General features: G+C 45.2%; 3 protein-coding genes and 4 non-coding genes across 7 annotated transcripts; 1 reads left to right on the top strand and 6 right to left on the bottom strand.

Moving 5' to 3' along the window:
* Positions 1-4433: 4433 nt before the first annotated feature.
* SPMAP1 (sperm microtubule associated protein 1) lies at positions 4434-15770 on the bottom strand. The gene is made up of 2 exons (XM_066585838.1): positions 15073-15770; positions 4434-4647 (listed from the first exon to the last, which is right to left on the bottom strand). The coding sequence occupies exons 1-2, from the start codon at positions 15260-15262 to the stop codon at positions 4490-4492; spliced, it is 348 nt and encodes a 115-aa protein (XP_066441935.1). The 5' UTR covers positions 15263-15770; the 3' UTR covers positions 4434-4489.
* Positions 15771-21938: 6168 nt separating this feature from the next.
* Positions 21939-28761, bottom strand: RPL23 (ribosomal protein L23). The gene is made up of 5 exons (XM_066588185.1): positions 28647-28761; positions 26547-26630; positions 25645-25773; positions 24601-24714; positions 21939-22059 (listed from the first exon to the last, which is right to left on the bottom strand). The coding sequence occupies exons 1-5, from the start codon at positions 28657-28659 to the stop codon at positions 21977-21979; spliced, it is 423 nt and encodes a 140-aa protein (XP_066444282.1). The 5' UTR covers positions 28660-28761; the 3' UTR covers positions 21939-21976.
* Positions 22337-22470, bottom strand: LOC136588892 (small nucleolar RNA SNORA21). Its single transcript, XR_010787691.1, has one exon. It is a non-coding gene; the product is annotated as a small nucleolar RNA SNORA21 (small nucleolar RNA).
* On the bottom strand, positions 27070-27203 carry LOC136588891 (small nucleolar RNA SNORA21). The gene has a single exon (XR_010787690.1). It is a non-coding gene; the product is annotated as a small nucleolar RNA SNORA21 (small nucleolar RNA).
* A 19271-nt stretch (positions 28762-48032) lies between the features above and the next one.
* On the bottom strand, positions 48033-48104 carry TRNAC-GCA (transfer RNA cysteine (anticodon GCA)). Its single transcript has one exon. It is a non-coding gene; the product is annotated as a tRNA-Cys (tRNA).
* A 167-nt stretch (positions 48105-48271) lies between these two features.
* TRNAC-GCA (transfer RNA cysteine (anticodon GCA)) lies at positions 48272-48343 on the bottom strand. The gene has a single exon. It is a non-coding gene; the product is annotated as a tRNA-Cys (tRNA).
* Positions 48344-48566: 223 nt separating this feature from the next.
* LASP1 (LIM and SH3 protein 1) lies at positions 48567-105565 on the top strand. Its single transcript, XM_066587633.1, has 7 exons — positions 48567-48817; positions 74658-74752; positions 88398-88482; positions 93797-93904; positions 96896-97049; positions 98462-98577; positions 103172-105565. The coding sequence occupies exons 1-7, from the start codon at positions 48749-48751 to the stop codon at positions 103343-103345; spliced, it is 801 nt and encodes a 266-aa protein (XP_066443730.1). The 5' UTR covers positions 48567-48748; the 3' UTR covers positions 103346-105565.
* The last annotated feature ends 7040 nt before the right edge of the window (positions 105566-112605 follow it).

The following is a 112605-nucleotide window of genomic DNA, read 5'->3' as shown; positions in this document are numbered from 1 at the left end:
CAGATCGAGAGATCCCTGGTTCAAATCTGGGTGCCCTCTTCAAGTGCCAGCTTTACTCATGCTATTCAACGAGATGGTTACCTTTCCAAGAAAGCTGTTCTGCAACTTCTTACCCTTGAGCATATTTTTCATGCAGAACTTGTAATCCACTCTCTCACTGGCAATCTTTATTGGTAGGGATTTCAACAAGCATCCTTAGTTTTGAGAAATTGGTTTCCTCAGAACATTACTTTTTAAGAAACAGTGAGCACAATCATAAGCCAATTGGGTATAGCTCAGTGGAAGAGCATTGGACTGCAGATTGAGAGATCCCTGGTTCACATCCGGGTGCCTCCTTCAAGTGCCAGCTTTAGTCATGCAATTCAACGAGATGGTTACCTTTCCAAGAACGCTCTTCAACTTGTTACCCTTGAGCATACTTTTCATGCAGAACTTGTGATCCACTCTCTCACTGGCAATCTTCATTGGTAGGGATTTCAACAAGCATCCTTACTTTTGAGAAATTGGTTTCCTCAGAACATTACTTTTTAAGAACCAGTGAGCACAGTCATAAGCCAATTGGGTATAGCTCAGTGGAAGAGCATTGGACTACAGATCGAGAGATCCTTGGTTTAAATCCGGGTGCCCCCTTCAAGTGCCAGCTTTACTCATGCTATTCAACAAGACGGTTACATTTCCAAGAAAGCTCTTCAACTTATTACCCTTGAGCATACTTCTCATGCAGAACTTGTGATCCACTCTCTCACTGGCAATCTTCATTGGTAGGGATTTCAACAAGCATCCATACTTTTGAGAAATTGGTTTGCTCAGAACATTACTTTTTAAGAACCAGTGAGCACAATCATAAGCCAAGGGGGCATAGCTTCAAATCCGGGTGCCCCCTTCAAGTGCCAGCTTTACTCATGCTATTCAACGAGACGGTTACCTTTCAAGAAAGCTTTTCTTCACCTTGTTACCCTTGAGCACATTTCTCATGCAGAACTAAACAGGAACTGGTCGTCCACTCTCTCACTGGCAATCTTCATTGGTAGGGATTTCAACAAGCATCCTTACTTTTGAGAAATTGGTTTCCTCAGAACATTACTTTTTAAGAACCAGTGAGCACAATCATGAGCCAAGGGGGTATTGCTCAGTGGAAGAGCATTCGACTGCACATCAAGAGCTCCCTGGTTCATCTCCGGATGCCCCCCTCAAGTGCCAGCTTTACTCATGCTATTCAACGAGACGGTTACCTTTCAAGAAAGCTCTTCTTCAACTTGTTACCCTTGAGCACATTTCTCATGCAGAACTGGTCGTCCACTCTCTCAATGGCAATCTACGTTGTTAGGGATTTCAACAAACATCCTTACTTTTGAGAAATTGGTTTGCTCAGAACATTACTTTTTAAGAACCAGTGAGCACTTTCATAAGCCAATGGTGTATAGCTCAGTGGAAGAGCATTCGACTGCAGATCAAGAGGTCCCGTGTGCCCCCTTCAAGTGCCAGCTTTACTCATGCTATTCAACAAGACGGTTACATTTCCAAGAAAGCTCTTTCAACTTGTTACCCTTGAGCATATTTCTTATGCAGAACTGCTCGTGCAATCTTCATTGGCCGGGATTTCAAGAAGTATCCTTACTTTTGAGAAATTGGTTTCCTCAGAACATTACTTTTTAAGAACCAGTGAGCACATTCATAAGCCAAGGGGGCATAGCTTCAAATCCAGGTGCCCCCTTCAAGTGCCAGCTTTACTCAGGCTATTCAACGAGACGATTACCTTTCAAGAAAGCTTTTCTTCAACTTGTTACCCTTGAGCATATTTCTCATGCAGAACTTGTCATCCACTCTCTCACTGGCAATCTTCATTGGTAGGGATTTCAACAAGCATCCTTACTTTTAAGAAATTGGTAGCCTCAGAACATTACTTTTTAAGAACAAGTGAGCACAATCATAAGTTCAGTGGAAGAGCATTCGACTGCAGATCGAGAGGTCCCTGGTTCAAATCCGGATGCCCCTTTCAAGTGCCAGCTTTACTCATGCTATTCAACGAGACGGTTACCTTTCCAAGAAAGCTGTTCTTCAACTTGTTACCTTTGAGCATACTTCTCATGCAGAACTTGTCATCCACTCTCTCACTGGCAATCTTCATTGGTAGGGATTTCAACAAGCATCCATACTTTTGAGAAATTGGTTTGCTCAGAACATTACTTTTTAAGAAGCAGTGAGCACAATTATAAGCCAAGGGGGCATAGCTTCAAATCCGGGTGCCCCCTTCAAGTGCCAGCTTTACTCATGCTATTCAACGAGACGGTTACCTTTCAAGAAAGCTTTTCTTCACCTTGTTACCCCTGAGCACATTTCTCATGCAGAACTAAACAGGTACTGGTCGTCCACTCTCTCACTGGCAATCTTCATTGGTAGGGATTTCAACAAGCATCCTTACTTTTGAGAAATTGGTTTCCTCAGAACATTACTTTTTAAGAACCAGTGATCACAATCATAAGCCAGAGCATTCGAGTGCACATCAAGAGGTCCCTGGTTCAAATCCGGGTGCCCCCTTCAAGTGCCTGCTTTACTCAACAAGACAGTTACCTTTCAAGAAAGCTTTTCTTTAACTTGTTACCCTTAAGCGCATTTGTCATGCAGAACTAAACAAGAACTGGTCGTCTCAAAAGTAAGGATGCTTGTTGAAATCCCTACCAATGTAGATTGCCAGTGAGAGATTGGACGACCAGTTCTGCATGAGAAATATGCTCAAGGGTAACAAGCTGAAGAAGAGCTTTCTTGGAAAGGTAACCATCTCGTTGAATAGCATGAGTAAAGCTGGCACTTGAAGGGGGCACCCAGATTTGAAGCTATGCCCCCTTGGCTTATGATTGGGCTCACTGGTTCTTAAAAAGTAATGTTCTGAGGAAACCAATTTCTCAAAAGTAAGGATGCTTGTTGAAATCCCTACCAATAAAGATTGCCAGTGAGAGAGTGGACGACCAGTTCTTGTTTAGTTCTGCATGAGAAATGTGCTCAAGGGTAACAAGTTGAAGAAGAGCTTTATTGAAAAGTAAACGTCTTGTTGAGTAGCATGAGTAAAGCTGGCACTTGAAGGGGGCACCCGGTTTTGAACCAGGAACCTCTTGTTCTGCAGTCTAAATGGGGGCTTAAGGATGCTTGGGCTGTCTGCTTAAATCCCAACTCATCACGTTGGGGCAGATATGAATTGCCAGTAGGGGAGTGAACTCTTTCTTCCTATTTAGAAAAACGTCTGCCCGATACATCCGCTGAAGAGCAGCAAATCAGAAGACAGCTTTTTTGGAACATAAATACCTCATTGAATAGTATAAGAAAAGCTGGCACTTGAAGAGGGCACCTGGATTTGAACCAGGAACCTCTGGATCTGCAGTCAAATGCTCTTATAATGAGCTATACCCCATTTGGTAGTAATTTTGCTAACTTGTTTAATAAAAAAAAAAAGCTTTGAGGAAACTCCTGGCAAACTATTTCTCAAAGCAAGGCTCCTTAGCCTGCTTGTTGAAATCCCATACCATCGCAATGTGGATTGCAGTGAGAGAGTGGACGACCTTTTCCTATTTATAAATAGTTCTGCATAATAAATCTGCTCAAGGGTAACAAATTGGAAGGTAAACGCCTCAATGAATAGTATCCGAGTGCCCCCTTTAAAGCTGGCACTTGAAGGGGCACCAGGATTTGAACCAGGAACCTCTCGATCTGCAGTCAAATGCTCTTCAATTGAGCTATGCCCCCTTTGCTTGCAACCTTGCTCACTCGTTTCATTCCTCAAACATTTTGAAGAAACCTCTGCAAACTATTTCTCAAAAGCAAGGCTCCTTGGGCTGTTGTTGAAATCCTAAGGCCTCATGTACATGGGAGCATATCCGCAGCGGATCACCCGCACGCGTGATCCTCGCATCATAGGGATGGATTGGACACTCGCAGGTATTTAAATACCTGCGGATCTCATTTTCCCCTGAGGCGCGGATTGCATGTGCAGGAAAACACACGCAGCATGCTCCATTTCAATGCGGGTCACCCGCAGGCTTCTATTGAAGCCTATGGAAGCTGTCCGGATCCACAGCACACTCACAGCTGAATTTCTGCTCTGCCGCGGGAGTTGAAAAAAAAAAAAAAAAAAAAGAGTGCACGGCGCATGCGCGCGCCACACTGCCGGCATGCCGAGCACATCCGCCGGGCCGAACAAAGAAGATCCGGCCATGAAGGAGGGCATATCCACAGCGTCCGAACAGGTAAGTAAAATGTTATTTTCAGACCTCATATCTGCATGGAGAATCCACGCGGGCCTAAACTTTTCCCGTGGACATGAGATTACATTGCGGCAAATGTAAAGAAAATTGCATTGCTGTATTCAGCATTATGCTGGGAAACAAGCCAGTCACTACTGCAAGTCAACGACACATCTCCAAGTAAATATCCAGCTTCAATACCTCTTTAATTAACCACTGACAATGTACTAACACTGTAAAGTTCACCAATTAGCTTAATGAAAAGGGAAAGGGCTGATTTCACCAAAACAGGATGACTTATTACGGAGTGAGGGAGTATTCCGCCGATATCCAAATCGTCCATTGTAACCAACTGGAGGGTGGACATTAGATAGAAAGCTGCTGTGACCGGTGTTCAGTGTCAAGGAGTAGCCTGAGAGAAAGCGCAAAATCAGATTAAAATGAGAAACTAATAAGGCAATCAGAATGTCTGGTCATAAATAAATGGAGAGTTGAATAAAAGGCAACTATCCATCAGCATTATATACTGTAACAGACCTGCTAGAAATTGACAAGACTATTATGATTAAGACATGCACATGCTCCTCATTTACGCAAAGTGCTTTTAAAATGAAGCTCCATCCACTTGCAGCTAATACTCACTGACATCACTGGAAGTCCTGACCCAACCACAGACAGGTTTTAATTGAGTGTCTCTTCCCAAGAGAGAGTAATGGCATGAATGGTTACCCAAAATTACTTCTTCACCCAGGGCTGGATTAACAATGAAGCAAATGGAGCACCGGCTCCAGTCCCCCGTTACCCATGTTTTGGGGGACCACCAGTTGCCTGCTCTTCAGATCTGGAGAGAAGCAGTTAGGATCAATGATGGTTTAAAAAAACACCGGTATATTTACCTTCCTGCAAAAACACCCCCACACCAATCATCTGGACTGCTCAGCTGATCTTCTTTTCCTCCGGTTGCAGCGTGGTCACGTGGCACATGGTGTGACATGTAACTGGCGCTAGTGCTGGGCACGTGTCACGGCACGTGTCACGGCATGTAACACATGACCACAATGCCCCAGAAGAAAGGAAGATCAGAAGAGCAGTGCGGAGCGGCATGGGGGTGCTTTGCAGGGAGGAGAGGATACCAGTGGTTTTTAAAACAAGCAAAAAATCCGGCATGAGGGAGACAAAAAGGTGGCATTATGATTAGTGGGACAGAAAAGGGAAGCTTTATTAATAACTGGGGCAAAAAAGGCAGGGTTGGAAAGAACTGAGATTGAGCAATGTGTGGAATCTCAAGCCCCTAAGTTTTTCAAAAAGTGGAGGGATTTCATGGAAAAATTTCTTGGCCACGGGGAAATTATGGAATGTATGTCCCAGTTCACCAACACTACTTGGTACCATAATAATGATAATATGAACAGACTAGGATTATTGAAAGTAACGTGACTGACCGGGGAAGGGAGGAGGAGCTAGGGGGATACAAAGCGGGATAGTTATATTCAGTTGGATGTTATGTGTTTATTAAATTGTTGATTAATAAAGGGATATGGAGGGAGGGGGGAAGAGGGAAATAAAATGTTTGAAGACATATAGATGACCGAGAGATAATCACCTTTACATAAACTATAGAAATTGTTCAGTATGGTATTATAATCAACCACTGCAATTTATCTGTAAAAGTAATATATGCTGTACGGTCTTCTTTTTGAGTTGTATTTATAATATACTCATGTTTGTATACCATAAAAATTTCAATAAAAACCAGTTATTTTTTTTAAAAAAGGCAGCCTTAATAATTACTGGGGCAGAAAAAAACGCATTAATAATAATGGGGACAGAAAAGATGGCAGTATTACATACAGGGCAGAAAAGGTGGCATTATGATTAGTGGGGCAGAAAAAAGGGTGATTATACCTACCCGATAATCGGGTTTCCAGGAGTCTCCACGACAGCACCACCTGAGACCGCCTCCTCCTGATAGGACAGGAACACACCGAGAGATTAAAATCTCCCCCCCCCCCCCCCCTTCCTCCCCTCCTCAGTGTATTATAACGAAACTGCCGGGGTAGGAGCTAACTAAAAATTCTTTTACCTATCTGGTATTTATTCCTTTTTTTTTTATACACCTATAACCTTTTTTTGGGGGGGGAGGGAATGTACGGGTGCTGTCGTGGAGACTCCTGGAAACCCGATTATCGGGAAGGTATAATCACCCTTTTCCCAGGTCGTCTCCACGACAGCACCACCTGAGACGTATCAACTAAAGTCATTTTAGGGTTCTTATTGGCTCGGACTTACTCAGAAACTAAGATAGTAAATGTACTAAAATAATTGTTGTTTGGGGAGAGAGAGGGAGAAGGAATAGCGTCACCATGGTCACGGAATTAATTATTGAACATGCCACGGATCAACACATGGAAAATCCTCACAAACAAGAAGAATGGATCAAGAGCACAGTGGACTTATCCTCGAGGCGCGTGAGAGACTATTTGGGATATGTTTTAGTGCTTTGTATTGTTACTTAAACGTCTTCGGACGAGGAAAATTCAATAAAAAATATTTGAATTAAAAAACAATTATTTTAGAGTGGGATTGCCGCCAAGAGGACCTTACGACCGAAGGTCATGTCCTCGTCTAGCTGCACTTTTACCCTGTAATGTTTGACAAAAGTGTGTGGCTTTTTCCACACTGCTGCCCTGCATATCTGTTCCACGGATGCCGAGCTATGCTCGGCCCATGAAGTCGCTACTGCCCTCGTGGAATGGGCTTTAAGAGCCGAGGGGGCCTCTTTCCCCAAAGTCCTATAGGATTCGCTAATGGCCAGTCGGATCCACCTGGCTATAGAGCTTTTAGCCGCTTTTTTCCCCTTGTTAGGGCCTGAGAATTGGACAAACAGCTTGTCGTCCTGCCTCCATGGCCCTGTGGCATCGATGTACCTCAGGACCGCTCTCCTGACATCTAAGCAGTTTAGGGCTCTCTCTCATCTTTTGGGTGATTATAGAACGAGGGGATTGCTATGTTCCTGGCCCTATGGAATGGAGACACTACTTTAGGCAAGAAGGTCGGGTCCGTTTTGAAGACTAATTTGGTGTCTGTTATCTTGAGGAGCGTGTGGAGGATGGATAGGGCTTGTAGCTCGCTGACCCGTCTGGCTGAGGAAATGGCCACTAGGAAGATTGTTTTAATTGTGAGCATTTTTATTGAGAGCCCCTCAATTGGTTCTAAGGGTTCCGCTGACATAGCCCCCAAGACCAGATTTAGATTCCAGTCTGGGCATATGTTGGTAGATCTAGGTCACAACCTATCTGCCGCTGTCAGGAATCTACTGATCCACCTGTCTCCTGCTAGCTTAGTGTCGAACAGAGCGCTAAGGGCTGTCGTCTGGACCCTTAGGGTGCTCGGGGAGAGGCCCATATCCAGGCCCTCCTGCAGGAAATCCAGGATTAATGGGATGTCAGCGCCGCTGCTCAAGGAGTCCTTCCCCTGTCTCCAAAAGGTAAACCTCTTCCAGATTTTTTGGTAGATGCGGTTGGTTGTCTCTTTTCTACTTGCCATTAGTGTCCTGACTACCTTGTCCGAGAACCCCCTGCCCCTCAGTATGGATTCTTCAGTATCTAGGCTGTTAAATGGAGTCTGCTTATATCGGGGTAGTTCAAAGGCCCCTGTGTTAGTAGATTTGCTTGAGCCGGAAGGGTGACTGGCTCCTGGATGCTCAGGTTTTTTAGAAGGCTGAACCAGCTCCTCCTTGGCCAAAAGGGAGCCACTAGGATCAGGGTGCATGCCTGTGACCTGAAGTGCTGCAACACCCTTGGGATTAACGGAATTGGAGGAAAGGCGTACACCAGTTCTCCTCCCCAATCCTGGCTCAGAGCGTCCACCGCTGTTGGCCAGTCCTCCGGTCTGAGGGAGAAAAAGTTCTCTGCCTTGGCATTTTGTCTGGATGCGAACAGGTCCAGCTGTGGAAGACCCCACCTGTCCGTCACGATCCTGGGATAGAGACCATTCCCCTGGATCAATACGCCTTCGGCTGAGGAAGTCTACCTCTGATTCAGGGATCCCTTCAAGTGTATTGCTGATAATGAGAGGATGCGGCCCTCCGCCCAGCGAAAGATTCTTTGCGAAATGCCTTGTAGAGCTGGCGACCTCGTGCCCCCTGGTGCCGAATGTGGGCTACTGCCGTGGTATTGTCCAATAGCACTCTTATGTGCTGGTTTTTTACTGCGTCCCCCAGGTGCTGGAGGGCCTTCCAGATTGCCTGTAGTTCTCTGTAGTTTGAGGACTGGTGTTTCATCCCCAGCGGCCATGGGCCCTGTAGGAGCTTGTCTCCGACGTGCGCTCCCCACCCCCAGGAGCTTGCATCTGTCGTGACCTGCACGGCCGGATTCAGTATCCAGTGGACCCCCCTTCGCAGATTTCCTGGGGACGTCCCCCAGTGCAAGGATATTTTCACTGAATTCCTTATCTGCATTCTCCTTTCTAGTGAGGATTGCTTGCCGTCCCATGCTGAGAGAACCGCTGCTTGCAGAGGTCTGGTATTCGCCTGAGCCCATGCTACCCCTGGGATGCATGATGTCAGGCTTCCCAGGAGGGACATAGCCTCCCGGATTGAGCATGACCGTCTCCGAAGGAAGGATTCTACTATCCTTTGGATCTTCTGCGCTTTTGACTCGGGGAGGAAGGAGCATTGAGCTTCTGAATGGAGTGTTATGCCTAAAAACACCTTCTTCCTGCTGGGGTCTAGGCTGGACTTCTCCCAATTTACTATCCATCTTAAAAACTGTTGCAAGTTGAGCACCGTTGCCAGGTTTTCTGCTAGGAGCTCTCTGGACTCGGCTATAATTAAGATGTCGTCCAGATAGGGGACTATCAGAATCGATCTCTGCCTCAGATAGGCTGCGACCTCCCCCATGATTTTCGTGAAGATGCAGGGTGCCGAGGAGATTCCAAAGGGCAGGCATCTGAATTGGAGATGTCTTGTCCTCTTGCCCATCTCTAGCATGAACCTTAGGTACTTTTGTGAGTCCCTGTGGATTGGTACATGAATGTAGGCGTCCTTCAGGTCGATTGATGCCATGTAGGCTCCCTTGGGGATCAACCTTACTGCTGAAGCGATCGATTCCACCCTGAACTTTCGATATTTGACGAAGGCATTCAGGGGTTTTAGATTTATTATCATGCGTGAGCCTCCGCCCGATTTCTTTATTAGGAAGAGTCTGGAGTAATGCCCCCAGGTCTCTTCTCTTTGTGGTACGAAGGACACTGCCTTTAGACGTTGTAGGTCCCGAACCGCCTGCTGGAGCGGGTGCAGTTGTTGCGCTGGACCTCTGGTAGTAATGTATTTTCTCCTGAGGAGGGACACCAGTTCGATTCGGTATCCCTGCTGCAGGATCTCCGGGATCCACGGGCTCCTGCAAACCGAGGCCCATCGATCCGCAAAACTCTGCAGCCTCGCCCCCACTGGGATGGCATCAGGGCTTCTGTTTGGTTGGATCCCCCTGATGAGGGTTGAAGAGGAAGTTCCTCCCTCTGCCCCCCTTGGGGTAACTCCAGCGGCCTGTCTTGCCCTTGCCCTTATACGGTTCCGGCTGTTGTACTGGGGCCCGGAAGAAGGTCTTCCCTTTACGCTGTTTCTCTTCCGGGAATCCTCTGCCTTCTCTAGGATCTTGTCCAGATCCGGACCAAAGAGGAACTGGCCATGAAAAGGGAGCGAACATAATTTATTTTTTGATGCCAGGTCACCTGACCATGACTTTAGCCACAGGACTCTTCTGGCAGAGTTGGTTAGGGCTGTTGCTTTGGCAGAGAGCTTCACCGACTCCGCCAATGCGTCTGCCAAAAAATTGGTGGCCATCTTTAGTATCGAGAGGGAATCTATAATTTGTTCCCTCTGTGTTTTATTTGAGATATGCAGCTCCAGCTGCTCTAGCCATACCCCCAGGGTTCTATCGACACACGTGGCTGTGACCCCTGGTCTGAGTGTACTGGTGGCTGCCTCCCAGGATCTCCTTGATAGGCCCTCCGCCTTCCGATCCATTGGATCTCTCAGCTGCGTGGCGTCTTCAAAGGGCAAGGTTGTCCTCTTCACCACCTTAGCCACTGGGACGTCCACTCTAGGTATTTCTTCCCAATTCGCTCATACCTCCTCCTCGAACGGATAGCGTCTCTTAACCCCCTTGGAGGAGGAGGATCCAGCATCGGGTTTTTTCCACTCTTTGTGTATCATCTTGCAGATATTGTTGTGGACCGGGAAGGTATGCTTCCGTCTCTCCCCTAATCCCCCAAAGACGTTGTCTTGTATGGTGCGGAGCTCTTTGGGTTCTTCCATCTTTAGCGTGGGTCTAACGGATTTGATGAGGTCCGCTAGGTCTTCTCTATGGAAGAGGTACTTTTTGTAGTCCTCTTCTTCTGAGGACTACTCGAACACCAGCTCTTCTGGTTCTGATTTCGAACTCTCTTCAGAATCTGAGTGCTCCTCTGGGTATACACCCTTTTCCGGCGTTTTGCCCCTGATGCCTCTGTTGGTGGCGTTTTTGGAGTCGTCAGGGCTGACCGTACTTCTTCTCGGACTAGCTTCCTGACGTCCTCGAGGAATCCCCCCGATTCCTCCTTGACTAGCTTGGCTATGCATGTTTTGCATAATGACTTCACATGCGAAGCCGGTAGTCTTGCGCCGCATTCTACGCATTTTTTCGCTTTGGTTCTGGGAGGGGCATCCCTTTTATCCCCCTGCAAGATAAACAAAATTTTTGCGTATAAGGATGCAACATTCACAATAACGTACACGAATATACATGACCTTGTTTGCCCCACTGGCTACTTACGGTTCCCACTGCGGCTGAACATTCCACAACCTCTGGTGCTGGAGCACTCATATTTTGCTACTGGACACTCCTGGGGCAGTAAGCTAAACAGTTACTGAATGGCCCTTACTTGATCTGCGCCATCTTCTCTCAGGTTCCTGTTTTTAATTTTGAATTTGGCACCTTTAAATTTAAGCCCCGCCCCCTCCGAGCGGCGGCCGAGCCTGCCGCGATGACATCATTGCACTAGTCACATGGCGCGGCACCCCGCCCCCTCCACACGCGTTAAGAGGATCCAGGAAGCGTCGCGCTCGGTCCTATGTCGGCGTCTGAGGAGAGCTGGAGCCCCGCTTTGAACCCCCCATGGGAGGCACCTGGCCTGAGGGAGCCACCCCATGTGGCGTCCCGGGAGTCGCTCTGCAGGAAGGGAGGACAGGCTGACCCACTGCCCTCCGATCCACCGGTAAGCTCTTCAGGCTGGCGTCTCCACCAGCCCCTCTCGGTGATCCTGCCTCCTGGCAAGTCAGGAAAACACTGAGGAGGGGAGGACAGGGGGGGAGATTTTAACCTCTCGGTGTGTTCCTGTCCTATCAGGAGGAGGTGGTCTCAGGTGGTGCTGTCGTGGAGACGACCTGGGAAAGGCAGCGTTATTAATTACTGGGGCAAAAAAACGGCAGCATTATTAATTACTGGGGCAAAAAAGGGGCAGCGTTATTAATTACTGGGGCAAAAAAAGGGCAGCGTTATTAATTACTGGGGGCAAAAAAAGGGCAGCGTTATTAATTACTGGGACAAAAAAAGGGCAGCGTTATTAATTACTGGGGCAAAAAAAGGGCAGCGTTATTAATTACTGGAGCAAAAAAAAGGGCAGCGTTATTAATTACTGGGGCAGAAAAGATTGCATTAATAATAATGGGGACAGAAAAGATGGCAGTATTACATACAGGGCAGAAAAGATGGCATTAGGATTAGTGGGGCAGGAAAAAAAGCTTTATGAACTACTGGGGCAAAAAAGGCAGCATTATTAATTACTGGGGCAAAAAAAGATCGCATTAATAATAATGGGGTGTGGCAAGGGGGGTACTCTTGCCTGCGGGATCGCTGACTTCTTGACCAGAATGGCCACCACACGTGCAGAAACACTTCATAAAGCGTGGTTTCTCTTTAAGACTGGCGCCTGCTAGCATTTATTCCCAGCATAAACAAATCGCGGACACAGAGTCCCAATATGCATTCCTTCATAGAATAAAGTCCATAAGTCCATATAAGCACATCCCACTCGGGTGTTGAGGTTAGGTGCGTCACCCTGTCAACCTCTCGCCTATTACAAGTCTATGTAAGCACCCCACCTGGGTGTTTGAGGTTAGGGGCGTCACCCTGTCAACATTTTGCCTTTTCAGGCCACCAGCCCGCAGCACCTCACCCTGCTGCGCTGGTTCTCACTCCTCCTCTCCTTGGTAGGAACTGGCCTTTTATCTTGTTCCTGCTCCACCCCTTGGTTAACCCTCGCAATAGAAGACCTGTCTCTGGCCCTCTACAGGCCCTCCTGTGTACTGCACTACTACAGGGGACAGAAAAGATGGCAGTATTACATACAGGGCAGTTTTTTAGTTGTATTATGTGTAAAAAACTAAAAAGAAATATATATTTTTCATTTATAGTTGTTTATTTTAGCCTAAATATACTAATTTTAAAAGTGAGGGGCAGAAAAGGGTTCCTCATTTTGCTTTGCACATTTTGATATATATTTGTATAATCTCTGATTACATAGCGCATATGGCAGCGCTTTTGGTTGGTGTGGAGGGTGGCTCATTTTCTTTTTTATGTATATATTTTAATTTTATTCCATAATTTTTCTTTACCTATTTTTCTAACTATTTTTTTTACCATCTATGTCCCTGATGACGTCATATAAGACCACTTAGTGTCTTTCTGCTAGGACCCTACAGCTCTGCTGTGACAGAGGGCACCCGGTGGGTTGCATAGTGGAACTCACTTCCATTTTCACTCTTCAGTACACAGAGCTCACTATATTTATCGCACTTTGCCCTTAAGGCATTAATAATAGGGGAAGAGAAAGGTGACATTATTAATAATGTGGGAAGAAAATAAATTATTAATTACGGGGCAGAAAAAGGTGGCATTATTACCTACAGGAGCAGAAAAGGCAGCGTTATTAATTGTGGGGGCAAAAAGGCAACAGTATAATTACAGGGGCAGAAAACGGCAACATTATTATTGGAGGGAGAAAAGGTTACATTATTAACTACAGGGGCAGAATTGGCGACATAACTTATGGGGGCAGAAGTGGCAGCCTTATGTATTATGGGATCAGAAAGAATGGCAATATTTATTTGCGAGACAGAAAAGGCAGCATTATTAATTATGGAGGCATAAAAAGGGGAATTTTTAATTATGGTTCAAAAAGTATTTTATTAGCTGGAACGGACATTACAATAAAGTATAAAGTATCATTGCAGGGTTTGTTGTTCATCAATCAAAACCTAACCACAGTTTCTACTCCCTACTAATTCCACCGGCACCCATTGTCCCAGCCATTTTTATTTATTAATGAAAGATAAAACTATGATATAACACAACGGAATGGGCAACAGTCCCCCGTTGTAAGTTGCTATAAGTCTCTAGTCTGTGGGACTGGAGGAGTATAGGGGTCTCCAGGGCCCCATAACAAGAGCGGGAGAACCCTGGAGGGGAGGGAGGGGAAGGAAGCAAAGTGGAGTCTAAAGGGTTAGGGGGTTGGGAAAGAGATGAGAGGGGGAGAGTAGAAGAAGAGACATAAAGAAAAGAGGAGAGAAAGGGAGAAGAGAGAATAGAATGAAGATGGAGATGAAGATGCCTGTTCGGTCAATAACCACCTATGTATAGATTCGTCAACAATGCAAGGTTCGTCGTTTACGCTTTAGGGTGTTCTGAAGCGTTAGAGAGCGGCAATGCCACCACACAACCACGTGTCCAGTCTAGGTGAGGCCCGAAACTGTAACCATACCGCCCAGGTGTTGTAAAATTTAGCGTACCTCAGTTCGTCTTTGGCACAGAGTTCCTCCATTTGCTTCAGATTATCCATAGCTTCCAGCCACATCAATTGTGATGGGGGGGGGTTGCTGATTTCCACCTTCTGGGAATGATCTGTCTCATTGCCAGTAGAAAAAAGCGCAGCAAGGAACTCTCCGCTTGTGACACTGACCCCGAGATCATGGATAAGAGAGCTACCTCAGGGGTGAGGTTAAGCGGCCCTCTGCAAACAACTGTGTATAGGGCTTCCACCTCACGCCACAGTGGTTGGATCTGTGCGCATGACCACCATAGATGGACAAAGGTCCCCCGTTCGCTGAGACACCTCCAACAGAGATCCGAATACTGGGGGTATATTCTGGCCAGTCCCGCCGGAGTCCTGTACCAACGGGTCAGGATCTTGTAATTAAGCTCCTGTAATCTGCTGGAGACGCTTAACTTATGGGTCATTACATAGGCCTTTTCCCAGGATTCCGCCTGAAAATCTATTCCTAGTTCTCTCTCCCATGTCAGTTCTAGGGTCCTATTTCCGCCTGATGTGTCCTTCTCTATAAGTGAGCTATATAGCGAGGAGATAGTTTGTGGGGTCACTGGTTTAGACATACATATCTTTTCGGAATTTTTAATTATGGGGACAGAAGAGTTAGCATTATTACTGATGCGGCAGAAAAGGGGACACTTGTACTGTGTGGAGGGCACTAAAAGCAACACTTATTGCGTGGGGTCTAATTACTATATGGGGCATTATGGATTGCGTAGAGGTGTGGAAAACATAGGGAGGGTGATGGAAAAGCAAGGAACCAAAGATTTCTGTGTCAAATGCTACATAAGCAAATTGTGGCTGGAAGGAGTCATTGCAACGGTCTGGGTGCGGATAGAGAAGAAAAGGGAAAGAGAACGACACAGATCAGAGATGACACCACCTGTGACTACAGGTGGTAACTCGCTATAATCAATGTCACTATGTAAAGCTGGCAATTGGTTATAATTTAGAGATACAATATTACTCTCACCTGCTCCACTCAAGTTCCTCTCGTACAAGTATCTCTGCTCTCTTCCAAAAATGTTGTTATAATCCACAATCCAACCATTTGCTGAGGTCCCACCATGACCCTGATAGATAATAGGATGAGAAAACATATATAAATTTCTGTTACCATTAGTGACCTCCAATCTTTTCACACTGTAGAAGCAACTGCTCATATTGGTGGCTTTTAATCTGTGGCTCTCCAGCAGATGGGAAGCTACAACTCTCAGCCTGCAACTTTCAGGGCATGCCCGAAGTATAGTTTCCCACTAGTAGATTCCCAGCACACAGAATATTCAATAAAGGGTCATTTTGAAGTTGTTAATAGTTGCAAAAATTGAAATGAATCACCAACTATGTACACCATGAATGGACTGTGTAGTAAAAGCTGTTCTTAGCACTTCTCCGTTCTGGCTAATAGACAGGGCTACTGAGCAGTTTTTTGACATCCTATAAGGCCCCGATTCAGGCTGCAATGTCCATGTAGTAGACTAAATACCTCCTGTCTGCACTGCATTGTACAAAGCTTCATACATTTAAAGAAAAAGGGTAACAACATTTTACAAGGAGAATCTTGCTCTAATTAATTCAGAGAGGGGTTAAAAATTAAAGGGGTTCTCCAGAACAAACATCAATAGCCTACTCCAGCAGTTGGTAACTGATCAATCACAACCGACAGGTCATTTGTTGATGGATCCCATGTAGATTACAGGTCAACAACCACCTTCAACTTCTTCTGCAGTGGAGCTTGAGAGCCATAGCTGTGCTCCAACGTTTATCATTGTAGACCACTTCAGGCCAATGGCCTACTAAAGTGTTGATCTCTGAAGCAGGCAGGAGCAATGCGGTCAACTTGCCTGCCTCTTTTTTGGGGGGGGGGGTTGAGTTGCACAGAGCTAGGCACTCTGCTTGAGGGCACTATGGGAATCCTCTGTTTTGGTACGATTATCTAGGAAGCTTTGAGATGTAATTGTGTATTTTACCCTCTAATTGTGTCTGATTAGTGCTGGATTCTTCTATATGATCTGTAGCATTAACCCTTTCCAATCCAATGTTTGGTTCAGGGTTTACTAAAAGGCTCTCTCTTTTTGCTGTTATACAACGGTGCCATCTGCTGACTAAAGCAAGTGTGTGTGTGCCAGAGAGGCTCCGACAGTGGAGTGGGTGACAATAGACGGCAAGAATACCCTGTGGGACGTCTTCTGACATTGGAGTTGTACAAGCTTCCAATCAGATTGTAGGAAGGCGTCAGACAGAGGATTTAAAGGGTTAAATGTCATTTAAAAAGTCATACTGACCTACAGTATGGACTACTGTTTGTACGTGTCAGAAAAAAAAAAAACTGTAATTTTGGTGCAAGCATGTTTGGTGCAAGCTTTTACGCCGCGGTAATACGCCCATGTAAGCTGATGCATTGTAAACAAATACATCAGATGGGGAGCGTAAATCGGTCAGACATGAAAGCACTGCCGATATACACTCGTGGGAATAAAGCCTTAAGCTGACAAATTATAAACAAATCTTCACCAGTTCATAGCTACCATAGATTTGCCTTTCTGGTACATGGACTAACAACTGATAAGACAAATTTATTTGGAGAGGTGCGTTACTCCAGCACACTGCTGCTAAAGACTAGCATAAGATCACCAGTCTTTAGAAAATGTCCCGCAATGTCTTTTAAGACCCCAGCAATGCTGCTGATGACTCACACCACACCCCTCATGCCCCGTCAAAACTTGACACCAAGTAGATGCCAAGACTCTCCAGAAGTACAATAGTAGGCCTCCGCCTTTGAAGACGGCCATACATACGGTAATAAACCAAAATTGCCAAAAACGAAGCGAGTTCTATCAGAAGAAACGGTTGTCTCATCATCATCTGAAAAGGAGTCAGCTGTATTTGAGTTATTATACCTATAGTCGTCAGTAGCTGAATGGATATACATCACTTGGCTGATACATGAACAATCATCCGTAGGAGAGGTCAGGCCGCCACCAATCAGACACTTGTGTGTTCAAAAGTTCAGCAACTTCTTAAATACTTCCCGTTTCAGCTTTAAAATCTAACATGGGGAAGACGCAGCTGCATGCTGGGAGGTTGGCTTGCCAAGGCAAGTGTCCAATGCCCAGCAAGATTTAACAATCAGTCGCTCAAATGTCACTTCCCGAAATGCATCAACCATTACTCACCATTGAACATATGCAGCTTCTTTGAACAACTGTGATGGCCAACATAATCTAAAATGTGTATGACATGACTTGCGATAGTGTGATCATTCCCAGTCGATCGGTCATTTAACGTTTCTTCAAACGTCTATCTAATATGCATGGCCACCATTAAAGGGGTCATTCAATTGTACAACAGAAAAAAGAAACCATTTACTACTTTCCTCCAGCGCTCAAATGCTACGGTCCCTCTGGTCTTTCTTTACATGTGGGCACCACTGGACCAAGGTAGTCAATCAGTGGCCGCAGGAGTCTTGTGCTGTATGGTTACCGACAATACTTCCTAGCTATGGCAGCCAAGATGCTAGGAGCACGTAACGCCTGCTGTGGCCGCTAATTAGTTGCAGCAGTCACCAGCAGCATGAAATGTCAGTTGCCTGCCTGTAATACTGCAGCATGTACCTGTCCGGTCTTCTTGAGCACGGCCTGGACCGAGGGCTTCCTGAAATATGATTGAGTGTGGGGGTCTTGCTGGGCGTTGTATGGAGGGATAGCCCCCCACATACAGGGTTGTTTATTACTATCCGCCAGGATGCCCACAGCAATGCCATCCAATATAAAGCCCTTCTCCCGGTCTTCCCTCCATTGCATCTTGCAGGTGGGAACTGGCTCCAATTTATCAACTGTGCTGGTTGGAAAACCAAGGTGGCAGAAGGAAGTGAAGAATAGAACATGACATCACAGTGACGTGATGAGCAAATAATGCGGTATAGAGGACTTTTGTAAAGACTAGTAACTGTAGTTGCCAATCAGATTGCAGCTCTCATTCTGACAAATGGGAAATGAAAGCTGCGATCTGATCTGCTTGATATCGGCAACTGCTTAATTCTGTGTGCAGCTTTATTCATTGCAACTCATATGTACTTCTCACATAGTATTGTGCTCTGTAACCCATAGTTACTCCCAGCATTACATAACTTCTACATGCTGGGGATTGTAGTATCACAGTTCAAAGCTACACCACAACGTGAACATACATAGATTTAGCAGCGTTGTGTAATGACAACAAACTCCTATAACTTATGGCATCTAACGTTAATGGGATAAAACCGATATTACAGTACCACAGGATGCACTGGACAGCTAACTGTAATGTTAGTTTATATATTAGGGTTGTTTACTATAGTAGCAAAATTTCTGCATTAATATGACAAACATCCATGCAAGTTGACTAATGCCCATGTAAAATCGTAAAGCCGAGTTTCATGAATCCTATATGTAGTATATACTATAGCTAGTGAGTCCCCTATACGTGCTGATGGATAGCACCTCTATGACACACTACGTTAACCAACATTAACCCTTTCCAATCCATTTATTTTTTCTCATCCATTCTTCCCAGCTCCAAGTAAATTGGAGCTGGGGAGAATGGATGAGAAAATTTTTTTTTTTCCCTGCACCCTCCTGAACTGACAGAGTTCAAGAGGGTGCAGGTGCTCACTGCACCGTGGAGGGACCTGCTTACCTGTCCAGCGTCTTCCCCATTCTCTCTTCTGCCTCCCGGCTCGGCGATCATGTGACTGCTGGGGTCAGGTGGCACCCAGCGGTCACTGATGGCTAGGAGGCAAAAGGGAGAATGCGGAAGACGCCAGACACGTAAGCAGGTCCCCCCACAGTGCAGGCTCCCGCCTCAGCGTTCATGTGACCGCTGGGGGTCAGGTAACACCGGCGGTCACATGAACACCGTCCGGAATCTCTCTGCATTACATAGCGGTAATTGAGCGCTATGTAATGTATAAAGGAAAAGGCAGAAAGGGTTAAAAACCCTTTCTGCCTTCTCCTTGGGGGTCCTCGATGGGGGCCAGTGCAGGAGTGCGTCTGCACCTGATGTGTCTGAGGATCGGGTGCAGATGCACTCCTGCACTGCAGTGTCGGGCCTGCCCCGACATCGGAGCTGTGGAGGGAAATGTCAGGGCAGGCCTGACATTGGATGGCAAAGGGTTAAGGCCGCTTTCACACGGGCGACAAAATTGTGCTATTTTCTCACAAATTGAGATTTTTTTTATATATTTATATATTCTATGCTTTTCAAGGGGTTTCTTCATACCAGTGTTGGCGATGTTTTGTAGGCTGCTACATTGCAAGAAAAAAATCATGGTGTGAATATTGCCACGATTTGCGATGTTTTGTAGCCCATTTCCCTATGGAGCCTTGCTTTCTGTTGCATCGCATAGCATGATGCAACTTTTACTATAGGAAGTCCTACTGTTTGTCCCTAAAATAAGCACAAGCTGCATTAAAAAAAAAATAAAAAACAAAAACAATGCATTACCTAAGAAGTGTGGGCCACTCTGCCGCACTTCTCCCGAAGCTCTGGGACACCTGTCTGCAGTCTTCAGCCACCGCTTCCTGGTCAGGGTGTTCATAAATCCCGCCTCCAGGAAGCACTGACTGAACCGTGGCATGGCATTTGAGAACCAATCAAACTTTTTTTTTTTTTCTTCCTAGTAGTAACTACACAACGGTTTTAATGTTATGGTTAGTTAACATAGTGCCTCTGAGGCGCTGTACACCAACCTGTAGCATTATCTGATTCATACCCCTCAACAATTCACTTGGACATGAAGATAGGTCAATAGAGAAGTTAGAGGGAGGGGGAAGGAAGATGGAGGAAGAGAAAAAAAAGGGGAAAGCACCCATACACCAGACAACCCCATTTAGTCTAACTTCACACAAGCGAGTACAATATCATGCTGTGAAACACAGCCCGGTATTGCCCTCACCAACATGCCATTTTCCCACAGATACGACACATCATTCCAGGGTAGAAGCGATCAGCCACGCGGAGTTTCTCTCAAGGTTTTCAATGGGGAACGCTCGCACCTAGCCCGCAGTGCGATGCTGCTGGCTGCCCCATTAAAAAGAATGGGAGAAGCAATATATGAGGGCAAGCCCAAAGATAGGCTCATCAGATAATGGTGCAGCACTCAGGAACTCACTGTAGATTTAGGTTATTAGAAAAAAGTCCAAAAAGATTTATTTCACTCCACAGTATACAAGAACATGCAATGTCTCTACCATGTAACAGTCTTTGCGTTACCTTTTTTTGCATATGGCACTATGAAAAAGCAGTGTTCCAGGACTTCATTATTGATGACCTATTCCAGGAATAGGTTATCAGTAATGATCAGCAGGGTCCGCTGCCTAGGCAGCAGATTGAAAAGGTGCTTGCGTGGCCTGTGACATAGCGTACATCGGCCACATAGGACTGAGCTGCTCTGAAGCTACTCAAGTAAATGGGCCTAGCTACAATTCCAGGCACTGCCACTATGCAGTGCACGTCGCTGTCAGGTAAGCACTGAAATGACAACAGCACTCTCCCAAGCATTGCTGTTTTTTTTCAACCAGCTGATCAGCAGGAATCCCAAGTGGCAGACCCCCATGGATCAACTCTAGATAACCTATTCTGGAGGTTAGATCAATAGTGTAGTGCTGGGAATCTACCTTAAGCTACCTACACACAGTTGAGCCAATATTGGTTGGAGGAATTCAGCCCGATATTGCGCTCGTAAATGTGCAACTTACCTGTGAATGTGAGGTGATTTTTAAGCAAAAATGCCTTGCGTCGCCATTAAAATTCCGATTCTCTTGCGATAGTTTCACATGCAATAGAGGATCAGAAGCAGTTTCTATTGATTTCAATAGGAAATCTCACATCGCACAGCTCCATTGAAGTCAATGGGCCATGCCTTCCAAGAAATGAGAAGCGATAGAACATGCCACTATTTTTTCACAAACAGTGGGAAAACATCGCTCATGTATATGACTGCATTCAAAAGAATGGGGTTCATAGTTGCACGAGATTTGCGCTTATCACAACGCACAAGTCTCACGCAAGTTTCTCGGACTTGTGAAAGCAGCCTTAGGCCAACTACACATGGGCGAGCGTGATATCGGCTGTGAATCACAGCCTGATTACATGCTCATCATCATAGGATTTTCCCGCAGAAGCAAGGTTCAAAACAGCCTCGCATCACTTTGGGGATATAGGGATCCTCCACCATGGCTCGCAGTTTCTCCTATTGTTTTTAATGGGAGACCTTGTATCATGTGCACCTTTCACGAAGCTGCCACCAGCCCCATTGAAGACAATAAGCACAGCAATGCAAGAGCAAGCAAAAAGAGAATGTGACCCGATTGGTTTCCCACATCCTGGTGCAATGCAGGAAAGCATCACTCATGTGTAGGACCCCATTCAAAATAATGGGGTTATCTGTATCTCAACGCACAAATCTCACAATTTTTCTCGCCTCTGAAGGCAGCCGTAAGGGGATATTTTTGCTCTTTTTCAACTGATCGTGATCTACCGCTGAGGGGCTGGACATAATCATCACTGGACAGAGGAAGAGGAAGCTCCAGCTCCAACTTCACCTCCACTGAAATCAAAGGGTAGGCCACACTTCTATTACACCTCCTGCTCCTTGTTACAGACAGGACATACGGTCATGTCGTTAACAGTTAAAAAAAAAAAAAAGACAGAATAGCCTTTTAATCTACATTTGGAAAAATAAAAAGCGCTTAACTAATCCTTTTTTCTTAGTAGCTTCCAATGTGGTTACAAGAGCTTTATTACACTTCACCATCATAGCTGCTCTACCAAATAAACACACTTTTTGGTACAACCACATTTTGGTAGTTTCATTTTATTGTACAAACGGGGGATGTTCATGCAATGCTTCCTGCATTGGAGGCGATCCTGGGCCACAAATCAGCACACTCCTTTGCCACAGGGCCTGTGATAGCTGAACCTGAAAAACAGAACCACAACATAAGGAACAATATAGTCAGATCTAGTCCAGTAATAATCACTAAAGTCTTAAACACAAGAAACAAGACACAGGTCAAGGGGTCAGAAGATCCTTAAGGGGGTTGTACCAGAATATCATGTTATTCCCCATCCACAGGATAAGGGATAATTATCTGATCCGGGGATCTGCCGATCTCAAGAACTGGAATTCTATATCCCCCATCCACCTCAATGTGGATGGGGGATATAGAATACAGTATTTGGGTCATTTCGATAAAGATTGTAACATCACGGATTGAAGTAGTACAGCACATGTGGCTGCCCCTTCACCCAAACGTAATGTAATTCATCTCCTCTTCCACGACAACTCATTATGCCACTGTGAAGACACAACAAGTGCTTTAAGAAGAGGCGTTTGTTCACACCATCCCCACGGCTCCTAAAGGTACAAAGCCAATGGTGCTTTCCAATGGTTTTCGAATGCCAAGTCTATTATAAAGAAAAAAAAGTTACCAATTGTAGTTTGCACTATAAAGAGTTGGCTCTTCAAAGGATTGCCTAGTTCTAAAATAAATTGATGGCTATACGCAGGACAGGCCAACAATAGTAGAACAAGGGTCTGCTGTCCAGAAGCCCTGCTTATCAGCTGTTCATCAGGATGGTGCGCTTATGCACAGAGCCGATTTCAACAGTAAGCAGGCAGCTCCGTTCCCACTGCAGTGGTGAGGCTTGGTATTACAGGAAAAGATCCTACTGACATCAATAGCAACTTAGCCTACAATACCAAGTCTGGTCACTACAGTGGGACCAAAGATTCCTACTTTTGGCAAAAGTCAGCTCAGTGCATAGACCTGGCGAACAGCTGATCAATGGGTATTCCAAGCAGACTACAGAGGATAGGCCATTAATATTCTGCAACTGGAAAAAAAAAAAAAAAAACCTTTTAAGGCATCAAATGTGAATTTGGTAATCAGCTTTAAGTTAAAATCTGAATAACGGGTGAAAAAACAGCATTTCCACTTGTTATGCTGCCCAAGCACTTATTTTGCAAGTGAGCAATTCTAATCCACATGGTGTGGAAAAACTCTGCACAAAATTCGTTCACATGCAGTGAAAGCTTGAAATCTACAGCATGTCAATTTATGCTGCGTATTTTCAGTGAAAATTCCACTTTTACAAACGTAGGGCTGAAGTTTGCAACAATTGGTGTGGATTTTCTGCTGCAGAGAATTTGTAGCATCTCTGCCCAGTGTGAACAGAGATTTTAGTCTGTTTCAGCAGTTGTCACCATAGGATCCACTAAAGAAAGAACAAGCTGGTAGTATCTTGAGTCAGTATAAATGTATAATAAGTTGGCTGATCTAGAGGTCTTCACGAGTTCTACTGTATTGCCAAGCAAGGTAAAACATAGCTTATTGTGACAAACACTGTATGGAATTAAAAGGATCCACAGCATGCTAAAATCCAACATGTCTGACGCTTCTGTTACCAACATCTGGTCTAAAGAGTCAGGACACCCCCATACACCGTGTACTGGTCCACCCAAGTCAGTGGATTGGGCAGACATTCATCTAACGTGTTTTGCCACCTTATGTACCTATAAAAAGTCCGTCCAAGGGTACATAATTTCAGATAAAATTAGTTTGACACATTTTCTTCTTTTACAAAGACTGCCATTTTCTAAAATAGAAGTATTTTAGAAAACAGCAGGGAAAGCATATTTACATGCACTGTTTCCCACAGTGCAAAGATACACTACTGTGCCAGTTTACCCAGTCTTTACAAGATTTTGAGTAAGGTTATTAGGTACTGTTGCGATACTTCTGCAATGACCGGGTATAACATACATCAACTCTTGGCAGCCCTGTAGCTCCCAAATGACCAACAATTTTAACACTGGTTTTCCTTAAAACATATTCCACTATAGTGTTTTCAGGGCATAAAGCAAATGCCCAATGGGTGCTGCCACACTAACTATATTAATGGGTATTCTCATCTTAGATATTTATGGAACATCCATAGCATAAAGGAATGTATGCGAGTCACAAACAGTATAGCACAGCGAGCTAGGCCATTTTCATAAACCTTGGCACCTTTCCATTCATGGCAGCCATTTCAACATATAGACATTTTTGGCATATCTGCAGGGTATGCCTTAAGTGTCTAAGAATACCACTTTAAGCATAGTCAGGCTCTGGAAGGAAAGTAAGCTGCATCTAGAGAAAAAAAAGAAGAAACCACACAGGAGACCCAAAGTCTGATTTACAGCCCAGGTGGGAATATTTCAGGTGAGCTGCAGCTTAGGTCAAACTAAAGCAGGTGTTCTTTAACAAGTAACCTATTGGATAAGGTTGTTGAAAACTTCTACCAAACTATCTGAGAGGCCTCAATCTTGCAAAGTTTTCCTGAGACTCATCACTAATCAAATGAAAGGTTCTTTGAAACAATGAACTTAATATTGTAATTGATCCAAAACTAAATGATCAAAATTACTATAATCTCATCAATATAGAAGACAGAACTTCCAATATTTACACCATACCTTTCATTTCTCCCTTATTGTTCACTATGACCCCCGCATTGTCTTCAAAATATAAGAACACCCCGTCTTTTCTCCGGTACGATTTTCGTTGTCGTATTACCACTGCTGGATGCACTGTAATGAGAAATATTACAATTCTTCATAACAGGTTTTAAACAGACACACACACCATAAGGCATGTTCAGACTTTACATATACCAAGTGTAGAAAAGCCAGTTGGGAAATACTATAGACATAAGCACACACCAAAATTGGTCCCAAGTAAAAATACCTTTTAACCCTTTGCATTTCAATTTTGGATTCAGGGTTTCCTAGGGGGCTTTCTCTTTCTGCCATTATGCAATAGCGCCGTCTGCTGGCTAGAGCCAGTACTGTGGTATGGGACATGTTGGAGAGGCCCCCGACAACAGAGCGGCCAGTAATATACAGTAAGAATACCCTGCTGGACGTCTTCCGACATCAGAGCTGTACAGCCTTCAAATAGAATGTCTTTAGACGTCAGACAGTGGACTGGAAAGGATTAAATTATATAATATCTTTCCAATAAAGGGTAGTACAAAGGGGATGCATACATTATGGCTGCACGTTAATGGGTCCATGTGTCCTATGAGGGAAGCCAGGACAAGCATATCTAATAGCCACAATGTAGAGCTTAAAACGTTGGAACACAATGTTCTGCCAGCAAAATTATCCACTTCCAGATCTGGTTCCAAAAACACCCCACAAATAATTGATCACTGCTGAAGTTTTCATATTAAAAGGGGTTACCCGATGAGAAAGCACCCTTAAAAAAAATAAAACTATCAATGTGGCAAAGTTTGCAAATTCATTTTTTATCTCTTTAGGACGAATGGCCAGAGAATGGCCAGAGAATGGCCAGAGAATGGCCAGAGAATGGCCAGAGAATGGCCAGAGAATGGCCAGAGAATGGCCAGAGAATGGCCAGAGAATGGCCAGAGATCAAATTCACCAAGTAGCCTGCAGTAACATACATGGCACCAACATCAAAAGCTTTGGCTTTTTAGACGGGCACATACAACTCACCCTTTTTCCTCAGTTCAGGCTTTCCTTTTTTAACTGTAGCCATCACCATGTCACCAACACCAGCAGCTGGCAGTCTGTTCAGGCGACCTTTGATCCCCTTGACGGAGATGATGTACAGGTTCTTTGCACCTAGCAAATATGGATAAATATATATTAAGAGGAAAAATTACAGACAATAGCAAATCCATAAAAAAATTAAAATTATATATAAATGTGGTAGACACAACAACCCCAACTACTACATTTTGCTTCACCCAAACAGGTAAGTCCACCTCCCCATAAATTTTAATAAGCCTGAGGAATGTCACATTACTGATTGAAGTAGTACAGCACATGTGGCTGCCCCTTCACCCAAAAATAATGCGTTCGTCTCCTCTTCGACGACAACTCACTATGCCACTGTGTAGACACAACAAGTGCTTTAAGAAGAGGGTAAGGTCAGCATGCATGACCTTTCTAAGAGGTAAAGAGTCCCTGCACCTTGAGAACAATACAGGGGGATTCAAAAAGAAAGGTGCAAATGTAAAGTTGGTTCCTTGGTACATGGTTGACATCCAACAAACAGAATGCAATGAACAGAAAAAACTCTTCAAGTTTAATGCATCTTACAGATGTTCGGGGTAATCACCTGTAGATACCAAGTTAGCAGCCCAATCCTGCCCATGTACGTCCTGGCATATTCTTTGCTACAGATTTCACTGCAGCGGCGATGCGTTGCTTTAGGTCGTCTAGTGTCACCAATGATGCCCACAGCAGACATCTGTAAAGTGCATTAAAACATGAAAAAAAATAGAACTCTTCACGTCGTTCTGACTGTTGGATGTCAATTCACTTATGACCAAAACAGCTTTACTTTTGCACAATACTTTTTTGATCACCCTGTATATTCTTTGCATAATTACCTGTGTTATCAGCACAGTTGATGACTGCACCCACGGGGAGACCGAGGGAGATGCGAAACTTCGCACCAGAAGAACCTCCACGTCCTAAGAGAAGAACAATAACATTTAGTATCGCTAACCAAATAACACGTTTTGATCATTACAGAGGGCTCAATCCAGAACCAATACTAATTAGAAGACAAACAGCTAAAGTTTAAACCTGGCTTAAGTACTACCTGATGGACATCAGTCAATCTTAAAGGGCTTATAGACTTTGTAGCCTACTAAGAAATTACTATAGATAGGCAAGACTTCCTATCCCTAAGCGTGCTTTTGAACGGGGCGACCTGTCGAGCGCAGATGCCTGACAAGATCGTCCCAGCGATGGTCGCCCCTGTGCTACACAGGAACGATCATTGCTCAGTAGGGGATACACATACAACCCCATTAAAATTCAGAAAATGCCAGGTTTTTACTAAATCACATTGTGACATTAATACCTATGCCACTAAGCATTTTATAGTATTTGGGTCATTTCGATAAAGATTGTAACATCACGGATTGAAGTAGTACAGCACATGTGGCTGCCCCTTCACCCAAACGTAATGTAATTCATCTCCTCTTCCACGACAACTCATTATGCCACTGTGAAGACACAACAAGTGCTTTAAGAAGAGGCGTCTGATCACACCATCCCCACGGCTCCGAAATGTACAAAAGCCAACGGTGCTTTCTACAGGCAAAGATCCCACGGACGTCAATAGCAACTTAGCCTGCAATACCAAGTCTGGTCACTGCAGGGGGAGCGAAGCTCACTACTTCCGGCAAAAGTCAGCTCAGTGCATAGACCTGGCGAACAGCTGATCAGTGGGTATTCCAAGCAGACTACGGAGTATGGGCCATTAATATGCTACAACTGGAAAATACCCTTTAAGGTACCAAATGAAGATTCCACTTTTACAAATGTAGGGGTGAAGTTTGCAACAATCTGTGGATTTTCTGCTGCAGAGAATCTCTGCCCAGTCTGAACATAGATTTTAGTCTGTTTCAGCAGTTGTCACCATAGGATCCACTAAAGAGCGAACAAGCTGGCAGTAGTATCTTGGAGCAGTACCCTGTAAACAAGTGTATAACTAGTTGGCTGATCTAGAGGTCCACTGTATTGTACGATATGATCAGGGGATAAATAAATAAGTCGCACTGCGCACGATCCGTCAGCATGCAGTGCGCTCACAGGCAGACCCGGTATTTACAAACACCGGTACAACACTGTGGGGAGACCCTAGCGTTCTACCAATAAGGCCAAGGATATGAGGCCTAACTCACATTGACTTCTACGGGAGGTACAAACAGCATAGTGCTCAGCTATTACCATCCTCCCGAACACCCCCAACAAGTGGTGGCCCTAGGACAAGATAGATGCAGGTCCCAAAAGTGGGGTCCCCACCAGACCTTTATGGCCTTATCTGCAATAAGAACCTGAGGCAGCAGACTTGTGGCAGCATTTCATGTTATCCCCCAACCATGGATAGGGAATTAACCTGCTGATCAGTGGGGGTCTCAAGAAGAGGACTCCCATAGCCATGCTTCTCCGAGATCACCAGCGACACCCCCCACCAATCGGGAAGTTATCCCCTAGACTCCGCAGAAGGGAACAACTTTAAATTCAGGGACAAGACAAAAAGTACATTTCTGTAAGCTGATACCTGCAATGGCGACAGCTGGATGCAGCCAGCAGGGATCCCCATAGATGAAACAGGTCAGATGCTAAAGTAAGGGCTGTGCAGGAGAATGGTGGCCACAGCCTGACAGGATGTAAGTCCACTACACGCACCATGAGGAGGCCATAGTAGGCCAAGCCCAGGATGAACCCTCCAGCACACACAACACACCCAGCATACAGCCTCCATGCACAGAGCTCTCCAACATGCCTCTGCAGGCCTCCGTACTCTACTACCTCATAACGTCCGCCAACCCGTTCCGTCCCCTCAACCCGTCGTCATATCCACGGCACGCAACAGAGGGTTGCGTGTAGATGCCGACAGCCTACATCCAGCGGCCTCACAGAACTGTTTAATAGAGGATGGAGGCGGATTATATGCGCCACTCGCGGCCATTTACCTCTCTTAGACATCTTGGTTCCCGGAAAGAGAAAGAAGGCCGCAAAGGATGCCGGGATATAACAGCAGCCGCACAGCGAGCAGAGCGGATGTCACGTGACACGTGGTTGGCGGCGCTCACCTTACGTGCTGCCAATCTTCCTGTGTAGCAGGGCGGATGTCACGTGACACGTGGTTGGCGGCGCTCGGCTTACGTCCTGCCAATCTTCCTGTGCAGGGGCCTGACGAGGCTCTTCTGGGTTTTCGACCTTGTAATGTAAAAAAAGAAAAAAATGACAGGACGTTATAACCACATTGTATCCAGTCTAGCAAGAAGCTGCTAGACTGCATGAAGTGATTTATGAGAGGGCCTTAAAGGGGACCTGTCACCTCCCCAGAGCAGCATAAACTAGGTTATGGCGGTGTTACAGGGGGTGACATGGAGTCTGGTGATGTATTTTTATACTCACACGCTTACACAGTCCAGCGCTGTCAGCCAACGAAGTTGATACTGCACATGAAAACTTGAGGACAGGTTCTCTTTAACAAGGATACTAAATATCTCACCGATTACTGTGGGGGGTCTCTGCTGCACCCCAACTATCCCTAAGGGTTCCTGTCCACAGACGGATATCCATTGAAGTCAATGGAAGCTGTCCGATCTGTAGCCCTTCCGCAATGACATTGCGGAAAGGCAGAAGTTTAAAAAAATAAATAAAATCTGAACTGCGCATGTTTGACCGCGAACCGTGCGGACCATCCACAGTACAGAAGAAAATGAAACTAACCAGGTACGCGCAGAGCTGGACTCCGCTGTGGGATTCCGCAGTATAGCTGCTGCATATTACTCGCATGGTTTTTGTGCACGTAAGATGCAGTAGCGATCTCCCATAGATTTTTAATTGTGCCACGCGATGCGCATAAAATACGGTCGTGAAAAAAATCACGGCATGTTCTATCTTGGTGCGTATTATCCGCACACACCAAGATAGTGTATGGGAATTGGCGTCGTGTAGCAAGTACGCACGTCGCTGCGTATTTACTGCAGGCGCCACGCCAGCAAACACAGTCGTGTCAGCCCAGCCTATGGGCGGCTTCAGACAAACGTGATTTTGTCATGTTTTACAGCCGTGAAAATCACGGCCGCAAAATGTGCCGAAGCGAAACCATTGATTTCAATGGCTTCATCTTGACTAGCAGGATTGTCGCACGTTAATGCTACGAGAAAAGATAGGACCTGCCCTACCTGCTTTTTTTTTTTAACTCGTTCGCAATAGCACAGAGTTTGAATAGTCAAAAAAAATTCACTGGTTCATCCGCAAATACGCTCCGTAGCGGCCAGCGTGTTTGGCCATGGGCCCATTGTTTAAGCCCTAACATGCATATTTTTTTATGGAAAGCATAAACCCCATTAATTTGCATCCGGTTATTCACATGAGTGATTTTTTACACAAATATTTTGCATGCGTAAAAAAGTGCTGCATATCCAATTCTTGTCTGCATCGTAGACCGAAATCACGCCACACAACCATATTTGTGCGCGTATTTGCACATACAAAATTTGTGTGCACAATATGCAGTGAATAAACCCCATTGATTTCAACGGGTGCGTTTACATGAGTTTACATTACTCTGCGCATTTCGGTCACACAAAACCTGCAGCATGCTCTATTTTCCTGCGTATTTGCGAACCGAATCCCCGTAGAAGTCAATGGGGATGCGCAAATGAGCACAAAATACGCTAGGAGTTGCGTGAAAAACTGTGAAAGAAAACATCTTGAACTCGTTATACTAATTATGAGCAGTGGTTTCGTTTTGTCCCGTTGTGCAGCCGTGATTATCACATAAACATACGAGTAGAAGAGCGCGTTCATCAGAATCCGCCCTAAATATGCATGCAAAAAATAAATGCATACACACCAAATACGGATATATATATATACAGTGCAAACACTGTATATCTCACAGACCCAATACTCATACATACGCCCGAGTGAATGGGGCCCAAATAGGGCTACACAGCAACACATATTGCACAGCCAGAGATTACCGTCACCCTGCCTGCCTTGTAAGCAATGTAACTGAAGGCAGATGCTTTGCAATTCACATGTTGTTTCAATTTGACGGTCACAGCCAAGGGGGATCAGCGCCTGGATGAGCACCGCAGCCACCTCATCTTGGCGATCAGTGGGACCGCCACTGATCAAAAGTTTTGATATGTCTCTATGATATGTCAGAAGTTAGTAGACAGTGCCAATACTCTTCAACTCTATTAACTATGAGAAACATTACCGGATATGCTGCTGACATCTTCAGTGAAAACTCACAGTAAACACGGATGCCAATGCGCGTTTGCTATGTTTAAATGGCGATTTTGGTCTGAATACGGGCCATAGTAGAACGTGCTGCAATTTTTATTTCAATGGGTCTGTGTCAGTAAAACATACAGACAGAAAATACGCCCGTGTGAATGGGCACTAAGCTTATCTCACACGGACGGGTCGGATTCCGCATGCGGAAGCCCGCTGTGGAATCTGGCCCTGTCCCCAGCCGGCGACCGCTCATACCTTTCAAAACCTGTGCTGCAGATGGCTGCGGCGAGCCACCGTCGGACATGTGTAGTACAGATTTTTTTTTTTAAATCTCAGTGTTTCCCGCGCCATCACTAGGCTATGATGAAGGTACCTGCGACCTATCCGCAATGTCAATTGTAGATGGCCCGCGGGTTCGACGGCTTCCATTGACTTTAATGGAAGCCGTCTGTGTAGAATCCACACTAAAAATAGAACATGCTGCAATTTAATTTTCACGAGCGGAAATCGCAATTGCTGTCCGCACCGAAAATATCTAATTTTGCCTATTTCACCTTACAAAAAACAGAATCGTAAGGGATCATAATGTCGCATGGATCACCAAATGGTGCTATTATAAAGTACAACTCATCCCGCAAAAAAAACCCCAAAAACCTCACATAACACCGCTGACAGAAAAAAGAAAAATGTTAGGGGCCTTTAAATGCAGCACTAAATTTTCCTACAAGAGACACACTGGAAACACGATTCAGGAGCTACCCTAAAAGCCCCCTGGCTAGACTCATGTTACTCAGCAAATTATAAGTCCAAAAATAGGGGGGTTGCTATCCTCTTTAGTAGAGGTCTGACATACTTAGTCGAAGAGGAACTGGCAGACAAGGAGGGCAGATTCTTGCTCCTCAGATCAAAGATACATAATGTAGACTATACCCTACTCAACCTCTATGCCCCCAACCAGACAAACAATATTTTTTTTGCAAAAATAAATGCCCTACTGTTACAAAAGCAGTACCCCAACCTGATAGTGGGAGGAGACCTTAACACCATCACCCACCCCACTCTAGACAGATCCTCCCAGAATACGAGTCTCACACAGGCCTCCAGGGACGTGCTTCATCTTATGGAGACGCACACTCTCTGTGATCCTTGGCGAGTTACAAATACGGACTCTAGAGAATATATGTATTACTCAGCCGCCCATCAGAGTTTTTCCAGAATAGACAGATTTCTTCTATCCTAATTATTATTTGAAAAACTCACAGACACGTCCATTCTCCCAATTGAGATATCAGACCATGCACCAATCACCTTGTCCTTCCAAGGTAAAGAAACACAGAGGAAAACTAGAATGTGGTCCTTCCCGGCATATCTCTACCATTCAGAGGATTTTGAGAACTATTTGAAAACACATTGGGCAAATTATCTTGATGATAACATTGAACATGTAGAGAACACAATCCTCTTCTGGGCAGCTTCAAAGGCAGTCATGAGGGGCCATATAATTAATTACCTCAAACAAACGAAAGCAAATCAGACAACAATTCTCCAAATTGCAACACAAGGTGTTTACAGCACAAAAATCCTACGCTCAACTCCCGTCCCGGCAGAATAAGGACATATATAACCACACAAGAAACATTCTAGAGTCTTGTGTCCAAAGTCAGGCCCTATGGCTCACAAAAATGGATCAAAATAAATATTACCGGCAGGCCAACAAACCGGGTCGCTTATTGGCCCACCTAGCAAAGGCAAAAACTAAAAACAAACCTATCTTGTCCCTCACTGATCCAATAACAAACACCACAACCTCAAACCAAGAGCAACTGGAAAATATCTTACTAGACTACTTTGGAGACCTATATAGAGCGCCCCCACGGACATGGCCAAAATACAGGAGTGGCTAGACTCCCTTACATTGCCTAAACTCACAGATATACAAACAGCTTTTTTAGAGGAACCATTTTCTGAAACAGAGGTGAGAGAAGTGATCATGGCATCCTCAAACAACAAAACCCCTGGCCCGGATGACTATGGTAACGAATATTATAAACTGCTGCAGCTGGATGTAGTCCCAGTCCTAACCAGGCTATATACCGTATATACCGGCGTATAAGACGACTTTTGAACCCCGAAAAATCTGCTCTGCAGTCGGGGGTCGTCTTATACGCCGGTAATTCAAAAAAAAAAAAAAGTGTAAAAAAAAAAAATTCATTACTCACCTGCCCCGGTGTTCTGTCGCGCTCCGGCAGGATGTCGCTCGCTCCGGCAGGATGTCGCTCGCTCCTCGTCCCCGGCGCAGCATAGCTTTCTGAATGCGGGGCTTGAAATCCCCGCTTCCAGAAAGCTAATACACACGCCGGCAGCCATGACATCATTGAATGGCTGTGATTGGCTAAAGCGCACGTGGCTTCAGCCAATCACACTATTCAATGACATCATTGAATAGTGTGATTGCTAACACGTGCGCCTTCAGCCAATCACAGCCATTCAATGCTGTCATGGCTGCCGGCGTGTGTATTAGCTTTCTGGAAGCGGGGATTTCAAGCCCCGCATTCAGAAAGCTATGCTGCGCCGGGGACGAGGAGCGAGCGACAGCCTGCCGGAGCGAGCGACATCCTGCCGGAGCGCGACAGAACACCGGGGCAGGTGAGTAATGAATTTTTTTTTTTTCTCCACTGAATACCGGCGTATAAGGTGACAGTTGGGGGGTCGTCTTATACGCCCCGTCGCCTTATACGCCGGTATATACGGTAATGAGATTTATGCTCAGAACATACAAGTTGACACACTACTACAGTGGTCCCCAACCTTTTTGGCACCAGGGACCGGCTTCAAGCAAGACCATTTTTACAAGGCCCGGCGGGGTTGGGTGGGACATGGGCGGGGCTTTGGTTATAGGGGGCAGGGTTATGAAGGGGGTTGGAGTTTAGTGCACTCTTATTTAATTATGACATTTAGAATGTCCTGGCAGTACACACATAGGGCAGTATATAATCTATCCCCCCCCCCAGCACACACATAGGGCAGCATATAATTTATCTCCCCCCCCCCAGTAATAGACAGCCCCCACCTCTCAGTAATTAGCAGCCCTTCCCCCTGTAATAAGTAGCCCCCCCCAGTAATAAGCAGCCCACCCCCCAGTAATAAGCAGCCTCCCCCCCCCCAGTTATAAGCAGGTTCCCCCCCCACGTAATAGGCAGGTCCCCCCCCCAGTAATAGGCAGCGCCCCACCCCCAGTAATAGGCAGCCCCCCCTCCAAGTAATAGGCAACCCCCACCCCCAGTAATAGGCAGCCCCCCCCAGTAATAGGCAGCCCACCCAGTAATAAGCAGCCCCTTCCCCTGTAATAAGTAGCCCCCACCCCCCAGTAATAAGCAGCCTCCCCCAGTAAGCAATCTCCCCAGTAATAGGCAGCCCCCCAGTAATAACCAGCCCCCCCAGTAATAAGCAGCCCCTTCCCCTGTAATAAGTAGCCCCACAAGTAATAACCAGCCCCCCCCCAGTAATAGGCAGCCCCTTCCCCTGTAATAAGTAGCCCCCACTCCACCCCAGTAATAAGCAGCCCCCCAGTAAGCAACCCCCCAGTAATAAGCAGGTTCCCCCCAGTAATAAGCAGCCCCCCCCCCCCAGTAATAAGCAGGTCCCCCCCCCCCGTAATAGGCAGGTCGCCCCCCAGTAATAGGCAGCGCCCCCCCCAGTAATAGGCAGCGCACCCCCAAGTAATAGGCAGCCCCCCCTCCAAGTAATAGGCAACCCCCACCCCCAGTAATAGGCAGCCCCCGAACAGTAATAGGCAGCCCATCCCCCTGTAATAAGTAGCCCCCACCCCCCAGTAATAAGCAGCCTCCCCCAGTAAGCAATCCCCCCAGTAATAAGCAGCCCCTCCCCCTGTAATAAGTAGCCCCCCCAGTAATAAGCAGCCCCCCCCCAGTAAGCAACACCCCCAGTAATAAGCAGGTCCCCCCAGCCAGTAATAGGCAGCCCCCCCCCAGTAATAGGCAGCCCCCCCAGTAATAGGCAGCTCCTCCCCCTGTAATAAGTAGTCCCCCTCCCCCCCAGTAATAAGCAGGTCCCCCCCAGTAGTAAGTAGCCCCCCCCAGTAATAACCAGCCCCCCCAGTAATAGGCAGCCCCTTCCCCTGTAGTAAGTAGCCCCCACTCCACCCCAGTAATAAGCAGCCCCCCCAGTAATAAGCAGGTCCCCCCCAGTAATAAGCAGGTCTCCCCCCAGTAATAATCAGCCCCCCCAGTAGTAAGTAGCCCCCACCCCCCAGTAATAGGCAGCCCCTTCCCCTGTAATAAGTTGCCCGCAATCCTCCAGTAATAACCAGCCCCCCCAGTAATAGACAGCCCCTTCCCCTGTAATAAGTAGCCCCCCCCAGTAATAAGCAGGTCCCGCCCCCCCCCCAAGTAGTAAGTAGCCCCCCCCCCGTAACAGGCAGCCCCCCCAGTAATAGGCAGCCCCTTCCCCTGTTATAAATAGCCCCCACTCCACCCCAGTAATAAGCAGCCCCCCCAGTAAGCAACCCCCAGTAATAAGCAGGTCCCTCCCAGTAATAAGCAGGTCTCCCCGCAATAATAAGCAGCCCCCCCAGTAGTAAGTAGCCCCCACCCCCCAGTAATAGGCAGCCCCGCGTAATAGGCAGCCCCTTCCCCTGTAATAAGTTGCCCGCAATCCCCCAGTAATAACCAGCCCCCCCAGTAATAAGCAGCCCCTTCCCGTGTAATAGGTAGCCTCCTTCCCCCCCCCCCAGTAATAGGCAGCCCCCCAACCCATATACTTACCTCCTCCCTGCTGTCGCTCTCTGTCTGCTTGCCCTGACGTCAGTGTGCAACCCGACACGCTTCCTCCCCGAGTCCTCTCCTGCGGAACTAATGAGCAGGGGACTCGGGGAGGAGAATCCTCCCTGCACAGACGTCAGTGTGCGCCGGGACCAGCGTGATTACCAGCGTGGAGCTGCGGCGCCCCCGCTGGTAATCGCTTCAGTGGTCAGCGGCGTCGGGCGCGGGCCTTGTGTTTAGAGCAAAAGTTCCCGGCGGCACCGTGGCCCGGCGCTAAACACCCAACGGCCCGACCCCGGTCCGCTGCCCGGTGGTTGGGGACCCCTGCACTACTAGATTCAAGAACGATCCTGATACTAAAGCCAAATAAAAATCCAACTGAAACACAATCATACCGTCCAATCTCCCTATTAAACAGTGACTATAAGTTCTTGACAAACTAATAGCTAACCGACTACAAATCCTATGTCCACAACTTCTCCACCCCTCCGAGAGAGGATTTATGAACAATAGACATTCTACGAGAAACGTCCGAGCGGCTATAGCCGCAACGGTCGAGGCCAAACGCCCACAAGCCCCGCAAACACTATTGCTGAGCCTGGATGCAGAAAAGGCATTTGACAAAGTGTCCTGGCCCTTCCTACAGCTATCCCTACAAAAAAGACACTTTGGCTCAAACTTCTGTAATATTTTTAATTATATCCATAATAACGCCTCAACCACCCTGATGATAAATGGACACAACGTACAACCGATAGATATGTTCAGGGGCACTAGACAGGGCTGCCATCTCTTGCCCCTTCTCTTTAACCTCTCTCTGGATCCCTTACTGTACCATTTTCAACCAGTCCCCCCTGATATATCGCCCCGCCCACACCATCCTAATATATCTATAACTGCTTTTGTGGATGATGTGCTCCTATGCATCAAGGACCCAGCCCATGTGCTTCCGGAAATTCTCAGAGACCTCCAAAATTTAGGCCCACTCTCAGGATATACTCTCAACTTAGGAAAAACTGAGGCTTTACTAACAAAACGGTCACGAAGGTCATGCTGGTAGAGGGATTTTTCGAGATATGGGAAAGTTTTATTGATATCCTACCGCACAGAGTAAAAAGAGCAATACATGAGTCTTTCAGAATGACTGCATGGTACATGACTAGGTCTATGACTGAAGACCCCCCAATCGGTGGAGTGTAACTGACATGGGGGGGTGCGCTGGGGGCCCGTATGCGCCAGAACGCTTATTCGTATAGAGGACGGAGAATATGTTTCTGTTCGGAATTATATACAGGAGGAGAGAATTAGTGGTGTCAACTTGGTCCATGGTTGGTTAGGTTGTTGAAATATGTTGAAGGTTTGTTTTTGTTTTCTTTCTTTGTTTTTCTTTGACCCATAATGTGACCCCATGTCCCCCCCCCCCCCTTTTTTTTTTTTCTTTTCTCTCCTTTCCCTCTCCTCTCTACCCCACATACGAAGTAAGAAGTCAGGAAAAGCATATACCAGTATTAATGTTTAAATTCTATTGACAAGGATAGAGGAAATGTTTTCCTAAGACGATAAGAATATACATGTTTCTACACAGATGTATGTTTTGATAAACATACTTGATATACAGATATATATGTTTTGTAAAAGTATGGAAACCCTGTTTAATGCAAAAATGTTTAATAAAAACAAGTTGAAATATAAATGCAGCACTAAAAATAACAATAATTTAAAAAAGTTGCAAAAAAAACCCCAAACTATATAAATTTGGTATTGGTGTAATTATACTGGACTGCCGAATTCATTTAACATATTATTTATACTGCATGGTGAATGCAGTTAAAAATAAAAATTGCATGCTTTTTTAGTCCTGCTTTTTGAAAAAAAAATGGAATAAAAAGCAATCAAAATGTTATATATTCCCAAAGATTGGATAATTGAAGACTAGAGTTCATCCTGCAAAACACAAGCCCCCATTGAGCTCCATCGATAGAAAAATATAAATGCTATGACTCTTGGAATATGGTGACACGAAAGCAAATCTAAAACAAATGGTTTTTGTGTTCAAAAGTAGCAAAATTTAAAAATAACTTTATAAACTTGGTGTTACCGGAATCATGTTGACCCAGGAAAGAATCTTATCACATTATTTATTTTGCACACTGAATGTTCTAAAGATGAAATCCAAAAAACAAATGACCAATTTTTTTTCCCAATTCCCCTTAAAAAATTAATAAAAGATTAATTAAGAAAAACAATACATTATATGTACCCAAAAATGATGCCATTAGAAATACAACTTGTCCCGCAAAAAACAAGCTCTCAAATGGCTATGCGGATGGAAAATGTAAAAAGTTATGGCTCCTGGACTCCAATGCTGAAAAAAACTAAAAAATTAGTTGGTCATTAAGGGGCACACAGGCTTCGTCACTAAGGGGTTAACCTTCATTACTGATTCTTCTCTAGCTTTGTGTTTTGCAAGTGTTCTTGTCACCACTAGTAGTAAGAGATAGTACCTTCAGCCCAATCAAGTTGCACAGGTAGCTCTTCTCCTCCAGGTAGTCACACAGGGGCGGATTGGCCATTCAACCCTCCGAGAAAATTTCTGGTTGGCCACTGGGATCCTGGGCTGGTGGAGGGGAGGATTTATTTTGTTAAATCTATTTGCTGAAATGTCATAAAGAAACAGTTATAGGCCACCTTCACACGAACAGATTTGAATTGTGAAATCTGCGATCGGCACCCGCAATGAAGATATATGGTAATACTTGTCCATTGAAAGCATGAACTTACGCAGCTTCACTTAGTTGTACGAATATGAGTACGGGCTCTGTTGATCTCTATGGATGTGTTTGCATAGCAGTGCAGACGCAATTACATTGCGGATGAGTGCGAATTTGTAGGCGGATTTGTTCGCAGCTTGCTAGGAGACCAGATAACAAAAGGAATGAAAGAAAGCAGGAATGTGGAGACAGACAGTGCAGGACAGAGTTTTTGAGAGCCACACACACCATTGCCCTTTGGGTTTTGATGTGGGCATGTTCATTGCTCTAGTGCAGGACTTTCCTGTAATCTGGAACACCAACAGGTCAGACTATCAGGAAAGAGATGCGAAGGACAGGGCCTGTGAAGAGCTGGCATCCCAATCCTATGGCGAGCAGTGGACCTCTGCCTCCATCGACACCAAAAAAAAACCTCTGTAAGTATTGTCTTCCCTAATTTCTGGATGTGTGCGCAAGTAGCAGTAAAGGCTGTTGAAGTCACCTTTACTGAGTCGCTGCGACACCCGAGGGTGAACCCAGGACTGCTTTTTTCTTTTGGGCTCTTTCTCCATCATCGGAAGCAACACTTCAAAAAAACAAGTATACACCAGTCAAGCCAAGAAAGCTGTATTCCGTTCTGAAGGCATGGTTCTAAGAGCAAATTCAACAGCTCTCACCTCTCATTGTTTTTTTTTTCGCCTTCCTCTGGATCAACGAGGGAAGTGTAAACAGGCTGAACTAGATGGACATTGTCTACTTTCGGTCTAACATACTATGTTACCATGACATAAGCACAAGAGAATGTCATCTGGGCATTCACCTGTTATTAAAGGGTTTTCCAGGGGGTTGGGCAACTTTCTGATGTAATTACCTGCTTGTGATCTTTCTTCTGCTTGAATGATACGCTGTGCATATGCGTACATTCGTGCAGAAAAACACTCGCATCCGCGATCATCTGCGACCATTCACTATTCGTTTCCACAATGTATTGCAAGTCTTCTGCTACGGAGAGCCGCATGCAGAATCCGACACGTTCGTATGAAGCCGGCCTAACTCAGCTGAGGGGAGCATTATTATTAAGTCAGGGCACTTTTAATGTGTGGGGGGCAGGAAAAGTGGCACTTACTTTGTAGGGCCTACAGGGAGTACAAAAATGGGGATACTAACACTGTGTGGGTCACCACAGGTGTCATTACTGCAATCTGGGGAGATTATGTAGACATTTGGAAAACAAAGGCAGGCCTCTGGAAAGTTGAGGCGTCAAAGTTATCTGTGTGTCAAATTCTGCAGAGACAAGTTGTGACCGGGAGAAGACATCATGATGGTCTGGGCCAGATGAAGAAAAAGGGAAATTGAACAACTCCAGTTATAGAGTAAATCACCTGTTATCACTAGATATAACGGTACTGTAATCATTTATACAATCTGCAGAGTGCCTGGGTAGATTTAGTATATACTGCTATGTGGTCACTGTATGAGGGGGTAATAATGACTTTTGTATCAGCAATTACGGTGGTATTATGTGGTCATGGTCTGGGGTATTATTTGGCCCTATACTATTGGTCATATACCATTATTATTGGTAATATTGATCTTTGTAGTGTTTTTTATTCAGTGACAGTATGTTGGTATCGCATTGTAGTGATAATATGGGATCATGATGTGGCGGGATTATTTGCCCCTTATATAGTAATTATATGGGCCATGATGATTACACTGATGCTGTGTGAGTGGGGGTTTTTTGTTCATTTCTACAAAATGACAATTTTTCCATTATTTATTTAGACTGTGGCAAGGGGGTATCTTGCCTGGGATCTCTCGCTTGCAGATCATTGGCCTCTCCCCCTTCTGGAAATGGGCACCGCACATGTAAACAGGCTCAGGGGATTTGGAATTTTTGTACAATCTGGCATCTGCCAGTTTTTATTGCATACAGTAACCCATGTGTATAGTATACACAGCATACAGAAGTCCAGAGTTCACAAACCCACAGGGTCCCTGTCACTAACCCCCCACCTGGGGTATCTAGAGAGCGTCCTCCTCTTTCAGAAGGGGTGACAGCTCCTACACTGGTCCACACAGAACCTCAGGCTTCAAGTTCCTGAAGTGGCTCCTTTAGGCCTCATGTCCACTAGCAAAATTGAATTGCGGATTCTGCATGCGGATTCCGCGGGTGAAATCCGCATTCAATTTTGCCCATAGGGAATCATTGGCCATCCGCAGTCAATTAAATTGAATTTTGCACCCACGAATGGCATTTTAATCGGATCAGCCACATTGCTATCTATAGGTTGGGATATCTGCATGCAAAAAAATTCAATTTAAGGGCGCCCACCCACTGGCGTTTTTTTTCACTGCGAAATTCGCAGGTTTTTTTTTTCTGCAGGGGGTCTATGGGACTTGTAATGTAAAAATCGCGATCGCGCAAAATCGCGATTTACCGCGATATCGCGATTTTGCGCGATCGCGATTTTAGTTTTGCATGTCCCATAGCCCAAAGACCCCTGCAGAAAAAAAAAACCGCTGCGAATTTCGCAGTAAAAAAACGCTAGTGGGTGGGCACCCTAAGGCAAATCTGCTCAGAATCTGCAGCAGATTCTGTGTGGATTGTATTTTTCAAGTGGACATGAGACCTTATACCGCCTCTCACTGGTCCGCACAGGACTTCAGGCTAACAGCCCTTCAGCTTTGCTAAACTGTCTCTTCTCCTCTGAGTTTGGCAGGGATTAGCTCTTCTGTATTGCTTCCTGCCACACCCACAGCAGCAAGAATACCTTATTAGCACCCTCTGCAGGCCGCTCTGATACTGCAGTCCCACAAAACCCACTAGGGATGTCACAATGTGTTCTTTGGTAAACTCAGTATAGCAAAGAACTATTCCTTGTGCGTCTTAAACTGGAAAGCAATCTATTAGATTGTGCTGCGTGTGGGCATACAGCTGTGGCATACCTTGGGACTTTTCTTAGGCCTCTAGGTACCATGGTTACCTGTCGGCATCCCATAATTGTAATCCTTCGGGGACAGGTGATGAGGACAGAGGAGGCTTCCTCCCTCTGTGTAACCACCTAGTAGCTAATGGCATCTTGGGAGTTAAATGACAGGGATCAGAGTTTTTCACATCTTGGCCATCACAGCGAGAGCTCAGCTGTCAGTCAACATGTGGGCGTAAGATACATCACATAAATGTCTGTCATAGAAGCTAAAAACAAGCCTGTCTATGAGATGCATTAATGTTATGGAGGCTCGACGGGATAGAAATAGGTGGTGCCTTCTCCCTCTAGTCTCCAGTTCTAACATGTTCTGTGCTTCATAGTAAATTTGCTGCACCCAGTTATGCACGCTGCATAAACTTTTCTCTTCCTACCTCCTTCATGACTACAGCTGGTGATTTGCTGACCCCTGCTTAATTGTGTTCACTCCACTTGCTGCCGGTTTGGACCCACCTTTCTAATTTTTTTCCATGGCAGATTTCTCAATCTGCCCCTGACAGCACATCCATATGTACCGTCACAAGAAAGCAAAGTCAATGGCATGGAGCAGATACCAGGACATGGGTCATTACACAAGGAGAGCTGGTCAGGGCTGTAGAAGGGCATCAATCCATCTGCACAGGTATCTGCTCGTTTGTGTGAGGAGGAATAAGAGGAGGACTGACAGAGCCCTACAAAAGAACCTCTAGCGGGCTGCTAGCCTGCATATTTCTGACCAAACTGTCAGAAACATAGTCCATGAGGGTCCAACGACCTATAATGGGACATGTGCTCAAAACCCAGCAGAGTGCAGTTCGACTGACATAAAACAGCGGACACCAGAATTGGCAGGTCCGCTACTGGTGCAGGTTCACACTGAGCACATATGACCGATATAAAGGAGTCTGTAGGAGCTATGGTTTGACGGTGGATCAGTTATGGTCTGTGGAGGCATACCCTTGAAGGGTTGCAGAAACCTCTACATGAGAGCCAACAATACCCTGACTGTTAATTATCAGGATGAAATTATCAGAAGCACTGACGTAACTATAGGGGATGCGGTTGCACCCAGGTCCAGGAGCCTTAGGAGGCCCATAAGGCCTCTCTTCTCCATACAGGGGCCCAGTACTATGAATAAAGCATTATAGTTGGGGGCCCTGTTACTGTTACACCTCTGCATTAAATGGTTAAGGGAAGTTGGGGGGGCCCCAAGATAAACTTTTGCACCCAAGTCTATGAGCCTTTAGCTACACCCCTGTTCAGGGCCATTGTCAGACCATATGCTGGTACAGTGGGCTCTGGGTTCCTCCTGGTGCAGGACAATGCAATAATGTGGCCAGAATGTGTAGGCAGTTCCTGAATGACAAAGGCATTGATGCTATTGAATGGCACTCTCTTTCCCCATACCTGAATCCAATTGGAGCAAGACCAGACATTGTCAGGAGTGTATACAGGCATGCAAAAAAGCAAAGAGGTCATATAACAGCCCGGAGCCTTGTGAAGATTCCTAGGGCTGTTATGTGCTTTAACCTATTAAACACTGCCTGTGGCAGTGCTTAATGGGATGCCAGAAAAAATAAAAAATACTGCAATAACTTCTCTTCTCAGTGCTCTCTACAGCCAGTTATATTTTCAATTTATGACCCCCATTAGGTAATAGTGGGTCCTCTGTGCCCTCACCCTCTTATAGTGGCCTCTCTGCGCCCCCACACACCTATAGTGACCCCTCTGTGACCCACATGCTTGTAGAGGCCCTCTTTGCCTCCACATACTCATAGTGGCCCCTCTGTCCTGTCCAACACTTATGATGCCCCCAAAGTGATTGTGACCCCCCCTTCCCCCGTTAGTAACTTTACTCACAATTGCACTCACGCTGCTGCCTGAGCGGTGTGCCTTCTTCCCCCTCCTATTCTAGGTACAGTATGAGCTGGGGTGGAGTTGGGCCACACAGGCAGCTGCACGAGTGAAGAAAATGACTCAAGTTGCAATGTGGGAGCGAGCCGTGGGGGAGTCCTGGTGATAAAAGCCTGGGCTACCACTTCTAGGCTCCCCTGGTTTAGGGATGACCACTACAACCACTATAACTATGCCACTTCTACTGCCCACGAATCCACGCATGCAGACATTGGGTGGCAGCAGCCACTGCATCCACTTAAGACAGCTATTTTGCTACTTGTATCTGTCAGTGCTAAATTTTTTTCAACGCATGCGCAGACAAAGATGGTGCCGGGGAAGAGATCACGTGGGTAAATCATATCACCAGCACCATCTTGGGTGCCATGAATGATTTGGCTGCCATTGTCCAGTGTGTACATGGGCAAGATGGTGCTTTAAAATGCAATGCTTTGTAAGTAATGGGGGGGAGGGGTGTTACAAATCCTTATATCAGAAATATCAGTTTAATACATTTAGGCCACTCTCATACACAACGTTGGTAAAATGCGTCGATTTTGCCCGTAGCATTTTACTGCATTTTTTCCCGGCTTTCTTGAACGCAGGTTACTGTGTTCTACAGCGTTTTTTAATGTAGCCCATCAGAATGATGGGTGATATGGTGCGTTAAAAGGGCAAAACTGTGCCCAAAAAGCGCACATGTGAGAGTGGCCTTAAGAAATTTGACTACAAAGTCGCCAACCGCTTTAACTGACTGAACCCCACTTGTGATATCACAATTACCTGTAAGAAACACAGTTGTGATGTCACAGTTGCTTACCTGATTGAAACACACTTGGAGTGACAACAGCTTAATGACTGAAACACACTTGTGATGTCACAGCAGCTTTTCTGATTGAAACACACTTGTGATGCCACAACAACGCACACTTTTGATGTCACAGCATCTACCTGCGGGAAATATGTTGTGATGTCACAAGAGCTTACCTGATTGAAATACACTTGTGGTGTCACAGCAGTTCCCTGTTGAGAAACATAGTTGTGATGTCACAGCAACTTACTCATTGAAACACAATGTGATGTCATAGCAATTATCTATGGAAAGTACAGTTGTGATGTAACAGCAGCTTACCTGATTCAAACACGCTTGTGCTATGACAACCAGTGGGAAATGCAGTTGTGATGTCACACTAGCTCACCTGATTGAAAAACAGTTGTGATGTCATAACAGAGTAGTGAATGAAATATACGTGTGATGCAAGTCGCAGCAATTACCTGTTGGAAACCCAACTGCGATCGGGGTTATCCCAACTTATCCACTATCCACTTGAAAAGAGATAACTGTCTGTTTGGTGCAAGTTGAGCTTCCGCGCACATTTTTTATTTGAGTAAGGGCGGTTTCACATCTGCATTCGAATCTCCAGCCGGAGGTTCTGTCGCAGATCCAGCACAAAATACCGGAAGAAAAAGTGCTGCATGCTGCACTTTTTCTTCTGGCTAAAAGCCAGGCAGCTGAGTGGAAATTGAACAGACCCCATTATCATCAGTGGGGTCCGTTTGGCTCTGTTTGGTTCCATCCTAAGATTTAGCTGTTTGGTTTCGGGGAATCAGGAAAGTGGAACCCCGAGTGCAGATGTGAAACCATCCTAATACACACTGCTGAAAGCCCATTGATTAAGGCCGCTTGCAGACGGGTGAAAATTCCGCGGCGGGATTTCCCACGGGATTTCCGCTGCTGGAAGCCTGCAAAGGATTGCGTTAACAAACGCAATCCTACGCAGACGGCGGCGGTTTGGCCGCGTAAAATCTCGCGTGGCAAACAGACCGTGGCATGCTCTATTTCTGTGCGGGGCTCGCACTCACCGGCACTTCACTCACCGGATGGCGGCTCCGCTCTGCGCATACGCTGGCTGCCCGGCAGCCGGTACATGAAAGAGCCGTGGTCGCAGGAGGGGTGAGTGCCCGCGCTGTTCTCTGCAGGCGGTCGGGTCCCGCTACGAGAATTCTCGCAGCCGGATCCGACCCGGCCGACTGCAGGCGGCCTTACATTGGACTATTCAGACCTGCTTTTTTCACGTGCATGTTTTACGCACATGAAAAAATGGCACCTTGTCCTAATTTGGTGCATAATGCACACATTATAAGGTATGGGTGCTTACATCATGCAGTAAATACATGATATTACACTCATATTGCTAGACGGTTCATTCCATTCATACAGGGGGACACAGGACCCCCCGATCTCCACAGGTATGTGTCCTAGGAGTCAGGCTACCAATTAAGGCTTCCTTCACACAACCATATGCGTTTTTACGTTTGCCTGTTTGCACCATGTAATCGCATGAATAAAGATTTACCGCGATCGAGTCCCGATCTTCATTCGTGTATTTCATGCCATTCACATGGGCTGCTGCTGCTTCGTGAATATTAAATAATATGCAGAAGCGATGGAAACCAACGATCGGCAGAAATCCTTGGAATGACCAATAATGCTTCAATAGAGCCAGCTGTCACGTACGCAGGGCGAGGGCGAGGAAGGAAAGGCTCTTAGGTTGTGGAGTGACTGGTACCCAACTTTCCAGACTCCTGAAAAGCGACCATGAGCCACAGCCACAACTCTACAGCAACCCTCCTGGCCCTGCACTTATTAACATTTTGTCCCTCACTGGACAAGAGGAGAAAGGGGAAGGGACCATACCTATCGATCCCGCCTCTGGTCCTCAAACACTCTGCAGTATTGCAAGCTGGCAGTCGTTAGAATCCAGGCTGGTTTGTATTTAGCGTTCTCCGACTTCTGCACGCATGCGAAGCGGAAACTCAAATCACCAACCTGGTCAGTTCTAACGCACTCCAGAGCTCTACAATATGCATACAAAACGCTGCCACCACCAATTTGGTTACGGTAAATTGGAACCCGATCTATGACTTATGAATACAATCTTCGGAGAATATGGTTTCGTGTTAACACAGACGAGGCTCACTAATTAATTTAAAGTTTAATTCTCAAAGAAAAGAGCAGTGCTTATATACAGAAAAATACAAAAATGATGCTACAAGATAAAGGGCAAGAGACTTACATATGATATCGCAGACAGTAAAATAACAGGGATTAAAATAAGAGAGTTACCATTCTGTGGCGTGGAGTCGCGCCAGAACTGCGGACCAGACCTCACGTATAGTGACCTCCAAGGGGCTGACGCCGAGCACACATTCGTGTGCGATTTTTAAACTCTCACTGGGGTAACTCCCACATAGTTCCTTCCAGCCCCCATGGGGGTTGGCTCATCTTGGAACACATAATTCCCTGAAATACATATTTCCTTCATAACTCCGTGTGGGTGTGACCCACCATGAAAATATGACAACAATGTATCCTGTTGTGATTTTACGTGTGTTTTGAGCCCACGCATGATTAGTTTTGGACGCATCTGATCCGAGATACGCAATCCTCGGTTTCTGAGCGTCGTGCAAATGTAGGAGTCCCTGCATCTTATTTGTGGGGATGCGACGTTCCATAAAATATCCTCGTCCACGGGCTGCGACGTACAGATCGTTCATAATTCCTAAATTACATTTTCCTTTGTCTTACGGGCACGTTCTTTTGTTAACTTTGCCTCCAAAAGTTATCAGGTCAGTTACGACCATTTGGACCAGTAAGGGAGGGAAAGAGCTACTAAGGTGTGAAGCCTATTTCCTCTCCTTATTTCCTAACAAACATTTGCTGGCTCTGGCTCCAGAGGGGCTGTAGGACATCAAAGACCCCCTGGGGGAGAAGTGTAACAGCCTTTCCTGAAGTCTACTTCAAAGGTAGCTCAGCACTCAGCTTTCCTATATGCGGAAAGACCATTAACTCTTCTCTCTACAAACTACACAAAATGACTGACAGACTACAGTTTTCACATCACAATGCATATCTATCAATCTCTTATCTTTATCTGTCACTCTGGTATCTATCTACCCTTCTATTCTCTATCTAGTAAGGGGGAAGGATGTCAGCTCCGCTTTTCTAGTGTCCTGAACGTCAGCTGATTGATACTGGACAGCTGGGGGGACACTTTATTCATCTCTTTTTACTACACCAGCTGTCTTCTTTTCCCATCCTTTTACGCCATATAACTCCCTCCCCTCCCTTTTTTTCTGCTTCCATAGAATTCTATGGGAGCTTGCTGCGTGTCACATCAAAAGATAGGGTAAGACCTATCTCTTCACGCGGCGTATAAAACTGGCGACCGAAACTGGTCGCTTAAGTACTAATTTTTCCGTCGCAATTAGTTTGCGCGGCAAAAAAATGTGCGTCAGAATGAACCCATTGAAATCCAATGCTTTGCACGGTCATGTTTTTTCAGTAGGCTTATTCACACTGTATTTACGTAGTGAAATACCTACGTAAATACAGTCATGTGAATAAGCCCTTGGACTGTGAGCCCACTGGATACTGTACGGTGCTGTGGACTATGTATGCGCTATATAAATATGTAAAATATATAACTATCCTGTCGATACGGGGATATATTAAAAGAAATAAATCTCAGTCTCAGTCCAGTCTGCAGGCTGTAAAAATGAATGTTGAAATCTGATTAGTTGCTATGGACAACATTATTGTTTTTTGTCTGTTAGACCCTTGATATAAATAGATGCTAATATGTAATTTAACATGAACATGGACATTATAATGTTATTATTAGAGGCAGCAAAAAATAGTGAGGGGGCACCCGGATTTGAACCAGGGACCTCTCGATCTGCAGTCGAATGCTCTACCACTGAGCTATACCCCCAACTTGCTTTTGCCTATGTGTCATTCTTGCCTCTGAAATTTTATTCTTATCAGTGCAGTTGTATTGCAATACAAAAGATTGACTTAATTTATTCATGTGTTAATTAAAAGTAAATTAAAAAAGTGAAATGAAATTAATTGCTAAGTAAAGTAACAAAAAAGAGTTGAAGGGGGCACCCGGATTTGAACCAGGGACCTCTCGATCTGCAGTCGAATGCTCTACCACTGAGCTATACCCCCTCCATGAACACGGCCTCAGACGCCAGGCTATAGAGCAGCGCACATGGACGTGTAATACGTGGACGTTTACGTTTGCCTTGACACTGCGCCCAGGTTTTGTAACCAGAGCACACAGTATTAGCGGACACGTATTCTATAAGCGCGGTGACCGCAGGCTGCACCCGCCGCCTTCCATTACTGACAGCGGAAACGTGCGCGTCCCCGCACAGAACCGCCCCCCGTGTGCACTGAGGTGCGCGGCCCCGACCCCCACCCTCCTCCTGTGTTTGTCACCGACAGCGCGGCAAAGAGACGGCAAGAGACTGCTGGGAAGAGAGAGCGAGAGGGAGGCTACAGGAGGAGAGGGCAGACATCCGGAGAGACTGCAATACACAAGCGGCTATTGTCACTCACATTACTGGCACAATGAACCCGAGCTGTGCCCGCTGCGGCAAGATTGTCTACCCGACTGAGAAAGTCAACTGCCTGGACAAGGTACCGTACCCCTCCTATAGACGGATGTGTGATCGTGCATGCAGTGTGGATACTGGTGTCATATATGTCACCTATGATATATACATGATCTGCAGACCATCTAGATATATATGCACACTCCGTATCTTGCATTGCCCCTTCCTGCTCATACACCACCTTGTCCTATAGTGCATATACATTGTCTTCCAGCACATATGCTAAGTCAATACAACACAGCCCTCCATAGTACATACTACAGTCTGGCCAGGTGTGATATCTGCTCAGGCCTGTTGGATAAGAACTACAATGCCAACAGCTTTGGCATATTTGTGTGCATGCTGGGCCTTTTTGGTTAAATGTGCCGTTAAAATGGGTGGTGAATTTTTTTTTTTTTTATATCTTGCCTAAAAGTTTTTGCACAGATTGGCGCATATGTGGTCATGCCATTCGGTGTCTTCAGTGATATTGATGACTGACTCTACAGTTGTCTATTATCCCCCATTATATAAGATTTTCTACCCTGTTTTTTAGATTGGCTAGCAGACTTGCCCCTGCCAGGAGTTGGTGGCACTACTGTATATACTGTAGTGTGATCCATGGCCTCTGGGTGATACTGGCATGATGTAGACACAAGGCTGCTCCTACCTCATATATACACACAGACAGCTCTTTTAATTAACCTCGTGCTTGATGTATAATGGAGCGGCCCAGGATCCTATTACCCTAATAGATGTCTTCATTTCATTTTGCCATGAATGTCTTCCTGTAAAGGTCCAATTACTAGATGAATTGACTGTGTAGCAGCTGTCATCCTCACCCACAATCATATGCCGCCCTGCTGCTGTCATCTGGGGAAGCTACAGGTCTCTCCAGGTGTCTGGTTACCTGCATGTCAGGAAGAGGGGATTAAAAAAATCTAGAGCTCTGGCGCGACCTATTGTATGTTCTTAACTTTGATAAATAATATCATCCATGGTATATGGAAACCTATGCTTTATTTTTAAAACCAGCAATTACTATGCGTTTTGAGGTAGGCAGGCCTCTTCATCAGACAGCGAAGTGAACATAAATCATTATGTTTCCCATCCTGGTCCCAAAAAATGGGAGGTAGTATAGACCTACTGGTCTACAAGACTCTCCTGGTGGCCAAGGGAATGAGATAGGGAGCTTCCTTGTGAAGAGGTCTGCACACCTCAAAAATAACTGTTTTTTTTAAATAAAGTATAATAGTTTTTTATATCCCATTGGTGATGTTATAGATCAAAGTTCAGAATCTCCTATAGATCATGCCAGAGCTCTAGATTTATCTCCTCTTCATTACATTAACACATGCCAACCTGACCACTGGTTGACCAGTGTACTAGGCCAGCAGCACTGGATACAATTCTTGTCCACACCTCTCTCAAATCCGGCACGCCAGTTCAACATCCACTTCGGAGTTTCTCTTCTGGGACGCTCTAGCTTGTGTTTTTTTTGTGTGTCAAATCTGGTTACCTGTAGATCTGATACAAGCTATTATATGTATGTTGCATATTATTCAGTGCCTATGAGTGACAGTCAAGACAAAGTGTCAAAGGTCTGCTGCTCACAAAGATATGGAAGCAATTCTGCTTATGTAGTATATTTACTATATCATCAGAGAATGGTATATGTATCTATTATTGTTGGGTGTCTGGGGATTACAATGTATCTTCTGGCACACAGCGGAATGTTCAGCTGATATGTTTATCAAATAGAACCCTGCAAATAGATACATTGTATAAACAATGAATGACTGCCCTTCTCGCCATCAGTTTATGCAGTGCAGAATGTGATAATCTGCTGATGGGTGTCACACTTCCTGAGTGCCTTATTGCTGGCAGTCACTCCTTTTTCTAAGGGCTGCGTCTACTTCATCTCTTTAAGTGTGGCCAGCTTTATTCGTAATGGCACAATGCCTTCTATGCCCCTCTCGTAGCCCCGTGTGAATGATGGCTTCCGCCCTCCCCTCACTAGCAGCCATGTATGCGGAAGTCAGACTATCCTGGCATCAACGGCACAACACTAATTTTCCCAGAATTAACAGTTTGATTGCCTCGCCTGCTATTTTACTGTGTCTCACTGCTGAGGAATTTCTCCCATCCCCCAAAATACACAGATATTAGACCCCAATATAGCAGTGTATGTATTATATTATGTAGTGCAGCAGGCACAGTGGTTACTATAAAATCTTAATCCGCCGTGTATTAAACATGTGGGAATGAGCAGAACTTTTTGGCAAGGTGGGTTGTGCACCGTATATATATTGTCCAGGAACGGCCAACCTTTGTATTCACATCTCACCTGAACTAAACGGGGTGGACGGAATCTTCAGATTTGGAAGATTGTTGAAATTCTGTGTTCCTAGAGGGGTTAAGTCAATTCATGGACCCCACCCTTTGCTGTGTTTGACCCTTGGAGTTCATTTTCCCAGGGCTAAAAAATCTTGCAGCAATCTCCCCACCCCCTCCTCCTGCTAAACGTCTCCTTTTGTGATTAGCTTCCGTTCATGTGAATAAAGACTTGTGTGTGTTTGTCTAAGTGCATGTCTGATGTTGCATTTTCTTCTTATGTTCACATCTTTCACGGTCAAACCTGTTGCACAATAAGTTTCTTCTTGTTAGAGTTGGAATTCTTCAGGGGTCTCATGGGGGATAGATGGGAAGACTGACTGCAGTAAGGAGATGCATTAACATCTGTGGTACTGCTTTAGTCCATGGCGTTGCTTAGTTGCTCTTGTGTTTTGGTGCTTTATTTCCTCGGAAGCTCATTGCTCACTTGTGCATTGTACTACCCGTCTGTTTCATATATAATGCAACCAGACACTAACATCTGCATTACGGCTGTAACCCCCAGACCCTTGTAGATCAAGTGAACGGAACTTGCATCGCCAAAAGTGGTTTATTGTGACCGGTGTTTGGTTCAGTAGAATATGGGGGCGAGTCCAGTTTTGGTCACCGTAAGACTATGTCCACACAGGACAGATATGCCATGGAAACTTTGCCCCATTGGAAGCAGAATTCACCCTTCACTTTGGAAGAGATGAAATCGTCACAAAAGATTTGGTGCTATAATTGACACGCTGCAGATTTAAAATCCGCCCCACAAGCCAATTTCCACATGGATATTGCGCAGATTTTTTTTTTCTTTTCTTTTATGCAGCATTAGTGTACCCGTCGCGCGTTGCTGCGAAGACAGACATACATACATTCGTTTTTATATATCTAGATGACGGCAGCAGCGACCACTGAGGTTTTGTAGGCCGCTGCTTCCCCCTTGCAGGCTGAATAAAATAGCCGTTGTGTGGAACATCCAATTTATCCGGCTGCTGTGGCTTCTTTGGAAGATAGCCTAGTACATGTTTGCCCACTTCCAACTCCAATGGAGACTGACTGTAAATGGCTGGCGTGCTCTAGTATTTATGGTTTCAAGCTGTACGTGTCATTGCATACAGTCTATCTATCTATCTATCTATCTATCTATCTATCTATCTATCTATCTAGGTTATTGCATACAGTCTATCTATCTATCTATGACATCAGGAAATGAGAGAATTAGATTCCGTACGTAAAATTTGAACGCTAATTCTTTGGCGCTTTGAATTGAATAATCAAGTTGGGACCCATTAGCTTTTCCCATTTATGACATAATCAATGCTCGTGCCAAATTTCAAGTTTCTATGACATTGGGAAGTGAGAGAATTAAATTCCGTACATAAAATTTGGACGCTAATTCTTTTGCGCTTAGAATTGAATAATCCAGTTGGGATGAGACATAAGGCCTTGCCCATAAGCATTCCCCAACCTCCAAGAACTGAACCTACCTACCTGAATGAGATTTTGTAGGCCGCTGCTTCCCCCTTGCGGGCTGAATAAAATAGCCGTTGGGTGGAGCATACAATTTATCCGGCTGCTGTGGCTTCTTAGGAAGATATCCTAGTACTTGTTTACCCACTTCCAACTCCAATGGTAATTGGCTGGCGTGCTCTAGTGGTTCCAAGCTGTACGTGTCATAATAGAGCCTTAATGACATCACAATGCAGCTTTATAGAACATGTTGGGGCATGTTCAAGGGTGTCCGATGTTGATGACATCAGTGATGACATCACAATAGCAGGTGGCTTACTTATTCGATCTACGTGGGGGGGGTCGTAACTGTCGACGGCGCTCGCGCGCGCCATTTATCGTAGGATAGTTGTACTATGCCTATAATCTTCCCAGGAGTGTACTCAACAACTTCCCAAAGTTTCATGGCGATCGGATGAATGGTGTAGTAGCGCATAAAGGACAAACAGACAGACAGACAGACACGCACGCACGCAGACAGACATACATTCAATTTTATATATATAGATGTGGATGAGATTTTGAAAATCTTCTCCACTTTTGTACTTTTAATGCCGCTTATTTTCTATGCGGAGGGCTCACATGGAAGATCTACCCCGTAGAGTACAGATTTAATATTATTTGAGCCATTATGTCAACTTGTTTACAGTATGGCCTCTCCCTTATATTCCTGTCTTTACTTGTATATTTTAGTCTCCTTTTACACAGAGACAACGTTGGCTCTTGCATACACTTCATATAGGCCCCCTGCACACGGGTGGAAATTCTGCAGCAGGGTTTCCCGCAGAATTTCCGCCTGTGGCCGCTGCCATAGGATTGCATTAGAAAACGCAATCCTAGGCAGACGGTTGCAATTTGTCCGTGTGAAATCTGTGCATTTGTCCGCACAGAAATGTCACCAGTGTTGGGCCTGCTCCGCTCTGCGCATGCACCGGCTAGCTGGCACATCACAGAGCCGGAGCAGGTGAGACCCGCACTGGTCCATTCAGGGGCGCGGGTCGGATCCCGCTGCGAGAGTTCTGGCAGCACGATCCGACCCGGCTGTCTGCAGGCGGCCATAGGCAGATGAATTGCTGAAGTTTTGTTCGCTAGATTGGTCGTTAACATTTACTGTACTGGTGATTGTAAATGACTGACTGATCACCGTTTACATGAAACGAGTGATGGAGGAATTTTACGCCTGCATAAAATGAACGACTGACCATAAGTGATCAAATTTATCGTTGGTCATTCCGTGTAAAAGGGCTTTAAAGTTGGAGCACGCATCCCAAGTGCCCGCTGAGAAATTATCTCAATGACTTATACGATGACTAGTAATATTATGCTTTACAGTGCTGCTAGGATCAGACTGGACCAGTGGATTCACTTGTGGCCCCAGATTCTGATACAATAATGCACCCCAGTAATTCAGCTGAAGACATTCCCGCTTCGGGGGCTTCCACTAGCTACCTAAAGGGGCTGATGAACAGGAGCAAAAGCTTGTTTGCCTGATGATTAGCCTGTGTAAACGTATCTGCGCTCATCCAGCATATGCGGCAAAAAATACTCGCTTGTCAGGAGCACATCGCGCCATATAAACGGGAAGTGCTACCAATAGAGATGAGCGAGCATACTCGCTACGGCAAACTACTCGAGCGAGTAGTACCTTATGCGAGTACCTGCCCGCTCATCTCTAAAGATTCGGCTGCTGGAGCGTGTGAGCGGTGAGTTGCGAGGGGGAGAGAGAGAGATCTCCCCTCCGTTCCTCCCCGCCGGCAGCCAAATCTTTAGAGACGAGCGTGCAGGTACTCGAATAAGGCACTACTCGCTCGAGTAGTTTGCCATAGCGAGTATGCTCACTCATCTCTAGCTACCAACAAATGCAAACTGTGTATGGTACAAACAATCATATTACCGATCTTTTGACCCATACTAGTGATCCTCTGCCTTATGTAAACAATAATAATTGCAGATCGACATGCTAAATGATCAAACTGCACTCGATAGCTGGCAGAAAATCTGTCCGTGTAGAGTTGCCATTAGGTCCTATGTCCACCGACAAATTAGAATTAATAAAACCGCGCGGGTCTCCCGCACGCATGATCCGCGCCCATAGGTAATCATTGGACACCCGCATGTAATTAAATACCTGCGGATGTCATTTTTCCCTGGCATGCGGATCGCATGCACGGGAAACCACCCACAGCATGCTCCGTTTCGTGTAGTTTTCCCGCACGGATGGCTCCCACAGCTTCTATTGAAGCCTATGGAAGCCGTCTGGTCCCGCGGCACACTCACAGCTGTTATTGTGCTGTGCCGTGGCAAAGCAGGAGCTCCAAAAAAAAGTGTGCACGATGCATGCGCGGCGCGCGGCATGCTGCCAATGTGCCAAGCACATCCGGTGGGGCGAAGAAAGAAGATCCGGCCACGATGGAGGGGAGACCCGCCGCATCCGGACAGGTAAGTATAATCTATTTTCTTGGCCTCATGTCTGTGGGCCAGGAGGAATCTGTAGCGGGATTTTGCACGGGAAATCCATGCAGGCCCAAATTCCCCAGTGGACATGAGGCCTTAGGCCGGCTACACACGTACGAAAAAAATCACATGAGATTTGTGGGTTGTGAGAGACAGAAATCTCGCACTAATATGAACCTCATTCTTTTAAATGAGGTCCTACACATAAGTAACGTTTTCGTGCATTGTGAAACAAATCGCGACGTACCATATCTTTGCGCATTTTCTCACATCGCGTCTTCCATTGCTTTCAATGGGGCCGGCGGCAGCATCACACTACATGCCAGGTGCACGCAGTGCAATACGAGGTTTCCCCATTGAAAACAATGGGATAAACCTCTGCTGTGGCTGCCCATGTGAAGTTAGCCTTGGGGTATCCTCACACACTGCATATCTGCAGCTTACTTTCCGTAGCGGAAAACCCGCAGTGGCCAAATGTGATCCTAAATGGTGCGGATTGTATTTCAAGGATTGAAATCCGCAGCATAAATTGGCATATTGCAGGTTCAGAATCCACTGTGTTTTTCAAAAACGTTGCAGATTGAGTCTGGAAATTTTTTACTCCATATGAAAGAAAGTTTTGAATTCTCCTCCGCATGGTTTGTGCTGTAAATGTTGCGGAATTTCCCCAGCATTTATGCGCGTGTGATGGCGGCCTTATAGACTTTTTCTGTATATTATTTGTCCTTTGATAGTCTTGCATGGGTTTTTGCTGAAAAAAAAAAAAAAATCCTGAAGACTGCAGCGTGAGATCAGTTGACCTGGGGCCATTTTACCCTGAACGATTTGTTTCGTGTAAATACCTGCACGATCTGAACGCCGAAGGGTAGTTTGTTCATCGTTTGGATCGTGCAAGCGTAAAAAAAATCAAGTGATGATCTGGCCACTATCCAGCAAGAATCTGAATGATAATTGTTCAGTGTTAAGGGCCCTTACAGCTTATAGGGACACTATCATCAAATTGTACCTTTTTTTTTTTTTGCTTTTTGTGATTATTTTTTTCTTTGTTTAATATTTCTATTTTTAGGCTTTGCCATTTTGTCTTATTTTGTCATTTATATTCGTATTAACATATGTTTTGAAGTATTGTAGTTACTTACACATTCTGAACTCTATAGTGGCCGGACGGGCTACTCCAGAGACTGTATTGCTGAAACATATCATTTTACTGCCTACAATGAAGTTGAATGTTATCTCAATAAACAAATGGGATCAGTGACACAATAACAGGTCTGTTGTAAGGCCTCAGATACTATGCAAAATGAAGAGTTTAGACTGCCACAGAATGAGGGGCCAGAGTAAAGGCCCATTTACATGGAACGATGATTGCTCAAAATTCGCTCAAACGACGGCTTGCGTTACAGTTTCGAGCTATCATCCTTACGTAACTCTAAGTAGCTAATTAGCTACTAAAGAGCCATTGCTGGTGGAAAAGGATACCGCCCCGATAGCGCCAAGAACAGTGCAACTGTTTTATATATGCAAACAGCTGCTTTGTTCTCGGCACGTTCAGCTGGTGTCCCGCTGAGAACTGCCAGCAAGATACCAGCTAAAAGAATATGATCAGCAGCGCTCGCTGAGATATCAACGTATGGCGCTGATAAGAGTCACCGCTCATTTCTAGCTGGCTAGAAATGAGCGACACATGAACAGTGCGCAATGGCCATGCGTTTAGACGCAATGATTAGGCTGGGTTCTCACTGGGTGGAATCCCGGCGGAAATCTCGCGGTTTTGCCACAGCAAAAAAAACGTGAGATTTCCGCCATAGACAGCAGCACGGCCACAACGGAAAACGGGATTAGCGGTCGAAGGTGGATTTGCCGCAGTGAAATTCCAGACAGAATTTCCGCAGCAAATCCACCCTGTGTCAACCCAGCCTTATCGATCAAAAGACAGCTTTTGAGCGATAACCGTTATGCCTAAATGGGCCTTTATGAGAGGGCCGTTATGCCTCAGTTTTCATTCCTTTTTTACAAAATGGGCCTGTTCTCTTGGAACTGTTTATCCTTCTTTCCAGTTGTTGACTGCTCATTGCTAGGGGAATAAACTATCTCTGCTATGGAGCGGAGATGGCTGGCTCTTGCACACTTGTAAGGCCTAATGTGTTGCTCTTTTGCATGACTGCGACCTCTGGAACACATGCTCACTAGCTCCAGGCTCGGCCATTGGCTATTTGTTTCCCAAGAAGGGCTTCTGGGCAAGAACTCATTTGTACTGCCCAGAAGCCCTTCTATGGAAACAAGTAGCAGAGTGCAGCTATAGTGCATACGCGCTCTTCAGAAGATCAACCCATTAGGACTCACAAGTGCCGACTGCTTCAACTCCGTAGCAGAGTTGTTGGGCTTCCCTAGCAGCGAGCAATAACCTGATAAAGGATTAAAAGAGAACGGACATTTTTAAAATAAGAATGTAAACGGTGAATGGTTTATTTTCCCATACAACATATTGGAATGGGATTCCCGAGATGGAAATACCCCTTGAAGTCTACGGCAAATTTGTCTTGATGATATTAAGATTGGCCTAAATGATCATTATGTGTGAATGGCCATCTTGGCAATCTTTTTTTATAGGATCATGAAACAATGTTACGAATTGTCTTTTCTGCATGAGGTTGTCCGGTGTTTTATAAACTTAGGTCCGTATGTTTATGTGCTTCTGATTTTATATGGAGTTTTGTTTCCTACGTATTCTCAGCTTTAAAGATCTCTGCTGTGTGCTACTATGGTCCAGGTGAGTTACATGAAAAGGAAGAATCCAAAATAGTTAGGCGCCAGCGTCTTTTTTTTGTTTTTTGTTAAAGATGCTTGTCACTTGATTCCTAAAGCCCATTTACACAGGCGGATAATCTGCCCGTAATGAGTGCTGGTTAATGTTGTAGCTTGTCAATTGGTGCTGGTTAATCTCCTATCTGCATATGGCAATCGTGAGCGTGCAAACTGTATGGGGACAAACGATTGCTAATGCGACCATTTGTGTCCTTGCAGTTTGCATTATTGCCCTTAGCACCATAACTCAGCCGTGTACACGAGACCAAACCCAGTGTCTTCTTCTGTCAGCCACACATTGCATACCAGCCAGGTTGCCAAATATACAGTAGATGTTTTATGTATTATTGAGACGTTTGACCAAGGCTTGGATACCTTTGCAACCGTCTTTAGGTGTTTTCCTTAAAACCGGTCCAAGTTCAACAGCTCTCTAATCTGCCTGATACAAAGACTGCTGTGCCAGGTGGTTGAATTCATTTTACCAGTCAGGAAATAAGTACCCAGTGTGGAGGCTGGATTGGCACCCTAGCAAGTGCCAGCAAGATGATGCCATGGAGGGATTGGTGTAAAGAAATACTGTGCATGGTTTTTTTTTTGTTTTTTTTTTATGTAATGTCATTTATGCACTTTTTTAGTGCATAAACAGCTTGTAGCCTTCACTATAATGGCCATAAAAATTCAATATGTCCAAATTTCTTCCATATGTTAAGGGTATGTTCATATGGGTGTAAACCCTGTAGATTGTCCGCATGCAGAAAATCCAATGCATTTACAATAGTAGTGGAGCGGATGAGATCTTACTAAAACTTATCTACACACTGCGAAAAAAAGTCTGCAGTGAAAACTGACCTACGGAGCAGATTTCAAATCTGCATGATGTCAGTTTATACTGCATATTTTCAAGGTGGAGTTCACCCTTCACAATGCATGGGGTGAAGTTGGCTACAAATCTGCATGTAGAACACGCAGATTTTTTTTTACCTGCCCCATGTGGACATATCCTTAAAGTAAGGGCTCCTACCCATTTGCGATATTTTTTAAATTTTTTTTAACCGCGTATGTCATTGGGACTTTCTAATGTTAAAAATGCATTCCAAGTTTGCGCTTCTGCGTTTTTTGGGGTTTTTTTCCTGCAATGCGTTTTTAACATTAAAAAGTCCCATTGACATTCGCGTTAAAAAAAACGCAGGTTTGTAGGAGCCCCTTAAGAATATGTAAGAGAGAAAAGACAGCTGAGCAGGCAGAGATCTGCCAAATTGGTGAGTGATGTTTTATATAGGGACTGTTGACGGCAGGTGTTCTGCCTGGGGGCGTTCAGACATTTTGGATTTTAAGTTGTCCGATTCCTTGGCAATAGCTTATTAACCTGTCCCCACTGAAATAAACATGGATGCTCGGACGGCTATCGGCACATCATCCTGAGCTGTTGCCAAGGCAATCCTATTACACCCAAAGGCTTCTATGCAGGCGATTGGTATGTCTATTTGATTGAAACTCACTCTTCCACATGGGTGGAGGAGATCGGTAACATAGTATGTAAGGCCGACATGTGTCCATCCAGTTCACCCCCAATGTTGATCCAGAGGAAGGCAATAAACCACAATGAGGTAGAAGGCAGTTTTCCCCATTTAAGGGTGCCTTCGCGCTTGCGATTGCGATATCGCTGCGTTTTTTTAACGCAAATGTCAATAGGACTTTCTAATGTTAAAAACACATTGCACAAAAAATCGCAAAGCACAAACCTACGATTTTTGTGTGATTCGTTTTTAACATTAGAAAGTCCTGTTAACATTCGCGTTAAACGCAGTGATATCGCGATCGCAAGTGTGACAAAAAAAATCCTTCCTGACTCTAATCTGGCAATCTCAATAATCCCCGGATCAACAACCCAGGTGGCTGCCAGATACCTTATGCCGCCTGTCTAGGGAATCGGTAGTATAGTAAGACCTGTACCTGCCCAATGTATGACTAGCACAGTCTCAGCAACGGCAAACAGCGCAAGAACATCTAGATTTTGCAGTCCTTCAGTAAGGCTGGGGTCACACAGGGCGTATTTCCGGCGCAAATCTCATGGTTTGGCCACTGCTTCAAAACCCGCGGCACTTAGCTGCGGGTTTTGAAGCGGCCTGGCTGCATGCTTTTCCGTCGCGGCCAGAGCTCCCATAGAGGAGAGCGTGGCCGCAGCGGGAAAAAAAAGAATGAGCATGCTGCGGCCCGCGAATCCGCGCCGCAACAGCGGCTTTGCAACGACCGATTTGCTGTCCACATGGCTGGCTAATCCCGGGATTAGCGGTCACAGACGGATTTGCCGCGGAAAAATTCCCGACGGGCTGGATCATGGAAGCAGGTGACTATAAAAAGTACGTCACCCATCTCTCTGTCACATCCCCTAACGGCACCATAACTTAGTTTATAGTGCTGTGGGGACGTGACAGCTTCCCTTTACATAAATGGGGAGATGGAAGAACAGAAGCCATTGCTCTGCTGACCTTCAAAAAATGTCAATTGGACAATAAAAGGAAGAAAAAACCTGAATCAGATCTATACTTCTATAGTCATCCACACTTGGACTATTTTTGGAGGACTCTTTTAGAATGGGATTTAGAATTCAGCCGTGAAAGGATTGTTAATGCTATAGGGTGTATGTAGACTTCTCTCCAGCACATGGTGGCTGCTGTATGCTGGGAGTTGTAGTGTCACAACTGCTGCTGAGCGGCAGCTTTCAGGTTATTGCTGCAGAGTGACCGGTTTTCTATTTATTACTCCTTTTAAGGTCACAGTTCATTGTGAATGTGAAGGAGTGGCGTCGCTACTGTTCCTGTCTGCTGATGTAAGATAAAGGTGTGACTTGTCAGCTGCGATTGCAATGGGCAACAAAGATTTTCTTTCAGGCAGCTCTCATAGGCGTGTGGTCCCGGCTACTTTTCCATGGCCTACTCTGTACTTAAAATGAAACGACATCCCATTGCTGTAATCCGCTGGATCGCCCCATGAATGAGCTGTCAAATTTCCCATGCATCCACTGAGGTCACGTACGTAACTCGGGACCCGTTCACAGCGGCACTTTTCAACATTTTTCACATATGTGAGAAACCGACATGGGAAAAAAGGCATGCCTGTTACGTTTTTTTGAATCGTAGGTGTGGTACGCGTTTTGATCTGTTTTTGTTTCGACATGCAAAACTTACGTTTGTTTGTTTTTTGCAGTAAAACCTTAGTGTTTTCTTAAGTTTTCTTAAAGTTCAATTTCTTTTTTTTTTTTTTTTAACATGAAGGGCTTCTTCACACTGGTGATCGAGATATCGCTGCACAAATCGGAGCAAAAATCACAATTGTGTTCATTCAATTTAATTTTTTTTTTTGAGCATCAGCGATGTTCTTTCTTGTGAAAAATCGTGCATCGCATCGCTGCCGTCCACGATTTTCTCACACGAAATAAGAGTTTCTAATGTTAAAAACGTATTGCACGAAAATCGCAAGTTCGTGTGTTGCGATACAAAGGAGGCTCCATAGGGAAACATGGCCTAGAAAAAAATTGCAAAAACGCATAAAGCTAGGACATGCCGCGATCACAAAAACACCATAGATTAAGTGTATAGAAATGTTCATGTGGTTTCTGTTGGCAGCGATGTTAAAAAGAGATGGTATACGTTATTTTTCTTGTTTGTTTTCTTTTGTGGGATAGAAAAGCATAGTGGGCTACAATTTTTGGTTTTTCAAAAAATGCCCGGAAACCTATTCCTTGCTAAGCGTAGCCTATTCCTTGTCTGACTGTTTATTCCACCATAGCCTGTAGGTCTGTTAAACACTGCGTTTTCATACGTTGTATTTTAGACTAGCGTACCCGTCGCGCGTTGCTGCGAAGACAGACATACATACATACATTCGTTTTTATATATCTAGATGACGGCAGCAGCGACCACTGAGGTTTTGTAGGCCGCTGCTTCCCCCTTGCAGGCTGAATAAAATAGCCGTTGTGTGGAACATCCAATTTATCCGGCTGCTGTGGCTTCTTGGGAAGATAGCCTAGTACATGTTTGCCCACTTCCAACTCCAATGGAGACTTACTGTAAATGGCTGGCGTGCTCTAGTATTTATGGTTTCAAGCTGTACGTGTCATTGCATACAGTCTGTCTATCTATCTATCTATCTATCTATCTATCTATCTATCTATCTATCTATCTATCTATCTATCTATCTATCTAGGTTATTGCATACAGTCTATCTATCTATCTAGGTTATTGCATACAGTCTATCTATCTATCTAGGTTATTGCATACAGTCTATCTATCTATCTATCTGGGTTATTGCATACAGTCTATCTATCTATCTATCTGGGTTATTGCATACAGTCTATCTATCTATCTATCTATCTATCTATGACATCAGGAAATGAGAGAATTAGATTCCGTACGTAAAATTTGAACGCTAATTCTTTGGCGCTTTGAATTGAATAATCGAGTTGGGACCCATTAACTTTTCCTATTTATGACATAATCAATGCTCGTGCCAAATTTCAAGTTTCTATGACATTGGGAAGTGAGAGAATTAAATTCCGTACATAAAATTTGGACGCTAATTCTTTTGCGCTTAGAATTGAATAATCGAGTTGGGATGAGACATAAGGCCTTGCCCATAAGCATTCCCCAACCTCCAAGAACTGAACCTACCTACCTGAATGAGATTTTGTAGGCCGCTGCTTCCCCCTTGCGGGCTGAATAAAATAGCCGTTGGGCGGAACATACAATTTATCCGGCTGCTGTGGCTTCTTAGGAAGATATCCTAGTACTTGTTTACCTACTTCCAACTCCAATGGTAATTGGCTGGCGTGCTCTAGTGGTTCCAAGCTGTACGTGTCATAATAGAGCCTTAATGACATCACAATGCAGCTTTATAGAACATGTTGGGGCATGTTCAAGGGTGTCCGATGTTGATGACATCAGTGATGACATCACAATAGCAGGTGGCTTACTTATTCGATCTACGTGGGGGGGTGGTAACTTTCGACGACGCTCACGCGCGCGCCATTTATCGTAGGATAGTTGTACTATGCCTATAATCTTCCCAGGAGTGTACTCAACAACCTCCCAAAGTTTCATGGCGATCGGATGAATGGTGTAGTAGCGCATAAAGGACAGACAGACAGACAGACAGGCACGCACGCACACAGACATACATTCAATTTTATATATATAGATTTAAAGCGTGCATTTCACGGATAGCCATATGACCGCGTGGAAGCGCCCTCTGAAGCCTTTGAGGCTCGGTGTGTACAGCTGCATCACTGGTGTTGAACTGCGCGTACACTGCCATTTTTTTGCAAGCACCTATGTAGTTCCTCTCTAGTGTGAACAGACCCTTGGGGTCCTTTTACATGGGATGATTGTAGGGCATTTAAGCGCCCAACAGTTGTGCTGGTGATTTATTGCTCCCGTGCTTTCAGTAGTGATAATCATTTGGTGAATGGAGGCAGAGTGGACCTCTCCATTCACAGTGAACATAGGTGGAACGATGGCCTGTTCACCCATAGGTTACTTGTTTGCTTATTGTTCACTTGAGGCCTCTTTCACACGGGCAACAGCGATATCACCCCGGGAAAATCACTGTGATATCGCATCTGTGTTTTTGGCGATATTGCAATTTTGTGTCGCTACAAAGTCACATGACTTTATAGTGCTCTTTTGTTGAGATTTTTAGAGGGGCTTCAAATATAAGCCATACCTCAAAAATAAGCCCTAGCTGCATGAATAACAAAAAAAAACAGCAATACATCACCTAAGAGGCGTTGTCCGCTCTGCCGCACGTCTCCTCTGCAGCTTCGGCACTTGTTTGTAGTCTTCAGAGAGCGCCTCCAGGAAGCGCTGCCTCTGGTTGAGCCACGGATCTTGATAACCCAATCACAGCATTAAATGACTGCGATTGGTTCATCGAGCACTGCAATGATTGGCTGAGCCGCAGTGCTAGATGAGCCAATCACAGCATGTTAGGGCTCAAACAGTAGGATTTCCTACTGTAAAAGTTAAATCGCACCGAATGACAATTGCGTTTTCGTGCGACGCAAAGCAAAATACCTAGGAAGGCTCCATAGGAACGCATGGGCTACAAAACTCCACAAATCGCGGTTGTATAGAGCATGCCGCGTTTTTGTATTCTTGCAATGTAGCAGCCTGCAAAACATTGCTCATGTGAAAGAACCCATTGGAAAGCATGGGCTTCACACACACGTGATTTGTAGCACTGTCGCATCGCGAGAAAATTTCACAATTTTGTCACCCGTCTGAAAGCGGCCTGGGACAGACTTAACAATCAAACAAATTATCGTCCGCCACTCAATCGCTTGTAGCATTTACACTGAACGATATTGTTACATTTCACACAATCCAGCAAGAAGAAACCATGAATGATCTTTCCATGTAAAAGGGCTGTACATGGGCCAACTATCAACCAAATGGTGATGATTGTTATCCGTTCAGTCGCATCCAACCCTCGGTCGCTCCATGGATCAATGTTCTCCACGCATTCTGTCTCTTTCATGGCTTCTTTCAATTCCGTGATTGACACTGAGCGAGAAATCTCATTAGTCACTAGTTATTTTGTTGCAGCTCATTGAAACAAAGCAGCTGAGTGACTTCTCTCCCTCAGCATGAACAGGCAGTCGTTCATCTGCCTCTTCACAGTGAATGGAGGCAGGTTGCCGGAAGACATCTCCATTGCGCTCCACCTCCAATCAGTGAGCACCTATGGCTCCCATGTAATACTACCCTTAGGGTGGATACGCCAGGTGAGAGATAAACAATTGTGGAACATGACAAAGCTGTTTTATGTAAACGTGTGTTTGCTTTCATGTAGCACAATACTTGTTTGCTTAAGGAACTTTAGTTGCAATATGTATCTTGCAGCAGTTAGCAAAGTTTGCTTGTTCTGTGGTGTAACTGCTTACTGTACAAATATGAGCACCTTCTGTTTAGGGCGGCTGTTCGGGCTCCGGGTCTTGCCTTTATGACGACAGTGTGGGGTGATTGTACTACAGCGCATTCATTATATTACTGAGCGGATCCCTGCAGTGTAATGTGATTGGACAGGTTGTAACAGCGTTTAATTTCTCTGACCTGGAAAGAGTTCTCTGCAGAGGCACATGGGTATACGGTTCATATACACCCTGCTCATCCATTCATATACACCCTGCTCATCAATGGCTTAGGGCTCGTGAACACAGCCATATTATGCATCAGTATTGCCTGGATAGGTAATACAGCACCTCCACACTGTACTCCTCTTGTATTCCTGTGGTGTTATACGGAGGAACACAGAGGTTTCTCTTCACAAGAGTTCATCCAAAATCCAAAGCGTCTTTTAAAATCATATTGAAAAAAGTTTAGTACCGTGTTAGTCAGTAGAGCAAATGGGATTATTCCAAGCAAGAGAAACCAAGTAATCTTGTAGATCTATGATACCTTTTAATGGCTAACAAAATACATGATGCGAATGCAAGCTTTCGAACCTCCGCAGGGTTCTGCTTTAGGTAAACTGCTGACCTGTTGACCACCCAACACTAAGGCCTTATTCCCACAGGCGGATTTCCGCCGCGTATTTTCACCACGTATCTTGCTGCCCCGCAGCCATTAGGTTCTATTAAACCTAAAAGCGCAATACTCACAGTGCGGAATTCTGCCCCGTGAAATAACCCATAATCACCCGCGGCATGTTCTATTTGCCGTGGGCGTAAACGCGGGCGGCTTCCATTGCAGTCAGTGGAAGCCGTCTGTCACGCTATCTACCGCTGTAGCACAGCGGAAGATAGTGTAAAAACGCTTCCCCGCCCACCAACGCCCGCATCACGTGCTGTACTGCGCATGCGCGCCAGCACGGGATGCGGGACGTCGGGCAGCGGATCTGGAGGGGAGTATGGGGTCTCTGGGGGGGGGCGCCGTTATGGGCTACATTGCGGAATTCCACTTGCGGAGCCCGTCATGGCACTAGGCCTAACTGAGGGAGAATGAAACCTTCACATCTTTATCAGTGACCACTTAAAGATGTTTGTATTTCTGCTGTGGTATTCTTTTAAATGCAAATTAATCACATCCATGTCTGTGCCTTGTCATAAGTGTGTGTGTGTATGTATATATATGTGTGTGTGTGTGTGTGTGTGTGTGTGTGTGTGTGTGTGTGTGTGTGTGTGTGTGTGTGTGTGTGTGTGTGTGTGTGTGTGTGTGTGTGTGTGTGTGTGTGTGTGTGTGTGTGTGTGTGTGTGTGTGTGTGTGTGTGTATATAAACTAACTATGGAAAGCGCAGCCCGGTGTACACGGGGGGAAGTCCGCCACAATTTTCTGCTCGCGTATTAAAAATCGTGGTGACTTTAGTGTTCTCCCGTGGCGGAAATCCGCTGCGTTAAAACGCAATGCCCCGCAGACAGGCGGCCTTAAACCTATATTAAAGGGGTTGTCTCGCGCCGAAACGGGTCTTTTTTTTTTTCCATAGGCCCCCCGTTCGGCACAGGACAACCCCAAAGGATGTGTTAAAAAAAAAAAAAAAATTTATTACCTACCCGAATCCCCACTCTGCGACTTCTTCCTTCTTCTTCCTTCACCAAGATGGCCGCCGGGATCTTCACCCACGATGCACCGCGGGTCTTCTCCCATGGTGCACCGTGGGCTCTGTGCGGTCCATTGCTGATTCCAGCCTCCTGATTGGCTGGAATCGGCACACGCGACGGGGCGGAGCAACGATGACCAGCTCTCTGGCACGAGCGGCCCCATTCACCAGGAAGAAGACCGCACAGCGCAAGCGCGTCTAAAAAAGCAAGAAGATATCAGAATTAGACGGATCCATGGCGACGGGGACGCTAGCAACGGAGCAGGTAAGTGAATAACTTCTGTATGGCTCATATTTAATGCACGATGTACATTACAAAGTGCATTAATATGGCCATACAGAAGTATATAACCCCACTTGCTGCCGCGAGACAACCCCTTTAAGAATTTTTGGTAGGATTTTTTTTTATCACAATATGTTGCAATTTTCAAACTGACCACTCAGCGTATAATACTAATAATAGTCTTGACATTTCCTGTGCTATAGAGAGAACTTTTTAGCAACTAATTAACATCACAGACAGGATTACAATGAAAGATGATACTTATATATAGATAACATGGGATCCACCATTCACAATAGATGATGGTTGCAGCTCATCTTCACCCCCTCCCTGCACAGTGAACTCTAAGCAGGTCACAGAGCATACCCTCAACCCTGTCCCCTAGAAGTCAACATGTCCCCTCCTGTACATTGCGTGAATGGTCCATGAGGCTGCTGTAAAGCATATCTCTAAATGCTGTTAACTGCAGCTCAGGCAAAAAGGCCACATCACTCAGAAAATGTTTCACTATCTGGTATTAGGCTGCAGCGGAATCCGACCCTGTACCCAGCCGGCATCCGCGCGTACCTGCTTTTTTTTTTCACCGGCTGAGCCATCGGACATGCGCGGTACACTTTTTCTTTTTCTTTTTTCCTCTGCTTTTTGAATCCCGGCTTTTCCCACGTTGTCGCAAGGAGATGATATGGAATCTGCGACCTTTCCGCAATGTCATGCCAGAAGGGCCGTGGATCGTGTGCCTTAAATTAGTAAAAAAAAAAAAAATAGACAATACATTACCTTGAAAATGTCTCTGGGATTTCTTTGCATTCTAAAAGGTACGAGGAGATGACTGGCATAGACAGCCTGGGGCATCTGCTCTCATCGGGGAGGAGGCTATGTTAGATGAGGCAAACGTGGATATTGATGGGATGGATTTTGATAACTGTCACATCACCATCTTTCAAGCTCTACTATGATCTATAAATTGCAAACAAGAACCCCCCCCCCCATTTATTTATATGTCCGACATATACTTTTAGACCTCACATTTCCTACTTCAGCACCTAAAGTCCTGCTTCTACTGTTCCGTAGACGAGTGTATTGTGCCGCTGTTGATCAACACGTGACAATCACTGGTGATAAAATTAGTAAATGTAAAGGTCATTTGCTCTGATTTATTCTCCTATCAGAGTGAAATGCCTTTTATATTCCTATAAATTTCCCGCTTATGCGAATACAAGAAGTAATGGTTGTAGTTTCTGCCTATACGGGTGAATTTGCATGCAGTAGATTTGTTGCAGTAATTTCTGCAGCTGTCACATACATCTGAGTGGGGTTTACAGAAGCCACACGCTGCATAAACAACTCCATTTGGATTTATGGAGTTCCTGCGACTGAAAATCCATTCCATATATCAAATCTGCCCTGTGTGATTCGGACCCTATTCTGTGGAACCAACAGATTTTCTCTGGATCTTTATTCCTTTGACCAGAAGTAAAGCACATTTATCAGGACATTGTCCTCAATTGTCTTCGCTCTTGTAGCGTTTGACAAACAAAGGAGAATTTCCAATGTTGGACAATGCAAGGTAATACAAGCAACAATCTTTCAATGGGAAACATTGTTGCAGAATGACTATTCTGATTTTCAACGAGCTGGATGGGATCTATAGGTATTCATCCTGAGCTTCCTGATGCATGAACGTGCCACAAGTATTGTGAAGGCTATTACACAGTTGGAGGAAAGGCACAAGGGAAGTAAATTATGACTGTTCACATTTCAGTTTTTTTTGTATAACAGGAATAGAAAAATGAGGGCTGGTAGAGTAGTATTGGATATGTCAAATGACAGAGACGAACGATGCCCAACGGAACCCATTGAATATAAAGAGTTCCGACCAATTTCTGTCGTGGTGTCTGTAAAAAAGAAAAAAATTCCAACTTTTTTTTTTTTTTACCGAAACAGAGGATTGAACAGAGTCTAATGCCCCATTTACATGGGATGACTGTCGGCTACACGATCTGCATGAGCGGGTGATGTCACCACTATTTGTTAGCGCTTGTGCAGAGCATTTAGGCAGGCAGATCACCGCTCACTTCTCGCTCACTTCTAGATCAGCGCATCACATTTCATGTGAAGCCCTGATTGCGGAAGGTTTCGTAGTGAGAAGTGAGTGAACCACTGATGATTTTTATGCTGCTTGAATTTCAGCGGCAAACAAAAAGTAAACAAGGTTTTTCATTTACACGTAACAATTATCGCGCATTTTCGTTCGTTTGAATAAATTTTGTGTGATAATTGTAAATGGCCCTTTAGGCTTCTGTCATCCATATTTTTTTGTTTTTTACTTTAAAGGGGATTTCCGATTGATGAACTATCTTCAGGATAGGTCATCAATAGCTGATTGGCCAAAGTCCGCCACTCTGGTTCCCCACCGGTCAGCTGTTTGTTGGGACACGGTCATTGGGTACAGAATAGAGGGATACATACAGTGAGTAGTGACCCAGCTTAGTATTGCAGACACAGCTCCCATTGAAGTGAATGGGAGTTGTACGGCAATACCAAAAAGTGTTTGGCATGTGACTTCTTAAAACGAATCTGCACTGAATCGCTGTCGGAAATTCTTCACGCAGTTTTTGCCCATTCACAGTTCGAATCAGTATGCGGATTCACTTAGCCGTGTATTTCTGTCACAAAGGCTGAAACCATGCGGAAATCTGCAGCATATATTGACATGCTGTGGATTTGGAATCTGCCGCGTAGATTCTGCGCAGAAATTTTCCTCTTTGGACAAGAGTTTTTAATCTCATTAAGGCTGCCTGCACACGGCAGAGCTCAGGCAGCAGCGGCATCCGCATGTACCTGCTCAGTCGCCGTCTTTTCTGTTCTGTGGATGGACCCGATGGCTCGCCGTCGCACATGTGCAGTACAGATTCTAAAAAAATAATAAATTTCTCACCGCGCCATCGCTAGGTGATGACGCGAAATCAGTGACCTATCTGCAATGTTCATTCCATGAAGTCAATGGAAGCCATCCGTGCGGAGCTTGCATGAAAATGGAGCATGCTGCAATTTTTCTTCCGTGAACAGAAATCGCAATTGATTTCCACTCGTGTGTAGGAAGCAGCGGATCTCCATAGGAAAAAACTGGCAGTATTTGCTGCGGATTCGCAGTGTGGACGCCAACTGTGGATTTCGCAGCAAATATCTGTGCAGGAGGCCTTACATGGCTCGTACTGTAAATGCTGCAGAAACTCTGCTACATTTACATCCCATATGAAAGAGTCCTTAGGCCCAGTGTCCACGGGCAGATTCTAATGATAAAATCCACACAGGAGATCCGCAGATTTAGAAGCCTATAGGGATGCATTAGCATCCACTGGGCAATTTAATGTATGCAGATGTGAGTTCTTTTCACGGCGTGTGGATCGCACGCATGGGAAGAAATCGCAGCATGCTCCATTTTTCCGGCGGATACCGCAGGACCGGCTTCCATTGAAGTCAGTGGAAGCTGTCCTGTCCTCCGGACAGCCACAGCTGTCATTGTGGTTGTGCCGCAGATCCGCAAGGGAGCAGGAGATTAAAAAATAGAAATTGAGCATGGCGCATGCGCGGTGGCGTGCTGAGCGCATGCACCAGGCAAGATAAAGAAGATCCGGCTGCGAAGGAGGAAAACCTCCGCAGCCTCCAGACAGGTGAGTAAAGTGTCATTTTTGGCCTGATGTCTTCGGGCACTGGTGGAAAACCGCTGCAGGATTTCACACTTGGAAACAGTGCGTGCCCGTGGACATGAGGCCTAACAGTGTGGATTTAAAGGGAGTCAATGGGCGGTCCTATCGGTGACTTACAGCTCCCTCTGTATATACAGTCCTACGTAGATAACTGTCAATCACTGATAGCTCCGCCCATTGGACTGTTCAGCTCAGAATGTGCAGAGATATAAATTAATAAAATACAAGTTAAACAGAATATTTCCCCATAAAGCTATATATCAGTCTCCTCCGCTCCTCCTGCTCTATAACATGGTGCCTGAAGCTTGGACAGTGTATTTGAGCTGACGGATTCCCTTTAAATGTCATTTGGAGCCTGCAATAATGGCTGCCGTGTGTTGTCACCAAGCATCAGTACAGTACAGAATTACTGATGTTAGATGAGATGTAACGCTGTTGTGAGATGATGCCGCATGGTTATATCAGCTTCTGATGATTAGCAGCCCATGTTAGTCACAATGCTCCCATACAGAGAAGTATGTATGTGAGTGATTCCCTTTCATGTCCCTCCTGGAGGTGAGTGTTCCCTCAACATTCCCAGATTTCCTATGACTAATTCCATAAATATACACGCCTTGTGTGAGTAAGCCGGGAAACACTCACCTGGGGGTACAAAGTTCCTCATCACCTTCTCGTAACCTTGTCATAAGTAGTTTCACTATTTTCTTGAATGGTTTGTGCCACACCTTTAATTATGCAGGTTACTGCATGCATCGAATAAACTGGAAGGACTCGCTGAGTCTGGAATTCAGTAGGTGATAGGCAGAATAGTTGTATTTAGGCCTCCTTCACATGGGCGACAAAGTCGCACGATTATGTCACGTTGCTACAAATCGCATGTATGTGAAGCCCATGCTTTCCTATGGGTTACTTCACACGTGCAGTGTTTTGTAGCATGCAACAACGCGACAGAAAAACCTAATCTAATCATTTGCATATCTGCCTGAGATGTACCTGTATGCCGAGTTTTACCAACCATACGCAGGCAGCTGTTTCGGGGTGTTTTCCCTTCATCAGTGTCCAGTAGGTTTCTGGCTGGTGAGAGGCCTGTGACGTGGGTCAAGAGGAATACAGCTGTCCGTGTATGGTTTTCTGGCTTGGTTTCCTATTCCCAATCATTGTTATAAAGACCCTTATAAAAGGGTCTGACATTGATTTGAAAGAATGCTGCCATCCAATAGGTGGCGCTGCAGAGGTATTACTCTATCTTCCTTATTTGCATAAATTATCCAGAAGAGCGAGTAATCTAGGAGCCCGGTTTTTCCATACAATGTATTTATTACCTTTTTGTACAGAATAGGCATTGTTATATGTGACTTTGTGCTGCTATTAGCTTTGCTCAGTGGTTCATAGTAGATTGATAACATCTTCCCTGACTCCCTTGTAAATATGCCTGTATAGCTGGGTTGATAGCTAAATCATTTCAGAAAAAGGAGAGAGGTGGCGGTCTGCCAGACGCTTATCTCACAGGTAAGCTAGAGATTGGATGGGTTGAAGCTACCATTCCGGTTCTCCATAGGAGTGGCTGAGGCACAATTTGGTTGTTTCCATAAGTAAAAGGCCCTTTTAGACACAACGAGAATCACTCAAAGCCGTCTTTTGAGCGATTCTCGTTCTAAATGCGGGGACATCGTGCAGTTTTCGTTCATGAGTCGCTGATCGCTGGCTGTTATCAGCCTGCTGCACTGATAACATTCTCTGTGTCTGTGTCCTGCTGTGAACTCACAGCGGGGCACGGGCTGTAAGCACAGAGAGCACTACAGCTGTTTGCATATGCAAAGCAGCTATGTTCTATTAGAGGCCGCGGCTGTGTCCCGCTCCGCTTGCATATTCTATAGTAGCTAATCGCAAAGATGATCGCTCAAGAATGTCACTCAAACGATCGTTTGAGTGACTTTTGAGCGATCATCTATCAGTATAAATGGGGCTTTACAGTCCAATGCTAATAACCACTGACCAACAATGAGCAGATCGGTCAGCTCTCACTGCTTGGGCAGATTATCTCCTCTAATTGCTCTCACACATACAGCTGTCACTTATCGGCTTCACGTCTCTCCATTTCCACGGGAAGATATGCAGCTGAGCAGCAAGTATCTTTATTTTTGTATAAACGGGACCACAAATAGCATCCGTGCGTTCATCGGCTGACCGTTAATCCCTTTTACATGGCCGGATTGCCAAGTGAACGAGTGTGTGGAGGAATGCTCAGACGCAATAATAAACCTGAGCAAAAGAACCAAGATTGGTAGCAGATCCCATTGGAATTGGCAAGATCTCCTGGCTAATAGTCCTTTTACATGGGCCAAATTCTCACATGGTAATCGGCGTTTGTTTCATTATCTTTTTACATAAGCCAGGAATCTACTTCTGGGGGTAAATGGTTGTTCGATTGTTCCCGTAGGTCGGCTCTACATCTCTTTCTCCACGCATGGAGATTTACCACCACTCGGTGAGCGTTTGTATGCTTGTATAAATGAGTCAACCAGCTGTCGAATGATCATTTGCCCTTTAGTTGGGTGAGCAAGTGTTGTGAGGATTGCTTGGCCCTGATCATAAATTATATATAAATTGTAATCTGCCCTTGTAAAACGACCATAATAACTGTTGTTTTTTTTTATTATTGTTGCTTGACCAAAATGTTGAAAGATAAGATTGTGATACTGCATGCATTTATATAGCACCAAACAATTGTATCCAAGTGATTGGATGTGGTCATTATAATGTTCACTGTATTCTGTTAATGGGAAACACATTGGTCTAATGTTCAAGAACTAGTCAGATAATTGGCAGTATCTTAAGGCCCATTTAGACACAACGATTATTGCTCAAAATTCGCTCAAAAGCCATCTTTTGAGTGATGATCGTTGGGTCTAACTGCACTGACATCGTGCAGTTTTCGTTAAGCAGTCGCTGATCGTTGTCTTTCAGCATACTGAAAGACAACGATGAGCCTTATCAGGAGTTCATAGCCGGATACAGCTGATAATATTGTTTCAGCTGTATCCCACTCCCTGAACACAGGCTGGGTATGAAGAACACCGGTCCAGCTGTGTTCTTCATACTCCACACGGAGCGCACAGCTGTATACCAGCTGAGAGCTCCGTGAACAGCCGGGGTATGAAGACCACGGCGGTCCAGCTGTGTTCTTCATACTCCACTCGGAGCACACAGCTGTATACCAGCTTAGCGCTCCGTGAACAGCCAGGGTATGAAGACCACGGCGGTCCAGCTGTGTTCTGCATACCCCGCTCGGAGCGCTCGGCTGTATAACAGCCGAGCTCTCTAAGCAGAGACCAGCTGGATGCAGAAGACAAGCGGCCCTGCTTGTCTTCTGCATCCCCCGCACGGAGCACAAGGTGATCGTTCAACGTTTGAGCAATCAACTTGCGCTGTGAATGCACACAACGATTATCACTCAAAACTCATCTTTTGAGCGATAATCGTTGTGCCTAAATGGGCCTTTAGTTTCCCAATAGATAAAGGTTAAGCTTGCATTTATACAGTGCTTTTTTTTGTCCAACTTCCGTCTGCATATTTTTCTGTTCTAAAGGGAAATGGATCCCAGTAGGAGGAAGTGGGATAAACTCTCCTCAAGGTTTTCACATTTTTATGTCCACTAAATGGTCACGTATGATTGTAAATGATCTATTGTATTCTGCATACTTCTGGTAGTTCTCCATTTTCCTGGAACTATGACATTCTGTAATCTTCATTCTCATACATTTTTACTGTTGTGGTATGAATGGGTATTGCAACTTGCGCTATAACTTTGAATTAATTTCCCATCCCCACCGCCATGACGAATGTATCAACATAAGTGATATATTTATTCCTGCACACGGATATGATGTACTACAAGTCTCATACACACACAGTGATGTAGGGCTCTATATATTCAAGCACAGTTTTAGGTATATCGTAGTGCAGCCTTAGGTACGTTTTATTGCAGCTGGATGTCTCTCTCCAACACATGCTACTGCAGCTCCAGTAATCCAGTGTTTCGGCTTATAAGATTTATTACCCACATGCATTTCTTGAAATGAGATTGAAATCCTAAACAATTTGGTTCGGGCTGTGAATCTAGGTCACCTATGTGTATTTTCTTTCTCTCCTAGTTTTGGCATAAAGCATGCTTCCACTGCGAGATCTGCAAGATGACCCTGAATATGAAGAACTACAAGGGATACGATAAGAAGCCATACTGTAGCGCGTGAGTGACAAATGACCAAATGTGTAGTCAGTTCTCGGCAGCTCACACGTCACTGCACAGCACTGCAGCACACTGCGCTCAGTACCATGCGAAGGGGGCACAAACTGCTTCTTGTGGGGACCGTGCCACCCTCCTCAGCTTTACACATAGACCCTATTATCTGTAGAAAAACATGGCTTTAGGGCGAGTCTCTTTATTTTGTAATGAGCAACCATAAATTCATTTAAGGACCATGATGCTTGGTGGCTATGTACTAAATTAAAACCGCCTGACTGTGGATCTTCTGTCCAGGCTACAAAATCAGTGTTTTCCTTCACAGCTTTACATGGTACCACAAATGGCAGCTGCGTTATATTGTCAGGTTGATAACTTGCACAAGGGGCAGTTTAGATAAATTAAGGCTCTCTTCATATATATGTGTTTTTTGTTTTTTTTTGTTTCTTTGCATTTTTTGGATTGTTTAAAATAATTACTTTTTTCATGTGTTCTTTAGAGTTCTCATAAGGAAATAAATGAAAATTTAAATTTTTTTTTTTATATATAGATATATATATATAATTAAGTAAACTTGCTACTCTAGTCCTAGAAGAGAAGCCTATGAGAAGACACATGGAAAAAAAATAAATAAATGCCACACCTAAAACATGCAGGGGGGGGGGGGGGGGACACTTAAGCGCCTGACAGTCATCCAGCGATTATTACTCCTCTTCTTACACTGAATGGAGGCGGAGTGAGCTGGAGATCGCTTCCGGCCACCCGCCTCTATTCACAGTAAACACAGGCTGATTATCTTTCGATTTTCATGCTTTCCTAAACTAAACGGCAAATAATAAGCAAACAAATTATCGTTTATCGTTCAGTCACTGGCAACGTTTACACGGAATGATTCTTATTCAGTTTTGTACAATGTAGCAATAAGCTGAACAATAATACAGTGGTGCCTTGGGTTAAGAGTTTACTTCATTCTGTGACGGAGCTCCTAACCCAAAACACTTGTAAGTCAAATCAATTTTCCCCATTGAAATGAATTGAAAAGCCATTAATCCATTCCGGATCGCAAGCGCTCCCATTGATTTCAATGGGGATGCCGCTGTTTCATTGAATGCAATGGGCTGCCGACAACCTTTGCAGTGATTTTCGGAGAAGGGCTTTAAATTTAAGCCCTTCCTTGAAAATCCTCCCTAGCTGTAGTAAAAAATAAAAAATATATATACTCACCTCTCCACCACTGCTGGGGCTCAGGCGTGTCTAGACGCTGCTTGTTCTCCCTGCACTACACTGAAGCTTTTCAGCAGGCGGCGATTTTAAACCCCCGCCTGCTGAAAGGGCTGCGTCTGATTGGCTAAGCGCTCTGCCAATCGTTAAACTGAATGCGAAAGCAAGCTCATTAATTGAGTTTTGGCTCTTAAGTCAGAGCAAAAATTCGGGAGAGAGCCTGCTCGCACGTCAAAAAGCTCGCAAGCTGAGGTATTCGCAACCCAAGCTATTACTGTAGTTTAGTGTAAAGTGACCCTACACCAAAAAAAATGCACGAGAAGTGAATAAAAATGCAAACAAATTCTTCACATAGCTTGTTGTACGTTTTATATTTCTATATTGGCTTCAAGTTAACATCTGGTCACAGTGTTTTAAAAGGCTAGAAAAAAGCAGGAAAAAAGCCCCAGTACTATCTTCTTCCTAAAAACCCAATGAATATAACTTCCCATAATCAAGGCCTGTTTACACGCGCTCATTATCAAATACGACCGTTAGCATGAAAATATCTGCCCATCTGAACGTGCAAAAAACAATTTCTTTGCTTGTTCCTATGAGCATAACAATGCCTGCTGGTGAATTGTATATCTCCATACGGGGAAATGCACAGCTGACCAATGACTGCTTTATGGGGACGAATGATATTAGCAATTGGTCGTCTTCTTAAGGGCGTGTTCACATGGGAAAGATTTGCCACAAACTTTTCATGCGATTCCTCCGCACAGAATTTAGAGTAGCAGCAAAGTGGATGAGATTCTCAAAATCGAATTCACACGTTGTGGAAAAAATCCGCACAAAACCCATGCAGAAATCTGTGTGGTGTGAAATTTAAATCTGCAGCTTGTCCATTTTAGCACCGGATATGCTGCTAAATGAGGGGGTGAATTTCACACCAAAATGCGCATTAAAAAACGCATCACATTCCGCACCAGATGGTGTGGGTTTTGATGCAGACTTTCAGCTGAGGATCTGCTGCAGACATTCCGCGGTAGATCATCCCCTGTGAACATGCCTTAAAGCTGATTATCTTGCTTGTCCCCATAAGACCGATCCTGTGCCATGAAAGGCGGTGAACAAAAGCAGATAAACATGCTAGGTCCATCGGCGCATATTAACAGCGGACCATGTGAACGGACCTTAAGTTATTCAGTGCTGCCGTTCCTTGTAGCTTTATTATAACAGGGCTGATATGCCATTTAGGACTGTAAGGTGGGGTCCACATGGGGTGGAATTTCTGTGCTTACCCTCCGCATGGAAATTCTGCGGCACTTACGGTAGGAGCAAAGTGGACTAGATTTTGAAAATCTCATGCACGATCTGCAGAAATAACCCCCACAAAACCCATGTGGAAATTAACTCGAGAACTTCCTTAGCATGTCAATCATATCGCCGTCTTCGCTGTGGAATTCACCTCTTCTTAATGAGGGGCGTGAATTCCGCACAGGAATTCGCGATAAAACGTGCACAAAATGCTGTTTGTTTGGAGGCAGGCTGATCTGCAGCAGAATGCCCACTGCGGACATTCCGCTAGGAATTGGCCCCATGTGGACGAGGCATCCGAAATCTGCTCGACATCTCCTGTAATAGCAGCCATATTGATACATACCAAGAGCAATTTGGGGTTTTTTATGGGATTGTCTCATTAAATAAATCTAAAAAGGGACAAAACTTCTACAAATGTGCCTGAAAATTGTGCTTCCTGATTATGTAAGCCTTCCCTTTTTTGGCCAACAGCCGGCAATTTGCTGAGGGCAACTGTTCCTGTTTTCCCTTACACAAGAATGTCCCAGAGGGCGTCCAACTGTGCATCTTGCATGTCCGTATCATTAATGTAAACCATTATTAATTTGGCCACACAAACACCATGTTTATGCGGTTAATGACCATGACTGGAGAAAGTTTCACTGAGCGCCAATTAAAAGCACTGTGTTAACAGCAGAGCACTTGTAAAAACCTTATCAAATGGTTGTCCTATCTAGGTGGGTGAGGTCCACGAGGCGGCCAGCGTTTGCACTCTTCTGTCTCCGGCGCGTTGATGGGCTTTTAGGTCTGCAAATCACTAGGTGAAGTTGGTCGGAGACGGCTAGGGCTAATTGGTATTCAATAGCAGCACTCATCTGACATTGACTGCGGCTCCACGCTGTGGTAATGGCGTCCTGTCACATACACACGCGATTGACCACTTCTGATAGACATTTTCATTGGCTAGGTTCTATTACACTGCTGGGTTAAGTGCTGCTGTGTGGGTGCAGAAAGCATTAAAAAGAATCCGCACGCAAATGGCCATAGATGTAAAATCCCCCACAGTCCAACAAGGACTCCATATATATTTTTTTTTTTTTCCACTGTCGCCATATTTACTGTGAGAACTGCATATTTGAGTGGAATTTTGGAGCAAACTTTGGGAAAGATTTATCAAAACTACTGCAGAGGAAAAATGGAGCAGTTGCCGTCGCAACTAAAGTGCAGTTTTTAGTTTCAAAAATAGTTCTGAAAAGTGAGAGCTGGGGTCCTTTTTGGTTGCTATGGGCAACTGTTGAACTTTTTTTTGCACTGTTTTTGATAGATCTCTCCCTAGCGCCAATGACCGATAGACTCCCTGACATGATTACTAGCGAAATAACGAAAGGTATTGCAGTCGGACAGGTCGCCTGATCATCTCCCTCGCCTTTAACACTACTAATGCCAGCCCCTTCCTTCTTGTGTGAACGACTGTTGGAGCCATCACTAGCTTGGTCTTCTCTTCCGTATCTGACATTTAGCATGTTTTTTTTTTTACTGAGAATAAGCCAGTGGACATGGAAAAACCTTTCAGTTGATAAAATGGGAGACTTGATGTTTCTTCACAAATTGACCTTCACACAACAATGCAGAGGTCTCACTAGGAAAACGAATACCCCCACGAGATACCCACTGGATTGAGAAATTCTTCCTTCTTCCTAATTTGCCCATTTAGTTACACATTGATCTATATTGGGCCTTGGGAGACCAAACTGAATACTAAGGAATTAGATTAAGGGTGCATTCACATGGCCAATAGCGAGTCGAGCCCAAGATTCTCAGGCACGACTCGCACAAGGAATGGCCACTGCATGATTGCATGCAATAATTTCGTGCAAGGCTCCTACAAGATTGAAACATGCTGCAATTTTTCCATCTCACAGCACCGCTGCAAGAGAAATATAGCCCGTGTAAATGCGCCTATTGCAAATAATGGGTCGGATTTTCTCACCCGTGTGAATGTACTCTAAGGCTGAGGTCACGCGAGTGTATGCATATTTGCATGTGTTTGTGCTGTTTTTGCTCATCAGAAATGGCATATTACTGCATGCAACTGCGTTTTTTGCTGTACTTTTTTCGTGCGCAAATGCGTTCATGTGAATAAGCCTTTAGTCTAACCTCAAACACTCTCGTGGCCTTTGTAGTTGTGATAGAATTCAGGAGAACTCTGTTAACCCCTTAATGACGACACTCAATTTTTTTTCTTCCATTTTTTTGTTTTTCTTCCTCACTTTCAAAAAATCCTAAGTTTCTTAATTTTTCGGTGATGTAGCTGGCTGAGAGCTTGTTTTTTGCGGGACAAGTTTTCGGTGTATACTATACTGAAAAAGGTTTTTTTTTTTCTTTACTTTTTTTGATGACTTTTATCACGAGGGTTAAATAAAGCATTACTTTGGATCAGACTTTTATGGACGCAGTGATACAAAAATGTTTGTTTTTTTAATGTAGGAAAAGTTTTTTTTTTTACTTTTTTGTTAACTTTTAGTTGTTTCTAATGAATAACTTTTTTTTTTTTACTTTTTTTTCAGCTTGTGATCATTTGATCATAATATAATGTAATACCATAGTATTGCACTATACTACACGTTTGAAAGGCAGTCTATCAAGTTATCAGACGTTCCTGGACTGCCATGGCAACTGAACAGCATCTTCAGCTGCAGATTAGCCTTATTCAGAAAACCCAACATGAATTTTGTTAAGTGACATGTCACTCCTTTTTTTTTAAAACAAATCTGCAATGTGGATTTGAAATCCATGCATGGAAAAAATCCACACTCTATAGACTTAAAATGAATGGGACACTTGGACTCATTCTTGTGGATTTTATGTGGAATCTGCGCAAAATCTGCTGTGTGAGCAGAGCCTAATGGTAGCCATACACAGAACATGTAGATAGGCTATTCATAGGCGGTGTCCGGCGAGAAAGCTGTCTGACAAAACAAGTGTTCGGCCAACAGCTATTTTAATGTATGGGCAGCCTTGAGCATCTCAGCCTGGCCAACCAGTGCTTTTTCAGGGATGAGGGGCAAAAGCCCTGAAGCAGTGCTGTCTACATGCTGATATGAGTTTTCTTCTCCTTGGAGGAAAGCTAATTTGCATATGTAAATTGTATACAATAACTTCATTTTGGAGCATGCTCACTGAAGGCTATAGTGGCACACAATGTCAAAAAATTAATAGAATGACCGGTTTGTGACAAATTAAAGCAACACCAGTACTGAAAATTGACTGACATGAGTTAATCCTGCAAATACTTGTGATCCGGGACTTTATAAAAATGGCACGTTTTGCACTAGTTTTACTTTGTGATGCTTTTTATACCTGGACCCCTTTATAGTCAGACTGTATAATATGATTTTAAAAAATGCTGCCCCCCGATACTGAACAATTGGGACTCCATGTGCAACTAACAGGCTCAGTGTACTACTCTGAGGGTCACCGCTGCCCATGGATCTGATCAAGAGCTGTTTACTACTGGTTAAAGCAGTTGTCCAGTGGTAAGCTATAGGTGGTCTATTCTTGGAATAGGTAATCAATAGTAGATCAGTGGGGGTCTGTCATGCAGGACCCCTGCCAAACAGCTGTCTAGCAGGTTGGTGTACACATGCACTGAGCTGATTTTGGTAGGAAGCAGAGAGCTCCGTCCTAACTGCTGTGGCTAGGCTCAGTATTGCAGGCCTAATTTTCATTGAAATGAATAGCACCTTGGCCTGCAATATCAAGCCCGGTCACTGCCATAAGAACGGAGCTCTCTGTTTCCTGCAGAAATCTGCTACGAGCATGAGCCTCAGTGGGTTCCTGGGCGACTGAGGGCATAATAGTTTACAACCGGGCAACCTTTAATGACACAACACCTGACTGCGGCAGCCAGTCACTACCTGCTGATTTGATACCACTATTCACTGCAGTCAGATGATCTGTCATCAGTGTGGATAACGCTTCATTAGGTACAGGCATAAATAAAGGGTGTCTGAGATCGGTGGGCAAAACCCCAAAGTATATTGAATGTTTTCTTTCTCATTTTGCAGACGTTGACCTTCATTAATTTTCTTTTCCCGGAAAACTCCCTTAAATAGGAGAAAAATAAATGTCAGATCAAAAAAAGGAAGCTGATAGACTTCCCCTATAATGTTCCACAATTGCTGTAACCACAGAACCGGTCTCTGCCATGATTAATACACCTACAGAGAGTGTAGGAGGGTTGAGCGAAGCGGTTATCTCAAGTATCTGACCTAAGATGGCCAAAAAATATTAGCTTTTTTGGTATCTAATTTCCTTGGGGCTTAGCAGACTTTCCTCAGAAAAGAATCTAAAGGGTTGCGTTTTTATCGATGTGTCTAGCAGCAGCAGCTTTCTCCATCAGAACATGCACGGCCGGCCCTAGCCAAGAACTTGCATATGTATGGGGGTGTTGGACGAAATAGCCCAAGTACTTTAGATGGCTCTGCATCCCTCCCTCCATACACAAGCATGCTGGGCTGCCTGTGTAATGTAAGGCTACTTTCACACGGGCCATTTTCTGCAGCTGACAATCTGCAGCAAATATGCAGCAGCCAAAACTGCGCCTAAATGCCACAGATTTGCTGCGAGTTTCAACCTTTGCATTACAAAGGTTGAAGTTCGCTATCAAAATCAGCAACATACATTGACATACTGCGAATTCTAAATCTGCGTTGTATTTCAATTACGCTGAACATCTTGTTCAGAAGTTTTCCGCTTCACATAGATCTGTTTTTTGGGGTTTTTTTTAAATCTCATGCATGTAAATACTGCCAATTTTCCACAGCAAATTCCACTATGGAAATTCTGCAGCATTTACCGCCTGTATGAAGCCACTGTAAAGATACTCCATGGCTTGTTTAGTCATCATCAACTTGATTAACTTTTCATTTTATGGCTCCTGAGCTAGAAGTACCATCAGTTCCTTAGTTTCCAACTCCAAGTGGAATATACTAATTGTACTGAAACCCACTCAGTTACCTGACTAAACACATTTATGATGTCACAGTAGCTTGCCTTACCAAGTTGTGATGTCACAGCAGTTACCTAACAGAAACACACTCACGATGCCATAGTAGTAGAGATGAGCGAACCTACTCGGCCACGCCCCCTTTTCTCCCGAGCGCCGCGATTTTCGAGTACTTCCGTACTCGGGCGAAAAGATTCGGGGGGGCGCCGTGGGTGAGTGGGGGGTTGCAGCGGGGAGTAGTGGGGGGGGGGGGGAGAGGGAGTGAGAGAGGGCTCCCCCCTGTTCCCCGCTGCTACCCCCGCTCCGCCACACCTCCCCCCGCCGCCTGGCGCCCCCCGAATCTTTTCACCCGAGTACAGAAGTACTCGAAAATCGCGGTGCTCGATCGAGTAATTACTCGAAACGAGTATATTCGCTCATCTCTACATAGTAGCTTTCCTGACTGAAGTCCACATGTGATGTCACAGCAGCTCCTCAGATGAAATTACTGTGATGTCACAACAGCCTGGCTAAAGCCCATATAGATGTTGTGTAGCCTACATGCTGGAAATACATTTGTGATCACACAGCAGCTAACCTGCCTGAAATTTTGTTGGAAATACAGTTGTCATAACACAGCTATCCTGGCTGAAACTCGCCCTTGTGATGTCACGGTAGCTTACCTAGTGGAACAGCTTTGTGATGTCACAGCTAAATAAGGCAAATAAACAAGTACAGCCATAGCCACTTACTCAGGGACAGATAACAGAAGGCTCCTGTGCAGGAACACTATATCCCTTATTCCCAGCGGCTGGTTTGATGACAGTGATGTGCTAGTCATACCCACCTCATTCATGACTCCCCAGAAAAACCCTCAACGCTTATTAATTCGCTAGTAAGTGTGAGAACGGAGCATATACCCTAAAATGATCTAATAGAAAGAAGGAAGCACTATTTTATTTTACACGACCCTTGTACAACTGCACAGGTTGCACATCAGGTTTAACTGCCCAGTCCTGGCCTTAGGATGAATGGCTACCTGTGCAGATTTTTTTCTTCTTCTAATAAATACAGCGCCAGGGCCCAGTGTGGTTCAGGAATGCAGCGCCAGGGCCCAGTGTGGTTCAGGAATGCAGCGTCAGGGCCCAGTGTGGTTCAGGAATGCAGCGTCAGGGCCCAGTGTGGTTCAGGAATGCAGCGTCAGGGCCCAGTGTGGTTCGGGAATGCAGCGCCAGGGCCCAGTGTGGTTTGGGAATGCAGCGCCAGGGCCCAGTGTGGTTTGGGAATGCAGCGTCAGGGCCCAGTGTGGTTCAGGAATGCAGCGTCAGGGCCCAGTGTGGTTCGGGAATGCAGCGCCAGGGCCCAGTGTGGTTCGGGAATGCAGCGCCAGGGCCCAGCGTGGTTCGGGAATGCAGCGCCAGGGCCCAGCGTGGTTCGGGAATGCAGCGCCAGGGCCCAGCGTGGTTCGGGAATGCAGCGCCAGGGCCCAGCGTGGTTCGGGAATGCAGCGCCAGGGCCCAGCGTGGTTCGGGAATGCAGCGCCAGGGCCCAGCGTGGTTCGGGAATGCAGCGCCAGGGCCCAGCGTGGTTCGGGAATGCAGCGCCAGGGCCCAGCGTGGTTCGGGAATGCAGCGCCAGGGCCCAGCGTGGTTCGGGAATGCAGCGCCAGGGCCCAGCGTGGTTCGGGAATGCAGCGCCAGGGCCCAGCGTGGTTCGGGAATGCAGCGCCAGGGCCCAGCGTGGTTCGGGAATGCAGCGCCAGGGCCCAGCGTGGTTCGGGAATGCAGCGCCAGGGCCCAGCGTGGTTCGGGAATGCAGCGCCAGGGCCCAGCGTGGTTCGGGAATGCAGCGCCAGGGCCCAGCGTGGTTCGGGAATGCAGCGCCAGGGCCCAGCGTGGTTCGGGAATGCAGCGCCAGGGCCCAGCGTGGTTCGGGAATGCAGCGCCAGGGCCCAGCGTGGTTCGGGAATGCAGCGCCAGGGCCCAGCGTGGTTCGGGAATGCAGCGCCAGGGCCCAGCGTGGTTCGGGAATGCAGCGCCAGGGCCCAGCGTGGTTCGGGAATGCAGCGCCAGGGCCCAGCGTGGTTCGGGAATGCAGCGCCAGGGCCCTGCGTGGTTCGGGAATGCAGCGCCAGGGCCCTGCGTGGTTCGGGAATGCAGCGCCAGGGCCCTGCGTGGTTCGGGAATGCAGCGCCAGGGCCCTGCGTGGTTCGGGAATGCAGCGCCAGGGCCCAGCGTGGTTCGGGAATGCAGCGCCAGGGCCCAGCGTGGTTCGGGAATGCAGCGCCAGGGCCCAGCGTGGTTCGGGAATGCAGCGCCAGGGCCCAGCGTGGTTCGGGAATGCAGCGCCAGGGCCCTGCGTGGTTCGGGAATGCAGCGCCAGGGCCCTGCGTGGTTCGGGAATGCAGCGCCAGGGCCCTGCGTGGTTCAGGAATGCAGCGCCAGGGCCCAGCGCGGTTCAGGAATCAACAAAGATGGCCACATCATAGTAGCAGAATTAAGTGATTGTGTTGTAGGAGCACTGTTGAGCTGGTAGTGGCTCCTCAGAATATCAGAGGGGAGATAGAGAGCCAGGTGGAGGAGTATTCATGTTGTTCCTAAGACACTGCTGCCCAGAGGACAAAGATCTGGCAGGGCGGACCTAAGGAAGGCATTTGCCCACAGCCTACATATGCCTATGGTGCCCCTACAGGTTGTTGGCCAGTGCCCTGTGTGATCGCATGGGTCGCACATAGCTAAGGCTGGCCATGCCTGCTCCTGTATTGCAAGCCCTGTATTGTTCCCTGTAAACAGATAACCGGTATATCAGCACTGCATTTAATTAGCCGTGGCTTAGTAGTATGATACAAGGCTTGCTAATATGCATTACCATTTCCACGTTTCATTGGTTTCCATGTTAGCATGGCTTATTTTAATGCCTGGAATCCTTAGATTTGCAGATGATGACACACTAGTAGCACAACATCCAATACAATCCATATAGTCTATTGTGTAGTGACAGCTGGTGCAGCCTCCCACACGTTTCATGTTGTGGGATTTTTATCACAGGTACAATGCTGGCAGCCACCTACTCACAATTGGGCTCCCACACCGTGAAAAGCGTTTGCCAGTCGTCTGCAAGCGCGACAGCCTCATCTCTTCGCGCTGCACCTTTCACAGGAGGCAGTGATAATGGGTACAGTTGCAGCGAGATTATCGTCCAGAACCATTATTTACTGTAGCTATTATCTTTTTCCTACATCTAAAGTCTCTACATGCATTGTGGAGTATGAATCTGTTGTTCCCTGTTATCAGCTATTTCAGGCTGAAGAGAGGCTGACTGTAGTGCTCGTTAATGGCATTACAAGAAGTATGAAAAAATGTCTGCAACTATTACATTACTACGTCTCATCGCCAGCAAGACTTCCAATATACATAACAGAGCTGTTGGCCGGTCCCCCTATCATCTATTCATCTATGAACCACTGCCTGTTTACTCTCAATGGAGGTGGGAAGTCAAAAGAGATCTGCGATGCGCTCCACTTCCAGTCCGTGAGCGATTATCGCTCCTGTGTGAAAGCACATAATCTTTGGGATGGCTATTGGGCGCTTAAGCGCTTGTCAGTCCTCCAGTGTAAGACCACCTTGATGTGCCAGACTATACTGGCATATTGCTAAGATAGATGAGAAAATATATATGAAACAGAGTAGCCTTCTGCAAATTAACAAATGCTAATCTGTTATCGTCAGACCATGCCATATTCGTAAAGTATCTGCTGAAAATGACCAAAACAGGGACCTATCAGGACAGATTTTTTTGAAGTCTATCATAAAGATGTATCGTTTAAATTGCCCTTTTTGGCTCCCTTTAATCTCGTGTATGACCATCTTTGTCTCCAATTCCTGCGCTGTTGATTATAGTTCCTTGTTATCAGCCATTATACATAGGGGAGAGTCTGACTGCGCTACTCAGTATTTGGTTATCTGACTTCAGAGGGATATATTCAAATGATGTTTGGCTGATTTACATGTTCCTCGTACTTTGCTCCCCCATTTCTGCATTGCATTTTTCCTGTTCTTGTCCCATAAGTCTGTTCTGCACTTCGGACTCTGCAGTTATCTTCACTGCCGCATTTTGCTTTGCACTCGTTTCAATTTCTCGCTCATTTCTATGACAGGATGTGTATTTTTCTGCTGCGGGTTATGACGCCCTGTCCTGACTAAGCATCAGCTATGTAACTGCCTATAAATAGGCATAAGGGTTGGAGAGGATGTGACTGTGGTCAGGGATGAAACGCCCCTTGTGCTGCGAGTGGTCACCTATGCGTAGGCCCGGCTGCTTCCTGTCACCCTGTGGACAGGATACAAATAGTCAGTGTGGCTACTTATTAAGCCACCCACCGAGATGTCTGCATGTCACTAGTGTCTTATAGAAGTCTGCTGCTCTTAGTAAACCTGTATGAGAACACCGGAGACTGTAAACTGGATAAGACTGGTTTTGGAAAACTTTAAGATGTAGATTTGACACTAAGGGAAGCCCAGATTTACATGCGACTTCCATTACCCCTCAGTTATGGGGGTCCAGAAAGATCAGATATGGGAAATTATTGTGATTTTAATGTGATGATCGAATCAGAATAATGGGTTTACCTGGGCAATCACTTGATGAAGTCCTAGAAAGCGCTTTTAATACCATAAAATGGTCTATAAACTTTTTATAAGTCTCACGTTGAATAGACCCCTTATGCTCAGTAGACGGGACGAGTTTGCTACAACCACCCCCTCCACCACCACCACCTTTCCTGTTTGTGGTTACTGAAGTTTAGTATTTCTGCTTAGCATAAGGTCTTTAAAAGAATAAAACTGTATAGTGGTGTGCGGTCCCTTTAAGGAGTGGTCTTACCACCCTGATATAAAATGCACTTGACGCTGACAGGGATATCGGCTCAAATGCAGCCGTCTGGTGTTACGTTACAAGGTGGTTGGAAGAGACGAGAAATAATGAAACACTTGGCAGCAGCCTAGGTGTCTGATTACTCTGATATGCTCCTTTTATGAGAAATGGCGTCAGTCTTATGTTTGTTGGCCATCAGACAGTATTATTGTCCAGAGATGACTTATAAGACTCGCAGACCTAAAATGCACATTTCGCATTTCCTTGTGTTGCATAGTCCTTATTGGAGCATATGCTGCTGAAGAAAGTGTCTCCTATTAATAAGGTTATATTAGGGGATTGCTATGTAAGCAGTTTCCTAGTGTAATCCTTAAAGTGACCCTCTGATTTCGGGACAGAATTCTATCTCCGGATGGGTGGGGGTGTATATTGCCTGCAGTACTTCTCTGGAGCCCTTCCGATCCACTAGTTCTCAGTCTCATTTTTGGCCATTCAAGAGGGCCAACACAATCTTCAGACTACCTAATTTCAACAGTGCACTGTATATGCTCTCTGATTGGCCGCAGCTCGTGATCAGCACTGGCCAATCTGAGCACAATGCACAGTGTGCATCTTGGACAGCCAAAATGAGGTCCAAAATCAGTGGCTTGGAGAAGCAGTAGAGAACTACTACTGCAGGTAATATACCCCCTCCACCTACTGTTCCGGGACAGAATTTTGTCCTGAAACCAAAGGGTTGTTTTAAATGTATGCATATTTTAGGTCCAAATGTTTGTGCTGAATAATGTCTTATTAGATCTATTTAGCAGTTGGAGTGCTGTTTGTCCGATACAGATCTCCAAATCCTTTGCATAGACATTGACTTAAAGGGTAACATTCTGGTTACCTTCTGCCACCACTAGAGGGAGCTTACTACATATGATGGTGTTGTTGAGTATATGTTTCCCTATAATGGTGGCTGATTTCCTGCTTGTAATTTGACAATGCTGACCCTTCCACATAGGATTAGGCTGCATGTGATTGGCACTACAATGACTAAATTGCTCAGTTTCCAGTGCCCCTTCTGAACTTCCTCATTTCCTCTAAAGTGTCTGTCTTGTGTAAATGTACACGCTCCTCAGTACTGCACTGTCCACGCAGTGCAGGAACTGATTATATGCAAATGCACATTGCAAGCTTTGCAAACGACCAAGCATTTCAATTACTTGTAGTGGCCCTCTCTGGGTCCCAATGTTTGGTAGATAATTTTTGCAAAGGTATGTGAATATTTGTTTCTTTTTCTTATTCCAGGCATTACCCCAAGCAGTCCTTCACTATGGTGGCTGACACTCCAGAAAACCTCCGCCTGAAGCAGCAGAGTGAGCTGCAGAGCCAGGTAAGCATTCCCCTTGCTCCTTCAAAAAACTGCCATGTATAATGTTGGCATATACCCTGTTTCCCCAAAAATAAGATCTACCCCGAAAATGAGCCCTAAACGGATTTTTGGGGAGGCTTGAAATAGAAGCCCTACCCTGAAAATAAGCCCTAGCTACACTACATAAAAGAAAGTTCATCCAGCGCTGCATTGATTTGGCTGAGCAGCAGTCGAAGAACAGCCATGTCATTGTGGAGGTGGGATGTATGAATTTGCTGGCCACGGTTTGTGGCCAATTCATAAATACTGCCTCCACAACGCGATGGCTGTTGATTGGTTGTTCAACTGCTGCTCAGCCTATTAATGCAGCGCTCGATGAACCATTGCAATGCTTGTAATTGGTTCATTCAGCTCATTGATTGGCTGAGCAGCGGTCGAAGAACCAACCAACAGCTATCTTGTCGTGGAGGTGGGAGTTATGAATCCCGCAACCAGGAAGTGATGTACGAGCACCGAGGACTGCAGGAAGCACTCGCCGGAGCTTGGAAAAGGAGTGAGTGGGACCTAGAACAAGCCTACCACGCAAGTATAATAGGACATCCCCTGAAAATAAGACCTAGTGCCTCTTTTGGTGCAAAAATTATATAAGACAGAGTCTTATTTTTGGGGGAACACGGTATATGGTGTGCCAGCTCTGTGCGTATTTGAATGCCTGCTGGGTGGCTTTATAGAATGTGCCGTCATATCTGTCAGTAGTACTTTTCATAGTATTGCTGCAGTTACGTGCAATAGATGGAAGTGCAGTCTAGACCCATAGCTGCGGACCGCATGACACTCGTGTATGTGGGCAGCTCAATTTTCCCTGACAGCTGATGTCAGGGGTCAAAAAGGATCAAGGGCATTGAATTTCAACACCCAATCTCTTTGTTCCCCAGGAGATAAGCCACCACCACAGATGTCTGGCTGTGGCTTGCCTCCCTAAACACACGCTCAGCCGGGGCAAACATTCGTGTGTGTGGAGGGCGCCTGAAAAGCAGTTGTTGGCCGAAGGCCGGCTTCACATGACCAGGTTGGATGGTGGATCCTGCATCGGAATCCGACCTCGTGCCCGGCCAGTGACCCTGTGTACCTGTTAGTCATCGTCTTTCTTCTTTAGTGCGTATAGTCCAGACGTCTCGCCGTCTGACATGTTCAGTACAGGTTTTCTCACGCCGTCACTAGGCGATGACACAGGTTCCGCGACCATTCCGTAATATTAATTGCGGAAGAGCAATTAATGGAAGCAGTCTATGCGAACACAGCACAAAAATAGAGCGTGCTGTGTTTTTTTCTCCGTGAGCAGAAAATTGCGATTAATTCCTGCTCGTGTGCAGGAAAAAGCGCTTTTCCATAGCATGCTTTGGACTGTATTTGCTGCGGAATCTGGGGGCAGACGCCCACTCCGGATTCCCTAATTCAAATATGCCCGTGTGTAGGTGGCCAAACTGATTTCCATGCAGACTTTTTCCCAATACATGTGGATGGGGTTCAGCTGTACTGGACTGTAGATTGGGATTTTTGTAGTGTGGGATCTGCAGCAGATCCACTATATTTGGACCTGGCTGAAAGGTGCTGTCCACTTTGGACAATTGTCTTCTTTTTTTTTTGTTAGAAGGATCCCTTGACAATCAGCTTTTCACGGGCTCTTATTGCTGTAACCCTAAGCATGGAAATATAATTTATAGGGGAACCATGATGCAAGTTTTCAGTTTCTCCGCAGCGGCATCAGAGGGGAAACAAAGCATTACACAGTTTCCATTATAATCAAGGCTCTGTCCATTAGGCCTCGTTCACACGAGTGACATGGCATCGCTGTGAGAAATTCGCGGCGATATCACATCACTGGTTTGTGCAATATCCCAGCGTCTTTTCGCGGTGATACCTCGACTTTGTAGCACCACATGCAAGGATTTTCGGGGAGGTGGGGCTTGAAATATAAGCCATAGCTGAATAAAAAAATAAGTATACATCACGTCTCCCACACTTCCCGGGGCGCCACTGTAGCTTCTTCTCGGTCCCTGGCACTGTTTCTCTTCATCATCTTCTGGCTGGGGATTGAAAAATCCCCGCCTCCTGGAAGCATTGGTTATGATTGGCTGACACTTAGCCAATCACAGCCAGCACTCGATGAATGGCTGTAATTGGTTCAGTCATAGCCAGCACTCAATGAATGGCTGTGATTAGTTCAATTATAGACACTCATTGAGCGCTGGCTGTGATTGGCTGACGCTTTTTTAATCCCCGGCCAGAAGATGATGGAGAGAAACGGTGTCGGGACCCGGGTAGAAGCTGCTGTGACAACTGAGAGCGCTTGTAAAGTGATGTATATGTATTTTTTTATTATCCCTGCAGCTAGGGCTTAGATTAAGCTTTGATAGTAGAATTTCCTACTATCAAAGTTGCATCGCACGGCACGAAAACCACGTTTTCATACGATGCAACAGAGAGGAAGGCTCCATAGGGAAACATGGGCTACAAAACCTCACGAGTCGCGGGCATATCGCTGGACCTGCAAGGTTTTTGTGTCTGATTGTTGCATGCTGTAACAGATAGGAAAGCATGGACTTCTCATACATGCGATTTGTCGCCCGTGTGAACAAGGCCTTAAAACCATGGACGTAACAGGTCCTCCAGAGTACTAGTCCCTGCTTTTCCTCTGTTTACTTAGAGTAGCTGCTTCTTTAACTAACTTGAGACATGTGAAAAGTATTGATCAATAGTGGGATACCTGACGCTGATAACTAGAACGAGGAGGCTGCAGCTCTCACCTGAGCACTTTTCCCTGCCGCATATCAAAAGTTAGTGCAGCTACTCTTTGAGAAGTCCCTAATGGGTTAATTGAAATGTATTTTCTGTTTCCAACAACTGCTTTTAATGTGTATCATTCACTACAGTGACCTATTGCGGCATCTAGCCGTCTATACATTTTCTTCATATACCTGACTACTCAAATATGTGTTTATTGGCAGATATTTAAAGGGAGTCAGTCTGCTGGAAAATGTAGTCCATGCTGTAGAGAGGATGTTATAGAGCAGGAGGAGCTGAGCAGATTGATGGTTCAGTGGGAAAAGATACAATGTAATGTGTTTCATTCTTGTAAATCTCTGCTTATTCTGGGCTTGGTGGTCCTATCAGTGACTGGTGGCTATCTCTGTAGGTACTTAACACAACTGTCAATCACTCTAAGCTCAAAATAAGCAGATATGAATTAATAAAATATGAGTCGGGGTACATGGATGATTTTCCATCTGATTTTTGGAAATGTAACTGATAATCAAAAAAAAAAAAGAAATCACATAATATCTTATTCTTGGCTGATTTTTCGGATAAGAACACGTCCATGTGCCGTGTTCAGCACATGGACGGGAAGTCTTGAGTGTTGGCTGATGCGAGTTGAGCCCAAAAGTCTCGGGCTCAATTCTTTAATCCTCCATGTACATTTACCCTTCTACTGAATCTTTTCTCACAAAGTGATATATCAAATCTTCTTGGCTCCTCCTGCTGTATAACATGCTGCCTGCTGTTTGGACTACATGCTCCAGCTGACAGGTTCCCTTTAAATTCCCGGCGTCTGTCTTGCATAGCAATCATAAAGTAAAGAAAGAGCCCTCGTGGGCAGGTCTTTTTAGAGGCCTCCACTCCATAACCAATTAGAATTTTTGGTGCCTCCATTTAGATTTGTGATGGTTTTGCAAATTTGGCATCAGGTCACCTCATCCAGTAGTAGTTCATTACTCCTTGTGTTATCTAATTATTTTTCAGACACTGACAGATTATGTGGCCCAAAATCAGCTTTTTACATGTACAGTAGACTTTTAGCATTAAGATTGACAAGGATATACCTTTCTTAAGGCCATACCTGAAGTAGCTCCCTGTAATCTCTGCAGCATGGGCACAGAAATACACTGAGTGGGGGTCATAAAGCTGTGTCTGTCCTTAAAAATAAATAAAATGGGTCTACTTCTCTTTTCCGATGAAGCAATGCTATTTTTGCCCATAGGTGTTGTGTGGTATTGTCCCATTAAATTGAACCAGACAGAGCATGCTGTTTCTGTAATTAAAAAAGAAAAAAAAAAGCCTTTTTGTAATGTCATACAACTTCTCTAACTTTTTGCCACACTTGGAATCTCCTCCTAAAGCCCATTTACACGTAACGATTGTTGCTCTAAATTAGCTCAAATGAACGAAAGTGCGTGATAATCGTTATGTATAAATGCGAGCTGCCGTACGCTTTTCATTAGCTTTTCGTTTGTTGCTCAGTTTCAGCCTAAAAATCCTCGCCGGCTCGCTTCTCGTTACATCTTGGCACTCCTCACTCAGTATTGCGCATAGGATTGTGAAGCGCTGAATGAGAAGTGAACAATTCTCAAGTGCGAATAACTAGCGGTGACGTCACCCACACGTGCGCTCGTCCCATGTAAAAGGCGCATTATCCATCACTGTGCATAACACTGTGAGCAGTGAACTGACTAATACCACTTGCTATAACAAAGTCTGCTAGTAATCCCACATCCTCCGTCTTCACTTCCATAGCCGCACAATGCAGTCATAGCAACATAGACGTTACAGGTCGTCCTTATCGTTATTGCAAAGTGGCAGCGTCTCTCCGGAAAGGAGAAAAATCACAATATAAAAACCACTTTGGTAACGAGGGTGGAAAGTATCCAGCTTTTTAGGAGTTAAATGCTTTTCTTGTTCTCATGGTTGCTGTGTCCAAGGAAACTGAGCAGCATCTCAGCCCCCCCCCCCCCTCCCCTCCTACCTATGTCGCTGCTATATAAATTATATATAAATAATTTGATATTTTCAATGATCCTATATGTATCCCGCCTCTGATATTACCAGGGAGGGGGGTTATCATTTTTTACCCTCCAAGTTTTTTTTTTATTACATTGATGGCCTAATCTCTGGACCAAATTAATGGAGCGTAACGGCACAGTCTCCTATGGACTCCATAGGCAAGGGGTAGATACGAATGGAGGGTGAGTGGAATGTGTTTGTGATTGGCTTGTCGTAGATCTGCCTATGAAATTATTGGGTAAGTCTTCCGATCCTCAGACACGTGAAAATCAGAATTTCACTGAAGTCATGCAAGGCGTTTAAAACGCTTGTTCTGGAGTGCGATATTGGGTTGGGTTTATCGGCTTGATATCGAGCTTGCTCGTGTGAAACAAAGAGAATGGGCAACTTCCAGCAGACCCAATGTCTATGAGGGTGATATATTTGTAAAAACTGGTCATAAAATGTTTTTGAAGAATTTTCTGAAAAAATTAGTTTGGTGTGTTCTTGCTTTTAGATTCGTTACAAGGAAGACTTTGAAAAAAATAAAGGCAAAGGGTTCAGTGTGGTTGCTGATACTCCCGAGCTGCAGAGAATTAAGAAGACACAGGACCAGATCAGTAACGTGAGTAATGGGAAGGATGGTGAAGATAACTTTGCACAGGACTGTAAGGCTAGGTTCACACGGGACGAATTCGCAGTGGAAATTCCGTGCGGAATCTCTGTGCAGCAAATCCGCCAACAGTTCCTAATCCCAGGATTAGCCAGCCATGTGGACGAGATTTAGCAAAAATCTCATCCACACGGGGTGGCCAATTCGTTGCGGTGAAGCTGGGCGGAAACCGGCGATGCGGAGCGGAATTGACAGCCACAGCATGTCAGATTTTTTTTTTCCCGTTGTGGCCTCACTCTTCTCTATGGGGAGAGAAAGCCGCAAAGGAATGCTGGCGGCCAAACCGCTCCAAAACCCGCAGCGAAACGCCGCGTGTTTTAAAATTGCGGCTCTCCCATGGCTTTTTGGTGCGGCCAAGCCGCGGGATTTCCGTCCCGTGGGAACCCAGCCTAAGGCCTTTTTACATGGGTGAGTTTTTCCTAAGTTTGTAACTGAGTAAACTTGGACAGAACATGGACTATTTAACCCAATAAGGACCAAGCACGGTAATTATATGGCGCTTGGTTCCAGACTTTTAAACCCACACCATTGTATATGTACTATATAGGTTTAAAGCTCCTGCAATCTAGCTGGAACAGGTTGGGTGGTCAGAGACAGTCGGGGACCCCAAGAAGGGGATGGAAGCGGTTTATAACTGCTTCTGTCTGCTCTTTTTCAGCCTACGAATAGAGCATAGAGGAAGTGACAATGCTGTTTCTTCAATTGCCAGCGACACACCCACCGAGACCCAGATCACCTCAGGGGGATGCCCTATTTATAGTGGAAAACTGAGAAAAAAATGACATTAAGGCTGTCCATTAGAAGTCTTCTATAACATCACGGGGAACATACCGTATATACTCGAGTATTAGCTGACCCGAGTATAAGCTGAGTCAATAAGTTTTACCACAAAAAACTGGTAAAACTTATTGACTTGAGTATAAGCCGAGCTATACTCGAGTATATACTTAGTAAAGAAAAAAATCCAATACTCACCTCCCAGCCGGCGTCTGTGTCCCCGGCACGATGGTCTTCTCGTTGGTGCGATAAGCTGCTTGAGAATTCTCCCCGCTGTCATCTCCCTGCTCGGCTTTGAATTCCCCCGCCGTCAGCGCTGTGTAGGTAAACGCTGTGATTGGCTCGAGCGCCAGCCAATCACAGCCGGTGCTGTGCTGAAAAACTAGGCTTATACTCGAGTATATATGATATGTTAAAAAAAAAATGTGCAAACATAAATTGTATAATAAAATATTTTTTATTCACAGCGGCATTCGCAATACATAGAAATCACACAGTTTTCACTTTGTGTATACGTGCATATCGGTAGCTTATGCTTTTCTTTTTTTTGTTTGTCTGTTTTTTTGAGCATGTATTTTCTGCGTTTTTCAGAAAGGTTATCTTTTTTTTTTTTTCTTTTTTTTTTAAAGGAGAATACCTTGAAGGTTTAAGGAGACTTAGAAAGCTATGCATGCTTCAAAATATCTTGAAGCAGCTGTCTGTACATGAGAAGACTCTGTCCCATGAGAGACCAGAAAGATGAATGAAGCAGCCGTGTGCATGCCGGCCACTGCTCAATTCATTTTAATGACTGCATTGGAGATTTCTGAGTGCTTAAACAATTATTTTCGCTGCTCCCATTGACCTGAATGGCGCAGTGGCAGAGTATGTATGCTGGTTTCTCGTGGGACACGGGATTGCCATTATTTTATGTTCAATAAATTTTTATTGATTTTACAAAACCGTTAACATCGTATACCGTATCTTGACAGTATTAATGGCAATATAGGGCTAGCAGAATAACTTTTGCTGAATAGAGATATAAGCCCAAATCCAAGGCCCGAAATATAAAGTATACAGTGTAATATATCATTCCATTGCCATGATAAACTGCCACACAAACTACACACATGGGGAGACAAGGGACTCAGGATGGGGAAAAGGGGGGGATGCAGGTATGAACCCCTGAGTGTCCATCTCTGTGCGGTGTTTAAACCTATTACTCATAGGTACCATCCTGTAGCCATCTAGTAAAGGTAGAGGTGTTCCGAGTGTCTATTCATACCACCCACGTATGGTAGAAGCCCTCAACACCCGCCTCATAGTCCTTAAGTCAGAGCCCTTCTAGTTGTTTGATCTCCTCTATCGCCTCCACCCACGCCCCCCTGGGTACTTTGATAGCTTGTTTCCAGAACCTGGATATCACCTGTCTCGTGGCCATGATGAAAAATTTCAGTAGGCCCGCTTTGAGTGACAGGGCGGATTGACATTCTTTTGATCGGTGGGGGTCGCAGCATGTTCTATGCTGGTCCAATTTACGGACGAGAGTAAGACATGTGATATCCACACACCCACACATCGGACAGCACATGGACAGGGTGTCTGTGATCTCTGGTACATCTTGCCTCTGACCTTCTGGATTTGGCCTAACCAGTATCCAAAGGCCAGATCCGGAAGTGGAAGGTTTGTGCGTTCTGCACCGTGAATCCACAACAGTTTATATTACACTATATGTAGATGTGCTTTTCAAAATCGCATATACAAGTGGTTGGAAAAAATCTGCACGGAAATCGGAACATGCTACAGATTTTGCAGTCCGATTCTGCTCATTCGTGTGCGGGGAAAAATGTGGATTTTCACCATGGATTTCATTCTTTGTATTATAAAGAATGACATCCATGGTAAAATGCAACAAAACTTGCATGTAACGCATGCATATTTTGCTGTGGAAATTCTCCACCGCTTACCTTTATTCAGATGCGTCCCAGCACATTCTAGTGCAAGTCAGTGATACGGATACAGGGAATATACATTCTGCTGAACAATGCACATTTTCATAACACCCTACCATAGGAGACACTGAGCTACCTTGGTACCCCAATGCTAAATGTCATGAGACCAGACTTGACCATGGGGACATTACTGGGGTATATCCTGTGGTAACCTGAAACTGTTCTCTGCTTGTAGATTAAATATCATGAAGAGTTTGAGAAGAGCCGGATGGGAAATCCATCCATCGATGCTGGAGATATGGACCGCAGAGGCTCAGATGATGTTGCCAATTACCGCCGACCTCCCTCAGAGAGCATGCAGCCTCATCAGCCCCCAGCCAGTAGCTCAGGTAAATGCAGTTATAAGCCTTGTAGGCCTAGTCATTCCAGGGATGATTTGGTTATCTATCAGTCTTTGCCACCATAAAACCCTTTGTTCTATTATGTGGGTTAGATAAATCAGATGGCTTTGTTTGCAGCACTTTCTATGGAAAGGGAGCGTCTCTGTGTACTTGATCAGTGAAGAACAGAATAGTCCTTTTGAGACCCATATATTGGGCTTGACCTCTGAACATTTGGATGTGTCTTTCGACTAGACCGGATATAGATCCATCACATAAGCCTTAGGGGTCATTGCACTACATGCCACAATATTGCAGAGGACATCGGGTCCTCGGACAGAAGTTGTGACATTTATGCAGTAAAAATGACCTCAAGGGGATCGTTATTGGACACCAGAGTGGTCGGAGGATGACCGCTAACCGTTATTACTGGTCTATTTACGAAGCGATCCATCACCAGTGAAGTGTGTGGCTCAAATAATGTTGGTTTTTATGAGCTTTCCAATGGATGAATGAGAATATTGATGCAGATTGTCTTTTCATGTAGACATGGGTGAGCATTGTGGTAGGGAATTAGTTATGAATTACTAATCTGATCAGAAGAAACACTTTTACTAGATTATATCTTTTTAGCAGTCTTTGTGTCTGCAGCCATTTAAGCACTTAAAGGGGTTGTCCAGTTGTAAACTATTGATGGCCAGTCCACAGGGTTGGCCATCAATAGTACATGAGCGGAGGTCTGCCGCTTCGGACACCCTGATGATCAGCTGATTACTGCAGACACTGCAGTGGTGATTACAGGTATTGTGGTCAAAGTTCCCATTCATTTCAATGACTACTTGGCCTACAGGCCATCAATAGTTTACAATTGTACATTTGCCCTTTAACTTGCTTTCTTGTTATACACCCTTTTATATCTCCTGTCCTTTGGATAGTGGATGACTTACTGATGAGTGGGGACCCACACTGACCTCAAAAACAAGGATTCAGCATGTCCTGTCCTAAGGGTGGTGGCCACACAGCTGCACCACCCCTCCATTAATTTCAGTGCCATAGATAGCTGAGTTCTTGTACTTTGCTATCTTTTGTGGTCCCGATGAAAGGAACGGAGCAGCTGTGTGTGTGCACAACCGCTGCTGCCCTCACTTCAGGACATGTCGAAGACCCCTATGATCAGCAATCTATCCCTTATAAAGTAAATAAGTAAGGGATACTTTCTTTTGTGGGATAACCCCTTTAAGGCTGGGTACAGAGTGGCAGAAATACGATTTGGATTCTGAACTGCACTGCACTGCAGCCTCAGACAAAGTAGTGTTTGACTTTGCTCAGATTTATTGATGCAGTTGAGCATTGATAAGTTGGAAAATAAAAGTAAATGGTGTGATTTAGCATTTTAATTGGTGTTCTTGCTGTTTTTATAGCTTATCAACATCAAAGGCAACCACAGCCGCAGCCGCAACCACAGCAGCAGCCCAAATACGGTTACCATGAGCCAGCAGCCCCTGTCGCTACTCAGCACAGCGCCCCAGCAGGAGGGGTGAGTCCACCTACCCAGGGATACTACTGATTGGATGCTATTGAGCGTTACCATTGTGTAGGCTGTGCTGGTGGAATATAGCACCACATGTGCAAGCAGTGGCATCAGAGGACGCACGTTTTGTGAGGTCTCAGCCTTCATTTTGACTTCCTAAATTATGTTAAGATGAAATACAAAGGAAATCCCTTTCATTATATTTAACACTTGGTTCCTCAGTTTTATTCTCCTTTTCAAACTCTTCACGGGCCGCACATTTCCCAACAATACAGCTCGGTCCGACCGCCGTGATTCATGGTAATGCTGATCCAAACCATGTAGAGTCTCTCGAAGCTACTAGGTTCCATCTGTAGGTGTATCTAAGTGTGCACGTAGAATAAGACGACTAGTTCTCACATTTTATGTACACGCCAATTATTCTGCCAGATGCATTCAGCGAAGGCTTTGATAGCGCACAGAAGGTAAGTAGAAGATTCGCATCACCAGGTTTAGCCTGTCAGATCCTATAAGCCCACAAGTTTAGCGTATGGGGCTCATAGGAGCTGACAGACTTTAAGGTGCCCATACACATAATGATCACCATTAAAGGGGTGTTCCAAAAATTGACTTAACACCTATAGGTGATGAAAGTCTGGTCAGTGGGGAGCTCACTGAGAATTCCCCCCATCAATCCTGTGAACAGGCGTCCCACGTTCCCCTTTCCTCATTGAAGGCTCAATGCACCCACCCCATGTTGTATGAGATTAGAAAAACCTTTTCTTTTCTTTCCAGCATCCTCCATCAGCATTTAACCATTCAACGACTACCCATACGTCTTTTTTACGGCAACCACTAAGAAGCCTTATTTTGATGCATATGCCTTTTTATAGTGTTGCATTAGAAACCTGGCAAAGGTCTCCCTGACCAAGGAAAGCAGGGAGCCAGCCGTCTAATGGCAGTCTGGCTCTAGCTGCAATAGTGAGGATCCCTGTCATTAAACCCTTTACGTGCCACAGTCAGTGATGTTATGCAGTGTCCCGATGGTTGCCATGGCACTCAGAGGCTTGACCGTAGCCTTGGGGTTAGCCATCTACGGTGCCTGAGCTTCATAAGCTGCATAATACATAATACACTGCAATTACTGAAGTATTGTAGTGTATTATAAAAACAATCAAAAGTGGCAAACTTCAAGTCTCCTAGTGAAATAAAAGAAAAAATAAAGCTGTAAAAATTCCACCTTTTTCCACTTGGGCCGAATGAACACAGCCGGGTTGGATTCCACTAGTGGAATCCCGCAGCAGAATCTGACCCTGTGCCCAGCCGGTGACTCTTGCGTACTTGTCTGCAGTCGTCTTCTCTGCACTGCAGATGTGCCGGCAGGCACGCCAGCGCACGTGCGCAGTACAGAAAATGCCATGCCACCGCTAGGCAATGACAAGGAATCCGCAACCCTTCATCAATGTTATTGCACAAGGGCCACGAATCAGATGGCTTCCATTGATTAAAATTTTGGTATCGCCGCCATTCATAATGATCCACATACATTTAGTTTGTTATTTAACGTTTATGGCACAAGTCCTAAAAAAATATTTATACAAACATGGCAAAAATGAGCTAATTTGGCACATCTTGCCTCACAAAAAAGGAATAGAAAGTGAGCAAAAAGTCATCAACAAATGGTGCCATTAAAAACTACAACTTGTCCCACGAAAAAAACGAAAACCCGCACACAGCACCAGTGAAAACAAATGTTGGGGATCATGGAATGCAGTGATAGAAGAAAACATTTTTTTCTTCAATGTGAAAAATTTGCAAGGAAAAAAAATAAAATAAAATTGCTATCGAAGTAATCAAACTGACCCGCAGAATTAATTAAACATATTTATACCACATGGTGAACGCCATAAAAAAATAATATATTCCAGAATTGCAAATTTTGTTAGGGCTCATGTCCACGGGCTTTCTTTCACTGCATATTACACGTGCAATGCGCAGCCACGTGAAACACGGTGAATGGTATCAATTGACTTTTTCATGATCCATGCACGTGAGCGTGTAGATACATGCGAGAAATAGATTGCAGCGTGCTCTGTTTTTCGGCGTACCATGCAGCGTAAGTCCTATACTAATGTATAGGCAGCGTATGCGAACTCTAGCCATACGCAATATATTACGTATGGCTGGCGATATCATTTTTTTATTTTTTTTTTTCTGTCCTTTTTTTTTTTAAATTGATACCAGAACACCGAGTTACACTGTGCATGACCGTATGTGTGTAATACGTGAGCAGTAAGCTTGCTGCCCACACGCAGTCTCTGCTGGCAGAGCTGGCATTTACAAATGCTGGTAAAAAGGTGCAAGGAAGACCCACAGCGTTTTGCAGAAATCTCTGTGGACAGGGGCCCTTAATCTGGCCTCTAGAAAAAATGGAAACAAATATCAAAATGTTATGTTCACAAAAATGGGATAAATGAAGACTAGAGCTCCTAATGCAAAAAAAAGAAGAAAAAAAGTTCTCCTAGCGCTCCATTGATGGAAAAAAATAAATGTTACGACTCTTGGAATGTAGCAACACAAAAGCAAAACTTTAATTAAAAAAAACAAAGTGTTTATTTTAATGTACAAAATTAGCAAAACTAAACTAAACTTGGTATTGCCAGAATCGTGCTGAGCCAGAGAACGTCCTCACGTTGTTTATGCCGCCTGCCGAATTACGTAAAAATTAAATCCCTGAAAGAATAGCCGAGGTTTTTCTTCTTGTAATCCTTCTAAAAAAAATAAAAAATTTCATACGTTGTACCATACATTATATGTACTTCTAAATGATGCCATTAAAAAATGTAACCTGAACCACAAAAATAAGCCCTCATATGGCTATGTTAACGGAAAAATTAACTTATGGCTCTAGTAATTAAACTGTGAAAAAAAGTAAAAAATTATTTGGTCATTAACCCTTTCCCTCCCCATGACGTAAGGGTACGTCATGGGAGCGGGGTACTTCCCGCAAAACGACGTACCATTACATCATAGGGTTAGCGCGAGACCATAGCAGATCTCGCACTATCCCATAGCGGGAGCCGGCTGTCACTAGTAGCCAGCCTCCCGCTGCGACAGCGGGGGGCATCGGAGATGCGCCCACCCACTGTAACCTCTTCCCTGACGCGATCTTAGTAGATTGCGGCAGGGAAAGGTTTCACAGAGGGAGCGCGCTCCCTCTGTGACTTCAGCCGGCTCTCGCGATAACATCGCGAGAGCCCGGCTGGTTGCTATGGCAACAGGACGCCAGATACCGGCGTCCTGTATTGCCATTGCCTAAGATCACTATAATGAGCGATAAGGCATGGCAGGAGAGAAATCCTACCATGCCTTATCGTAGCGATCTTCAGTCCTGCAGTGTAAGTCCCTCAGAGGGACACAGATGGTGTAAAAAGAAGAGAAAAATAAAGTACAAAAAATAAAAATGTAAAAAAAGTTCAACCCTTTTTTTATGCTTTTTCTCGTAGTAGCATAAAAAACCCCCACATATTTGGTATCGACGCGTCCGTAACAACGCGTACAATAAAAAGCATTTTAAAAACGCTAAAAAACTGAGGCAAAATGCTAATTTTTAGCATTTTGCCTCCTAAAAAACGCAATAAAAGTGATTAAAAAAACTTGTGTCCCAAAATGGCACCAGTAAAAACTACAGCTCGTCTCGCAAAAAATAAGCCCTCAGAGAGCTCTGTCCATGGAAAAATAAGTTATAGGACTTTGAATGCAACGATTTAGAAAAAAATAATTTCCAAAAAAGGGTTTTTATTGTGGAAAAGTGGAAAAACCTAAAAAAAAAAAATTGTGGTATCGTTGTAACCGTACCGGCCCGCAGAAAAAAAAATGTAGTGTATCATTTATGCTGCATAATTAAAGCTTTAAAAAAAAATCTATGGGAGAATTGATGCGTTTTCTCTCCCTGCGATCATAAAAAAAAAATTATAAAAGTTTTACAATATAGTCTATGTAACCAAAAATGGTACCAATAAAAACTACAGTTCGCCACGCAAAAAGCAAGCTCCTATACAGCCGCATCGACTGAAAAATAAAAAAGGTTATGGCATTTGAAAAACTGAGATGAAAAAATACCTAAAATCATTTGGTCCTCAACGCCAAAATAGGTTATGTCCTTAAGGGGTTAAAGGGGTATTCCGGTTATTAGCTAGATCAGAGGTGGTCTGATCCTGGGAATGACAGACCCATGTTCCCCTTAGTGGATGGGTGAAAACATGTCATTTCATCCAATAACCAGAATACCCTTTTAAGGCACAAACGGGCTTTGGTAGTAAAGGGTTAATTAAAATACACTGAGTTTCAATATGGCATATGAACATGAGAGGTGCTGTTTTACTAATCTCATACAACCCCTTTAAAATGTACTCTTATGTAAACTGCTGGATATGTATTTGAAGAGTAGGAACAATCTCGACGATCACTCCAATCATTGTAATGTATATCCCTTTAATAGCCAGCATTCAGTTTGTGGGGCGGGGCTGGCTATATGTTGCATGTGGTCCTGGGTATGAATGACTTGCAAGTGCATTGTGGGTCTTCTAATGGGCTTCTTCCTTTTTCTCTTGTTTGACAGAAGCGCTTCAGAGCCGTATATGATTACTCCGCAGCAGATGAAGACGAGGTCTCCTTCCAGGATGGTGACACTATTATCAACGTGCAGCAGATTGATGACGGATGGATGTATGGCACCGTGGAGCGCACAGGGGAGACGGGCATGCTTCCTGCCAATTACGTTGAAGCCATCTGATTGGGGAGAACTCGGCTCATCTCTCTTTCTCACACAATCATGAAGCATTCCAGTGCAGCCCTGTCCCAGCTTTGGGAAGGGTGGTCTCCACCTCTCCCTGTCTCAGCATTCTCTCTTAACCTCTCTTTGCTGCCCTCTGGCGCCAGAAGAGAAAATGACCTCTTCCTTCATCCTTTAGTCACTGGAGGGAGCACATTGAGGAGATGTCTCCCGCTTTACCTCCCCCTCTGTAATGTCTGATTGTCTATGCGCTTTGCACTGGTATAATTTTTTGGTTTAAAGGAAAGGCCTTTTTTTTTTTTTCTCACGTTTTCCTCCTACTCTCAAAAATTTGTGCTCCTCCTTCCAAATTGACGAGGTGAAATTTACTTGCTCCAATCAATTTATAACGTAATTCGCAATTACTAATGGTTTGGCTTATTGTGATAAATGGTTACCATCCTAGTTCCTTATATGTGAAATTCTAATGTATAGTATGGAAATCATGGCAAGTGCTGTTTCTGATCCGCTAACCGCACATGACACGTTATTGCATTTCCTCAAATCTTTTTTTTTTTTTTCTGTCCGTGTTCTGGTATCACATCCTCGTGCAAGTTTCTTCCATACCGTACAGCAGGCTCGAGCGATACGTTACAGAAATCTAGCATCGTTGATCTGTAGCTGAAAGAGCAACTTCCTCTCTGGTGCAGAAGGGTCTTAGGAGAGGGTGAGCTGCACCTTTCTCAAGCCCGTCCTTGCTGCAACCATTAATCTTGCTGGATATGTGCCATTTTATTTCAGAAAATCCTTTAAAATCTATATAGAGTTTAGCTGATTAGTCAACGGCTTGAAAGACTTAATTATAATATTGTACCTTTCCTTTCCTCTTTCCATCCCTCCTTCCTCTTTCCCATTTCAGTATATTTTATAAATATATATGTATATTTTTTCCCAACCCCCACCCCCCACCCCCAACGTCACCTTAGGCTTTAGAGCTTAGTCAATAACAATCAGTGAACATTTAAAGGGACAGGTTTCCAAATGAAAACCAATAGAAAAAGTTTTCACACTTTTTAATGACAAGCATTTCATCTGTAGGCCCTCAGCTGGTGTCTTCTCCTCCACGACTGCTCCCTATATAGGGACAGGGAGACGGCCGTGCTGGAGGTTACAAAGGTTTTCTAGAGATATGATTTCTGCATCTCCCCAGTGTACCCTTCCTCTTACATCCTGGCTATATAGAGACTGTGAGTAATGCAGGTGCTGATCACCTTTATCGAGGGGTAACCAGGATTACCCCCTTCCTGTATCACAGACGTTACGATCTTTGTCTTATGAAGAGCTGTGGCAGTCTTCTGGTGCTGACATTCAACCAAATGCGTCTTGAGCCAAATTTCTTCTGTCCTTGCTTCTATCTGCCTTATTTGCTTCGGCTTACTCCCCTCATGCACAGACAGGTTGCGTCAAGGGCAAGTCTTCACTCAAGTCCTGGTTCTGCACATGTTCTCCTCCTCCTCCTTTCGGATACACTTCCTTTAGTAAGGAGTACGGAGATTCCCACATGCGGTGATCTGTAATGTTGGGGACCAAGCACAAGTCATTTCAATCTTCCTGATGTCATGTTTATGTAAAGCACAATTAGTAGAACAAATGTAACTGGAACTTAATGTGAATTCTGGGCGAGGGATGAATTATCCCACAGATCTGTAACAGAACTGTAACAACACTTCATACATTCCTTTACTAAGCAGTGTAACATCTTTACCATCAGGTGGGGTTCCATAGGCTAAACTGAAATTCCTCTAGAGGTATGCCGCCTCGTTATACATATGAGTCTACTGGCTAAAGTTGGGCTTGGGCAGGGAGGTTCTCTCCTCCCATATCCAATAAAAAGGACCAAGAAAGAAATTCTTACAGGGAAGGGTTAATATCTATTCTATTCATTCCTAACTGGACCAAACTCATTCTTTCCTTTCCATTATTCAATGCACTTTCACTCTTACCCAGAGCGGAATAGGGGAGAAGAGATAAGACGCCCCTCCGAGTGGCCCTCTCTCCGCAGCCTTACTGTCTTGTGTTATCATTTTTTATTGTTCGTTATACACCCCAGCTGGGAAGCCTTTGTATCAAATTGCTTGGGCCTATAATCATTTAGAAGAAAAAAACAAAAACATGCAGCTACCAAGAAAAGCTTTCTCGGTTTACTTAAATTTAAAATAAAAATATCATTTTTACCTGTGACTTTTGTGTTTCATTTCTAGAGCAGCTTGTGGGGTAAACTGGGTCAGAATAAGGCAGTTTTTCCCATCTATTCCGGATGTAAATCCTCCATTTTTCCCTCATTGTTAAGGGAAACTCCTTGCATTTTCGTCTCTGTAGTTTTTCATATATCGTGCTTCTCATGTGTTTCAAAAATATTTGTAGTTGATTATTGTAAGCACCTCCCCTCATTTGCAGAGTTCACGTGCCGTAAATTTGACCACTAGAGGGTGCTCTAAATGGCTATCTGCTTTCTTTGCTCTGTAGCCTCTGTGGTCGCATTGGGAGATGACTTGTAGTAATTTTGATGGGTGGAAAGTAGAGATGAGCGAGCATACTCGCTAAGGGCTATTACTCGATCGAGCATTGCCCTTAGCGAGTACCTGCCCGCTCGGAAGAAAAGGTTCAGCGGCAGGCCGGGAGCGGGGAGGAACGGAGGGGAGATCTCTCTCTCCCACCCCGCTACCCCCTGCTCACTGCCGCAACTCGCCTCTCACCCGCGCCGGCAGCCGAACCTTTTCTTCCGAGCGGGCAGGTACTCGCTAAGGACAATCCTCGATCAAGTAATTGTCCTTAGCGAGTATGCTCGCTCATCTCTAGTGGGAAGCGCACTCTCACGTATGCGCTTTTTACTGCTCATTTTAAACACCGGGATACAATACTCCCAATTATTTCAATGGGGCCTCGTAGACCTGCACTCCAACACGGCATTTTCTAATGTGATTTTTTTAAAGCAGTGGTGCGTTTTTGTGCTTTTTAACGCACCTCTTTACCCATCACATTGACGGTGCGTTAAAAAGCACTGTCAAACGCAGTTCGAAAACGCCAATAAAAATCGTCGCAAAACGCAGTGATCTAAATCACTGCGTTTTGCCGACACCGTGTGGGAGAGTGGCCTGAGTGTTACTATATTTCCTATTATCACTATGAGCTGCTGTGATTACATACAGAGTTTTAATTATTTTGTATTCTTTTAGGGTAAATTAGTTTGGGTTTTTTTTATATGCTACTTAAAAAAAAACAAAAAAAAACAACAACCTGACACTGCATCATTACATTACTAATATTGCACAATCAGCAGAGCGCACAAGATCTGGATATATGCCAGTGCTGCTGTATAGTTGCCATGGTTACAATTACATTGCATGCAGTGACATTGACCACTAGAGGGAGTACTAACTTGCAATTGCAACCTTAGGCTGGGTTTACACACACCGGAATCCCGTCGGAAATCTCGCGGTTTGGCCGCAGCAAAAAAAACGCAAGATTTCTGCCGGGAGAAGTGCTGCTTCAAAACCCGTGGCATTTAGCCACGGGTTTTGAAGCGGCCTGGCCGCTCACTCTTCCGCTGCGGCCAGCGCTCCCATAGAGGAGTGCGCAGCCTGAGCGGAAGAAGAAAAAATATGAACATGTTGCGGACGGCCTCTGCCAGCTTTGCTGTGGCGGATCGTGTGGACGGGATTTCTGAGAAATCTCGTCCACATGGCTGGCTAATCCCGGGATTAGCGGCTGCGGCGAAATTCTGGACGGAATTTCCGCGGCAAATCCGCCCAGTGTGAACCAAGCCTTACATGTAGAACAGGGAGAGCAGCACTTGCAGTAAAGCTGCTCTCAGATGATGATGATAACGTCATGTGCATTCAGGCCTCCTGCCCATGGACGGAGCGGGATACGCCCGCGGTTTTACGCCGTGGGAATCCCACGGGATAAACAAAAAAAGTCCCCCGCTGGCAATTGTGGAAAAACGCGCTTTTTACCGCGGTCTCCATTAATACTATATTAATTGAGACCCCCCCCCCGCCACGGAAAAACGCAGTAAAATAGAACATGCTGCGAATTTTTAATTTTTTTTCCCCGCAGCGCAGATCTGCATGTGCGAACTGAGCCATTAGATTCAATAAGACCTAATAACTGCATTATTCCGCCGCGGGAAACGCGGCATAAATCCTGCCATAGGAGTAGCCCTAGACAGATGATGTGCTGCAGATTTTGGTGCAGTACATTTCACCCTTTCAGTTTTATTCAAATTAAGGAGTGAAATCTGAAGCAAATCAGCGACGTGGGAACGCACCCTTAGGCTGGGTTCACATGGGACTGAAATCTTGCGGAATGACTGCACGGAAATACCGCAAGATTTCCACAGGAGAAATGCAGCTTCAAAACCTGTGGCCTTCCGCTGCAGGTTTTAGAGCAGCTTCGCTGCCTGCATTCCGCTGCGGTCATCTCTCCCCATAGAGAGGAGAGCGGCCGCCACAGAAATGATGAAGGAATTGGCATGCTGCGTCTTTGAATTCCATGCGGCATGTCAATTTCAGCGCAGCTTGGCCGCAACGGATCGGCCGCAGCGTGTGGACAAGATTTTTTGCAAATCTCGTCCACTTTGCTTGCTAATCCCAGGATAAAAAGTCACAGGCGGAATTTCCGTGCAGGAAGTCTGCATAGAAATTCCGTGACAATTACGCCCCGTGGGAACCCAGCCTTAGGCCTCATGTCCACGGAGAAAATCAGGCCCGCTGCGGATTTTAATTCTTCTTTTGCCCGTGGACATGAGGCCTTAGGCTGTATTCATATGGGTGATTAGGGTACATTCTCACATCGCTGATTTATTGCAGATTTCACCCCCTCAATTTGAATTCAACTGAAAAGGTGATATCCATTGAATAACTACGACTAAATCTACAGCAAATTGGCGACATGTGAACACACCCTTAGGGCGAATTCAGACGACCGGCTATTCACGCTGGCCGATATACGGCGTCTCTCTCTGCAGGGGGAGGAGGCTGGAAGAGTCCAGAGCAGTGCTCTGAGCTCCCTCCCCCTCTCTGCCTTCTCTCCACCCCTCTGCACTATTTTCAATGAGGAGAGGTGGGACGGGGGCAGAGCTAATTCATGGAAACTTAGCCCGCCCTCATCCCACCTCCTCTCATTGCAAATAGTGCAGAGGGGTGGAGAGAAGGCAGAGAGGGGGTGGGAGCTCAGAGCACTGCTCCGGACTCTTCCAGCCTCCTCTGCCTCCAGAGAGAGACGCCGTATATCGGCCCGTGTGAGTAGCCGGCCAATAGACGGTCGTCTGAATGCGCCCTTAGGTTGTAGTCACATTGCAGTAAATTTGTTGAATTCATATTATGAGTGTAATGCATATGTTAAAAAAAAAAATCATGCCGTTGATTCTGCACTTACAGACACTGCCGATTGCTGATTGACAGCTTTTTATATATTACTGTGCATAGGGAGAAAATTGTCAATCCAGGGGGAGGGAACTTGGGATACATTACACTCCTGCCTTGCAGAGCCAACATCCTGCTGCAAGGAATAACCTGAAAGTTCTACAAAATTACGCATATTCACATATAAGTGACATACTGCCATCTCTCACTGCAGACTAAGGAGTTTCCTTTAAGACCCAATGTCCACTTGCACGCATAGATTCCATTGCTGAATCCTGCAGCGCAATCCAGCTGTGCTCACGGACATTGGGGGGAAAAAAAGGTTTTCTTACCTCTCCTTCTCAGCGCGGATCTCCTCTGCGGCGGCCGGATCTTCTTTCTTCAGCACGGTGGATGCGTCCGGACGAAAGCGCAGTGCTTTTTTTTTTTTTTTTTAAATATACTGCGTGCCACTGATATGACAGCTTCTGTTGTCTTCAACGGAAGCCCTCCCGCAGGATCCGCAGACAAAAATGGAGCATGCTGCAATTTCTTCCCGCGCATGCAATCCGCACGCCAGTGAGGGGATGGGGGAAATCACATCCGCATGCTTTAAATTGCCTGCGGGTGCTAAAGCATCCCTATGGGCGTGGAACTCCCATGCAAGAGACGCGCGATTTTTATAATTAAAATCCGCACATCGACATTGGGCCTAATGCACACAAAATGTGAGAACTGTACATTAATGGAATCAATGGTGGAAGAAATGGTGTTATATGCAAAGAACACCCCTGTTGTACTGACTTGGGGTATATACCAGCATTAGCCTGGTGAAGGGTTTCCATACTAGAAGCGCTGCATGAAAACTCTGTACAGCAGCAGTGTTCTGATATCGTTTACTGTGGATTGATTTGGATGGATAGTGGTCAGCTCATCGAGAACGTGCACCCAAACATCCTTTCTATAAAGCTTGCTTTGGAGCATGTCTATGAGAAGCTATGATGAAAACTGCAGTCAGGCTCAGCCTTTCGCTGCGTGCTACTTTGCGATCAACTACGCATAAATAATAGACCAGCAGCTTTCACAGATGTAACGTGAAACTTTTTGCAACCAATGCAAAATAGGTAATTCCCCTTCCTACACTGTGTGCCATCTATTACACTGTTGCCTTCTAATGTGCTAGAGCGGCCTTTAGCTGCATTATTTTATGCTACCAACTGCAGCTCTCAAATCCTGGTACACTGATTTAGTCTTGATGAAATTTGAATATATTAAGGAAAAATTGTATAATCAATAGAGATGGGCGAGCACCAAAATGCTCGGGTGCTCGTTACTCGGGACGAAATTTTCACGATGCTCGAGGGTTCATTTTGAGTAACGAACCCCATTGAAGTCAATGAGCGACCCGAGCATTTTTGTATATCGCCGATGCTCGCTAAGGTTTCCATTTGTGAAAATCTGGGCAATTCAAGAAAGTGATGGGAACGACACAGCAACGGATAGGGCAGGCGAGGGGCTACATGTTGGGCTGCATATCAAGTTCCCAGGTCCCACTATTAAGCCACAATAGCGGCAAGAGTGGGCTCCCCCCCCCCCCCCAACAACTTTTACTTCTGAAAAGCCCTCATTAGCAATGCATACCTTAGCTAAGCACCACACTACCTCCAACAAAGCACAATCACTGCCTGCATGACACTCCGCTGCCACTTCTCCTGGGTTACATGCTGCCCAACCCCCCCCCCCCCCCCCCCGCACGACGCAGTGTCCACAGCGCACATCAAAGTGTCCCTGCGCAGCCTTCAGCTGCCCTCATGCCACGCCACCCTCATGTCTATTTATAAGTGCGTCTGCCATGAGGAGGAACCGCAGGCACACACTGCAGAGGGTTGGCACGGCTAGGCAGCGACCCTCTTTAAAAGGGGCGGGGCGATAGCCCACAATGCTGTACAGAAGCAATGAGAAATATAATCCTGTGCCACCGCCATCAGGAGCTGCACACGTGGGCATAGCAATGGGGAACCTATGTGCCACACACTATTCATTCTGTCAAGGTGTCTGCATGCCCCAGTCAGACCGCGTTTTTTTATAAATAGTCACAGGCAGGTACAACTCCGCAATGGGAATTCCGTGTGCACCCACAGCATGGGTGGCTCCCTGGAACCCACCGGCTGTACATAAATGTATCCCATTGCAGTGCCCTGGACAGCAGAGCTAACGTCAGATTAAATGCAGGTGGGCTTCGGCCCACACTGCATGCCCCAACCTGACCAGGGTTTTTAATTCATAGACACAGGTAGGTACAACTCCCTATTGTGAAGTCCCTGTGGACCGACAGCATGGGTGGGTGCCAGGAAGCCACCGGTGGTACATAAATATATCCCATTGCATTGCCCATCACAGCTGAGGTAATGTCATGTTTAATGCAGGTGGGCTTCGGCCCACACTGCATGCCCCAGTCAGACTGGGGTTCTTTAGAAGTGGACACATGCAGTTACAACTCCGTGTGGACCGACAGCATGGGAGGGTCCCTGGAACCCACCGACGGTACATAAATATATCCAATTGCAGTGCCCAGCACAGCTGAGGTAATGTCGTGCTTAATGCAGGTGGGCTTCGGCCCACACTGCATGCCCCAGTCAGACTGGGGTTCTTTAGAAGTGGACACATGCAGTTACAACTCCGCGTGGACCGACAGCATGGGTGGGTGCCAGGAAGCCACCGGCGGTACATAAATATATCCCATTGCAGTGCCCAGCACAGCTGATGTAACGTCAGCTTTAATGCAGGTGGGCAAAAAATTAATTGGATTACACTGTAGGCGAGGGCCCCCAAAAATTGGTGTACCAACAGTACTAATGTACCTCAGAAAAATTGCCCATGCCCAACCAAGAGGGCAGGTGAAACCCATTAATCGCTTTGGTTAATGTGGCTTAATTTGTAACTAGGCCTGGAGGCAGCCCAGTTAAAATAAAAATTGGTTCCGATGCAAGTTTCAATGCTTTAATGAGCATTGAAACGTATAAAAATTGTTTACAAAAATTATATGACTGAGCCTTGTGGGCCTAAGAAAAATTGCCCGTTCAGCGTGATTACGTCAGGTTTCAGGAGGAGGAGGAGCAGGAGGAGGAGGAGGAGGAATATTATACACAGATTGATGAAGCTAAAAGGTCCACGTTTTTGATGGTGATGGAGAACAATGCTTCCATCCGCGGGTGCAGCCTACGTATTGTTTAGACATCGCTGCTGTCCGCTGGTGGAGAAGAGAAGTCTGGGGAAATCCAGGCTTTGTTCATCTTGATGAGTGTAAGCCTGTCGGCACTGTCAGTTGACAGGCGGGTACGCTTATCTGTGATCATTCCCCCAGCCGCACTAAACACCCTCTCTGACAAGACGCTAGCCGCAGGACAAGCAAGCAGCTCCAGGGCATACAGCGCGAGTTCAGGCCACGTGTCCAGCTTCGACACCCAGTAGTTGTAGGGGGCAGAGGCGTCACGGAGGATGGTCGTGCGATCGGCTACGTACTCACTCACCATCCTTTTACAGTGCTCCCACTAACTCAGCCTTGACTGGGGAGCGGTGACACAGTCTTCCTGGGGAGCCAGAAAGCTGTCAAAGGCCTTAGAGAGTGTTCCCCTGCCTGTGCTGTACATGCTGCCTGATCTCAGCGCCTCCCCTGCTACCTGGCCCTCGGAACTGCGCCTTCGGCCACTAGCGCTGTCGGATGGGAATTTTACCATCAGTACATGCTGCCTGATCTCCGTGCCTCCTCTGCTACCTGGCCCTCAGAACTGCGCCTTCGGCCACTAGCGCTGTCGGATGGGAATTTTACCATCAGTTTGTCCGCCAGGGTCCTGTGGTATAGCATCACTCTCGAAC

Source organism: Eleutherodactylus coqui, chromosome 13, assembly GCF_035609145.1.
Source record: "Eleutherodactylus coqui strain aEleCoq1 chromosome 13, aEleCoq1.hap1, whole genome shotgun sequence".
In the NCBI taxonomy this organism is placed as follows: Eukaryota; Metazoa; Chordata; class Amphibia; order Anura; family Eleutherodactylidae; genus Eleutherodactylus; species Eleutherodactylus coqui.
This window is presented reverse-complemented; position numbering and strand designations above follow the sequence as displayed.

What these genes read in the sequence shown, in the direction of transcription:
- LASP1 (XM_066587633.1), top strand. Translation starts at nt 48,749, where the DNA reads ATGAACCCGAGCTGTGCCCGCTGCGGCAAGATTGTCTACCCGACTGAG. An exon ending in AAGTCAACTGCCTGGACAAG is followed by an intron (nt 48,818 to 74,657) that starts GTACCGTACCCC and finishes TTTCTCTCCTAG; the next exon opens with TTTTGGCATAAAGCATGCTT. An exon ending in AAGAAGCCATACTGTAGCGC is followed by an intron (nt 74,753 to 88,397) that starts GTGAGTGACAAA and finishes TTCTTATTCCAG; the next exon opens with GCATTACCCCAAGCAGTCCT.
- SPMAP1 (XM_066585838.1), bottom strand. Translation starts at nt 15,262, where the DNA reads ATGAGCAGTTGCTTCTACAGTGTGAAAAGATTGGAGGTCACTAATGGT. An exon ending in GAGGAACTTGAGTGGAGCAG is followed by an intron (nt 4,648 to 15,072) that starts GTGAGAGTAATA and finishes GCTTTCTCTCAG; the next exon opens with GCTACTCCTTGACACTGAAC.
- RPL23 (XM_066588185.1), bottom strand. An exon ending in CAACTGTGCTGATAACACAG is followed by an intron (nt 25,774 to 26,546) that starts GTAATTATGCAA and finishes CATATTTGCTAG; the next exon opens with GTGCAAAGAACCTGTACATC. An exon ending in CAATAAGGGAGAAATGAAAG is followed by an intron (nt 22,060 to 24,600) that starts GTATGGTGTAAA and finishes TCTGTTTTTCAG; the next exon opens with GTTCAGCTATCACAGGCCCT.